We start from the raw sequence: 129,320 nt of genomic DNA on the forward strand, positions 1-129,320 counted from the left end.
AGAAAGCAAGGGAGGCCAAGCAGACATGGATGGATAAAGTAAAAGAAGTTCTGAAGGTAAAGGGTTTGACTGAGGTGGTACAGGACTGAGGTGACTGAAGAAGGTTGATCAAGCATATTGACCCTACATTTTAGTGGGAAAAGATGAAGAGGAAGAAGGAAAAGAAGAAAAGATCAATTATCCTCTTTCGCTTATCTCCACAGTCTGTAATCAGGTTTCAGGTATTCATGAAATTGTATCTCAGGGGTGCTTGCAATCTCATTTATTTCAACAGTTGAGTGGAAGACTGCATTTAATAATTCAAATAGACATTATGAATATAGAGTCATGCTCAACAGATTATCCAATGCTCAATCGCAGTACTTCAGTCATCTGTGAATAACATTTTCAAAATATTTTAGGTATATGTGTGCTAATTTATACAGACAACATGTTCATCTTCCGAAGCACCTGAGGGTGATGTTTGCTATAGAAGGACAATATAAAAAAATAAATATTGTAAATAATTCCTAAAAATACAATATAGGAAATCACTTTTTCTTTTTATCTATTTGTTATTGAATTCTTTATCCCAGTACAGGTTGTGGTAAGCTGTAGCCTAATCTAGTGACATTCCTTTGATAATGAAAGTCCAAGGATAGTTTCTACACAAATTAAAATAATAATAGTTGTAGTAGTAATAATAATAATAATAATGATAATAGTAATGATAATGCAGCATTCTTAAACCTGTTTAATCAAATTCAGGGTCATGTAACATAGCAGTATTGGCATAATGTAGGAGCCAATGTCAGAAGGGTGCCAGTCCATTGAAGATTATAATAATAATAATAGTTTCTTGAAAAAGCATTTTACAGGGAGTCCACATTGTCCATTTTCAGGAGTTACTGAAAATTTGTTCCCACTTTAAAAGTGGGAAAGTGCAGATGATGGATACTTAGAAAAATCTTTATACGAGTTTTATACTGATGTGTTAGTAAAATAAAATTCTATAAAAACCATTTAGTAAAGTATTACTTTAAAAAAATGAAATGCTTTAATCTTTTGGGGAAGAATGTTACTATTGTTGAGCCATTCTTGCTGATCTTTTATTTAATGCTTGGTGTCCTTCCTTTAGTGACAAACAGTTGTAGCAAAAGTGTGATGACTCAATGGCTACAGTTGGTGTCTGGAAGGATTTGACATTGTTAGAATCGATGATGGGATGGAATACTAGCATAGAGATTAGTGCTACTCTTTCATGTTTTAAGTACCCTGGATTCAAATCTTCTTCTAGGTCATTTTCCTGGTGGACTATGCAGGTTCCCCTCTATACTCTGGTTTCTCATTCCCAAGGATGCTCAGGTTAGATTTAATGGTAACTCTAAACTGAGTACTGTGTGTGAATGAACCTTACAATGGACTGGCGCCCCATCCAGGGCTCTTGCCTACCTTGATGTCTATGCTCCCGGGATAGGCCATGCACTACCCTGAACTCCTGACCTAGATTATTAAAACCCCTTAACATGCACACGTACCGGTCCCGGTACATAACGATGATTGGACGACGTCACAATCATGTCACAGCCATGTGTGCATGCCCCTCTGTCACGCACCTCGACATACTACACATCAAATGATCGTCTTTCCGATGATATAAACCATTTTGACACACAACAACCACAGCACTGACACTAAATCCTTTTTTACAGAGAAGTAAATACTTTTAAGAGCTGACTTTTCCTACCTTTGACTACCTTTGAAGGTTTGCAAGTCAAACATCAATATTTCCGAGCAATATTGATCTCATTCTGTCCGTAAGGCTCCAGGGAATATAATCCAGTAAAACGATTAGGTCCAAAACACACGATAGATCCTCAAAGGGACAAAAACTCCAGAAAACGTTTTTTAACTCGAGACTAGCTCCGACATTTTTTTTCATTTCTATTGGTCATATCAGACTTAATTTGTTTCTGTCGGCAATAAACATGCTAAAGCATGTTACACGGAAGTGTTAGCTTCTGATTGACACCTAAGTTGGCCAATTACGACGGGTCTGGGGTTGACTGGCACCTCGTATAGCCAACGAGTGTCACAGACAGCTGAACGATGACGCACAACTCCAAACCCTGGTAGAATCTACCAGTTTGATTGGACGCTGTGAGTGACACTCCAAACTTACAGCCAATGAGCAGCTGAGCACGCCGATATGTAACTTGCCATACCAACTTGTAAACAAAACCGATCGGAGCTGCGCGACTTGGTGCGTGGTTGTTTATTGTGATTTCACCTCGTTTTTTCGCATTTTAAATATAAATAAACGTACAGATAAACGTAAATACAGTCTCGATTAAGTCGTAGACGAATGTACGCGGCATCACAGTTTTCAATCGGACAATGGATATGTCTGAGGCAGAGAGCGACATGTGACACACCCTTGTGCTTTCTGCCAGCTAGGGATTGCTACAATCAGTGGCACATGGAAAAACGCTGAGCTGTGTTGTAACAGTTTGTAAAAAATGTATATAGTTTGTGTGCATTTTATTAAAAAAAAAGTAAAAATAAAATATATATATTTTTTGGCCCATAAGACTTGTTTTGACTATTTTTATATTGAAATGTGTATTTTTTATTGTTTTTAGTATGGAATATGAATTTCCATAACTAATAGAGTGACACTGTGTGTAGATATAGATTCCTTTAGGTGTAAGCTTTTAGTAGAGCCCTCATTGATATCTGTGGGTTGAAGCATTCAAAAGTTATTACACTTTTTCCATATGTTCCAAAATGTGGATAATGGTCCCTCTAAAAAGCACCTGGGCATGCCCACATAAAAACTGGTGTAAAAATGTCATTTTTACAGGTATTCTTTTCAAATTTGAAATGTGAGTAGTCAACAAGTTATTCTGTTGGTACATAGTGTGTTTCTGTCCCCACCTACCTACTGCAGCTATAGAGGCCTTTATTATCACAAAGAAACTTAGGCGAGAACAAAATAATTCATTTTTTCTGTGTGTTCTAATGTGCATAACTTTTGATCAGTCACACCTACAGTGATTCTGACTACTAAGGGTGAAACTAGAGAATGTTACCTTTACAAAGAGACCAAACATGTGTTTATACTCCAGATAGTTCAATAACAGCAATGATTCTAATTTGGAGAGGTCAAATTACAAGCGATTTAGCAAAAATGACCCCGATTGATAAGGATGTTATATTATCTTACAACATCTGTCCTTGCTGAGATGCAAACAAAGCTCATCTATAGTTTGGGCAAAATCTCATAGAAAGGTCACCAAAGAGTACCTTGATTCATCACTGACAATGGAAACTTGAGGATATCAGAAGTAAAACAGGTAAGAGCTATGTATGAGTGACATGGCCTACATTATGTCTTGAGAGTGACAAGATCCTTGCACTAGATTGTGCCTTGTAGACAAGAAAATGTTATGTAGTGCAAGGCCTTCAGTGAAGAGCTGATTGTAACTAGCTAGTAACTAGTCCTGGTTATGAAACTCTGAAAGCTTCCCTACAGCCAGATGACTGAAATATTGTATTAGGTTAAAAGGTTTTATGGCTGTAGATCTTAACTAAATTATTCTGCCCTTTTTCCACAAGTTCTTTTCCCTGATCCCATGAACAAGACATTGTCTCTATTGAGATATCTTTAAATATATATATATATATATATATATATATATATAATATGCTACCATGGCTGTTTGTTTGTCTGTCCAGGATTTTAAATCGCCTGTAGCTTGCAAACCGTTTAACCTATTGACCTGAAATTTGGTACACATATACTACGTGATGTCTACTATCCGCTTTCAGGGTGATGATTGCCCTCCAAGGTTATTCCTCTTTTTATTTTTATTTTATTTTATTGTAGAATCAACTTTCGGGAGTGGCCAGCAGGGAGGCTGTGCAGCACATGTGTACAGATGCCATTCTCATCCCTGCCACCTTCGCCATCACTTCCTCTACCTCTTCCTATTTTAAATCATTCTTGTGGCAGATTGAAGATTTAAGTGCCAGCTTAAGTGAAAAATTAAAGAAAACATACTAAGTAATTGCAACACAAATGCTGAGAAGAAGCGGGCCGCTAGGGTGGAGAAAAGAGGAGCTGCTCAGGAAGCAGCAAGCGCATCAACCTCTGAGCAAACAAATGCTAAACGTACAGAGAAAGAGTAGGAAAACTAGGAATGCTCAAGTCAAGTGTATTCACTGCACGTAATCATGCAGTGTGCCGTTAATGGTATAATATGCTAGCTGTGTAAGCCCATGTTGTAAAAAGCCCAGGCTCCTAGAAACCATGGATTCTGGATCTTCAATCAATCAATCACTCGGTTGTTTATTAGCGGCTCCTTGTTTACTTCATTTCGCCGACGTGCTCGCCTCCTTTGTCTATCAGCGGCTAAGCGAGTTTTTCTCTCCTCAGAGGTTTTGTTTTGCCAATGTGCTTGCCTCACTAATGGTTTCACTTTGGTGACCGAGTCACTTTCTTTGAACTTCATGATGTATAGCCTCTTACTTCCGGGCCAGTCAGAGAGACACTTCCACGCATAGACATTTATATATAAGAGGTTCTTATTTTGTATGGCAGCCATGAGGTGCATGGATAATTTCACTCAAAAATGTAAAATGTCTATATAGCTTTTTGTTGCCATGGTAAAAGGCCCTTTAGAAAGCTTTATCCGTTTTACAATTTTGTTTGCTATTTTCAGTCATTTAATTTGATCATGCCTGCAAATGAACTGACATAGATAATCCTCATATCGTCCAGTAAAATACTTCACACCATACAGGTAGCTGTCTGGTGTAATCATATAAATGATTAGTTGTGAGCGAAACAGACAGATTTTGAAATGCACAGAGTTTATCAAAACTAAAAATATAATTCAATATGTAAACAACATCAAACATTTTTGGGGGATTTTGAAGCAATATTACTTCCAAAACCCCCAATCACACGTTCATTTTTAACTTTATTTCTTTCAACTATATGTGACCAGTAGTGCACGTGTCTTATCAATTCTATTTAGGCCCCTCATTCACATCACATGTGACATGCTGCATGTTTTCCACACGAAGTCACACTAAAGCACACCACAATGCACATTACTGTTTTCTCCACAGGAAAAATATTACTACATAGAAAGCCATTAGCCATTAGCCCCACCCCTCCACCATTACCTAGCAACTGTCCTTTCTGATTTCTTGATTGCTGCAGAAGAGGGTGAGGCTGTGTATGCCCCACGCAATGTGGAACTTCAAGTTTCTCCTCTGTCTTTTATGCGTCTTTAGAACTGCGATTGTCATCACAATTGGCAAAATGTCGCTTGTACTACAAGGATGAGCCTAGTGGCTGAACAAAATGTCTACATGTGAAGTGACTCTGTTAATTTTTTTTTTACAAGAGATCTGAATATAAACACTAAATAACATTACAGTTGTTTTGTGAAATTTATGCATTCAAATACCTCTAGAAAGGAACTGAATGACTTTTATAGTCAATTACATGAATTTCCCTGGGGGTGAAACACCATTTGTTTCATGATTCATTGAAGCACTAAGCTTCCTGCAGATTCAGTTTTGCTTGAACTGTTTCACTGATCACTTCAGCATCAACAAAAAAGCTACAGTACAGGCCAAAAGTTTGTACCCACCTCCTCATTCAATGTGTTTTCTTTATTTTCATGACCATTTACATTGGTAGATTCTCACTGAAGGCATCAAAACTATGAATGAACACATGTGGAGTTATGTACTTAACAAAAAAAGGTGAAATAACTGAAAACATGTTTTATATTCTAGTTTCTTCAAAATAGCCACCCTTTGCTCTGATTACTGCTTTGCACACTCTTGGCATTCTCTCGATGCACTTCACAGGTGTGCCTTATCAGGGTTATTTAGTGGAATTTCTTGCTTTATCAGTGGGGTTGGGACCAGCAGTTGTGTTGTGCAGAAGTCAGGTTAGTTGGACGATCATTTATTTTTCAACAGGACAATGAACCCAAACCAGTCTGTGTAAGGGCTATTTGACCAAGAAGGAGAGTAATGGAGTGCTGTAAATGGTCATGAAAAGAAAGAAAACACTTTGAATGAGGAGGTGTGTCCAAACATTTGGCCTGTACTGTATATCCACCCTTCTATTATCTAAATTGCTTATCCAGCTTAGGGTTGAAACAAACTGGTGCCAATTCTGCCAATATTAGGCCCTGTCCACATAAGCGTTCAAATCTTTGTTAAATGAATGACCTAGGCATTTAAATTGTGTTTTGTAGTGGCGCTTAACTGACTTCAATATGACATTGCAGTCGTGGTCATTTGCCTCTGGTAAACACCAACCTGCAGCCCAGACTGTAGTGTTGCATGTTTACCTGTGGGAGGCAGTTATCAGGCAGTCCAAAAACGTGTGGGGTTTGTGGTTCCTCCTTCATTAGATTCACGTAATATGAATCAGTTGCTTTATTAGACATGAACATTGGCCATCTTGTGTTAAAATCCTCTTGAAATGGTGAATCTATGAAGAAACATGAAAACGAAAAGATGGTACAACACCATATTACATGCCAGTCAACTGATATGTGAGTCAGTGTTATCCATGAAATGCAGGTACTTGTCACCTTGAAGTAAGCAAATATACAAACAGTACTCGTGTCTGCACCCACCCACCAGCATTAACTACCCATAATAGCTAAACTTACGTCATTAACACAAACCTACAAACTGTTTCAAATTATCCATTATCATCATTATTATTTTGATGATAATGTGTGTAAAAGTGTGTGTGCACGTGTGTATATATATATGCTGTATGTATATATATATACTGTATATATATAAATCCATCCATCCATCTGCTAACCCGCTAAAACCGAATACAGTGTCACGGGGGTCTGCTGGAGCCAATCCCAGCCAACACAGGGCACAAGGCAGGAACCAATCCTGGGCAGGGTGCCAACCCACCGCAGGACACACACAAACACCAAGCACAAACTAGGGCCAATTTAGAATCGCCAATCCACCTAACCTGCATGTCTTTGGATAGGAAACCGGAGCGCCCGGAGAAAACCCATGCAGACATGGGGAGAACATTCAAACTCCACGCAGGGAGGATCTGGGAAGCGAACCCAGGTCTCCTAACAGCGAGGCAGCAGCGCTACCACTGTGCCACCGTGCCACCCATATATATATATATATATATATATATATATATATATATATATATATATATATATATATATATATATATATATATATATATATATATATATATATATATATATATATATATATATATATATATATATATACATATATACTGTATATATACAGTATATATATATTGTAACAACCCGCAGCAAGCTGCTGGAGTGACGCTCATGGGTAATTTTGTAAATAGTTTGTGGGGAATTTATGGGTAATTTATAAAAAGCTTATTGTATGTCGAAATTTACGTATTGTCATTTGTGTTGTAAATAATGGTGTGTTTGTATTTAATTGGTTGGGTGGGTTTGGGTCATCGCCGTCCGGGGGTTATTTATTTTGCAAAAAGTACCAATTTATTGAAATGTGTCTTCGTGCGTGACCTTGGCAATGGCCGTGCAATAATGTTGAGCTTTTGTTTCTGACTATCTTCTGTAATAAAAAGATACAACAGGACAGAGCTGTTTTATTGCTAAGATTTAATCTAAGCAAACTACCGAGACACTCGGAGTCGTGCGGTGTATGGGGCACGAGTGTTCTCTTTCTTAAAGAGCTGGGTGCAGTTGCGTGCATAACGCTGGCAATCCGCTAGCCGACAGCTTCGGAGAGGTGCACGGCAGAGTTCGGCTCGAAATCTTTAAAGACTCCTCCACGGGTCGCTACATTGGTGTCAGAAGTGGGAGACCAGGCTGTTTAGAAGACGCCGTCATGGAACAGAGTCTTGAAGAAATAGAGCGTGCCATCTCGGAGCACGGAGAAAAAGGACAAACTGGCCTGAGGGTGCCAGTATTCCCCGGACAGTGTTGCGATCTTCTAGGCACGGCAGAATGAACCTGTAGCTGCCGCAACGACACCCCAAATCACCAGTCGGCCGGTCCTCCCCACACGGTCACCCGCTAAGCTGCCACGATACAGCGGGTTGACGCCCCTGGAGCCATACCTTGCACAAGTGGATCTGGCTGCTCTTCACAATGGTTGGAGCTGCGAGGAAGCTGCAACACACTTGGCCCTTGCCTTGGAGGGTCCCACACTTCAGGTACTCATCGACCTGCCGCCTGAGGAGTGTGTGATCTTCAGGCCCTCACCGATGCTCTCACCCGTCGCTTTGGACAGAGAACCTCAGCGGAACACAGCAGGGAGGAGCTGACTAACCGACGTCGGCGTGAAGGTGAGAGTGTGGGAGCATTTGCAGCTGACATCAGGGTCTATGCACGGAAAGGTTACCCTACTTTCTCGACAGCAGCAAGGGAAGAACTCAGTCTTCATGCTTTCCTGCGGGGCCTTACACCAGAGCGTCTCTGTCAGCATGTCTGTCTGTTGTCGCCCAGACATTTGAGTGAGGCACTACGGGAGGCTGAACGGGCTGAAGAGGTACTACAGTTTGGGTCTCCGCACGTCAATCATCACGCCCAAGCCGCTAACGAGCAGTTGAGCGAGTGGTAGAAAGGGACCAGCCTGAGGGTGTGGAGGTCAGTCGCGCCCAGCCATCATCAATCCCCCGACAGAGACAAAGATCGGACCGCTGTTTCCGATGCGGAGAACCAGGGCATTTTGCCAGGGACTGCCCTGCTCCAAGTCCCCTGCCTCGTACAACATCACCTTCGGGAAACGACCTCGGAGTGAGGCCGTGAGGGGACCCTCGCTCCATTTTTCAGCATCCCTCCGCAATGACTGCCCTAAAGTGGGGCGCTGTGGGTTTTCAGGTGGACTGTACCTAGACTGCATTATAGACGGACGGCCATGTAGTGCCTTAGTGGACACGGGGTCCACTATTTGTCTATTACAGAGAGGAGTGTTGCCGAAACAGCTGGTCCTCTTCCAAAAGACTGGACTCCTTCTAACATCGAACTGCGCGACGTTACGGGTGAACGGACAAAAATGCCCGGAAAGAAACTATTGACTGTAGTAGTAGGGACGAGCCAGACCAGCCACGAATTCTGGCTCACGGACATTAAAGACAAATGCATAATTGGGTTAGACTTGTTGGCCCACTGGGGAGCATGTGTTGATGTGTCCAGGGCCATCCTCTGCGTAGGTAATGAGACTGTGTCGCCCAATCGGGCTGGAATCATCCTGGAAGGGCTGTTAGCTTGGATTTGCCTGGACACCACGGCTCACCGGCTCCCGACCGTTGTTCGGAAGATGCAGGGACTGAAGAGGACCCCAAGGAGAGGATTGCAGCTCAGCACCAGTGCTCCCCAACGGTTTTCCTCACACGACCACCCATCCACTGAGACGGTTGCTGCTGTGGAGGAATTGGGCCATCGAAGTGGTGAACATCTGAGCACGCCACAGCAGGAGCAACTCCAGAAAGTACTGAACGACTTTGTGGACATTTTTGCGGCTCGAGAAGAGGACTGCACCAGAACCTCGTTAGTCAAACACCACATTGACACTGGCCACGCCGCCCCCATTCGGTTGCGCCCCCACCGATTGCCTCTTGCAAAACGCCAAGCTGCCGAAGAATTGATTCGCGAGATGGTAACCAACGACATCATTGAGCCTTCGGACAGTCCTGGGCCGCACCCATGGTCATGGTGCGGAAGAAAACGGGGTTGGCGCCTTGTGTGGACTTTCGTAAATTAAATGCAGTCACTCGAAAAGACTCTTACCCATTGCCTCGCATCGATGATGCATTGGACTATGTGGCTGGATCCCGTTGGTTCAGCACTTTGGACTTGCGCAGTGGATATTGGCAGGTAGAACTGGCAGCAGAGGACCGACCCAAAACTGCATTCACCATCGGACAAGGGCTGTGGCAGTTTAAGGTAATGCCGTTTGGACTTTGTAATGCGCCGGCCACTTTTGAAAGACTAATGGAGCGGGTCCTAAAAGACATTCCCCGAACCCGCTGTGTGGTCTATTTAGATGATCTGCTGATTCATGCCAGAGACTTTGACCAGGCGGTGCACAATTTAAGGGAGGTCCTGACCGCCATTAGTAGGCCGGGTTGCGGTTGAACCCTGAGAAATGCAATCTTCTCGCCCGACAGACCAGTTTCTAGGGCACGTAATCAGCGAGAGTGGGGTGGCTACAGACCCAGCGAAGGTGACTGCCGTGAGCAACTGGCCCCACCAGCCAATATCACTGAACTGCGAGCTTTTGGGTTTAGCCTCCTACTACCGAAGGTTCGAAAAAACCTTTGCACCCATTGCCAGCCCTTTGCACCGACTAACGAGTAAGGGCCAACAGTTTGGGTGGACGGAGGACTGCACAGCCGCCTTCCAACAGTTAAAGGCTGCCCTCAGCAGCGCCTGTCCTGGCGCACCCTGACCCCAACCAACCTTTTGTGGTGGACACTGACGCTAGCAATGTGGGGATTGGGGCCGTGCTCTCACAGAAGGGGGAGGCTGGAGAAAGAGTGATAGCTTATTACAGCTGCAGCCTCAGTCGACCGGAGAGGAATTACTGTGTCACTCGGCGGGAACTGTTGGCAGTGATCCTAGCGCGGCACTTTCGGCCCTACCTATTGGGCACTAGGTTCACACTGCGGACTGACCATGCTAGCCTCACCTGGATGTTGAATTTCCGGCAACCAGAGGGCCAGGTGGCAAGGTGGATGGAGATTCTACAGAATATGACTTTGAGATACAGCACCGACCGGACGGCAGCATGCCAACGCTGATGCCCTCTCCAGGCGTCCATGCCTCAGCAATGAATGTCGATATTGCCGCCGACAGGAAGAAAGGGGCTGGGGCCATCGTCAGCATCCGCAAGGATAGATGACACTGTTGGAGTAGGGGAGCCGTCACTATTGACCAATTGAGGCAGTTACAGGCGAACGATCAAGCACTAGAAAAGGTAAAGGGCTGGTTGGAGACACAAGAACGTCCCGACTGGCAAACCGTGTCGCCACAGGGGCCTGAACTCAAAATACTCCACTCTCAGTGGGCAACTTGGAGTTGCACGATGGCGTAATCTACAGGCGGTGGCAGCACCGGGAGGAATTGACCGACTACAACTACTGGTTCCCCAGGCTTTGCGGCGAGGTCCTCCGATGGGTCCACGGAGCGGCTGGATCCGGACACTACGGAACGCTAAGACAGTGCGTCGACTACGGCAGCGGTTTTATTGGCCCGGTGTCGGCAAGACGCAGAGCTACACGCCCACTGCTGTGACGTCTGCACTGCACAAAAGGACCTGGTCAACGTTCTCACGCCATTGCAACAATACCTGGTCGGGCACCCATGGAGAGAATTGGAGTGGACATACTGGGTCCTTTTCCTGTAACGGAAGCCGGAAATCGCTACGCTTTGGTAGCAATGGACTACTTTACCAAATGGCCAGAGGCGTATGCAGTTCGGATCAGAGTGCCTCCACAGCTGCTCAAAACTCGTGGATGAAATGTTCACTCGATTTGGAGTTCGGACGAGCTCCACAGCGATCAGGGCGGAACTTTGAGAGCCGCTTGTTCAGGAGGTGTGTCAGCGACTGGGGTGAAAAAGACCCGGACCACCCCCCTTCACCCACAAAGTGATGGATTGGTCGAGCGATTCAATCGCACCCTGGCCACTCAACTGGCAATCCTGACCAGTCAACACCAGCGGGACTGGGACCAACATTTGCCTTTGGTCCTATGGGCATATCGGACAGCAGTGCAGGAGTCGAGCCAATGCACGCCAGCGGGGCTGATGTTTGGAAGGGAACTTGCACGCCGGTGGAATTAGTGTTTGGCTCACCCCTGAGCCTGAGATTATTGGTGGGCCCGAAATGGATTATTTTAGACGGCTAAAAGAGCGGCTGGACACCGCTCATCGACTGGCCAGGGAGGCCCGGGAGGGAGCTGGAGCGCCAAAACGGGCTTACGACTCACGGGCTCATGGCCCGACGCTGAAGCCAGGGGACAAAGTGTGGGTATTTTGCCCAACGGAAACGGGATTGTCCCCAAAACTAGCCCACCATTGGCAAGGACCGGGAGAAATATTGGACAAAATATCGGAGGTAGTTTTCCGAGTCGAATGCCTGGACAGGCAGACGGGTGGTGCTGCACAAGGACCGTTTAGCACCATACCACCCACTGGCCCCAGAACAACAACAACTCGAAAATACAAGCGGTTCTCCAACCTCCACCCCCGGCACCGAGTCAGACATTGACAGGACTGAGCCCGACACAAGTGATGGCACATCCGGCAGGACAAAGCGTATCCGTCGATGGCCAGGACATTTACGTGATTTTATCTGTGATGAGTAGGGTTGTGGGGACACTAACCCTCTTAGGAGGGGGCTGTGTAACAACCCGGCAGCAAGCGCTGGAGTGACGCCATGGGTAATTTATGTAAATAGTTTGTGGGGAATTTATGGGTAATTTATAAAAAGCTTTATGTCGAAATTTACGTATTGTCATTTGTGTTGTAAATAATGGTGTGTTTGTATTTAATTGGTTGGGTGGGTTTGGGTCATCGCCGTCCGGGGGTTATTTATTTTGCAAAAAGTACCAATTTATTGAAATGTGTCTTCGTGCGTGACCTTGGCAATGGCCATGCAATAATGTTGAGCTTTTGTTTCTGACTATCTTCTGTAATAAAAAGATACAACAGGACAGAGCTGTTTCATTGCGAAGATTTAATCTAAGCAAACTACCGAGACACTCGGAGTCGTGCGGTGTATGGGGCACGAGTGTTCTCTTTCTTAAAGAGCTGGGTGCAGTTGCGTGCATAACGCTGGCAATCCGCTAGCCGACAGCTTCGGAGAGGTGCACGGCAGAGTTCGGCTCGAAATCTTTAAAGACTCCTCCACGGGTCGCTACAATATATATATTTATATGTATATAGTGGTAGATCAGCCTTGACACAGACAGACGGTGGCACAATGTTCCAAAAAACACGCTCTTAACTTTATAAAGTCCAGCACACAACACAGTGCCCCTGCACCAAACACCTTTGGCAGTCCCTTTCTCTCCTCTCCGGACTTCTCCTTCCACCTTTCCACCTCTCCTCCAAAGCATTTCCTTCTTCCTCCCGACTCAGCTCTCTCACTCGAGGGAGGCGGTCTCTTTTATAATCACCCGGATGTGCTCCAGGTGCTTACTGATGAGTGTCGCGGAAGTGCCGCATGAGCACATGGAAGCACTCCAGGTGTCCCTGGAATTTCTTCCCCCCAGCACTTCCGGGTGTGGCGAAAGTGCTGGCCTTCTGTAGTCCAGGGGCGGTATTGTCCCTCCCTCTCCTGGTCCTTCCAGGGGTCCCGGCCGGGCATGCGTCCTGGCCATCCACCACAAAATATATATATATATATACCTGTATATATATATATATATATATATATATATATATATATATATATAGTGATATAAACACAGACCTGACATCGTAAAAAGGTTTGGAGCAGCCATCTGTATAATATCCCTGACCAAAAGGCTTTTAAAAATAATAGAGTTGTTCACAAGACTGAGTCCAAAACACAACTGATTCCTTGGTGGTAAAATGACGGCTTTTAAGGCCCATATAGGAAGTGACATCATAAAAGGGGCTGGGACCCAAACTGACATCATCAAAGGCCCCGAAACCGGAAGTGACCTCGTTCGGGACGGAAGAGACATCATCAGAGTGCACGGAAGTGAGATCTTTGGAGGTGCCAGAACCTGGCAGGATTTCTCGGGAAAAGTCTGCGGGGAACTGAGAAAGACAGTCAGTGCACCCCGCCGCCCCCTGGTCGGATGTGGTATTACCATTACTTAAGTCCTTTACCTGCCTCGTTTTCTCACGTGTATGACAATATATCTATATACACACACATAATCATGGGACATATCCGATCCTCCAGAACATTAAATGAATGACGTGTAAACGCAATTCAGATATTTTCTTCCTGCTCATCAGGATTTTGGCAGAAATTCACACCAAGAAAAACCTGCATGTGACATTTTTTTGATGCAATCCGAAAATGAATCCGATCAAATACAAGGGGAGAAAGCCTGTGTGGATGCTCTGATTGGCTGCAATGATCAGAAAAACACTTGCCGTTCAATCCACACTGACTACAGCCATAGGAGAAAGGCAGAAATCGATCGAATATGTCGGACATTTTTCCAATATCTTGGTGTTATGAATCAGTATAGAAATTTGGATCACAAAAATGAGTGATTCTGTGACATGTGCATTAGGCAAGGAGAAATAAAGAAGCTGAAGCTTCAACAGGTATGTAGGAGCTGTTAACACTGTTGGTGAGAAGCTTGATTCTGCTTCTCGCCAACATCCAGTAGCCATTATAGACATCCCACCATCTCTTACCCCACTTGGATATGCAAGGAATCCGAATGGATGTAGAGGATTCCTCACTCAATGCCATTTGCTATTTGAGACCCAACCAGCCACATATTGTATGCATTGTATTCAAATTGTATTTATTATGTTGCTGTTAGATTAAAAAAGCCTTTACAATGGACATCAAACATGTATGATATATATCTTATGTGTTGTTTTTCTTCAAATTAATTTTTTCAGGAATTTAGACAAGCATTTCATGTGCCAGTTTACTCTGAAGTAGCAGCTAATTGGCTATTGGGGCATCATCAGGACACTATTAAGGAAATTATTGTCAAAATATTGTTAGCAGTTTAGACTGGTTGGGATGACAAAGTGCTTTTTTAACAGAATGCTTGTCAATGGAAATTGAGGATGAGCTGTCAAGACGTGATATTTGAGGGAGATTAGAAAACCTGATTAAACTGTCTCAGAAGGTGATGAGTTTCAATAAAAGAAGAGTGGCATACATGTGGGAAAGAGGCACAAGCAGCCTTCCAGCTAAAACAAAACTTAATCCCAAGCCAAGGCAATTAAGCAAGATATTTGTAGGATTAACAGAACATCAGTACATGGTAAAGCAGTGTCTGTGCTTTTATTGTGCTGAATCAGGGCACATGGTTTGTTTATTGGTGTGAAGAATATTGTCTCCATTTTAACATCAGTAAAACTAAGAAATTGGGTATTGCTGCAACAAAGAGCGTCTATGTCCAGTCACTATTCAGGGAGTGGATGAAGAAGTGGTCCACTCCTAAAAGTACTTGGGGGTCCGCATCAGTGACAGGTTGGACTGGTCTCAGAACACAGAGGAACTATAAGTTAGGGCAGAGAAGGCTCCTTTTCCTTAGGAGGCTGTGTTCTTTTAATGTGGGAAGTGACATCCTTCAAATCTTCTATAACTCTGTGATGGCCACTGTGGTGTGCTGAGCTGATTAGATCAATTCAACAGAGGCCCGTTGAATGATCAAAGTTATTAAAAGTACAGGCCCAGTTATGGGATATGGAGGAATATTTCGGACAAAATGAAATAAATAAATAAATGCGTAAATAAATAAAAGTACTGTGAAATGTGAGCATAAATAAATAAATGTGTCATGAAATGAGAGCCTTAATAAATAAATATGTCATGAAATGAGAGCATAAATAAATAAATGTGTCACAAAATAGGTTTTTCGTTGCTTATTTATTTATTTCATTTTGTCCGTAACATTCCTGCAAACCGTCATGAAATACGGCTTGAAATAAAACTGTCACTTTCACTCGTCAAAGTTGAGAGGGTGGGCTCTAACACGCCCTCTAATTACTGATTGGTGAATCGATAGCACAAGAATTCATTAGAAAAATGCTTACTACTGCCGATGAAATGGATTCTGGCGAAGATATTACGTATTTCAGAGAGAGAATTGAAGATTTATCGGAAGAAATTACAATGTTGGCGGCCCTTTTAGAACTGAGTATTTGACCCTTGTTTTACGAGTATAAAGTCAGTTGCATATTCGCAGCTACTTTTTCAAACAACTGTACAGCTCTGATCAGTGGCAAAGTTGTTCATCCATCCATCCATCCATTTTCTAACCCGCTTGTTCAGTTCAAAATATTAGTTGGAGCTGCTTTGGGCATTCCATGTCAAAGTACCTAAACTAATACAGCCGTTGCAGCTTACCGTATATCAAACTGGCTCATTCGCCTTGTGATCGTTTTCTCCGATACACCATATAGATCTGCAATCTGTTGTACTTTTAAACCGCATAACAGAAGGTGTTCTACTGACTCAGCTGGAATGTCAAAGGTTGGACGTCCAGAGCAGGGAACTGGACTGGAGTGTAGTAGAGTCCGTTCCACCTGTTCTTCGATAATTTCAAAAACAGTTTCATCTATATTGGAGTCTAAAAGGGCCGCCAACATTGTAATTTCTTCCGATAAATCTTCAATTCTCTCTCTAAAATACGTAATATCTTCGGCAGAATCCATTTCATCGGCAGTAGTAAGCATTTTTCTAATTAATCCGTGTGCTGTCGATTCACCAATCAGTAACTAGAGGGCGTGTTAGAGCCCACCCTCTCAACTTTGACGAGTGAAAGTGACAGTTTTATTTCAAGCCGTATTTCATGACGGTTTGCAGGAATGTTACGGACAAAATGAAATAAATAAATAAGCAACGAAAAACCTATTTCGTGACACATTTATTTATTTATGCTCTCATTTCATGACATATTTATTTATTAAGGCTTTCATTTCATGACACATTTATTTATTTATGCTCACATTTCACAGTACTTTTATTTATTTATTTATTTCATTTTGTCCGAAATATTCCTCCATAATGGGACACACTCTGGACCCCTGCAGATCATAGCAAAAGAGAAAATAAAAAACAAAACTGAGTGCCATTATGAACAGTTCTGCACATCCTCTCTGTGACACACTAACACTGAGGACTTTCAGCAAACAAATCATTAAGCAGAAGTGTGTCAAGAAAAGCTACTGGGGCTTTTTTATACCAACAGCAATACATTTGCATAATGCATCAGTGGGACTGTGACAGCCCTGTTACTATTTAATTTAATTCCTTTTTAGTCAATCTAGGATATGTTCAGACCGTAGTGGATATATACACATGGGAGAAGCTAGAACACCCAGTATACAACAGGGTTAGTAGGGTGGGATTTTTTTGTCAAAAAATCTAAAAATCTATTTTTCGTTCTTTGTGAACTTAATAAAACCACTATCTTGGCATTAATTGATTCTAGTGCAGCTGAAAATTTTATAAGCTTTTCTTTGATTAAGGACAAATTAAATGAGATAGAATTAAAAATTATTCCGTTACCACTGAGGTTTAAATCCAGAATTTGTTAATTGGATAAGAAGCCTTTTGTTCTGACCAATTCAATTCTACCTCATCTTCCCTGCATTGATATGGCACATGAAGTAATTTTTTTTTTACCATGGAATCCCCAGATTTGCAGAAGCAAAATAATTGTGTGAAGAAAGAAATCACGTAGTGGAGTCATTTTTGATTTCAGAACTGTATGAAAACTCTCCCGCACCATATATTGTGTAACACCAGTTTTGTACTGTTTTCTGACTGTTTTCTGATGTGTTCAATAAACAGAAAGCATTAGTATTGCCTCCACACCACAATTATGACTGTGCTGTTGAATTATTGTCAGGAGCACCATTGCCAAAAGGGAAAATTCATACACTTTTGAGACCAGAGCTTGAGGCTATGGAGGCCACAATAATCAACAGAATGGATTTATTGTGCCTTCTAATAGTAATATAGACTCTGATTTTTTCTTTGTAGAGAAAAAAAGATGGTGGGTTGTGCACATGCACTGAATACTTGGAGCTTAATAACATAATAGTAAAGATCAATTATCCTCTTCCTCTTATCTCCTCCATAATGAATCAGGTTACTGAGTCTTCTGTATTAAGAAAATTGGACCTCATGATTGTTTATAACCTCATTTGTATCTCCTCACACTTACTCACCACAACAAAAAAGTTTGAAACAGATTTTGACAAAACAGCCTTTAAGTAAAACTTGTAAAATTTGAATTCCAAAAGGAAAAGATCACGTTCTCGAGTTATGAAATGTCCAGAATAGGCTTATGCATGGATGATTAAAAAATATCAGACATCCTTAGTTCAGCCAGACCAGAAGGATAGAAGAGGTGCACAGATAAGAGGGTTCCACCAATAAGAGATTTATAAAGAATTTTAACATTTTAATATCACCAGTCTCTTCGTTGACCCAGAAAACAAGCTTTTTTGAAGTGATGAAGTTAATATGGCTTTGAATATCAGCGTTCTATCAGCCTGATCCAAAGTTGCCTTTCACTCTGATGACTGGTGCGTCAACTGTTGGAATGGGCATAGTTTTTTTCTAAAGCATTCAGATATGTCATTACTGTTCTCTTGTGTGTATTTTTTGAAGAAACTAATAATACCCAAAAAAAATTATGATGTAGGTAGCTGAGATTTGCAAGCAGTTAAAACAACATTAGAAGAACAGCGTCATTACATTACAGAGGGTACGTAAGTATGCTTTTATGATCTATACTGATTACAAAAACTTAATGTTCCTTACATATACATTTATTTGTTTAACATTTACTTTTCTCCAAAGTGACTTAAGAAAGATGTCCGCATAATTGAGTAAATATCAGTCTGGGGGAGTGTTTGAGAACTACTGTTATAGATCAAGGTAAATTAATAGATCACAACAAATGAAAAACTTAATACAGACTACAAGCTAGTTAGGATTCTTAGATTACAAAAACCTAATATCATCAAACTCTAGAGTTTTCAAACCACTAACCAGATGAAGTGCTATTCTTTAATCATTTTAACTTTTCAATTTCATATAGACCTGGAAATGAGAATAGCAAAGCAGATGCTTTGTCTTGTGTTTTCAGATCCGATGAATGGTCCTGAAGCAATTCTTCCTAATAAGGAATTCTTAGAAATGTTGATCTTGCCTTCAGTAGAGGACTTAATGAATAAAATTAAAGTGGCCCACACCTACTACACCTGTCATGAAAAAGCACCTGCAGGTAGATATTATGTACCTCAGATCCTAAATTATGAAATTATGTCCATTTCTGGACATCTGCGAACAACTCAGACATTGAACATTCTCATTTTTTGGAGGGAACATATGGGAACTGGGGTTAGAGGTTACATTGCTGCATGTGAGGGTTTGTTGCCTAAACTATGACTTTTGCCTATAGGATTATTACAACCTCTCCCTGTACCACTTTGACCTTGGGAACATGTTTTGAGGGACTTCATCACTGACTTACCATTATCTAAAGGAGTCATTTGTATCTTAGTAGTTGTTGACAGATTTTCAAAGTAGGCTCATTCTGTCCGCTAAGATATTGGCTGATATTTGTCTTCACAGGATACTTGGTACATGGTTTCTCTTCATCTATTGTACTGGACTGCAGTCCTCCATTCATATCTCATTTTGGAAATTGTGTTAGTGAGGTGTTTCATTCTTCACCTAATTTAACTTTAGGATATCATCCTGAACCCAATAAACAAACGAAGACTGTCAACTGATTTAGAAAAGTACCTGAGGTGTAATTGTTAATATAAATCAGGACAACTAGGTGACATTTTTTGCCATTGGCCGAATTCTCAAGGAATGTTCTTGTTCACTCAGCATCAAAAATGTCCCCTTTTAAATGTATTTATGGCTTTTGTTCTTGGCCTTTTGAACCTCCTTTCATCTCCCAATGTTGTCAGTAATTTAAGTCAAGTTTGACTGGAATTGGAATTATGGGAGGTGGGTGTCTTGGCACAATGATATAAGGAGATGCTTCAATTCTGAGGGTGGGACGAAAGGTATGGCTGGATACTAAAAAGTTTAAATTGTAGATTCTTTCTCGTAAGTTGGGACCTCGGTATATAGGCCCTTACATTATCAGAACACAAGTTGGGGGTGTGTGTCATGTAGTCTTTCTCTGCTGGCTCACTTGAAAATCTTGTCTACTTTTAATGCATTCTGCTTGCATCTGGTTTGCTGAAGCCCTTATTACATCTCATTCATTTCCCCGCTGTTATATGGGTAGATGGATTTGAGTAATCATGAAAGGGTTAAAAGCCTCAAGGACTGCTCATTGGTCAAATTTAATGCTTTTCATACACTGCACCTATTGTCTTGATTTTACTTGAAATTTCCCATGAAACTGTGCCTTTGATGGTGGTTATGTAGTGAATGGGTTCATTATTAATTTTTTATTGAATTTTCTTGCATCAATTTGCAAGGATGAACACTAATTTTGAGCCCTATATTTTGAATTTTAGTTTTTTTTTCATTTAAAATTACTTTTGTTGTTATGAGTTATTTTGTACCATGTTCCCCACCATCTTGATTATTAGCGATCTTCTCTGTTTTGTATTCTCATTATTAGGACAGTACCCATGTTGCTAGGAACACACAATCAGAGGTCATGGCCCAAATTATAGATGCAATGAGTTTAAAGGGTTACCCATGAGATTATTTCCCTATTAGAGATTATTGATTTCAAAGACCCTTTTGTCTCTCCATTTTGTGGTTAGTTACACTGTCTTCTTAGCTTCATTTCGGTTTCGACTCTTGCCTGTAATTTTTTTGACTTCAAGTTTGCTATTCTTTGTGGCTTTGATGCAGTGTGGTAGATTTTACAGTTTTCACCCATTTCTGACACCGACAATGCCTCTCCTCCATGTATTTTCCTAAATAAAACCCTTTACTGCGGACTTGCTTTCAGTAAAACTGGTAAACTCAGAAACACGCTCTCACTCCCTTATACTGCTCCAGTTTCAGTTTGACAATTAACCCAATGCACTTGGTTTCATAATATAGGGGGAAAACCACAGAATTCAGGAAAAGTTTCATCAAGCAGCCAGTGCCTGGGCTAGGAATCACATTCAGAGCACAGGAATTGTATCAATGCCGAACAAAGTCTGGCCACAACAAACTGCTAAAATAGTTTCCATTGTAAAAATATTGTAATGAAATGCCAAAAAAAGTTAAAAAGTCAGACTAAAATTTGCCTAAAATGCTAAATGAAATTGCATGAACTTGAGTAAAACTTGCATGAACTTGTTCTTGTGGTCCAGCGTCAGAGTGTCTTATTCACAACATCAGAGGCCAGGGTTCAAATCCAAGACCTCTGCTCCCTTTCCCTCCATATTGGTGTACAGGTACTTTGGTTTTTCTCACTTGCCTCTCAAAGACGAGTAAATTTTTGGCTGGTGACCACTAACTGGTCCTGTGCATATATGCTTCTGACCAGGGCTTGCTCCTGCTTTGAACTTCGTGCTACCAGTACAACATTGACATCACTAGAGGGATGTGGGGACTGGGGCAACTCATCCAGTGCATTCAAAACGTATTCAGACTGCTTTACTACCATTTTTCTCTGTAGGTCCTCGCACATTCTGTGCAGCCATTTTCAAGTCACTCCAGAGATGTTCAGTTGGGTTCACGCCCAGTCTCCTGCTGGACCATTTAAAGACATTATATAGTTCTTCTTAAGCCACTCCTGCATTGTCATTGTTTTGCACTTAGGGTCATTTTCCTGTTTGAAGGAAAACCTTTGGCCTGGTCAGAGGTCCGGAGCATTCTGGATTAAGTTTTCATTAAAGATAAGTACTTTGCTCTGTTTAGCTTCCCCCTGACCCTGACTAGTCTCCCAGATTGGTGCCATGTTGCAGTGATGGCTGTCCTTCTGGAAGTTTCTTACATTTCCACGCAGGTCCTCAGGAACTTATTTATAAGAGCTGTGGTTGTTCCTGATTTTTTCCTTTTAAGAATTTTGGAGGCAGCTGTGCTCTATGGAACCTTCAAAGCTGCAGAGCATTTTTGTAGACTTCCACACAAATGTGCCTCAACAGAATCTTGCTTCTAAGCTCTGCAGATAATTTCTTCAACTTGAGTCCTTCCACTTTCTTTAACGTGGGTGGAGTTTTGCTATGATACACATCGTCATCTGTGGGACTTTACACAGACAGGTGTGTGCCTTTCCTAATCACGTGAAATCAATTGAACTGACTACAGGTGGAACCCAAACACAATGAAGAAACATCTCAGTGATGATCAATACAATGAGATGCGTCTGAGCCAGATTTCAAGTGTCATGGTAAAAGGTTCTAAATAATTGGGGGGTATTTCTTTTTTTTAATGAATTAGCAAGTATTGCTAAAATCCAGCTTTCCCTATATCTGTTGTACTCAGTGTTGCTTCATGAGGAAAAAATTAATTCAAATGAATTTAGCATAAGGATGCAATATAACAAAATGTGAAAAAAAGCAAAATGAAAGTCATAAAAATAAACACTTTAAGACATCATTTTTAATTTAATACAGACTTTCTTGCAGTAGCAGTAATGGGAAACTGCCACTTTTAATATTATTATTTATCGAGAGAAGCAATTTTTGCTCTTAAAACACATTTGATGATAAAATGCTTTCAACACAATAGGAGTCATTAAGATATCAATATCAGTTATGCAAAATGTAAGACTTATTTGCAAGAATCACAGCTGATAATTTAGAAAATTTTCTGCTAATTTCTCATTATCCGGATTTTCTGCTAGTTCCTTTTTAATGGAGTCCATAACCTATTCAGCCAATCTCTCCAGAGACAGTGTAATTGTTCTAAAAAAGTGGCTGTTAAATATTAAAGTTCATTCTGTCCAGCATGACAAATGTGGGTGTTGAATTATACATTATTTTCATTCATAATTGATTATGGAATTTGTGTTGTATTGCCTTTCTATTTCTTCACTCCTATTATGGTTCTAAATGGTGGGGGATTCATTTATATCATTGGTTGGTTATACCAGTGGTTCTCAACCTGTGGGGCAGGCACCTCTAGGGGGGCACGAAGTAACAAAAAGGGGGGAGCGAAGATGTGAAAAAAAAAAAACAAGAATCAAAAATGTGAAAAAAAATCTGTTGAAACTAAAACAAATTAACTTAAACTACATTCTGATATTAGAACAATAAATATAGAGTTAGATAAATGTCGATAAAAGTTAAGTAGGTATAATAAAATATGCATCTACATTTAAAAAAAATGTTAGGGGGGGCGCGATTAAAACTGTTATGAAAACTCGGGTCGCAAATACTTAAAGGTTAAGAAACGCTGGTGTATACCGACCTGTCACTATCTGAGATCACTGATTTTCTAATAATCTTTGCTCATGTTTATTTTCTTATCCGCTTTCTGCTCAAAGAGCTTCTTGGCAATGTTATTTTCGACTTTGATTCCTGGTTTACGTATTGGAATTAGATAACAGTTCTTTGATATTTCCCTGTTACAGTCTTGCTTTGATTATAGGCTATGCCTTCTCTAATGGTCCTTTATTCTCTTCTCCTGTATTGATTCTTTATTTGGCTCAACAGTGTCAGTGTGTCAGGTTTGACTTGTGTGCCAGAATTGGGTCAGGCAAAAGTCAAATTAAATTAAAATATGGAATTTCATCTTTCACGTTTGGGATTATGGATTAATATCAACTTTAACTAACTGGTCATCTTTTGGCCATTTGCATCTTATTATTGTCTGACTGTTGGATAAGGAAAACCCTAACAATTATTGGTTCTGATTCTTGAAAAGGAAGTCACTTATTAACCCACTGCATCTGGTGCTCTAGTACAAAGCTTAAAAAATAATAAATACTACTTTAGCATACTTATACTAGATAGCATGCCCAGTGGAAGCTTGGAACCCCTAAAGACCTAAAAACATTTTTTGTCCTCCATGGCCATCTGACAATATAGTACTGAACTTATCATGAGAGATGTTTAAACAAATCTATAATTAAGAACTCTGCCTTATCAATTGCCCATGTACTATATCTATATTATTTAAATATGTATATATTTATACATATTTATTATTTTTGATATTTCATTTATACATGCATATACTCATTTATGACTCATTTATTGGTTTATCCTTCTTTTTTATTTGTTTCTTTAGCATCTTATAAAGCACTTTAACCTACATGCCTTGTATGAAAATGCGCTCTAGAAATAAACTTTGTTGCTGTTGTTACAAGTTAGACAGAAGATGTTTGCTCCATTAGCAACAGTGATTTGTAAGAGTGAATGAAGGGCAATCCTGCAACCATTGCATCCCCCCACGATCTGAGAAATAACAGAAATGATTAATCTAATGTTATTTTATTTTGTGAGACGGGTGAAGATTCAAAACTATTTTATTTTTATTTTTAAAGAATTGCTCAAGAGACTATCTTTCTCTTGATAGAAAACCTTCCCTTTATTTGTAAAGAAAGTTCAGCTGATTTCCACAAAGACTGTACTTTCACTGTTTATTTTAAATTAGCTGACACTCCTTAGTGGTCTATTACTCTTTGTTCTGGGTGTAGCCGCACGCGAGGATCCCAATCAGACCTCCAAATTCTTTCAGATCAACTTCTCCATCTTTGTTTGTATCTAGTATCTTCATCAGTTCAGCCACAAAAGATGAATCCATGTTTTTCTGGATAAAAAGAAAATAATAATAGCAAACATTATTCCTACTATTGAGCAATACAGCTTTAAAAACAGAAGACTTTCCTGAGGCTTGGCTAAGAGCATGAACAGGGGACAAAATGAAGTAGGAGACTGAACTTATAAATCACGTGCCCCTTTAGCATTGTCCTCCAAAGATAACAGTTTCATTTTACACTGTGATGCACAACACTGATCTGGTTGCACTCGCATTATTTAAAATAAAGATCACAGTCCACATTACCTTTGGATAATTCCAATTTTCAATACATTTTCTAACCTGCTTATTCAATTCAGAGTCTGACTCAGGAGTGCTGGGTGCAACCTGGAAACACACCTTGGCTGAAAACCATTTCTTTGCAGGGCACAGCCAAGCACACCTACCAATGCATTGATATGGGATGAGTATAGCATCACCAATCCTGCCTTGGAGATGTGGGGGAATTGGAATATACAGAGAAAAATTCCAAACAGACAGAGGAAGAACAAGCAGACATCATCTGAGGTAAGCAATACCACCCCAGGACATGAGGGGACGAGATCACTAACAGTATCATCTCTTTCTGCCCACAGCTCGGAGAAGACACAACTGACTCCACCCTTTTCTGTCAGAGGACTACATATCTGAGGTGCTGCTGGAGGGGGTTGTCTCATTTGGTTGTTGATCCACCACAGGATGGAGCTCGACCCCAGACTGACCTCTCAGATGAGCATTGATTGTGCTAGAAGACGCACTGCAGCCTTAACTTGTGTTTTGTTCAAACAAGTGTTATTTCTTTTGCTCCAAAACCATTGTTAAAAGGGTGACCTAGTTGGCACCACAACATGTATTCTTTGTGCTTGCACCATACCTGCTTTCCCCATTTGCTCCTCATTACATGGACACTAATGGACGTCATTTTCACTTCTTTGCTGGAGAGTAATTTCCTACTTCTAAAACTGAATTTTTTTTTCATCATGGCAGCAAAATTGATCCCTCACTAGAGTCACTCTTAAGGCCAGTGTGCTGGATGAGACTCAAAACTAACCTGGGCAAGTGGGCCATCTGAAAGTGCGCAAGGAGCCTTTAGTACATGTCAGCAATGAACCTCCACATGAAGCAGTATCCAGAAGTTACACACTGGAGCCTCCTTTTTACTAAATTTCACTACTCCTTATTCTTACTTTCTTGGAATTTTATGGTCCCATGAAAATGTTTTCTGGAGATCACACAACAATGGGACCTGCCTTGTCTAGTCATCTAAAATAAGAGCCATCCTTCTACTGGAAATTAGTGTTATTTAGATAGTTAGTTTCTTGTAAAATTAAAATAATATTGGATATAACTAAAACCTATAGAGCTGCTTGTAGGGAATATTCATTAAAAAACCAACCACCACTTAGAAACTGAGCATGTATTAGAAGGTGCAGGTTAGGTTGACTGACAACTCAAAGCTGGCCCGCTGTGACTGAGTGTAAATTAGGATGTGTGAGTGTATAGTGCCATGTTAAGGACTGGCACCCTCTCCTAGGATGATTGCTACTTTGTACACGATGCTGTGAGGTTAGGCTCAAGTGGGTGTTGCAACGAGTGAATGAATGAGTGAATGAATTATTCCCACAAAATAGAGAGTTATGTATAATAGAATCTGCATGTATTGTATTGTATTCAGAGTTTTTTCCAGCACCCATGCAATTTTACAAAGTAGGAGTTTTAAAAAAAATTATTTTCACTCTTTTCCTTTGATTCTTTACTATTGGGATTTTCTAAACTCTTCTCAGGTCTCTCAGACAAAATCATCATCTACGCAGGAGGCCAAATTTGTCTACTCCATAATTTGGAGCCTACCATTTTACTTTAAATTGTAGGCTGTCATTTCATTACTACACATGAAAGACTCTACAATAACAGGTTTGACAAGAACTAGCAAACAGCCACTCTGTTATATGATCCTCCGGGACTCGCCTCCTGCAGGGTGAGGCAACTCGGGACAAAGTTTGAGTGTGTTTCTTTGGCAGGTTGTCACTTTTTTTCTTTTCATTGGACCTGTGGGTGTTGAATAGCAGGTGAGTCACTGTGTGGACTGATAGCGTTGTACCTGCCTGGCATATTTAGATGGTAAATTACTCAGCAAAAATGATTTCAGACTGCACATATAGGTGTGAGGTCTCTCCCCGTTAAGGTTATGAAAGTGCAGGTGAAAGCAGTTCCTTGATCACAGAAATCTCTCTTATTTTCCTTTAAATAAATATGTACACGATGTGTAATTTCCACCATACAGCACAAAGCTTAAAACATTTAGGCTGCATCACTGTGGTCATTGAGAACATTGGAAGGTTCCTCCTAAAGTGTGTTTTTGAAACTGAAAATGATCTGTTTTTTTACAATATCTACTAAATTGTTCTCACCTACATTGACATATCATAATTTAGAGCATTACCATGTGAAATCCCAATGAATAAAATTCATTTTGTCATTCAGCTCAAAAAAAAAATTCTGTAAAGTCAATGTGGGAATAAAAGTGACTCTTTCCTCATGCTTCAACTGCATCATACACCAACCCTAATAATAATCTTTCTTTACATTTATATACTGCTTTTCTCACTACTCAAAGCGCTTCAGTAAGTGGGGAGCCACTTCAGCTATCACTAATGTGCAGTAACCATTGGGATGATGCAACAGAAGCCATTTTATGCCAGCACCCTCACCACATATTAGCTGTTAGGTGGTACAGTGGTAAGAGAGATAGCCAGTTAGAGACATGGGATGATTATGGAGCTTGAATGACCAGGCTGTGGTGGGAAATTTAGTCAGGACATTGAGATAGACCCAACTTTTTACAAAGGATGCCCAGGAATCTTATATATCCACAGTCAAGTCAAGATCTCAGTTTTACCAAAGGATGGCGCCATTTTTACAGCACGGTGTCCCCATCACTGCGCTGGGTCATTGGGATTCACATTCAGACCACAGGGTAAGCACCTCCTGCTGGCACCATCAACACCTCCTCCAGCAGCAACCTAAGCTTTTCCTAGAAGGTCTCCTATCCAAGTACTGGCTGGGTCTGAACATGTTTAGCTTCAGATGGATGACCTGTTCTGAACTTCATGTCATATTTACCCTATGAAGTACTGCTGGGGTTCAACATCAGAATAATGGACTGGTCAGTGAGTTTGTATTAAGTTTGTGTTAATGGGGGAGCTAAAAGTAGTCTACATCACTTAGGTAACCTTTGCACTTTATATCTCCAAGTTTAAGGGAATTGTGCTTATTCTAGCATGATTTGCTGAGTCAGATTACTACCTATTTGGAACAACTGCTTTTCTTCCCTTATTATGGTGTTTATGTATCAAGAGTAATGGCTGGTGTAGATTACTACCTCTTTGATAAGAACTACTCTGTAATACCAGCAAGGCTTGACCTGCTGTTTCTCCCATTCTTATATTTCTATGTGCAGAACTACAGGCTGGAGTGTACTGCTACCTGTTTCAAAAAGTTTCTAACTAGTTCCAATGGGACTTGGATTCTGGTCTTCCTCTATCTATAAAAGTAGACTACTACTTATTTAACAAGAATTACTTTGTGGTACAAAAAGAGTGAACAGCATTGTCATCTATTATAATACAGTAGTATCACTATGTTTATGACTAATACTGGCTGTGTGTGGAATTCAGGACAAAAAACTCCCTAGTTTTACTATATTGGTGAACTTGCAGAAGCGTCAACTAAGTGGGTCAGGACAGGTGGTGTCTTGTCCAAGATGGATATGTAGTAGAGAGTAGCTGTGGCACAAATTGAGTGGGACGGGCTGAAACCAGTCACAGGCAAACATATCGTATCTCGTTTTGTGAACGTACATCGTGCATGCACCACAAAGCTAAGTTTGTCTGCTTGGGTTGAATGAGAAGTGAGGTGCATGCATGAGCCATCTTACCAAGTGCAAGTCACACTTGTATAAGCGTCTACATGTTCAGTAGAATTCACAGTTGAACTCCTATGGCTGTGGCTGAGACATGAGCAGAGAAGACTGTTCTATACACACACACTCACAAGTCTTTTGTTTATATTGATTGATATACTTGTGTAGATTTGTCCAAATTTGACATAAAGTGCTGTCTTGTACCAGTGTGGCTTTGACTATTTTCTTCCCTTATTCTGGTGTTTTTGTATCTAGAGTTATGGATTGGTATAGATGACTACTCAATACCAATAGAACTCGTGCTACTGTCCTTTCTTATTGTATTTCTGTCCCTAGAGCAATATGCTGGGGTAGATTGTTACACATCTGATGAAAAATTTAAGCCAGTATCATTAGGACCGGAATCATTAGTTTCCTTTATCCTAATGTTTCTTTACAATTTCAGAACAATTGCTTTGGGCATCAATGTGATGTTGAATATTGTCTTTCTTTTTTCTTATATTTCTGTTTCTACAGAGATGTAATGGAATAATTTGCTAACCATTTCTCCAGATAGAATGCCCACTAGCAATGAAATTCAAACTGCTCTGTTTCCTTTGGCCAGTATTTCAATTACCTGATGTAGATCACTACCTATTTGACAATTACTACTTAGTTCCAACAGGACTCAGATTATTCCAGCTTTATGAATAGACGAGTAACATTTCAGGGTCTACTTCCCAACTACTGTAGTTTTGTCCATGAACATTGCCAATGATCAGCCTCCATAATAGGGCAAAAGAATCATTGTATGGTTCAAACATTACTGTACTTCTGCACTAGGCATATCTCCTGTCCTGGGTTTGACGAAGATTCTTCTAGAGGAGATAAAGTATCTTGGGTTTTGCATAAGCAAGATTTCTGTTTTAAACTGATGTCAGAATGAGAGAATTTGCATGATATAATAACAGATCATTATAATGTATGCTAACTGATATGGTCTAACACTCAGTGGGCACGGTGGCTCTACTGAATCTCGATTATTGTCTGAGTATCTCACATCAATGAACCTGACCATTCAGGAGAGACTTAGTATGAAGTTTTTAAAAATATGAAGAGACACATACTGTACTACACAGGTTGGCCACATAAAGCTACAAGTACAAAAATCTGCCTATGCAGTCCAAAGCCACTCTGAAAACTCTTGGTCACTATATGTTAAGAGATATAAATCCATATAAATTGTTAAAGACACATTTTGGAAGAGAGAGACGCTGCACCCCTGAAGGATATAAAGATAGACTAAAAGACTTAAAGCTTTGTGGGGTTCTCATTCTCCCTTCAGTCCTTTCCTTACTCTTACATTGCACCTTACATGATTTTTACTTATCATCATGCACACAGTTAGACACATGACTTCCATCTCAGGTTCATTTGTGAGCTCTGTTACTTTTTTATTTAACATAACTTTTTACACTGCCAAACACTCCATCCCTTAGTCACTCTTAAATTGTCTTTAGAGCTTTGGCACATTTTATCTTATTGAGCTTATGACATGTGATTTCAAGCTGATGAATTTCTTGAGTGTATGTATGAACCTTTAGCACATGTAGTGCCCTCCATAATGTTTGGGACAAAGTCATGTTTTTCCTTGATTGACCCCTTTGCTCCACAGTTTAAAATTACAAATCAAACAATTCAAATGTCAGGAAAGTTCACATTGCAGACCTTCATTTAAGGGTATTAGCATACATTTCAGTCACACCATAAAGAAATAATGACAAATCTATTCTGCAAGGGCCCCCCATTTCAGTGTTCATATTTGGGGCATAGCAATGCCAGTATTTTAAAGCAGTCATATTTAATACTTCTTCGCGTAGCCCTTGCATGTAATGACTGCTTGAATTGAAGTCTGTGATTCATAGACATCACCAGCTGCCAAGTATCTTCTCTGGAGATGCTCTGCCATACCTCTAATACAGCCATCTTCAGCTTCTGCTTGTTTCGGGGGCTTGTCCCCTTAAGTTTTCTCTTCAGCATATGGAAGGCATGCTCAATTGATTTTAAACCGGGTGACTGACTTGACCATTCAAGATTTTTCTATTTTTTAGCTTTAAAAAACTCCAGTGTTGACTTAGCAGTATGTTTGGGTATTTTGTTGTAGGATGAAGTGCTGCCCAGTGAGTTTGGAGAAATATACTGGAGCTTGAGGAAATAAGATGATTCTGTACACCTCAGAATTCATTGTGCCACTGCCGCCAGCAGTTCCATCATCAATGTAGATAAGTGTGTCAGTACCTGTGGCCCCCATACATACCCAAGCCATAAAACCTACACCATCATGTTTAAAGGGTGAGGTGTTATACTTTGGATCTTGTGCAGTTCCTTGTCATCTCCAGACTTTGCTTGTGTGACACTCTGGTACAGGCGCATTTGTATTGTTTGTCCACAAGACCTTTTACTAGAATTCTGCAGACCCTTTTAAGTACTTTTTTGCAAACTGTAAGCTGGCCGTCCTTTTTTTGTGGCTAACTAGTAATTTGCATCTTGCATTGTGGCTTCTGTATTTCTGTTCGTGAAGTCTTTTGTAGATATTAGTCTCTGACACCTCCACACCTGCCTGCTGAAGACTGTTTCTGATCTGCCTGACAGACTTTTGGGGTTTTTTTCAGAGGATTTTTTGACATGAGCAGTGGAGGTCTTCCTTGGCATATCAGTCCCTTTGTGATTACTAAACTCACTGGTGTGTTCTTTCTTCTTAATGATATTCCAAACAGTTGATTTAGGTGGTCCTGGGGTTTTACTAGATAGATAGGTAGATAGATAGATAGATAGATAGATAGATAGATAGATAGATAGATAGATAGATAGATAGATAGATAGATAGATACTTTATTAATCTCAAGGGGAAATTCACATAATCCAGCAGCAGTATACTGATACAAAGAAACAATATTAAATTAAATAGTAATAGTAATAAAAATGAAAAATGAAAAAAATAAAAATAAAAAAGCAGACAATAACTTTGAGTAATGTTAGCATTTACTCCCCCGGGTGGAACTGAAAAGTCGCATAGTGTGAGGGAGGAACGATCTCCTCAGTCTGTCACTGAAGCTACTCCTCTGCCTGGAGATGACACTGTTCAGTGGATGCAGTGGATTATTCATGATTAACAGTAATTTTCTTAGTGCCCGTTGCTCTGCTACAGATGTTAAACTGTCCAACTTTACTCCTACAATAGAGCCTGTCTTCTTAACAAGTTTGTCCAGGCGTGAGACATCCTTCTTTATGCTGCCTCCCCAGCACACCACCGCGTAGAAGAGGGCACTTGCCACAACCATCTGGTAGAACATCTGCAGCATCTTATTGCAGATGTTGAAGGATGCCAACCTTCTCAGAAAGTATAGTCTGCTCTGACCTTTCTTACATAGAGCATCAGTATTGGCAGTCCAGTCCAATTTGTCATCCAGCTGCACTCCCAGGTATTTATAGGTCTGCACCCTCTGCACACAGTCTCCTCTGATTATCACGGGGTCCATGAGGGGCCTGGGCCTCCTAATATCCACCACCAGCTCCTTGGTCTTGCTGGTGTTAAGGTGTAAGTGGTTTGAGTCACACCATTTAACAAAGTCTTTGATTAGTTTCCTGTACTCCTTCTGCCCACTCCTAATGCAGCCCACAATAGCAGTGTCATCAACGAACTTTTGCACGTGACAGGACTCCGAGTCGTATTGAAAGTCTGATGTATATAGATTGAACAGGACCGGAGAAAGTACAGTCCCCTGCGGCGCCCCTGTATTGATGAACACAATGTCAGACCTGCAGTTCCCTGTAAGATAGTCCACGATCCATGCCACCAGGTGAGATGATATCACTGATATCTCTAATGATTTTATTCTTGATTTTCAGCCACATAATGGCTTCTTTGACTTTCATTGGCACAGCTCTTGTCCTCATATTGAACAATGGTAACTACAGACCCCAAAGGGTGGAACAAGCCTATGTACCTTATGCCTGCACTAATGAAGCAATGAAACACACCTGAGGAATCACAAACACCTGTGATGCCACCACAGTGTTGCGGCGTGACCAAAATATATGCAAATAACCTTCAATGAATGTCTGCAATGTGCACTTCAATCATATCTGAATGGTGTGATTTGTCATTTTAAACTGTTGAGCAGAGGGGTAAATCAAGGAAAAATGTGTCTTTGTCCCAAACATTATGGAGGTCACCTTATTTAAACAGGATTTTACCCATTATGTGATTCTTGTTTTTTATCATTTGGCTTACCAATATTTGTTTATGCTTTGGCCTTCTGACACAGTTTCTTCTCATCCACCTTAATAAAAGGATAAGTATCTGTGTGACTGTTTGTTTGTCCATCCAGTTAGTTTGTCTCTGTCATTCCAACAGATGGCACATCAAAAACATTAACACTGCTTTTACAAGTACCTTACCAAATGACCTACAGCAGAGACATTTGCTTTGCATGGTGCACTGCAAATGTTAACGCATAACTAGTTTCACCATAATTTACTGAATGAATCAAGGGATTATTTTATCTTACATTCCTTTTTTGTGTATATTTATGGTTGTTTGATAGCCAAAGTATATTTGCTCATTTCCTTTCCTTAGCCGAATAACTCTGCACAACTCTCATTCTCTCTGCATGAGTACTTTTCATTATACTAGTTCTTATAATAAATTGCTTTTTATTCCTGCTTGATCAATTTATGTTAAGAATTGTCACGCTTCAGATTACGCGTAGATTTTTTTTGTCGTTTTTATTGTGAATATTATTAAAGCTTTATTTTAAAGGAACATGTATATTTTGGATTAACTCTTTAGTTTGAGAAAGACAGTAATATTTCTGTTATTTAAATTTAAGTTTATGGAGTTGGTGAGAGAGGGCATGCAGGTGATGGGTGTAACAGAACAACATGCAGAGGACACAAAGATAATCTATCAATTAACGCAACCGCCTCTGGCATGATGGAGAAAAGTAGATTGTGAGAACATGTTGTTATAATATGAAGTTTAATGTCACTGTCTCTATGCACATTTTAGTGGATTTATTCATACAGGCAGACCAAGTATGGTACACAGGGACTAGGCTGCGTTTAGAAACCATTAGCTTAGCAGTTTGGAGAATGGGAATACTTTCTGCAGTGTGAGCATTATGCTGTTTTTGTTAGAGGTGGGGTTTAAGTTTACTGTCCTTGTTTGGAGACCAGAAAGGGCCCTGCACGTGAAGAAGACAGTATATAAGGATGGCCCTAATGACAATACATTTTGAAGCTGTCGGGCGGAAGATTATGTCATCCGTCCGCAAAATCCTCACAGCGTGGTTACGAAAAATGTCAGACTGCCTAGATCAAGACTCCCACCTTGATAAAAGTCTGTCATAAGCTTCCCGTCTGTAACCACGTTAAACCGTCAGTAAAAGTAAGCTAAAGTATATTTTTCACAAGTGATTCTTATACTGCTGTAATCACGATGGGAGGGATATGGCCTTTTCTGTCATATTTCTATCTTTTTCGGTTACTTAACATGCCGCAATTTCAAAAGAACACATTTCCGGAGAGCTAATGCCTCCTAAGGAAACACATGTAGGTATTTTGCAATGGTTAAAGCACTGAACTCAAAACCCCAAGGCTGCCAGCTGAGGTCCCACCTTTGACTCACTGTGTGACCCTGCCTTGGATAAAGCTGTTAGCTACGCAGAGAGCATCTGAATGGGGATTTGAATATAGAATTATAGGAGCTGTGGTGTCGTAGTGTAAATTGTTGAGCTACCAGTGGTACATTTTTAATAAGAGAATACATAGTCTGACATGTTTGAACACATGTGTACAGATCTTGCTTGGATTAAAAAGAGCGATGGAAGGAGAAGTGAAAGGAAAAACCCAGGATAGTGTGCTAACTGAATGCTGTAAGTGGCTGGATACGGTGGCTGAACTATAGGCAGAGCAGATGGGGCTGTGGTGACTCCATTGTTGTTGTTCTGCCACAAATATCTATGAATAATAGACTTGCCTACTTGAAATTAGAAAGAAAAGGCTAATGCTGTTATCATTCCCACAACTACAGAAAATTTAATTATGACTATTATCTTTACGTAGCTTATCTGCCTGATGCAGGTCAGCGTTGGTGGTCATTTTTTTAATTGGATTTAAATTAATTTTGCAATTTCTTGTTACGCGATTGGGTTGATATGTTCCATTCTTAATATGATAGGAAAATTATTATGATTTCTGCATATATTATTATCAGAGTGGACATGCTGGAGTCCCCATGAACACACTACGACCCCTTTTTCTACTTAAACGAATCACAATGGATTTTGAAATTACTTTAAACTAATAAAAAGAAGAATTGAAAATATAGGACATTTTATACAAAGGGATTCTGCAATATGTCAATTTAATCTTGTGATTTCTAAATATTCATTTAGTTTTAAATGTTTGCAACTTCTGCGTCCTCACAAATTTTAAGATACATGCTCTTTGTTTATATAGCAATACCAAATCTCAAAATTTGTATGTTATAAGAATTAGAACATTAGAACAATTTAGACGAGAACAGGCCATTCAGCCCAGCAAAGCTCACCAGTACTCATTAAGTCTCATTAAGAAGGCCTGTTAAGTCCTACTGTATACCACACTACCTGGTAGCTTATTGCAAGTGTCTGTGGTTCTCTGTTAAAGAAAACATCCGAATGTTTATGCAATATGTATCTTTAATAAGTTTTCAACAGAGTCCCTGTGTTCTTGTTGAACTCATTTTAAAATAATAGCCCTGATCCACTGTACTAATTCCTTTCAAATTTTTAAACACTTCAATCATGTTTCCTCTTAATCTTCTTTTGCATAAACTGAAAAGGCTAAATAATTCATCCCCTGTAGTCCTGGATCAGCCTAGTCGCTCTTCTCCGGACCTTTTCTAGTGCTGCTATGTCCTTTTTGTAGCATGGAGACCAAAACTGCACACAGTACTCAAGATGAGGCCTCACCAGTGCATTATAAAGGTTGAGCATAACCTCCTTGGACTTGTACTCCACAGATCGTGCTATATAACCTAACATTCTGTTAGCCTTCTTAATGGTTTCTGAACACTGTCTGGAAGTTAATAATGACTCCTAAGTCCTTCTCATAAGGTGTACTTTCAATTTTGAGGCCTCCCATTGTATATTCAAATATAACATTTTTACTTCCTACTTGTAAAACTTTACATTAATTTACATTAAATTTAATCTGCCACAAATCTGCCCCAGCCTGTATGCTGTCCAAGTCCCTCTGTAATGATTCAATGGAGTCAAATTTTTTTCAAATTCACCTATCTTGGTATCATCTGCAAATTTAAACAGCTTGTTATTTATATTCCTATCTATATCATTTATTTACATATATTAAAAATAGCAGCGGCCCTAGCACTGACCCCTGTGGAGCACCACTCTTAACATCGGCCAGTTCTGATGAGGTTCCTCGCACCATCACCCTCTGCTTCCTGTGTCTGAGCCAATTCTGCACCCATCTAAAAACATCACCCTGAACTCCCACTTCTTTTAATTTGATGTCACAACCTCTCATGTGGCACCTTATCAAATGCTTTCTGAAACTCCACAAAAATAATATCATAAGCTCTACTTTGATCGTATCCTTTTGTTGCTTCTTCATCGAATTCTAGAATGTTAGTAAAACACGACCTCCCTCTTCTGAACCCATGCTGACTATTCAGTAAAACTCCTGTTCTTGCCATGTGCTGCTCAATCTAATAATTTCCATCCTAATCCTTAATAATTCCTTCCATTAATTCGCCTGTGATGCACATTCAGCTTACTGGCCCATATTTGCTTGGATTTGCCCAATCAGCCTTTTTATATAAGAGGATAATATTTGCCATTTATTAACCAATTGCAGTGTTCTTATTTTAATTACCTGGACTTCACACTTAGCTCTTTCTTTTGCTTCCAGTTTGCCCCTGTCCTTGCAATATATGTCTGTTGGTTCAAAATGTTCATTACATGGCAGTTGCATGTTGTGTTATAAGGGAAATAAAAATGGAAAGCATGTGTGGTGGCCCATCACTAGCAGTGCATATTTGCTGCCTTTGCAAAGAGTGCTTCTTAAGCTTTTTGCACTTTTAATACTTCCACTGTTTACTTTGTGTGCTTTTTAGATATTCATTTTTTTTTATCTAGTGCTATTGTACTTGTTTTTGATATTCATTGTATATCTTGGTCTGTTTTTGTATTACATTTTTGTCTTGAGCTATTGGATATTTTCACTTTGGTATTTTGCCCAGTTTTCTCTGCCTTTTTATTGGATTACTCTTTCAGATTATGGTTTTTATTAACAATTACATTGTTTTATTACTTCAATGTGTCTGTTTCAAAATTAGCTTGTTCTAATCTGTACAACAACTGAAGTTGACACTGCCAGCCCCTCTTTGCAGAGCAGAACACCACAAATGCCTGAAAATGAAATCACGGCAGTGCACACCAAGAGAAGTATGGATGGAAGACTTCATCTTGAAGGGAATATTCCACAAATAGTGGACTAGGATATTGCTTCTGATATCTTTGTGCTACATATTAAGTGAGGCCGTGAAAAGAGTTTCACAAGGATACTTGAAAACTCACTTACCTTACACAGGGTTGTGGCAAAGTGTGGCTGAATCAGAGATTTGTATTCATAAGGAAGTCAGCAAACAACAAAAAAGGTGCCTCTCAAAGTGGAAGTCGCCACAATGACAGATTTTCACAAAGTACTAAAAGTACACAGACAGAAACTGGCTGAAGCCTGCCCCTTGTTATTATTGTTAATTTTATTATTCATATTATCTTCCCTTTTGCCTGCCATCTGCCTTGACCCTTCGTACCTGAGTTTCTACACCAAACTAGCTTTGTGCCAATCACATGATGGAGGCAGAGGAAATAAAAAAGGGAAGCCTAGATGATGGTGCTTTGCCAGCTTTGCGTCCGGTGCGCACTGACTCAGAAGAACAGGACAGAGGCCAGAGCCTACTGTTCTCACACCGAGTGGCCAAAGGCAGAACCAAACCTTGAGAAGGTGAAGAGCAAAACAGGAGGAAAAACAATTTCACAGAAAAAAATAATGTTGCCAACTTATAGAATGGCAGGTTTTGTCATAAACTATAGCTAATTAATGAATTTGAATTTTAAAAACTAACAATTTACTTAGCTGCTCCATTTTAGGTACATAAAACATGCCCCATCTGAAACTTTTAACCATTTTAGCCACGGTTTAAAAGCTTGGCTTTCTTTCTGGCACATCCTGCAGCAATGACCAAGCAGGCTATTGCTGATCCTTCATTAATATGAAGGTCTGGCTTGTTGACTTTGTGAAATTTGTAACCAAACCCAAATTTTCATGCACTGCTGAAGAAGCTAGAAAGTCAAAAAATAAAAAGAGTGATGAAATGAGGCATTCTTACTCCCAAAGGTCCACTCAGCTCATCTTGCAGTAGCGTATGGAGCTCACTTCTGTTAAGCTTTGTCGCATCACCTTCCATCTTGGCATACCTCCGGAAGAGAGAAATAAACTCTTTGAGCACCGTCTCCAGTTGAGTCATGATAAATGGTCTAATTCTGCAGGAAAATATATTAAAAAAAGGCATTTAAGAGAAAAGCACAAAAAACAAACATGTTTCTGCTTACTGGACAATCAGGAGAAGCAGCATCCTGTTATGTGGGTTGCCCATTAAATCATTCTTCTGACCGAGGCAGTGTTTCAGTTTTACTCCAATGATGTCTCTGTAACATGAAAGCTTGAGGAGCAGGGTGAATATTCACATGAATGGCTCCATGGTTTGACCATTTGGTGGGGTATCAATACTGCTTTTCACATTGCATTTATAATCAGTCCCACAATTCTAGGTCCCTACACTTTTCAAGCCCTCCTTTTTTTTTTTTTTTTTTTTTTGTTAAATTCCTGTAATAAAATAAGAAAAATACTATCCCAAATCAGGAAAATTTGAGACGGTATGGAAAATGCAAATAAAAAAAACAGTGATTCTCAAATTTACTTTGACTTTTATTTCATTGCAGAGAGTATGACCCCAAGATATTTCGTTTTTTGTTTGGTCAACTTCACTTCATTTGTTAATATACATCAATCCCTTCATTTCAGGCCAGCAACGCATTCCAAAAAAGTTGGGATGGGGGCAAATTAGGGCCGGTAATGAGGTAAAATAATTAAATAATGTTGTAATTTCAAACAGGTGATGTCAACAGGTAATTGAAATCATGATTTGGTACAAAAGCAGTTTCCACGAAAGGCTTTGAGGAGCAAAGATGGGCAGAGGATCTCCAGTGTCTCAACCAATGTGTGAGAAAATGAATGAGCTGTTTAAAAACAATGTTTCTCAAAGAAAGATTGAAAGGGATTTGCACATTTCCCCCTCTTCAGTGCACAATATCTTTAAACAATTCAAGGAATCTGGATGAATTTTAGAGCAAGGGTGCAAGTCTAAGCTGAACACACATGATCTCCAATCCCTCAGACGGCACTGAATCAAGAACTGTCACTCATCAATAGCTGATATAATGACACGGGCAAGGGATTACTTTGGCAAACCTTTGTCAAGCACTGCAATGTGGAGGTACGTTCACAAATGCCACTTTAAACTTTACTTTAAGCCTTACAGTATGTCCAGAAGTGGTGTTGATTTCTCTGGGCTCCGAGGCAACTGGAATGGACCATCACACAGTTGCAATGTGTATTGTGGCTAGATGAATCAGTATTCTAGATCTTTTTTTGAAAGAAATGAGCCAAAGATGAAAAGGACCGTCCAGACCGTTACAAGCAACAAGTCCAAAATCCAGGGCCTGCATTGATATGTAGTTGTGTCAGTGTCCTCGGCAAAAGTAACATACACTTCTGTGATGGCAACATTAACATAGAAAAGTACATTGAGATTTTAGAGCAACACATCCTGCCTTCAAGACGACATCTTTTCCAGTGATCTCCATGCATTTTTCAACAAGATAATACAAAACCACATTCTGTACACATTACAAAGGCATGGCTGAGAAAGATGGGGCCACAGGTACTGGACTAGCCTGCCTGCAGTCCTGGACCTTCTCCCGTAGTGCATTTGTGGTGAATTTTGAAAAGAAAAATTTGACAACAACAAGCCTGTACTGTTGCACACCTTAAGATATGCTTGAAGGTAGAATGGGACAAAATAACACCTGAAATGTTTTGTCACTTGGTATTATCAATGCCAACATGTCTATCAAGTGTTGTGAGAAGGAATGGTGACATTATAAAGTGGTAAATGCTTTACCGTATCCACTTTTTTGGAATGTGTTGCAGGCCTGAAATGCAGGAAAGCATGTATATTAACAAATGAAATGTTGACCAGACAAAACATGAAATATCTTGGGTTAGTACGGTCTGCCATGAAATAAAAATTCAAAGTAAATTTAAGAATCACTGTCTGTGTCTTTTCCTGTGGTGGGCTGGCCCCCTGCCCGGGGTTTGTTTCCTGCCTTGTGCCCTGTGTTGGCTGGGATTGGCTTCAGCAGACTCCCGTAACCCTGTAGTTAGGATATAGCGGGTTGGATAATGGATGGATGGATGGATGCTGTGTGTCTTTTATTTGCATTTTCCATATCATCCCATCTTTTTCTGATTTGGGGTTGTAGACGTAGAGGTTCCATTAAAGAAGCTGGGTGTTTCACATCTAACACTTTCAGGAAGCCTAGGAGGAAACTCCAGGGGTCCCATTTACTGTATGAAACTTTGTGTAAACTCAAATGTGAAACTGAGCATATATGCCAAAAGCAGGAAAATGAACACACTAAAAAATAATCTGATTTATAAAACCAGGTCTATGCAAATTTGAGTGCAATTTGCCCTTCATAAATCACAAGCATCTTGTTAATGTGCATATGTGAATGCTCCTCAAACCCTACATGGGTACCACGCTGAAACAACTATATATGAACCATGCTAATATATAATGAACAGAGTTACCTGTAAGGTGAAACAATGGTGATAAAAGAAGACAGGTAAAAAGCAAAAATGCTGAGGACCGTAAGACAGAAGTTCTTGTCGCAGAAGTAGAGGTACACAAAGAACATTTATTTGGTGGCCTAAGGACGGGTGTCACCAGCAAGCATAAATATGTTGAATGGAAGCATGTTACTGTTACTGTGATAACGGTGAGCTCTACTGGCCATGCCATGCCTGAAATCGGAGATACCTTATTATGCAGCATTATGTTAGAGCAGTCGGAAGATAAAGATGTGGAAGATGAGAAGTGAGCTGGGCATTCAGGGAAATCAGGGGGGCACTAATATAAATATCTGAAACATTAAAAGATCTGGGTATCCCAGTGACGCTGTGGTAGTGCTGCTTCCTCCCACTAAGAGTGCCACGTTTTACTTCCCGGGTCTTCCTTGTGTGAAGTTTGGATGTTCTCTCCATGTCTGTGTGGTTTTACTCTGTGTGCTCCAGTTTTTTCCCACTGTCCAAAGACATACAGGTTAGGTGGATTGGTGATCCTAAGTTGGCCGTAGTTTGTGGTTGGGAGATGTGCATGTGTGTTCACCTTGCTATGGACTGGTACTGTTCAGGACTAAGTGGGTTACAGAAAATATACCTGTAGCCCTGTCTGTTTTTTTCACAAATGATGCATCACATTATTATACTGCCTCACAGCAAAAAGGTGGGTAGTGAAGGGTCATCCGATGCCATATCAACAAGGCAGGGGTGGAAGATTATTATGCTGTGCCATGTTATGTAGCACAGTGTCTACAATCATAGTGCTGCAGACCTTCATTAGCTGGTAGAGCAGCCTCTTACATAATGCATCAAGACATCTTCACTTGCATTTGAGGGGTCCTATAATGTGCTCCTAAACTGAGCATGCAAGAGCATGCAGAGCATTGTAGTGCCACTCTTCTGCACTCAGGAAAGGTTGTAAGGTCCAACATTTGAGTGGGAAGTCACTATTGTCTTACACATGATTGCTCTTACAGTGAATAGTACAGACCCTGTGAAATACTGAGGAGTCAGTCAGTTACCTTACCAGCAAGCCAGACTTCAAATACAGTACATCACCATCTACAAGTCATCTTCCAACACTACTTGGCCTTAAAATAAATGAATTATGGGTTGTCCCAGGCCACCAATCCATGACATTAGTCAGTCTCAACTTGACATCACATATATCTTGTAAAGTCTTATGAAGTAATGGAATGAAACTACTTATGGTTGACAAAAGCAGCTTTATTCTTACTAGGTGGCCGCATTGCAATAGGAGTGCAGTCAATTGCCCTGGTTATGTTAGGAAAACCAGACACTTCTTTGTTTTGGCCTGCACACCCACACCATATAGAATCTGAATGTAGCCCCTTGTTAGTCGGTCAATGGCTTGTGGCACAGTAGAGATGATGAAGCTGAAGCTTAGCTGAAATACTCCTGACCTGTCAACCAGTTCCTTCTGGTAAGTGCCTGTCACCAGGAGGCCAGCTGTTGTTTACACCTAGATATGAACAGGTAGAGCCTGATTTAGAGTCGTCTTTCTGACACGGGTCTCTTAGTTCCAAGGGAATGTCTATGGAAAACCAAATCGGCCAGTCAACACCATGGATAAAAAATATCCTTTCAGTCCTTAAATGCTCATTCCCTTTGTATGTGAGTATTTTTTTTGTCTTTAAGTAGCACCAAAAGAGCCATGCTGTGTCAAATCATTTAGGCTATGAATAGGCTGTAGAGCAAGGGAATTAAAGATCCTTTACACAAGGAGTGAATCACACCTTTGTCTTTACTTAATTCAATTATTGACAATATGGGATTGTACTGGCTTCTAATTCTGAGAAGTGACAACAGGTAGCCAAGTAAGTTCTTCAGTGCAAATACGCAGCATTGGCCCTCTTAAACGGCAACTGAAATAGAGTCTATGCACCATATTCATCACTTTTGAGATTTAAAAATGTTTTTCATGTCAATGCATATTATAGTAACAGCTCAGTGATAGGCATTATTATATACTGTATGTGTGTTGTCACTTGGCTGGTTGGACTGCATTTCCCTACTCGATCAAAGGGGTCATCAATTCCCAGTTTCTCCAAAATGTTGTGTCCGAGTCAGAGTTGCCATTTGCATATATTTATTCTCCCTTCACATTTTCTTTTAGAAATCCCAGTTTTCATGTGGAAAATTGCATATACCCATTTTAGGCCTCTTTATAAATCTGACCCTCCTGGCCACTGGAAGGCACACAGTCACTCAAACACACATATGAAATACTGGTGTCCTTCAGGTAATGCAGGCAGTTGGGGTACTGAATTAGAGATTGTATTCTGCCAAGATGGAAACTGACAGGCCAGACTGAAAATTCAAGTCAAGACCACCCACCCGGCTACAGTGTCCAGTCTTTCACACGTGACTGATTTAACAATTAACCTAACCTTCATGTACCTGGAGAAGAACCTACACAGACACAGTGAGAAAGTGCAACGTCTACACAGAAAACATGGAATTTCAGTCCTCAGATGCTGGAACCGCAGGTCACCTGTGCTCACTGCTTTTCATTGGTGTTGCCCTTATTGTGTTCGTAAGAATTACTTCTGAATTCTTTGAAATCACTTCCATTTATTTGTTGTTCAGTGCCTCTTGACTCACCTGTACGAGAAAACAATCACATAGGATACACCATGTAATGCATAAGACATCAACCCCATTTTCTGGCCCTCTAGACCCCAAAAAACCAGGCCATTCTTTTGTGTAGGAAATTACACCCTTATGATAAAGAGTACACCAAAAGATGTCTTTAACAGAAATGACCAGAAGGACTTGAAGTTGTGGGTGCCACATCAACTGAACACAAAGTTTCACCCCCTAATGGGATAAGAAGGGTCAAAGTTTCTCCTTATTGTAAAACTTCAAAAAACGGGGATCAGCAATACAAACGTGTGGAGTGTCATTTTATGCTATTTTAAGGTTGTTGATCACAAATATAACATTTTTCATATTTGCTTCTTTACTGTTAGTCCTGGATAACTAATAGCCAATCTCAGATGGTTAAAAAGCATGTGGGGTATCATTTTAGACTATTTCAAGGTCAGCAGTTACAAATATGTTATTTTTGATTTTTCACTTTTCACTCAGCCCTCTGTGGACCACTATTAGAGGGTGACAAATGACAAATTTCTATTACAACTAAGAATGTTTAGACTGTAAACATTTAAATCAAAGCACAATTTGTAATATTACAAATATCTGACACAACTATTCATGTTTATTATGTACTTCTTCCTCATGAAGTAAATGAACAACCACAATTAAGGTGGCTTCTGCTAATTCATATTTTTTTATAATGTATGTTACTGTAAATTATACAGTTCTTGTTTTAGTATGTGTATCATTGCAGCCGTTTAGATAAGAACAGGCCATTCAGGCCAACAAGCTTGTCAATTTGATTCACCTAATTACTCCAAAATAATATATATAAACTTGATTTTTAATGGAGCCAATAGACAGCAAGGAAATTAGTGCAATTGTCATAATATTCTTTGTTTAACCAGGGAATGAGATTATTATCTTATATCACTCCAGCTTATTCCCCTGTTGCCATTTAAAATGCAAAATTTAAATTATTTGACTTTGCATAGCCTGTTCCTACATGAGCAGGTCTTTATTTTTTATTTCTTTATTCAAATATCCATCCTTAGGGTGTATGGTAGCACGGAGGTTAGCACTGATGCCACACAGCTCCAAGGTCCCTTGGTTTGTACATGACCTGTTTCTGATGGTATTGTGGTTTCATCCCACATCTCAAACACATGAAAATTCAGTTAATGTAATGGAAATATTAGGAATTGATCACTTGAATAGGAATACCCACCAAGATCAAGAGACCTTTAAATACTATAATAAAATTACATTTTATCCATTTGTTTTTACAATGAACTGGCACCTTGTCTTGAGATGGTCACATTCTTGCTGCAGGGGTATGCTTTGGACCCCTATGAGCCTGAATAGGATTGAACTTGGAGCCGAAACATCACTGTGGGGTTCAAAGCAGAAATCCTTCCCTGACTGGACCCCATACTCTCGTACACACAAGCACACTGAGAGTCATTTTAACCCTTGCCTACTTTACTTCAGACTTACTAGTTCACAGGAATGCCAGTTGGAGGTAACAGATCTGGAAAATACTTACCATAGACATTAGATGTTCTATTACTTCTAGAAAAGCCAACTCTGTTCTTCTTTACCACATCTCCATCAAACTAACTTGTTTCTCACCTCCTAGAAAATGCCTCCACTAATACACCCACCCTGAAATACACTCACTGAAGCTATAATGAAGTACCTACTCATTCTGAATGGATGCCCAGACAGGGCATTTTACTATCACATCTGGTGTAGTTGGCAGGATAACCTACACCCCTTCGTATGCCTATCTTCATTTGTATCATCATTTATGCCTTTTTTCCTTTTCTTTGTTAAAATGGGAAACAAGACAATTGTATGGGAGTCGTCCAATCAAAATGTTGAAATTGTTAGTGGGGCTGCCCTCACAAAATGTTCAAATATATCCTCTAGTAACAAGCAAGTGTGTGGAAACATGGAGAGTAAAAGCAGTTGATACGTTCAGAGGACAGGAGCTGTTTCCATTATTGCCATTCTCTCCATTACTCTTTTTATATCTCTCTCTCTACAGGAACAGAGACAGGCATCCTTGTCAGTAGCTTTGCCTGTCTGCCCTGGCATTGTCAGTGACCATTATATTCGTACCTCCAGGCTGCTCTCTCACATGCTGGTGCCCCTGCCTACTGCCCTTGGGGCATGCAGCCCCTAGAGGCCATGTGGTTCTATACTTGTGCGTGCCAGACTTCTTCTGCTGCCACTGTGGCCTTCTTGCCCTGAGACTGACAATGGAATACATCTTTACTCTGTGTCATCCCAGTGGTTCCCTTGCAGATTCATACCATTAATTAGTTTGAAGCTGCTTTATGTTGCAGCAACAAAATGAAAACTGGCACAAGGCAGGAATCAGTCCATTGCTTGGCTAAGTCTTGCAGACAGTAATATTCACTCATGAGAGACCAAGTTAGAGTCAACAACTAACCTACCAGACGTGTTTGTAAGGGTAACTATAGAAGAACCTACACCAATATAAGAAGAACAAGAACTTTACACAGACAAGGAACCGGCACTGAAAAGACCGCCGATTCCAGAGGCAGTAAGACAACAGAAGTATCTGCTGTGCTGCCTAGGCTTCTTTTACTTACTTTAAGATAACAACTACAGCAATCACTTTGCTAGCCTTTAGGGAAAATTCATCTTGGTCAAAGCTGCATAATTTCTTAACTATGCACTAATCAAGAGTTAGTTTTGGGCCTATTCTTACATTTCTATGTTAAAAATCCTTTCTTTTCATTATAGCATTTACTAACAGGTGACATGGTGGTGCAGTTTGTGTCCTTGCATGGAACGGTTCACGCCAACTACATTTCTTCAGGTTTCACTGACAGATGTTAATTAGTTTCCTATTCAGAGAGTCCAGAAGAGTTACATTTTTTCTTCTCTACCTGCCAAATTTCACAGAAACATTTAAAAATGTATTCATCTCTGGAGGGGCTTATGTGGATACACTTGTGTGATCTAAGATGTACTTGTATGTACTCCAGCTGAGAGGTTTTGGTAAACATAAAATGAAAACTGTTAGCAAATCAGTCTGATTTGTGTTACTTGAGTTTAAAAAGCAGAAATTGGGATATTCCTGGGGTGGACGTGTTGTTGTGTTTCTCTTGGTAAAAGATGTCAATTGGCAATGCTAGTATGTGTGTGTGTGTGTGAGTGTGTGTGTGTGTGTGTGTGTGTTCACACTATGATGTACTGGCACCCTGTCCTCATGTTGCTTCACCTTTAATAATAATAATAATTCTTTACATTTATATACACTCTACTCACTACACAAAGCACTTTACACAGTGAGTATGGAGCCACTTCAACTACCACTAATGTGCAGCAACCACCTAAGTTGTTCTGTGACAAAATCTTTGTTGACCAGTGTGTTTGGTCTGGGAGCAACAGAAACTCACTGATATCAGATCCTAAAGGAAAAAGGTGACTGCAGAGGTTTGTTTCAGCCACTTTCTTGACTACTACTGCTAATGGAACACTACCAAGCCGTTGCGACCACAAATGGACACCAAGGAGCCAACAAAACCTAGGGTTGGGTTCAAATAAATGCTTTATTATACCAGATACCTTTGCAAAGACGTCTTTCAAGGTGCAACAAGTACAAGCATTTTCTCTTCTCTCTCTTTCTTCCTCTACTCTTCCCAGGTGAGTTTTGCCCTCTTCCACCCAACTCCAGGTCTCCTGGGTGAGGCAAAAGGACTCCTTTTATTTAAGACCCAAGTGCTTCAGTTGCAAGGACATGTTATAAAGAAAGCACTTCTGGGTCATGTGAAAGTCTACATGCAACACCTCCTGGTGGCGCCTCTGGATCCCAACAGGGCAACACCATGAGAGTGCAGTTCCTAGCATGCTATGTGGGCAACCATTAGGGTACAAAGGACCATGGATGCTGCCATCTAGCATCTTTGGATAGTATGAAGTTCAGATATTTTGTCTCCCTATTTCTCTATTATAATGGACTCCTGGCTGGGTAAGGTTCTTTGTTCTATCCCCGCCACCAGCATAATAATAATAACAATTCTTTACATTTATAGAGTGCTTTGCACACTACTCAAAGCACTTTACATAGGGAGTGAGGAGCCACTTCAAGCACCGCTTATTTGCAGTATCCACCTGCAAGATGCGACGGCAGCCATTTTTGCACCAGTACACTCACCACACATTAGTTGTTAGGTGGTGAAGTGGTGAGAGATAGTTAACCAATTAGAGAAAGGGGATGATTAGTGGTGCAGAATGACTAGGCCATGGTGGGCAATTTAGGTTGGACATCAGGATGCACCCTACTTTTTATAAAGGGTGCCCAGGGATCTTTTTTGACCAGAGAGAGTCAGAACAGTGCCATTTTTACCGCACAGTGTCCCCATAACAGCACTGGGGCATTGGGATCCACATTCAAACCACAGGGTAAGCACCCCCTGCTGACTTCACTAACACCTCTTCCAGCAGCACCCCAAGCTTTTCCTGGTTGGTCTATTCTATCCAAGTACTGGCCAGGCCTGAACATGCTTAGCTTCTGATAGAAGTGCATGTGCCTGATGCTTGCTGGGATGGACTCCAGCTTGCCCACGACCCTACTGCAGAAGATGGATGGATGGATATAGAAATATGTTTAGTTTAAAATGTACAGACTCACAACCCATGTGGGTGTTTTCCAGGTAGTTGGATTGCCCTTCACATTAGCAGATCAGATTGACTGTCAGTTCTTGAATGGCCCTCTATAAGCCGAGGTTGGTGTGTGTGTGAGTGTTCCCTACAACAGACTGGTATTTTGTATTGGCTCAGCACATACAGCTGTTTAGATAGGATTCAGAACTCAGTGGCCTTGTATTGCAGTAAATAGAGTTGGAAAAATTAACAAATTAATGAAAATTATACCTTGCATTGATATGAACAGATATTCTTCAAAACTGATTTTAGATGGAAATGTTTCTCCTTCAACAACTCAAACATAAGCCTAAATAAATGCATTCAATCTAAAAGAAGTTTCCTGTTGTTTGCACACATTATTATTTCACAGAATGACTTTGTGGCATAAATGGGATGTGAGTCCTCATCACCAGGATTTAGTCAGCTGATTACACCACTGACAAACAAAGACGGGTGCTGCACGGCAACTGTAATATACATGAGGAATAAGAGTCCCATCTGCTTAGGAAATGGCAACACTACACTTTACACAGAAACCGACTGATTCTTAAAATATCATAAAAAGAGAACTGGTTGGCACACCAAAGAAATGTTGCAAAAGCCCAACGGTAGCTGTCTGCTTCCTCTGTGGCTTTTAAGATGACTCACCTAGCCAGCTTGGTAATAATATTTAGCCTTGCCTTGGCAACTAAAAAGAAAAAGAATAGACCAAACATGCCTTAAATGCAATGAACAAAAAAGAAGGCATGCTGGTGGGAAGTGCCTTTGCATTACATGTGCTTAGCAGAGCAACTGACAATGGCTCTAGTAACTTAAACCCAGGTGTTATAAGTTTATCCATTATAGAACTGCTTTGATATGAAGGTAACATTTGCCTTTACAATACCATGTCTGTCAGTAATTTAGTGTAACTATGGAGGCCATGCTGCTAAAGTTGACTTACCCACTCAAAGCTTCTTGCTAGTTGTGAGTCAAATTGCGCAGCTCCTTCTCTGTTCAGAATTTAGAGAGAGACACAACGTCTCACTCTGCTGTTAACGTGTCTGCTGAGGTTGTAGCCTGTTGATAGAATCTTTGCTTTCCATCAATGTTTTGTTTGCTCAGTGGTGAGTTTTTCCTTAGCCAGCTATACTCGTGCTTGCCAGTAGCTATAAATCTTTTTGCTAAGCATTATAGCCCTCCTCCATCTGATACCACACATTTCTATATAATTTTGAATGAAGTATGGGTGTTTGTGATGACCTTGTGCTCAGTTCAGGTTTCTTTCCTGTGTTCTGCCCCAATAAACCATTTTGACAGTAGATGAATGGATGGATTATTTTTGTCATGCCCTGAATAACCACTGATAATTTTACACATAGAGGTTAGGAGCATTTTGCTGCACCCACCACATGACAAATCACCTCTGGATCCCAAATCAGGACCTGAGTGCAGCCGTGTCACGGGTGAAACCTCAGCACTACACTAATTTGAGAGGAACAGCATGAGGTTTTTTACGGTGGCTGGAGTGCCAATCCTGTCAATCCTGAGTTTTCCCTGCAAGTTGGAGGACCTGCTTGCAGGGCTGGATGCAGGTTAACGTCATACCGAGGATGGAGCAATTGCAGGTTAAGCAACAGAGTGGAATCACTTCTGCAATTTATGGTATTTGAACCAGTGCAGATCCCTAGCCCCAGAGCCACCACTCCGCTCAAATGAACTATAGTTTCATTATACTGTTCACTAAACTCAAAAACAACAATCTCAGTACTGCTTAATACAATTCACGGTAAATATACAAACTTTAAAAACCTGGACATTGACACAAATAGAAGAACTCGCACTGGCTTGTTCTGCAATGGAAATTAAATCCTGCAGTACTTCTTTATATTCTTTGCTTTGTACCCCAGTAAATACAAGTTATCATGAATATACTAATAACCCAATTGTGCATCACTCACTTAGAATATGGAACCAATGTATGAAGTACTTAAAGATAGAGAAGCTTTTATCTGTGGCATCTCTGCACGATAACCACATTTTTCCACCATCTCAAACATATACAGTTTTTAATGTTTAGAAAACATACAGGATTAAATCATTCAGAGATTTGTACATAGATTATGTCTTTGCATCATACGAACAACTGCACTCCAAATTTAACTTTCCATTAACAAAGTTCTTCCACTACCTCCAAATTAGAAAATTTGCTAAACAAAATCTGCCCATTTTTCTCACCTCCCATCTACTTCTATTCTGGAAGAAATATTGATCAGTTTTGAGGACCCAGACAGCATTTCTCTAACATATAAAAACATTTTAAAGTCCCTTCCTTTCAAAGATCCCAGAGCACAATGGGAAAAGGATCTCTTACTCAACATTTCAGAAAAGGAATGGAAGGCAGCCATGCACAAAATTAACTCGAGCTCCATATGTGCAAAGCATTTAATTATTCAACTTAAAATCTTTTATTGAGCACATTTAAAATGTCCAAAATGTTTCCAGGGCAAGATCCAGCCTGCGAAAATTGCAATCGAGCTCTAGCCTCACTGGGTCACATGTTTTAGGACTGCACCATATTTATATCATTTTGGACCAAAATCTTTAAATGCCTTTCAGATAGCCTTGGTGTCATAATCTCTCCTAATCCACTAACAGCAGTGTTTGGTGTACCTCCAGATGGGCTTAAAGTGGAGAAGGACAAACAAACTGTAATTGTCTTTACTGCACTCTTGGCATGCAGACTTATTTTGCTCAACTGGAAGAATCCTAACTCTCCTCTTTTAAGTCAGTGGGTAACTGATGTATATTATTTGAAATTTTAATTTGAAAATCTAATTCTCGCTTAGAGGATCTTTTTCTTCTAAGCAAACTTATTCAAAAACTGGCAGGATCTAATCAATAACATTTCAGAGTAAGCACTTAAACTGGGGAAAATGATTTTCTCCCACTTTCATTTCTATTCTTTTACTTGTTTAAGTTGTTAATGTTGATTTATTTTTTATAATTATGTCTTTCATTTTTCTACTCTTTAATATGTAAAGCACTTTGAGCTACTGTTTGTATGAAAATGTGCTATATAAATAAATGTTGTTGTTGTTGTTGTTGTTTATTCTGGCTGTTGGCCTTGCTCTCTATCTCATGGTTGGGGGTTGATTTTAACTTAATTTTGTCAAGTTTGACTGGCTTGTATGGACTGTTGCTTGTTTTTAATAAATTCAATAAAATTTATAAAACAAGAGAGGTTATTTAATTCATGCCAACTCAATTTGTTCTCATTAAGCACACCTTTACTTTTTAGCTATGTAAACTACACAGAAATTACAAATATGATATAAAAAAAATTCAATAATAACACAAAACAAAATGTTGAAACATGAACAGAGAACATATGCTATAAAGAAATAGCGTATTTACGCATGTACCACGTGCACATTTTTTCCCGAAAATTAGCATTAGAAAATCAGGTGCGCGTCATACACAAGGAAATGTAATTCTGTAATGTTTACTTCTTCTGCTTGGGCTCGCTCAATCTCTCTCTCTCTCGCTCGCTTGCTCGCCCACTTGCTCTCTCTCTCTCGCTCACTTGCTCGCGCACTCGCGCTCTCTCTCACTCGCTTGCTCGTGCTCTTGCTCGACAATGCTCTCTCTCTAAACGTTTCCTATACAATCGCAACGCGCGTTGTACACGGGCCGATTTTCTTTGTAAAAATTAGGGTGCGTGTCTTACACGAGGGCACATGATACACGAGTAAATATACGGTATATTCGGGGTAAATTATTAGGAACGATACGCTAATATTGCGTAAGGCCTCCTTTTCAATTGTCAGTTCTCCCACAAGATGTTGAAGACATTGCTTTGAGATTGTCTTCCATCTTGACATGATTATATAAAGCAGTTTTTTTTAGATTTGTCAGCTGTACTTTCATGATGCAAATCTTCTGTTCTTGTGCACCCTAAAAGTTTTCTGTTGGATTCAGATCTGGGATGGCTCACTGAAGATCACTGAACATGAACTCAATCCATTTTGAAACAACATTTTCTTAGTGACTTGGTGCATTATCATGGTGGAATTAGACATTAGAAGACATTGCCATGAAGGGATATACGCTGTCAGCAGCAATACTCAATTAGACGGTGCCATTTAAGTGATCATTGATTGTTATTAACAGACCCAAAGTGTGCCAAGAAAACACTTCCCACACCATCACACATCCATCACTAACCTATACTGTTGACACAAGTCAGGCTGAGTGTATGAATTCATGCTGTTGGCGTTACATTCTGAGCCTACCATCTGTGTGCCTTAGCAAAACCTGAGATCCATCAGACCAGGCTATGTTTTTCTAGCTTTCAACTGTCCAGTTCTGATGTCTGTGTTCCAACTACAGCCTCAGCTTTCTGTCCTTGGCTGACAAAAGTGGAATCCAACATTGTCTTCTGTTGTTGTAGCCCATCTGCCACAAAGAGTTCTACAGTGGTTATCAGAGTTACTGTGGCCTTTCAGTCAGCTTAAACCAGTCTGGCAGTTCCCCTCTGACCTCTCTCATCAATAAAGCATTTCCATCCACAGAACTGCCGTCACTTGTTATTTTTATTAATTTTTGCACCATTTTGAGTAAACTCTAGAGAATACTGCGTGTGAAAATCCCAGAAGATCAACAGTTGCAAAAATAATCAAACCAGCACATCAACAGCAACAATCATGCCATGGTGTTTGATGTGAACATAAATTGAAGCTCTTGACCTGCATCTGAATGATTACATGCATTATGCTGTTGCCACATGATCGGCGGAGTAGATAATTGCAGGGATAAACAAGGTTGTCAGGCATGTGCACCTGGGGACCACCTATCTGGCTTTGATGAGGTAAGCAAACCACTCCTGGACAAGAGGGGGCGCTGGATCTAACTGTTTCTTCTCTTTCCACTGCAGAGAAGACATTAAGGGAGGATGCATATCCCTGGCTGCAGCACACAGAGATGGCTCCACTCCTTCTGCCATAAATACGGGGAGACCCCAGGAGATAGTGTGTTTTTGGACCTGATCATCATCAACCACCAACGAGGACAGAGCTCCATCTGAAGGAACCTGTATTTGAAGTAGATCAGCTGCTATGAGCTGCTGATATTTATGTGCCAAAAGCACCAGTTTTGTTTTGTTGTTTGTTAAGATTAAGATTGGGTTTGCTTGTCTGGTGCCCCAGCATTCTTTCTGGCATCCTCTGGTCTGTTCACAAGGTATAGAGGTGTTCCTAATAATATGATCAGTGAGAGTATATTGATGTCTACCAGTAAGGGTGCCAGGATTTCATAAAAGCCTAACATTATTTATATTACTGTTAAATATACATTAATTTTAAAACATTTTAAAAGTTCAGTCATACCAGCATGTTACATGTCCAATTTGAATTATTTTTCCATCCATCCATCCATCAAAACAATATAATAACAAAATCAAGAGGAAAGCAACCACTGTGTATATAAGCAGTAGTCGTCATCCTATAATAACTTGTGGGACCTCTTCTTGGAGCCAATACCACTTGACTCCACTTCCACAAGGAGCACATGAGCCCCTGTATCAGCAGTTCTTCAATCCTACCCCATTCTTGTAGAAGTTGCTGGCCATTGATAAGGGGCACATCTCTGAATGTTATGATGAACCTCAACCAAAAAGTGCACTATGGAACCAAGGTCAGGAGAGAATGTTCACCAAGACAGCAGACACAAATCAGTTTTGTCATGTTGTCTGTGTGGCCTGGCATTGTTCTGCCATAACATCATATCGTGTAGTAACCTATAACTGATCACCTTCCACTGAGACCAGCTGCACTGAACTTGGGCCTGCAGCAGTATGGGTGGCAGATTTGAAACAAGCTTAGATGGACCAATCTCACGTGCCAGTCCTGCTCTAGACTGGTTACTTGAGGGCATCCAGGTCATGAACAGTCATCTGCACTGCAGATCTCCTGAAGCCTTGGCTGCAGTCACACAGTGCAGTGGCTTATTGCATAGTATCTGACACCAGACGTGTCTGCCTGCAGCAAGCTTATGGTCCTCTGCCCCTTGTTTCAGGTGACATTCAAGGTATAATGCAACCTAGAGATAATTAACTGACTGTGACCTTTGTCTTGATGTGACCTGAGCTGTGAATTAAGGCATTTTAAATGTGATCTGACCGGTTGAGTTTCTATTTTCCATCATTACACACATATAGAGGAAAGTTTAAAGTCCAAATTCCATGTGTTTATGAAAGATATTGCTAAATCTTAATTTCGCTTTGTACTGTTAATTGTTGTTCTGCAACTTTTTAACCTCATCGTATTATTAGTTCCCTCGATATTTTGTTTATCCCTTAGAAACCTATGATACTTGCTGAGAGTGAACCCATTGTCTTGTTTTGTCTTTGCATACCTTCCAGATGTGTAGTGAGTATTAATTCATCACAATGTGACACCTAAAACGTAAAGTAATCTCTGAGACATATTTTTATAGGCAGACACGCACATCAGGGGTCACTGTGCTTGATCACACATTTTGTCAGGTCTCTCAGGGCTGACTTTGATTGTTTTTGCCAAGAAAAATCAATAATGCAGCAATAACATGAGGCCGTCTCTAAGAATAAAAAGAGCACATCAGTGCTTTCCAAAATTCTAGATTTTAGAAGACGTGTACAGAAAAAATTCCACATTTACCTTTACAAATACGTTTTTTAAATTAAAGATTGTCTGCAATATTTGATTCACATGTAGTGGATGGGTTTTTAGAAATTTCTTGGATGTTAGGTGAAAAGTTTACTTGTATCTCTTCATCAAGCATTTGCAAATTGACTTCATTTTCATGCTTTTATACCATATTTCTAACTTTCCTTTTATTACAATGGTTTAAAAATTATAAGTTTAAAGAGCCTTTTAAATGTCAACAATGCTCATTTAGCAATCTCAGTCAACAAACAGTCTGTGCTTTATGTGTGAATTGGCCTAAAAAATAAATTTTAAGATCACCTTTATTACATATTCACTGTAACTGTAAAGGGGGGAGAAGAAGAGACTGAATTTAGTTTAGTCCCATATGCTATTCATTAATCTCGCTGAAGCCAGACGTATAACATATATATCTGGAGACACCATGAGTGAATTTTGCATAAAAGTGGGTGGGAACAATAAGTTGGCTCACTGAGTGTCACATTTCTAAACCAATCCAGCACCTTGTGAACCCGGTGCTCAAAGTAGGGGTGGTGACTTTAAACTGCAAAGAGAGGAGGAGTTCTCATTCATTACAAAGAGCAAAGATCTGCTTATGATGAACTGTCTACAGTCAAAACGTCTTATAAGGAACCCTATTAGACATAAAAATTCATGTTGTGTGTACAGAAATCCCATTGCATGTTTTAAAAATATACATAACCTAATGGAAGCTCAAAACCCTTCTGCAGCATCAGATTAAACAAATGCCATCAATGGACAAATAGCAAATGTCACCGATATGTTGTCGCAGGTGCTGTGGGTGTTCTCTGTTGTTCAGTTACGGCAAAAGCGTGCAAGTCAATGTAATTTTGAATGTATCGGCAACTATATTTGTGAAAATATGAACTTCAAAATATGCATTTGAGGAAATGGTTACCTTGTGCTTCTATACACCTGAATGGATGATAGCATTTTTGGCTTTTTGTTCTCTCTCAGCATCAATTTTATGTTCAGTATTTTTTGCTCTCTCCCTAAGATCCCCGTGGCAGTTTAAAATGCACGGACTGGTAAATTTGGTATTCTTTTAGGAAGAAGCCCTGTGAGTTTAGCCTTGGCGGCGCAGGATTTTGCCGCTAATCACTACACACTTCTTAACGGGTTGCCCCTAGATGTGTATTCTTGTTTGAGAATCACGTCTGGTCCTTGTGAGAAAAGCTATTCATTGACCCCAAGCTACTGTCCACAGCATTTAATAGGATGTGAAGTATCAAGTCAGGTTGGGACCCACACATTTAACATGTTGTTCACTGGCTGTGTGGGTATTTCTTTTTCTTTTTTGTTTTGTGTTTAATATATTGGAGTAATCACAGGTGATTTTATTTCTGCTTTCCCTTTGATTTTGTCAGTTTATATGTACAGAGACTGATGTTATTCTGAGTTGCTGTGGTTTCTTACTCTGAAGGATGCAGTTTTCACCTGCTTATTTTACACAAACACGCACAAATTATACATTCTTTGCAGATGAACCATGAGCAACAAAGTATAAATATTAATAATACAAAGCACACACAATATGATCATTTATGCAGTACTGTACTCACCATATTTAAACTTTTTTTAAGTTTCAATATGTTTGAGTATACACTGTCACTCACATTTACTTAGGAGACAATCTCATCTAAAGGTAACTGCACTCCAAACCAGGGGTTAGTGCTATTACCTGATGCCTTGTCTCTTCCTCCCTCAGTAGAAGCAGAGAATGACAGTTGTGTCTTGAAAAAATTCACTTCCATTTCCCAACCTCCTGAACCCACCTCTTCCTGTCCTCTACACTGAAAAATGGCTTCACACCATGTTGGAGCAGTCAGCTCTAGACTCACGTCTGAAAAGATACCACACTTTACTTTTGTGCTGATTTTGTACTGCAAATGATATGGGGATCACCATGGTGCCCCAACCTTTAATATGGTCTTCCTTGTCTTTTCTACAACATTTATTTTGAACTAGGCTGACCCGCCTTTTAAGGCGATCGATTTTTAAGTTGACCACTTCTTAAGGCAATTCAATATGTAGATCAATTTGATATTTTATACAAACTCATTAATTTGGTTATATTGCATTTGAGCGGTATTACTTTAATACTCGTAGTTTCTGTTATTTTTGTGATGAAATTTAAACTTTTTTCTATTTTGAGGTCGCCCTTTTGAACCCCCCTGATATTTACTATGCGGTGAGGCATTTGTACTCCATCAACATTAATTATTTCCAGAGACATAATTTTGTCTATTTTTCCAGCGCATCGTGTACAAAAGCAAGGGAACGATGGGAGCACCAGAACTCTGCTCACATCATGTCACTTTGTACTGCAAGCTGCAAGTACAAAGTAGTAAGTCTGTGATAAGCGGAATACCACTACGCTTTCCACTCACAGGACGGAAGGACAATCCCGACCGCTTTTATATAGCAAGAAAGAAGAAGAAGATATCGTACAGTCTGGAGTAGAAAATCATCTTTTACCTGTAAAAACGAAACTACAAATCCCATCGTGCATAATGGACAGGGCGTGTGTGAAACTCCGGGCCTGCGTAGCACTCACGGGACGGAAGGACAATCCCAACCGCTTTTATATAGAAGGATATGAGGATTTCAATCTTAATGTTTGGCTAATTTGACAGCCTTACTTTTGCTTTTTTCTGAAAGGTTAAACTGAAAATTAGAAACAAATTAGAGAGTAAACTTCCAAGGTATAGCAACACCCATTTTGGAGTGCTGGTGTATAAAATATTGAAATCTATACTAATAAAAGGCAAAGCCCTCACTGATTCACTCACTCACTCACTGACTCACTGACTGACTCACTCATCACTAATTCTCCAACTTCCCGTGTAGGTAAAAGGCTGAAATTTGGCAGGCTCATTCCTTACAGCTTACTTACAAAAGCTGGGCAGGTTTCATTTCGAAATTCTATGCATAATGGTCATAACTGGAACCTATTTTTCTCCATATACTGTAATGGACTTTAGTTCGATGGCCGTGGGGGGGTGGAGCTGCGTGTGACATCATCACGCCTCCCACGTAATCACGTGAACTGACTGTGACCGCAGTACATAGAAAAGAAGGAAGAGCTCCCAAAGAGCGCTGAAGAAAAACGCTGAATACTTTATTTGCGAGATACAAGTTTAATGAGAAGACACAAGGTATAAACGAGACTTTGGATCACTTTGTAACGGAGTTAAAATTGCTGTACCGAGAAACTTTTAAGTGCCGGGTCTTAGCTAACATTAAATAAAGCCGTGGACATCGCAACATCACACAAGAGAGCAGCTCACGTAAACTGACTGAACGCAGTACGAGTGATCACTTCCATGTATCAAACCTGTTCAAAAAACGCATTACACAATTGACAAGGTGATGTCTTTATATGTTGTTCGTTTATAAAACAGCGGAGAAGCTGTCTAAAGGCTGCTTCACAAAAAACCAGCGGAGCATCTTATATGAGCAGGCAGTCAGATAAAGAAGGGAATCAATAAATATCCATAATCGTAATAAATGAACAAAAAATAACGTACAAGCCACGGATTAAATAAAGGAAATGGGTACCTGAACAGTAAAGTAAGTCTCGAATAGCTACACAATAACTATAGCAATCATAATAAACGAACAATAAAACAGTACAGAACCGCGTAGCAAGGAGAAACCATGGCCTTATATGGCGTTCGTTTATAAAGCAGCGGAGAAGCTGTGTGAAGGCAGCTACACAAAAAAACAGCAGAGTGCCACACTCTGAATGTATTCCTCGCATCACCGTTATACCCTCTGATCTCCCATTTCAATTGAAATGCCTCAAATTTCCAGTAATGCTCTGCTTCGCGATGACAATTAATAAGTCTCAGGGACACACCCTACAAAAGGTTGCCATTGATTTGAGGCAACATTGCTTTCCTCCTGGACAAAACTATACGTTGCATTTTCAAAAGTAATCTCAGTGCACAGCTTGGTCATATTACAATCGGACTGCTGAACTGACAACGTGGTATACAAAGAGATCCTTAACAGATAGTTATTGGTATATTTTCCCTCAGTTTAAAAAGGTTTTCTTTTCTTCTTAATAAAAATTTAAAAGCAGTTCTTCGTCGCTGCGAAGCGCAAGGATTTTGCTATATACAGTATATATATATGTAGATATATGTATGTATGTATGTGTATATATGTAGATCTGTATATATATATATGTATATATGTGTCTGTGTATATGTATATATATATGTGTGTGTCCAACAATGATGGATGGATTTAAAGGCAGAAGTCTACGTGACCATCATCATCATCAAGCCCTTCCGTGAGAACCCTAAATCCAAAGAGGACTGTTTCATTTATGTTAGGTAGAATGCCCAGAGGGGACTGGGCGGTCTCATGGTCTGGAATCCCTACAGATTTTATTTTTTCTCCAGCCGTCTGGAGTTTTTTTGTTTTTTCTGTCCCCCCAGGCCATTGAACCTTACTCTTATTCGATGTTAATTAATGTTGATTTATTTTGTTTTATAATTGTCTCTTTCATTTTTCTATTCTTTAATATGTAAAGCACTTTGAGCTACTGTTTGTATGAAAATGTGCTATATAAATAAATGTTGCTGTTGTTGTTGTTGTATACATATTTATATTAATATTTTTCTGTATGTATGTATTTATGTATGTATGTATGTATGTATATATGTATATGTGTGTGTATGTATGTATGTATGACTAGGCCACTCCATGACCTTAATGTGCTTCTTCTTGAGCCACTCCTTTGTTGCCTTTGCTGTATGTTTTGGGTCATTGTCGTGCTGGAACACCCATCCACGACCCATTTTCAGTTTCCTGGCAGAGGGAAGGAGATTGTCGCTCAGGATTTCACGATACATGGCTCCGTCCATTTTCCGTTAATGCGATTAAGTTGTCCTGTGCCCTTAGCAGAAAAACACCCCCAAAGCAAAATGTTTCCACCCCCATGCTTGACGGTGGGGACGGTGTTTTGGGGGTCATAGGCAGCATTTTTCTTCCTCCAAACACAGCGAGTTGAGTTAATGCCAAAGAGCTCTATTTTGGTCTCATCAGACCACAGCACCTTCTCCCAGTCACTCTCTGAATCATTCAGGTGTTCATTGGCAAACTTCAGACGGCCTGCACATGTGCCTTCTTGAGCAGGGGACCTTGCGAGCCCTGCAGGATTTTAATCCATTGCGGTGTAATGTGTTTCCAATGGTTTTCTTGGTGACTGTGGTCCCTGCTAATTTGAGGTCATTAACTAACTCCTCCCGTGTAGTTCTAGGATTCTTTTTCACCTTTCTCAGAACCATTGACACCCCACGAGGTGAGATCTTGCGTGGATCCCCAGAGCGAGGTCGATTGATGGTCATTTTGTGCTCCTTCCATTTTCGAACAATCGCACCAACAGTTGTCACCTTCTCTCCCAGCTTCTTGCTAATGGTTTTGTAGCCCATTCCAGCCTTGTGCAGGTCTACAATTTTGTCTCTGACATCCTTGGACAGCTCTTTGGTCTTTCCCATGTTGTAGAGTGTGGAGTCTGCTTGATTGATTGATTCTGTGGACAGGTGTCTTTTATACAGGTGACTAGTTAAGACAGGTGTCCTTAATGAGGGTGACTAATTGAGTAGAAGTGTCTAACCACTCTGTGGGAGCCAGAACTCTTAATGGTTGGTAGGGGTTCAAAACTTATTTCCCTCAATGAAATGCAAATCAATTTCTATCTATATGTATGTGTGTATATATGTTGATCTATACTAATAAAAGGCAAAGCCCTCACTCACTCACTCACTGACTCATCACTAATTCTCCAACTTCCCGTGTAGGTAGAAGGCTGAAATTTGGCAGGCTTATTTCCTTACAGCTTACTTACAAAAGTTGGGCAGGTTTCATTTCGAAATTCTACGCCTAATGGTCATAACTAGAAGGTATTTGTCTCCATTAACTGTAATGGAGTTGAGCTGGAATGACGTGGGGGGGGCGGAGTTTCGTGTGACATCATCACGCCTCCCACGTAATCACGTGAACTGATTGTCAACGCAGTGCGTAGAAAACCAGGAAGACCTCCAAAAAGCGCTTAAGAAAACATGCATTATATAATTGAGAAGGCAGCGAAAAACAATAAGAAGCGAGCGAGTGACATATACTACCATATTCATGAGTGCTGCTACCTCGGAAAGAAAGCAAGGTGCAAACCTAAACTTTAAATTAAGTTCATAGACAGGCTACCGCTGGCGTTTCACATGCCCACAGGTAATGCGGGATACAAGTTTAATGAGAGGACGCAGGATATAAACGAGAGTTTTGATCACTTTGTAACTAAGTTAAAATTGTAGGTGAAGGGTGTGCTTATGCAAATTCCGAGACTGTGTTTGTGGGGATTGACAGTTAAAGGGGTGGGAGAGTCACGTCATCATCTCCCTCCCATTCATCTAATTTCGGTCTGAGCTGAGCTCATGGCTAATGCCGTCTTTGAAGCAACCGTCAGACTGCCACCAAATACTCACAGAAAAATCCACAAGTTAATACACACGCTGTCTCTAGAGTTTCTCCACACTGAATCCTCCAGGCACTACTTACAAAAGGTCACATTGACAATCGTGTTACGTTATTTTTAACGTATTTGTCAATGCATGATTTCCTGGTACACGGATTACATTGATCAGCGCATCCCGATTCATTTTACCCTCGCACCACCTTAGTTTGAGAAGAAGTCTGAAAAAATATGAGGTTAACACAGAAAAACAGATCACCAATTCAAGCTTTATGAATAATCGATTCGCCATCAATAAAGCCATCCTCCTTCCATTTTATAATTTTTCCGCCAATAGCCATGATTAAATGAACGGTAAATAAAGTAAGAGCAAAGCGAGGGTGACTTATTTAGGCAGGCATATATATGACAGCAACACTCATGACAATGTCAATCATGTTACGTTATTATTAAAATGTTTCCTTTTCTTTTTCATTACTTCTTTAACACACTACTTCTCCGCTAGGTAGCGTAGGGATTTTGCTATATATATAATATATGAATGACCTCCAAAGAGCTGAGACTTTTGATATCATGAAGCGTGTCTGCAAAACTGTGGTCTCCTGCCCAGCAAAAGTCGAGCAGCCAGCGCTGCACATAGCTGTGCCGGCCTTTGAGACGCTGACTGCGCTTCTGCCTTAAGTCAAAGTGAGCACTTTTAATTTTTTTCATCCTCCCCCTGCGCTATAGCCCAGACAAGTGCAAACACGGGACCCCTTTTCTACACCACGTGACAGTGCCATCACAGCTGATTAATGGTGAGGACGTCTCACAAGTCTAAACAAGACCCACCGCGACTGTCCCCAAAAGGCGATCATAACGGCAGCGAACACATCTCTCTATACTATATAAAAGAAAAAAGCAACTTTCCTTTCTTTACACCTTTTATCCCAAACCAAAGCCTTTCTCTCTTAACACTGCAGAGGACACAAAACTAATTTTCTTTAAATGCCAGTAAGGCACATTACCAGAGGCACAAATTTGAACGTTCACATAGAAAATGTAATTTCTATACCACAGCCGTCGTGTAGCGCCTTTCAAAAGGGATCAACTACCAAGAGATGATCCATATATATTTTAGCTGCTGTTAGTTACTTACCTGTTGTGTTACACAGTTTTTAAAATGTAGTTTACCCGCAACCACTCCAGTAGGGCTCAATGTACCTGTACTTCTTAAAACGTTAATGTTTTACTGTTTAATAACTTATAGACTATATTTTATTATTTTTCCCTTGCACTCAGTGACCAAAGCTATACACACACATATAGACACATACAAACATACACACAAGTATATATATGTGTATATATGTATGTATGTGTATATATATATATATACACACACACACCCCTATCTACATTATATATATATATATATATACACACACATACATACATACATACATACATACATACATACATACATACATACATACATACACACATATATATAATTTGTGTGTGTGTATGTATGTATGTGTGTGTATATATGATGTAGATAGGTATGTATATACATATATATATGTGTATATGTAGATATGTATATATAGATATGTAGATATGAAGATATGTATGTGTATATATATGTGTATATATATATATATGTATGTATGTATGTATGTATGTATGTGTGTGTGTGTGTGTGTGTGTGTGTGTATATATATATGACAGCAGCAATCCAAGCTTTGAGAAAACAGTAAAAAGGAGGCGTGTCAGACGTCGTGGTACATTTTCTGATGCAGCTGCCGAAAACAACTTCGTGACGCTGCCGCCAAATACACAAAACAATTACTTTGACAATCATGTTACATTATTTTTAAAATGTTTCCTTTTCTTTTCATAACTTCTTAAACACATGACATCGCTGCGAAGCGCGGGTATTTTGCTATATATATATATATATAGTGGAGGAAATAATTATTTGACCCCTCACTGATTTTGTAAGTTTGTCCAATGACAAAGAAATGAAAAGTCTCAGAACAGTATCATTTCAATGGTAGGTTTATTTCAACAGTGGCAGATTGCACATCAAAAGGAAAATCGAAAAAATAACTTTAAATAAAAGATAGAAATTGATTTGCATTTCATTGAGGGAAATAAGTTTTGAACCCTCTAACAAAAAAAGACTTAATACTTAGTGGAAAAACCCTTGTTTGCAAGCACAGAGGTCAAACGTTTCTTGTAATTGATGACCAAGTTTGCACATTTTAGGAGGAATGTTGGTCCACTCCTCTTTGCAGATCATCTCTAAATCCCTAAGGTTTCGAGGCTGTCTCTGTGCTACTCTGAGCTTGAGCTCCCTCCATAGGTTTTCTATTGGATTAAGGTCCGAGACTGACTAGGCCACTCCATGACCTTAATGTGCTTCTTCTTGAGCCACTCCTTTGTTGCCTTTGCTGTATGTTTTGGGTCATTGTCGCTGGAACACCCATCCACGACCCATTTTCAGTTTCCTGGCAGAGGGAAGGAGATTGTCGCTCAGGATTTCACGATACATGGCTCCGTCCATTTTCCGTTAATGCGATTAAGTTGTCCTGTGCCCTTAGCAGAAAAACACCCCAAAGCAAAATGTTTCCACCCCATGCTTGACGGTGGGGACGGTGTTTTGGGGTCATAGGCAGCATTTTTCTTCCTCCAAACACAGCGAGTTGAGTTAATGCCAAAGAGCTCTATTTTGGTCTCATCAGACCACAGCACCTTCTCCCAGTCACTCTCTGAATCATTCAGGTGTTCATTGGCAAACTTCAGACGGGCCTGCACATGTGCCTTCTTGAGCAGGGGACCTTGCAGCCCTGCAGGATTTTAATCCATTGCGGTGTAATGTGTTTCCAATGGTTTTCTTGGTGACTGTGGTCCCTGCTAATTTGAGGTCATTAACTAACTCCTCCCGTGTAGTTCTAGGATTCTTTTTCACCTTTCTCAGAACCATTGACACCCCACGAGGTGAGATCTTGCGTGGAGCCCCAGAGCGAGGTCGATTGATGGTCATTTTGTGCTCCTTCCATTTTCGAACAATCGAACCAACAGTTGTCACCTTCTCTCCCAGCTTCTTGCTAATGGTTTTGTAGCCCATTCCAGCCTTGTGCAGGTCTACAATTTTGTCTCTGACATCCTTGGACAGCTCTTTGGTCTTTCCCATGTTGTAGAGTGTGGAGTCTGCTTGATTGATTGATTCTGTGGACAGGTGTCTTTTATACAGGTGACTAGTTAAGACAGGTGTCCTTAATGAGGGTGACTAATTGAGTAGAAGTGTCTAACCACTCTGTGGGAGCCAGAACTCTTAATGGTTGGTAGGGGTTCAAAAACTTATTTCCCTCAATGAAATGCAAATCAATTTCTATCTTTTATTTAAAGTTATTTTTTCGATTTTCCTTTTGATGTGCAATCTGCCACTGTTGAAATAAACCTCCCATTGAAATGATACTGTTCTGAGACTTTTCATTTCTTTGTCATTGGACAAACTTACAAAATCAGTGAGGGGTCAAATAATTATTTCCTCCACTTGTATATCACAGCAACACTCATAACAGTGACAAAACAATTACATTGACAATCATGTTCATTATTTTCAAAATGTTTCCTTTTCTTTCTCTTTCCTTCTTTAACACACTACTTCTCCGCTGCCAAGCGCGAGTATATATATATATATATAGATAGATAGAGATATATATATATAGATAGATATGAGAACAACACTCATATCAATGACAAAACAATTACATTAACAATCATGTTACGTTATTTTTAAAATTTTTCCTTTTCTTTTTCGTACCTTCTTTAACACACTACTTCTCCTGGCGGGTATTCTACTATATATATATATATATGTGTGTGTATATGTAGATATGTATATAGATATGTAGATATGAAGATATGTATGTGTGTGTATATATATATGACAGCAGCAATCCAAGCTGTGAGAAAACAGTAAAAAGGAGGCGTGTCAGACGTCGTGGTACATTTTCTGATGCAGCTACCGAAAACAACTTTGTGACGCTGCCACCAAATACACAAAACAATTACTTTGACAATCATGTTACATTATTTTTAAAATGTTTCCTTTTCTTTTTCATAACTTCTTTAACACATGACATTGCTGCGAAGCGCGGGTATATATATATATATATATATATATAGATAGATAGAGATATATATATATATAGATAGATATGAGAACAACACTCATATCAATGACAAAACAATTACATTAACAACCATGCTACGTTATTTTTAAAATTTTTCCTTTTCTTTTTCGTACCTTCTTTAACACACTACTTCTCCGCTGCGAAGCGCGGGTATTCTGCTAGTATATGTATATATATGTATATATATGTAGATGTGTATATGTATATATACATAGATATGTGTATGTGTAGATATGTATATATGTAGATATGTTTATATGTATATATGTATATGTATATATGTTTGTGTGTGTGTGTGTGTGCATGTGTGCGTGTGCGTGCGTGTGTGTGTGTGTGTGTGTATATATATATATATATATGACAGCAACACTCATAACAGTGACAAAACAATTACATTGACAATCATGTTACATTATTTTTAAAATGTTTCCTTTTCTTTTTCATAACTTCTTTAACACACTACTTCTCTGCTGCGAAGCGCGGGTATTTTGCTAGTAATATATATATCTTAGTAATTTGTATCATATTAATAGCCTCTTACACATCCTGAGTTTACTTTGTCTTTAAAGTTTTTAGGCTTGGATTCATAACCTTAATTTATTCCTTATACCCTTACAGAGGAGACTGCATAGGAACCTAATCCAGGTATTTAAAATCCTCAAAAGCATTGAAACAGTACATTCAGCAACATTCCTTCAGATTAAGGGTGAGTCACGTACTCTAGGACATCAGTGGAAAATAAGGGGAAATGCATTTAAAACTGAAGCCAGGTAGCACTTCTTTATACAAATAGTTGTGGGACTCTGGATCAAACTATCAAGACATGTAGATGAAGCAGAAACCTTGACAACCTATAAGAAGAATCTGGATGAGATATTGGGACACTTCAGCTCTTAGCAAAAGAAAGTGGCTTCATGGACTGAATGGTCTCTTTTCATTTCTCAAATTTCTTTTAACTAAAAAATAATACTGTTGAACCAACTGCTGAGGTAGGAGAGATTTTTTTTTTCTAATAATCAGAAATTGGACTACTGCAGGACTGAAACTTTTAAAAATATTTACAATTGTTTGTTTTTTACTTTGTCTCATCCTCCTTTTGAGGTTTGGTTGGAAGCCAGCGAGACGTTTTTATCATTCCTACAAGCAAATGATCCTAAATTTTATATGATCTTACTATTCAATCTTCTTTCTTCCGGCATTATAGTTCTTTAAAGTAATTCATTATCAGAGAATTCAAATTTTGTGCCTTTACACCAATCTCGTATAGCTAGTGTGTTTTTTTGCAAATATTTTGAGTGTACCTTGGTTTCTTAGCAAAATAATAACAGCTCTGGGTCATATTTTAGTTTCTGGAGGATTTTTCTCTTGTAAAACAAGGTTTTCCATTATTTGTTTGACTTCATCCTGAGGGTAAAAACCCATACAGAACATGTAATCAAAGAGTTAGAAGGCCACTTTCATTGTCATATATCATCCTTTCAAAGCAAGCTGTCTTCTCGGATTGAATATTCCAGAACAGCCATCAAATGGACAGAGGCAGTGGTGCTGCAAGAATTATGTTTCTGGACCTCTCTAGCGCCTTCAACACCATCCAACCTCTGCTCCTTAGGGACAAGCTGACAGAGATGGGAGTAGATTCATATCTGGTAGCATGGATCATGGACTATCTTAAAGACAGACCTCAGTATGTGCATCTCGGGAACTGCAGGTCTGACATTGCGGTCAGCAACACAGGAGCGTTGCCGGGGATTGTACTTTCTCCGATCCTGTTCAGCCTATATACATCAGACTTCCAATACAACTCGGAGTCTTGCCACGTGCAAAAGTTTGCAGACTACACTGCTATCGTGGGCTGCATCGGGAGTGGGCAAGAGGAGTATAGGAAACTAATCAAAGATTTTATTAAATGGTGCAACTCAAACCACCTACAACTGAACACCAGCAAAACCAAGGAGCTGGTGATGGATTTTAGGAGGCCCAGGCCCCTCACGGACCCCGTGATCATCAGAGGTGACTGTGTGCAGAGGGTGCAGACCTATAAATACCTGGGAGTGCAGCTGGATGATAAATTGGACAGGACTGCCAATACTGATACTCTGTGTAAGAAAGGGCAGAGCCAACTATACTTCCTTAGAAAGCTGGCGTCCTTCAACATCTGCAATAGGATGCTGAAGATGTTCTGCCAGACGGTTTTGGCTAGTGCCCTCTTCTAAGCAGTGGTGTGCTGGGAAGACAGCACAAAGAAGAGGGACGCATCACACCTGGACAAACTGGTGAGGAAGGCAGGCTCTATTGTTGGCATGGACCTAGACAGTTTAACATCCGTGGCAGAGTGACGGGCACTGAGCAGGTTCCTGTTAATAATGGAAAATCCACTGCATCGACTAAACAGTGTCATCTCCAGACAGAGGAGTAGCTTCAGCAACAGACTGCTGTCACTGTCCTGCTCCACTGACAGACTGAGGAGATCGTTCCTCCCCCACACTATGCGACACTTCAATTCCACCCGGGGGGTTAAACGTTAATATTATACAAAATTATTGTCTGTCTGTTATACCTTCATTGTTATCACTCTATTATTTAATATTGTTCTTTATCAGTATGCTGCTGTTGGAGTATGTGAATTTCCCCTTGGGATTAATAAAGTATCTATCTATCTATCTATCTATCTATCTATCTATCTATCTATCTATCTATCTATCTATCTATCTATCTATCTATCTATCTAAGACTTCTTCCAAGGAATGTTCCCTCCTAGACTATGGTGAAACTAATGAATGTATTGGACTCTTAAACACATGTTTAAGGAGCTCGACTTCCCTGTATGTCTTCAAAAGCTGTACTTATCTGCTAGCTTATAAACTGTGTGTCTTGTTTCTATTAAGATTCTGTTTATTTGAGAGAAGTACTTTACTGCTACCTTCTAGCCAAACTCTGTGGGTAATTTTGAACTGAATGCACAAGTGAAGGCAGAAACACACACAGCTAGCAGTATTCAATCCAGCATTTTTCCTTGCCTAATGCAATGCCTTTGCAAGCTCTTTTCTATTTAGAATAATGGAGACTAGTGATGAGTGAACCCCACTAAATATGTTTGCCTCGAGATTTGCAAAATCTCAGAAATGTTGCAGAACTCAGAGAAATGTGTTGAAATCAATGGTACAGGAGAAACTGCACTACCTTTGAGCGAATTTAGTGAAGGTGCAGTGGTCTTTTAAGTCTCCCTGAGGGCTAAAGTGGCCAAATATGTGACCTGAGCTGTGAAGTAGCAGTGCTAACCTCTCTTCCACTGTGTCTCCCTGAAATCAACGTAATAGAATTAAACATCAGAACACTGAACAGTGTGGCAGATAGTGGCAGACAGGAAGCAGGATTTCACTAAAACCTGCTCCCTACAGATCTGATAGCAGGATTTCATCTTTCTTGAACCTTTTGATTTTTTTTTCGTCACTACCACTAAAATCAAATAAGTGCTGCACTAAAGTGGATTCTTCACTCTTTCCTGTTTGCATCAACTGCATAGCACTCTGGGTAATATTATTAAAGGGGAAGGCTCATGTATTACATATAGGCCATACACAAATCTAGACAAAAAGACATTACTGTTAGGACATACACACTCCGACACATTTCCATTTTATGTTTCAACTAGCAAAATAACCGTGCTTCGCAGCGGAGAAGTAGTGTGTTAAAGAAGTTATGTAAAAGAAAAGAAAACATTTTAAAAATAACAACCTGATTGTCAATGTAATTGTTTTGTCACTGTTATGACTGTTGCTGTCATCAAGGATTTGATTATCATTATTTCTTTCAATCAGGTTCGTATTTGGAGGACGTGTTGTTATGAAATTACATTCCGTGTTTGTCAACCGTTGTAAAGATAACAGGTTTCATTCATCAAACATGTAAGATATTTAACAGGCATTCCCGGTATTAACTTGTGCTAAACATACCATGGTGTGACGTAAGGGGAGCTGACTGTAAAAAGGCAAGGAGGCGCATATTTTGAACGAAAAGGGAGAAGACAGCGAAGAAACAGAAAAGTGAGAAGAAAAACTGTTTAAATAAAGAGCAAGGAAGGTTAATGGAAAGAAGCAGCCAGCGGTAAAGCAAGGAAAACTTCTTAATAAAGACGGTTCGGTGCATGTAGAAGGTGTAAAAATTAGATTGTTAAGCCTTAGATAATGTTCTCGCGCGGAGGATTTAGAGAGACGCACTGGGAGAAGTATAATCTGAACCTCTCTACTGTTTTGTTTATTTTCAGTTTGTAATGTTCATCAAATTTACGCATCATCTGGTCCAGTGGTGGACCGTGCATTTCACACCTAGGCCTTCAGTAGTGCTCCGTCTGAATCAACCCGCCCCTCAAAAACTAATTTATGGTTATAAAAACCATCTTAATATGCAGAAATACAGTATAAAGAGCCGTTGCATCGCAGATAGATAACTCCTGTAGCCACAATAAATGCCTTTATTGAATAGACAAACCAGGGGTGAACAAGTTCATTTCTACTGCAACCACAGCGGAGACATGCATAAAAAACATCAATAATAACTCATAAACTTGCAAAATTATTTAGGAAAATCACAATATTTTAATTGGATTATTTGTAAACAAAATCCATCCTCCTCTCTTTCCTCAAAAACAGTTTAATTACTCTGTCGTAGAGATTATCCGTGAGCTTCAGTTCCATCAAAAAGTCCCTTTCTATCGCCATCGAAGCTAATGCTGAAAGTTGAACCTGTACTGTCGTATTTCTGGCATAAGTTTTAATTCGCTTTAGGGCTGAAAATGTCTGCTCGACAGAAGCAGTGTACGTGGCAATGGTCACCACCAAATATACCAATGTGTACAGCTGCCCCATGCTCTCATTCAGATTTTTCTGATGATGGAAGTCAAGGAGATCAGTGGGAGATTTTCCTGCAAAATCATCCATGGCATACATTACAGTCAGTTCTGTTTTAAGCTGAGACAGATCAAAAAGTGCTCAGTGTCTCTTGTGTTAAACTGAAGAAGGCTGCATGCGGGAATTTTTTCGTGTATTCCCGAAACTTCTGGGGGTTGAGGAGCGTGACAAACATCAGTTTTTCGTGGTCTTGAAATCTGGTCTGTGTCTGGCAAATAATATTGTCCAGAATCCTGCTATGTAGTTAGCGGTAGTGTGCGTGAGGATCTTACACTTGGAGTGCCTGCAGTGCATTCAGTGGCCTTGTAGAGTTCCTCATAATGGCTTCTATGCAATCAATGGGTCTGAATACAGTGACGTTGCCATACGCCTGCTAGAGGGCCCTAATGACACCAACTCAAAATCTGATTGGTTGAAGCAACAGTTTAATCAACATTTATTCTGTGTTAGAGGGCCTGTAGAATGGATTGTGAAGGCCTCTCTGCCTGGCAACAAATAATGGCTGAAATGTGATTGGTTAAATGCTTTAATACGAAAATACATGTCTGGAAGCAGCACAACCATCGGATTAAACTTGTATCTTGCGAATATGTTGTGTGATCTTTCGATGTCCACGGATTTATTTCATTTTAGCTCAGACCTGGCACTTAAAAGTTTCTCTCGCACTTTCGCTGAGGGAGGGTTTCCGCAGTAGCTGCACTTATGAATATGCTAAGCACAGTCCTTAACCCGCAAATATTCACCTTATATGGGCAGGCACTCAATTACGTGGGAGGCGTGATGATGCGAGACACAACTCCGCCTCACACGGCGACCGAGCTGTAGGCTATGGCTGTATACAGTATATGGACGAAAGCACGTTCCAGTTATGACCGTTACGGGTCAAATTTAGAAACGAAACCTGCCTAACTTTTGTAAGTAAGCTGTAAGGAATGAGCCTGCCAAATTTCAGCCTTCCACCTACACGGGAAGTTGGAGAATTAGTGATGAGTGAGTCAGTGAGTGAGTGAGTAAGTGAGTCAGTCAGTCAGTGAGGGCTTTGCCTTTTATTAGTATAGATATATTTGCAAGTTTTCTATTATTTTTTTGGCCACCTACTAGGATCAGTGTTACATAATTGGGGTGCGGAGGCCATGAAATTAAAAGAGGCTGCATGCTTTTAACAGAACGTGCATGCTGTCAATGATGTGTGGACATGGGTGGGAGCAATTCAAAGGTGGGGGTGTGTCAAACAGAAGAGAAGTGAAGGGGTGTGTTTAAAATTCAAAAGGGGGTGTGAACATTTTATAAAGCAGCGGAGCATTTTTAATAATCATAGCTGAGCAGCATTTAGAAGAGAGTGCACATAGTGTGCTGGAAATAAAAAATGCATGCCTAAAATGACATCACTTATACAATATTAAACAGTGAACGGAGTGGTTGCATGTTCGATTTGACTTCCAGCTTCAAACAAGTTATTTTCAATGAAAATATATGCACTTTAAAGTGTAATTGAATTTAGTTTTGTCAAATTTGACTTGCTTGTATGGAATGTTACTTGCTTCTAATAAATTATTTACCAGGAGATGTTTTCTGAAAAATGTTGCTCTCTTCTAAATTCTGCTCAAAAATGCTAATTTTAAATACACTCTGTCCACTTTTTTAAAAGTTCTCATTCTTTTTGAATTTTAAACGCGCCCATAACCCTCCCACAATCCCAGTCTTAACCATAGGGTAACGGGGCATGACTGACATTGAGGGCATTGGGTGATGTTGGGATGTTACGTGACTGACCTCATTGATGTTACAGTCTGCAGTTACACTCTGCTGCTTCCACACACCGTAGACAGCATACATATTCCGCTAAAAGCGCAAGGCCACTTCTCAGCTCCCATATTGAGGTGCTTGCTGTACCACCCAACACTGGCTATTGTAGCTCTGTAATGTCATGCTGGTCTCGTTTAGTTTAAGCTGGCCAAACAGCGAATTTCCAGGAAAATATTCAGAGGACACAGTCTATTATTCATTGTGAGAAACAATGGTGAATGTCACTGATCAACACTAGTGGAGACAAAACAAGACAATTTGAAAAGGAATTAGGGGTTCCAATTAATCTTAGTTAACTGCAAGTAATCCATTATTTAAGTATTCATCCATTCATTTCCTGAAATCTGTCATAAAATAAGGATCAAACATCAATGGAAGAACAGTCTCGTGAAGGGCACTTTCACTCACATACCTGCACCACTGCTGATCAACTTAACATGCATGTCATGGGGAAGTAGGAAGAACAGCCAAAGAAAACCCGAACAGATTTACAAGAGTGTGTAAACTCCTCACCTTGCCAGCAGTCAAACCGGTCTACTGGAGCTGTATGGCATCTGGGTCAACCTAGGGATTGACTGAGTCATTTTCACATTTACTCAAAAATACATAAATACATTTGTTCAATAGCTTTGTGTGTCCAATTTCCAAGGCTTGTAAATAATATGTGTTCAGTTCAAGGGTTTAAAGTATAGTTCCAGGTAGGAACAATAGGGTTTTCTGTTTGATGAAAGTAATTAGAAAATATTTTTTGCAGTTACAATAGCATTTCTCTTTAAAAGTGATTCTTTGCCTCAGGTTTTTATCTGCAGTCTCAGAAATTACTAGTTGTACAGGTTTTACTTCTCTGAGAATTTCACAAAGGTTCTCATTATAGTCACATATTTTAGTTCACAGTGCATTTTTCAATCGACACACTTTTTCCTGATTTAATTGAAAAGAACAATTAGCCCATAAAGTGAAACATCTTTAGGTCAAATAGTAAGTGACAAAGAGTAAAGAATTAAACTTTACGTAAGCATATTTCTTAGAAAAATCAAGACAGGAATTCTCTAAAGTGGCAGACATCAAATTTAGTAGGCAAACCAGCAGTCACAGTCACGAAACAGTCAAACAATTCTTTTATTTTATTATAGGTGATATTCATCATTTTTTGACAATAAAGTTCATCCAACTATTAAATGTGAAGTTTTTGTTAATATTAATTGACTATTCTAGATTCTGAAGTCCACATAGTAGTCTGAATTTTTAGGAGTAAAGAAATGAAGAAATGGACTTTAGTTTCCAGATTGGCAATTAACATTGTTAAGAACCCAGCCACAGGGGATGCACAAACCAGTGTGTTTCTTTGTGCCTGTCCCAAGCCCGGATAAATGGGGAGGGATACATCAGGAAGGGCATCCAGTGTAAAATTTTGCCAAATCAATATGCAGAACAACAATATAAATTTCCATACCGGATCGGTCGAGCCCCGGGTTAACAATGACCGCCACCAGTAGTGTTAACCAACAGGGTGCTGCCGGAAATTGGGCTACTCTTGGCCAAAGAAGAAGAAGGCAGAAGAAGAGGGGGGAGACGTGTCTAGAGGCAGGAGGAGAGGAGGAAAGTAAAGAGAGTGGAACTGAGAATAGGAACTTTAAATGTTGGCAGTATGACTGGTAAGGGAGAGAGAGTTAGCCGAAATGATGGAGAGAAGGAAGGTTGAAATATTGTGCATGCAAGAGACTAAATGGAAGGGGAGTAAGGTCAGGTGGATTTGAAGTGGATTCAAATTGTTCTATCATAGTGTGGATGGGAGAAAAAAATGGGGTAGGAGTTATTCTGAAGGAACTGTATGCCAAGAGTGTTTTGGAGGTGAAAACAGTGTCAGGCAGAGTAATGATTATGAAGCTGGAAATTGGAGGTGTGATGATGAATGTTGTTAATGAATACGTATGCACCACAAATTGGGTGTGCAATGGGTGAGATAGAAGATTTTTGGAGTGAGTTGGATGAAGTAATGAACAGTGTACCCAAGGGACAGAAAGTGGTGATTGGAGCGGATTTCAATGGGAATGTTGGAGAAGGGAGCAGTGGAGACAAAGAGGTGATGGGTAGGTATGGTGTCAAGGATAGGAATGAAGAAGGTCAGACGATATTGGATTTTGCCAAAAGGATCGACATGACTGTGGTGACTACGTACTTTAAGAAGAGGGAGGAACATAGAGTTACGTACAAGAGTGGAGGAAGATGCACACAGGTAGATTATATCCTATTCAGAAGAGTTGATCTGAAAGAGATTGAAGACTGCAAAGTGGTGGCAGGAGAAAGTGTAGTTAAGCAGCATAGGATGGTGGTCTGTAGGATGACAAGGATCAAATGGTGGAAGTTGAAAGAGGAAGACTGCTAGGTTGAATTTAGGGAAGAGGTGAGATAGACACTGGGTGGTAGTGAAGAATTACCAGACAGCTGGAAAACCACAGCAGATGTAGTAAGGGTGACAGCAAGAAGGGTGCTTGGCATGACATCTGGAAAGAGGAAGGAGGAAAAGGAAACCTGGTGGTGGAATGGGGAAATAAGGATAGTATACAGAGGAAGAGAATGGCAAAGAAGAAGTGGGATAGTCAGAGAGTTGCACAAAGTGGACAAGAGTACAAGGAGATAAGGCGCAAGGTGAAGAGAGTGGTGGCGAAGGCTAAAGAAAAGGCATATAATGAGTTGTATGAGAGGTTGGACACTAAGGAGGAAGAAAAGGACCTTTACCGATTGGCTAGACAGAGGGACCGAGCTGGGAATTATGTGTAGCAGGTTAGGGTGATAAAGGATAAAGATGGAAACGTACTCACAAGCGAGGAGAGTGTGTTGAGCAGATCGAAAGAGTACTTTGAGAGGCTGATGAATGAAGAGAATAAGAGAGAGAAGAGGTTGGATGATTTGGAGATAGTGAATCAGGAAGGGCAATGGATTAGCAAGGAGGAAGTAAGGACAGCTATGAAGAGGATGAAAAATGGAAAGGCAGTTGGTCCAGATGAAAAACCTATGGAAGCATGGAGGTGTTTAGGAGAGATGGCAGTGGAGTTTTTAACCAGATTGTTTAATAGAATCTTGGAAAGTGACATGATGCCTGAAGAGTGGAGAAGAAGTGTACTGGTGTCGATATTTAAGAATAATGGGGATGTGCAGGACTGCAGTAACTACAAGGGAATAAAATTGATGAACCACAGCATGAAGTTTTGGGAAAGAGTAGTGGAAACTAGGTTAAGAAGTGAGGTGATGATTAGTGAGCAGCAGTATGGTTTCATGCCAAGAAAGAGCACCACCAATGCAATGTTTGCTCTGAGGATGTTGATGGAGAAGTTTAGAGAAGGCCAGAAGGAGTTGCATTGTGTCTTTGTGGACCTGGAGAAAGCACATGACAGGGTGCCTCGAGAGGAACTGTGGTATTTTATGAGGAAGTCGGGAGTGGCAGAGAAGTACGTAAGAGTTGTACAGGATATGTACGAGGGAAGTGTGACAGTGGTGAGGTCTGTGGTAGGAGTGACAGATGCAGAGGTGGGATTAAATCAGGGATCAGCTCTGAGCCCTTTCTTATTTGAAATGGTGATGGACAGATTGACAGACAAGATTAGACAGGATTACCCTGTGGACTATGATGTTTGCTGATGAAATTCTGTAGCGAGAGTAGGGAGCAGGTTGAGGAGACCCTGGAGAGGTGGAGACATGCTCTAGAGAGGAGAGGAATGAAGGTCAGTAGGAACAAGACAGAATACATGTGTGTAAATGAGAGGGAGGTCAGTGGAATGGTGAGGATGCAGGGAGTAGAGTTGGCGAAGGTGGATGACTTTAAATACTTGGGATCAACAGTACAGAGTAATGGGGATTGTGGAAGAGAGGTGCTGAAGAGAGTGCTGGCAGGGTGGAATAGGTGGAGAAGAGTGTCAGGAGTAATTTGTGACAAACGGGTATCAGCAAGAGTGAAAGGGAAGGTCTACAGGACGGTAGTGAGACCAGCTATGGTATATGGGTTGGAGACAGTGGCACTGACCAGAAAGCAGGAGACAGAGCTGGAGGTGGCAGAGTTAAAAATGCTAAGATTTGCATTGGGTGTGACAAGGATGGATACGTTAAGGAATGAGTACATTAGAGGGTCAGCTCAAGTTGGACGGTTGGGAGACAAAGTCAGAGAAGCGAGATTGTGTTAGTTTGGACATGTGCAGAGGAGAGATGCTGAGTATATTGCGAGAAGGATGCTAAGGATAGAGCTGCCAGGGAAGAGGAAAAGAGGAAGGCTTAAGAGGAGGTTTATAGATGTGGTGAGAGAGGACATGCAGGTGATGGGTGTAACAGAACAAGATGCAGAGGACAGATAGATATGGAAGAAGATGATCCTCTGTGGCAACCCCTAACGGGAGCTGCTGAAAGAAGAAGAGGAAGGAAGACAGGTGGGATCTCAAGCGGTAAGCAAAAGATGGTATAACTAAACCGTAAGGGGCTAAGAGAAGAGTAAATCAAAATTAACAAAACAAGTTGTAGCCAGATTTCCTTACATGATCTTTGTTTTAAGCAGAAGGCTTTTTGACATTTCTTCAATCTAATGATTAGAATGCTGAACTGTAAGTCATGGCAAACATCACATGATCTGGTAATGGGCTTAGCAAAGGATTACAATGTGACCGTGACCATGAAAAAAAAAAAAAACTTGTCTCAAAATCAATGAAACTGATTTTTAGACAATCTTTTCAGTAAATGGACCCTGTTCATAGATTGCTCCTGCCTTGTGCTGTAAGATGCTGGGAGAGGCTTCCTTGGGACCCTGCTCAGAAAAAAGTGTGTTTGAAAGTTAAAAGGATGGACTGATCTTCTTAGCAAATTGATTGAAGCAAAACATTATACAATTACAGTGACCGTAATATGGTATGGTGTAGGAGACCATCCCCTGACATAAAACATTATAATGTTTGCATTTTGCCCACTTTAGTGATTCAATGTAAAGTTCCAGTTCCACGTGATATTTGGTATAAACCAATCAACAAAGTAATAGATCTGTTGTAACTGAAATGTAAAATAAAAATTAAAAAATGCAGTCAACTATGACACTAAAAGTACCTGTTCACACTGTTTCCTGAAGTCAAAACCCATTGGCTGCAAACTCTTTCTTTCTCTTTCTCTCATTCATGATTGATGATCTAACTATTGATCACCCAAGAAAATGGTAACCTCAGATTGCCCAGACATCTTGAAATTTGGATAACAACATTTATGAAGACAAAAAAATACACTTCTAGCATGTGTGTTATTGATTAACTCTTACCTAGCCCTAAACTTGAATAGAAGTTAACTGGACTGTTTTGAAGATTGCGCACACTTTTACCATGAAAATTAATAATCAGACAAATGGAAGTTATTTCTAGTCATTTTCTAACCTGCTTAGTCCTGAACAAGGTCACAGTAGGTGGTATAGGGCGCAAGGCGGGAACAAACTCTGGTCAGGGTGCCTGTCCCTCACACGATAAACACACAACCACCCCAGCCCCTCACCAGGACCAGTTTACTACCTCACCTGCATGTCTTTGGACTGGGAGCACTCATGCAGACACAGAGAGAACATGCAAACTCCTCACCCAAGCCACAAACCCTGCGAGGCAGCAGCGCTACTACCGCTCCCAAATGGAAGTTATGAAAAACAAATTCAAGAGGATTTGCTTTGTCAAAAAAATAACATGGTAAGACTTTTAAATGTAAAGTATATTAATATTCACTTTAACAGCCTTAAGTTAGACAAACAAATGGAAGATCATTCCATTTCAGAGTTTTTATGGTAGATGGTAGACAGTATTTTTATTGCTGCCTGCGGTTGTTTAGATGATAAATGTGGGCAGCATTCTTGCTATCAATTAGATAAGCAGCCTACAGGTTGTAATTAAAGGTACCACACCCTGCATGAGAAAAAGGAATGATGATGTAAAAAATAAACAACTGGTAAACACCTGATGTGAGTGCCAGCAAGGATGAGGAGTCCTTAGTGTATGATTTGTAAATGGGTATAAAACTTGACTTGCTTGTATGGAATGTTATTTGATTTTAATCAATTCAATAAAATTAAAAAAAAATGTGTGTGGATGGTCCTCTAAATACAGTGTGTACAGTACATGTATACTTTGTCAAGTCTGCTCAATCCATTTTGGGATGGCCAGAAGCTTATCTCAGCAACACTCTACACCAGGCTGGAAGGAAACCTGGGTAAGTAGCTAGTCCTTTGCAGTACGGTGTACATAATGGAAAAAAGAAACAAAACACTTAGCGTTGGACTGAAATTTCAAACTTGCTGAAAGCACAATACCCCAATGAGATTAATAGGGCACCAAAACAAAAGAAAAAAAAAACAAATGTAAACATCATCAACTGTTGTGGTGTAGTCCTTCAGAATCGAGTGTTACCACCTCCTGCAGCCACCACTGCTTCACACTTCAGAGCCAATGACCCTTTGAGTCTGCAGTTGTTGGTGTTGCGTTTCAACCAGCGTTCCTCCCCTGGCCGAGGTTCAGATTCTTGTTTAATGCCCTTTTTGTTCATCGGTGAGTCTTTGATTTGTGTTAATATTACTTTAATTCATTATTTAATTTATTTCCTTATACTTGTGTTATGTGCCTTAGGTTTTGTGGTTACACAAGAGCTGGGGTCCCCTGCCCATCACATCAAGGGACTGCTCTGAGTCTTATAAAGAGGAGACAATCCACAGTCCCTGACAGTTCATTCAAATATGCTTTGGAGTGGTGAGTTTCTGGACCTATGATTATTTCTTGCGCTTTGTGAATTTGTGGATTTTTCTCCTCTATGCTTCGTATGTCGACTATATATTTTGGCCAGGGTTCCTCCCAGGCTGTGTTCTTTTTCTCATTGTTGTGCCGTTTATTTACATCAAAGTTACTTTTGTTAACTGTATGCCATATTTTCTTAGCCTTTGTTATTTTCCATGTGTTTTGTTTGTTGTCCCCTAAGAGACAGTACTATCATTGCCAGGAACTGCCCGCTGCTCTGTATAAGGGTTTCCCACAGTTCCTGGAGGTTCATTTCAGATGTGTGCTTGAGCTAAATGATTTACAGGATTTGTTGACCTATTGCTCTGCATTTTAACTATTTTTGGGATATCATACTGGAACTTCTGTTTGCTTTGGATCGCCTTATTTTCAACTCCTTTTTGTCTTTTTATGCTCTACAGAGTTTAATAGTTTTATAGAGTATGTTTCTTCATGAAGAATAAATACTTTTATATACAAAGAATCTGACAGCCTTACCTGCAACCCTGGACTGGATTAAGTGGGTTAGAAAATGAAATTACAAAGATTCTGTATTTGCCCTTGATACAAGCTGAGTTTGACAGTTTCCTCTCTAGTGGATATTTTTGGGAACTCTTTAGTGCTTGGGAAGAGTCATAACACAACTATTATTTGGATTTGTGATTTGAGCCTGTCTGCCTTAAATTGCCATTTCCCATTCAGGCGATTCCTTTTGTCTTTTGTGCTCCATGGAGCTTGCTTTTGTTTAGAACATAAAAATAAATCTTATATCTGTTTGCCCTTATAACTAGTGACAGAGGTCTGCGGTAGGAGTGATGGATGCATTCAATGTGGAGGTCGGATTACATCAGGGATCAGATCTAAGCCCTTTCTTATTTGAAATGGTGAAGGACAGGTTGACAGACGAGATTAGACAGGATTCCCCGTGGACTATGATGTTTGCTGATGACATTGTGATCTGTAGCGATAGTAGGAAGCAGGTTGAGGAGACCCTGGAGAGGTGGAGATATGCTCTAAAGAGGAGAGGAATGAAGGTCAGTAGGAACAAGACAGAATACGTTTGTGTAAATGAGAGGGAGGTCAGTGGAATGGTGAAGATGCAAGGAGTAGAGCTGGTGAAGGTGGATGAGTTTAAATACTTGGGATCAACAGTACAGAGTGATAGGGGTTGTGGAAGAGAGGTGAAAAAGAGAGGGCAGGCAGGGTGGAATGGGTGGAGAAAAGTGTCAGGAGTAATTTGTGATATACGAGTATCAGCAAGAGTGAAAGGGAAGGTCTACAGGACGATAGTGAGACCAGCTATGTTATATGGGTTGGAGACGGTGGCACTGACCAGAAAGCAGGAGACAGAGCTGGAGGTAGCAGAGATAAAAATGCTAAGATTTGCATTGGGTGTGACGAGGATGAACAGGATTAGAAATGAGTACATTAGAGGGTCAGCTCAAGTTGGACGGTTGGGAGACAAAGTCAGAGAGGCGAGTTTGCGTTGGTTTGGACATGTGCAGAGGAGAGATGCTGAGTATATTGGGAGAAGGAGGCTAAGGATAGACCTTCTAGGGAAGAGGAAAAGAGGAAGACCTAAGCAAATGTTTATGGATGTGGTGAGAGAGGACATGCAGGTGATAGGTGTGACAGAACAAGATGCAGAGGACAGAAAGATATGGCAGAAGATGATTTGCTTTGGCAACCGCTAACGGGAGCAGCCGAAAGAAGAAGAAGCCCTTATAACTAGTGAGGTTTGATGGTAAATCTCCCCCTAGTGGGCAGTAATTTGGCAGTATTTGGGACTTACATGCTTAGCAACTCTTAAGCTCATTACAGTTAGATGTTATTACATTCTTACAGAATGGCTTGATGAAGCTGATGGGAACTGGTAGGCAGAGGGCTGTGTCTCTGGACACTATGATCTACGGCATCCCAAAAGTGCTCAATGGGGTTAGGGTCAGGAAAGACAGCAGGCCAAGGCAACAAAGCAGTATACCTCAGGACAGTTGTGGCCACAGCAGCTGTGTGTGTGGCCTGACATTGTCCTTCTGTAAGGTGTAAACATGTGAGTATTGTAAGTGCCTTACAAGGACTACTTTGATGGGACACAAGGGAAAAAGTCATGCAATTTGCTCTGTTTCTATGGTTTCTATCCTCAAGCAAATGGAAATCCCATCTATCTCTGACTGACAACACCTATGATCCGTTCAAGCTCAATATCGTCCGGTCCCTTCACTGACAACACCCTAGCCTGGAAGTCTTTGTCATTCGATTAACAGACTCCCTCAAGAGAACTTAGAAAAAGTTTATAGGCAATGGAAGAGGAATGACAAGTTGCCCTTCCTTTATTTTGTTGACATTTTTTCCCTTATTAAACTGGGATTGCTTAGAATGAGACTCAAGTCCTTCTTACAATTATTACCTGTTTTATAAAAGTCACATAGTATTCCCTCACCGGAAATGATGATTTGCAGCAAAATCTCATCTCTGTAACACCCCCTGTCTGGCCTGCTCTCAGTGGAGTGAAGTTGTGTCCAGTATGCTTTGTGCATACCACCCAACACCATCATAGAGGTTTCACCCCAGCAGTCAGGTTCCTGGACTCAAACATCTCCAAACTTTTCATGTTTCTCCTCCACCAGTCTGTTGAAAAGAGTGAAGCATGTTTCAGGGTTGAATAGGCCCTGATAATGCTGCTGATAAGTCCAGGTGACATCTAGGAAGTTTGATATTATGACTTTGAATGGAATTATAAGGTCAGTCCAAAATAATCTGAATGTTCAATCATTATGAAGAAATTTAATTAAAGACAAAATGATAATTGTTTGTGGGTGGGTCAAAAAATCAGGTTTTGAAACTGATAACCAAAAGTCAAAATGTGAGGCAAAAAAAGTACAATAAGTTCTGATCATATCAAAACATCCTATCCCCCATTTACACTTAACACAAGCTTCTTCATGAAGGATTTGTTTGTGAAAAACCTTGCTGTGAGACTGGGAGTGTACAGTACATATTGTTGATATAATGATGTCTCACATACAATGCACCACAAGCCAGACAGCCATGACTGTGTATCAAAACCTCTATATGGCATCCATTTTAGGGCCACAGACAGGTCAATTTGGTCTAAGGCCATCAGCATAGAGCCTGTCCCTCACGCTGCTGCCACTGATGCAGGTATTGTATGTGCCATTAAATTTGGCAGTTCTATTATGGAACAACAGTCCTGCTCTTGTACGGTCACCTACGAGTTATCAGATGGTCATCTGTTCTGCCAATCTACTGCCACTTTAGCTGCAGTCTGATCACAGCGGGGCAGCTCAGTCCATAGCATCTGGCAATGCTGCCAGCCAAAGTCTATCTCCTTCACTCCTGGTGAAAATCAAGGCATGATGGAATTAACATAAAACCGAGTAAGTGTGCCCTCTGCCTTGGTGTGCTGTAAGCTTTGAATTTGGCCTTTTAAAAAGTTACCTCAGTCATTATTCTACCCAGACCTGGTAAAAGTTCACCTAACAAGTTTTGGTGTGTTTGGCAAGTTGCAATGCCTCACTGAATAAGCTCTAGTGCAGGTCACCAGGTCTAAAACAAATTGAAAAAGTGCAAAAGGTATAACTAGAGTTTTCTCATTCCATTATGTTTCATTTTTTTAACCAGTACATTATATACTTATATACTGTAATTGTGTGTATAAGTAAGTACATACTCTACATGCTGATGTGTGTGCATAACCAAGAATGAAAGAGAGACAGAACTGAAATGTGTCCCGCTGTGCACTCCTGTAAATAAAAGCCACCATTGTCCTAAACCCTCACATTTCAGCCCAACATTTTAATTATGAAGGGCTACTCTGTGATGCTTTAATTTTATCCACACAAAGAGTCATTGTTTAGCTGTAGCAAGCTGTATTTATGATTTAAACAACCTCCAGCTGTGAAGGCAGAGTTGTGTGCCTAGGAAACTGGCATCAATCGATATTCCAGTAAATCCTGTTGGCTGCGCTCACTGAATTGTAAATACATGTGTGTGGGGAGACGTCTGCTAACAGCGTGACGATACATTTAAAGAGAATTGGTTATATGAAATGTGCACATGGAAACATAGAAAGTTGTATTTCCAAGTGTTTACCGTGCCATTTTTGTTTATTATATTTGCAATGGTTTGGCAACACATTGGCACAGTGATCCAGCCTCCAGGATTTGAGTCCTGCTCTTTATTGCCTGTGTGAAGTAAGCATGTTCATCCTGTGCCAACATCAGTATCCTGCTTTCCTCCCACACTCCATAGACGTGGCTGGTAGGTGGATTGCTAATGAGCCCTGCAATAGACTGGCAATAAGCTCGATTCCTGCCTTGTGCCTTTTGCTGCCAATATTAACGTGGCTCACAATGCACACATAGATGCACAGCTACAATTCATCAACCGAAAATTGACCAAGTATACAAGATTTAAATACATATGGTTTGAAAATTGTGTCAAACCTACCGTAAAACCATTTCAACTTGACATACATGAAAGTATGAAGTCCATTATAACTGAGATATGACCAGTTGACATTGAAAGAGAGAGAGAAACAAAAACTCCAGTCCATATCATTCCTGGAGAAGGTAAACTTTTGGGAGTTCCAAATTTGGTCACAACAGACAAGGATGACCTAGGCAATCTGCTTTTAGGCGCTGACAATAATGGCAGAATTTGTTAAAAAGAGGAATGAGAAGTCAAGCAAAATGACACCTTTTATTGGCTAACTAAAAAGATTACGAGGCAACTCAGGCCCCTTCTTCAGGCAATCGAAAGCTTGCATATTGTAATCTTTTTAGTCAGCCAATCAAATCAGTCATTTTGCTCGACTTCTCATTACATCCATAATGGCTGACATAGTACAACAACCTAGTATTAAAAAAAGGAAGAAATACTTTTGCCCTTTTTTGTTGAATCCATTCATCCATCCATGTATTTGCTTAACCTGCATTTTCCCTTTCATGGTTTTTGGAGGACGCATTTAATGCAAAGCAGGATCCAGACTTGAATGCAATGACACCCACCTGCATGAGTAGATTTTTCCTTCATTTTTTTTAATGAGGTCACGTTAGATTAAACTGCACTCATTCATATTTTAAACAGCACAGACTTATTCTGCCTCCTAGCCCTGCTGTTTTTTATAACATCTGGTGATTCACACTCCAGGCATTAAGGCGGTAAGCACATAACCAGCTGTGTGCTGCGTTCTTCAAAAAAGACCAAAGAGTGGCTAAAGCACTTGTTATGACTAAAACCATCTTAATCAACATGGGTTGTTAACAAGCTGTTGCTGTAGCAACCACAACTTGTCATTTGCATTTTGCAAATTATACAATACATCGGGTCGAAGGATCACAGATTGTGTAGGTGCTTATAGATTGCTGTGTTTGTTGCTCCCTCTGCTTCTTCAGCACTGAACTGTGATTTATAAATCCACACTGTTGTCCACACTACATGAATCTGACCACAAAAGTTGGGTACTCAAGGTGACAGCTCATCTTGACCTTTGGTGACCATTCTGCTGACATAAATAGCAGCTCTAATACTAAGGAACACAGCTAGAATAGTAGTCTCTCACATACCCATAATCCCCTGAAAACCACATTTAAGTAGTTTCATTTATTTTGTTGCTCATTTTATTTATATATTTTTTTTCTTAGATTAAACCACCGATTTTGTCATCTGTATAATACAACTGGATGTTGTGAGGCCTGGAACATCAGGGACAATATAAAATCCTAAACCCCCCTTACATCACAGTCCTTAGAACCAGTGTTGTATGAAGTACTCAATGGCCATACTTGAAAAGTGCTCAGGTAGTGAGTTATTGTGGTTAAGGCTTTGGAGATGTGCATTCAAATCCCACTATGGACAGAGTGTGACCACGAGCAAGTCACTTCATCTACCTGTGCTCCAACTGGAAAAATTAACTTAACCAATTGTATCTCAAATATTTTAAGTCACCTAGGATAAACGCATTCGCCAAATAATAATAAAAGTACATGGAAACATTTGTCAAGCTAAACATGTGGAGGATCAAACTATACAGGTACGCTGTCATGGGAGCCAGCAAAGATTTGACTGCTTATTTCATTGGAACTTTGCAGAGGAGGAACTCCCAAATCCTACAGTGTACATGCATGTAATGTGTACATGTGTACATGCTGAATTTTTAGGGAAGTGAAAACTGAGGTAGTCTAGAATCTGCAGTGCTGTGGTGGATGTCAACAAGAGATAATGCACAACTTCAACAAATTAACGAACGCACACTGTCTTTGTGTTAAGTTTGTTTTCTTTTTGCTGTATTCTGTTTGCTATCCATGTTTTTATCAGATGTTTAACCAAGAAGAAAACTAAAATGACAAATGCAAGGCATTGGCAGGAGAGAATAATGGAAGGGGCAGGAAAGAGGAGGACAAGGAAGGAGTGGAATGGAAGGACATATTGGGAAAGGGTGAGCAGAAGAAAATAATTAAAATGGAAAGGATTGTACTGAAGGAGGAATGCAAGTGGAAGTAAAGTGTATACGAACAAGGCCAGCACGTTCTCAGCAAGGGGACCCCTAGATGATGCACATAATGCAGTGGTTCTTAACTTGTGGGGCAGGCCCCCCTAGGGGGGCGCGAAGTAACAAAAAGGGGGGGCATGAAGATGTGAAAAAAAGAAAACAAGAATCAAAAATATGAAAAAAACATCTGTTGAAACCAAAACAAATTAACTTAAACTACATTCTGATACTAGAACAATAAATATAGAGTTAGATAAATGTCGATAAAAGTTAAGTAGGTATAATAAAATATGCATCTACATTTCAAAAAATGTTAGCATTAAAACTGTTATGAAAACTCGGTCGCAAATACTTAAAGGTTGAGGAACGCTGACATAATGGAACTCTACTGCACACTTGAAACCATGATTTTCATTTTGTGGAAAGCAATCAAGTTCCCTTCATGCTTAGCACTCTCAATATAATCTAAAATATGACCATCCATCCACAGAAGATTAGTAAATGGTCACTTCTCTTCAGGCCACTTAGGACACATTCTTAATCATTGTAAGAATATCCTGTTTGGTCTTCACCTGAGGAACCTCTGAATGTGACAAACCCCAGACATCAGCCAAGTGGCACGTGTTTCACCTTCTGTGGATTTCAGATTCTCCGTGGTCATTAAGGGCTACTTCCCATGCCTGCGGGATGAACTGAACAACGTACCACATTGTAAATACCTACCTAACCCACGACTCACTGGAGACTTGCTTAATTCTTGACAAAACAGGCAGGGAATCATCCAATTTACTTTAGGGACCTTTTCGTTTGACATCTTTGCGTTTTTTGTTTACATGAAAAAGAATAAGCAGACGGAGGCACTGGGTCCTGCTACAGCCTCCCAACATTGGATCAATGATCGGTTTAGTCTGTTTGCATGTGAAGTTTGCGTGTTCTCCAGAGTCACCTGTCTGCATAACCTGTTTGTCTCTGACATTCTGTAGGACACCTTGGGCACTCAAGGAAACTCCATGCAGACAGGGACCAAGCCAGGACTTACTGCAGATGCAGGGCTCAGGATCTGTGAGGCCCCAAAGTAAATTTAAAATTAAACTTTTAAAGAAGTTAATTACATTTTATTTTTCATATGGGCAGTGCTTCAGTGAATTGCAATTAAATTATTTATGAGGTTTTTACAGTACATTATCATTGTAGAAGTGGAATTAAGTAATCAGGAATTTTGTAATGAGCAGGACAAAATAGAAAATTTAAACAAGTTTAGCTTCATTAGAGACTAATGGAGGACACTGTGGCACAACAGTATCTTGATCTCTGGCTTTTGAATGTTCAACAGTACAACAGAAAAAAAAGACTGGAAATCAGCAGATACCAAATGCTTCACCTCCGACACAATGTATGTGCTCTGTATAATATCCATCCATCCGTTATCCAACCTGCTATATCCTAACTACAGGGTCATGGGGGTCTGCTGGAGCCAATCCCAGGGTGCAAGGCAGGAAACAAACCCCAGGCAGGGTGCCTGCCCACCGCAGGGTGCACACACATACCAAGCACTCAGTAGGGACATTTTGGATCGCCAATGCACCTAACCTGCATGTCTTTGGACTGTGGGAGGAAACCCACGCAGACACGGGGAGAACATGCAAACTCCACGCAGGGAGGACCCGGGATGCAAACCGGGGTCTCCTAACTGCAAGGCAGCAGCGCTACCTACTATGCCACCATGCCGCCCCCTCTCTGTATAATAGCAGGTATAAAATCAAGTTGTGTATTTTAACACTTCCTGGTTTATCATGGAGCTGGAGAGTGGTGAGAAGTTAATGTTAATTGGATATGTAAGTTCACTGTGTGTTGTTCACATGCCAATACTATGACTACTACTTCATGTTCAGAGTAGAAAATGTATGTTATAGTTAACATGGCTTCATGGCTCTTGGCTGTGGAGGGAAAGTGTCACACAAAGCTTAAGAAGATAATGTGCAGACATTAGGCAGATAGATGGCCTCCCTGCCCCAATTCACATTCTGCTGTGCACTGCAGTGCTAAGTGGCACACAATTGTGGTGCTCCATTGCAAAAGGCCTTTCACTTGCATTGCGCACTGCCCCACGTTTATAACAGAACAGTACCTGAAGGTTTCAGGCCACAGTGAACAACGTCTCATGAAGTCTCTGGTGCCTCTCTAGAATTGAGTTCCTGTCTTGCAGCCAGTGTCAAAAGAAGAGGTTACTGTCCTGAATTGAATTAACTGGATTCAGTAACGCATGGCGTTCCTGTTTCTGACAAAGTCATACTAAAGAAAACAAACTCACAATTTGATGTCATCTTTTGTGTATCTGCTTGGCGTCGTACAAACCTGAAAACAAATTACCTGAGCTGTGAACAAACAGTCATTGTATCACCATGCAACCCAGGAGTTAGCCCATCCTACTAAAGTAAAAGCAGATTAACTTCATGGGGTGTCACAAGGTGCAGTTTTTATTACTACTGCCTCATGGGATCTGCATGTTCTCCCTGTGTTCAGATGGGTTTCACACACCTCAAAGACATGCTCATGAGTTGGATGGTGGACTCCAAATTGGCCAAAAAGAAGTGCGCGCAGGGGTATGAAAGTATGTGACCAACCAGGATTCCAGTTCTGCTAAGATAAGCAGCCGAATTTAGTGTGTTAAACTTCTCTTGTGTTGTCTTTCACCAGACTGATAGAAATAAATTCATATGTAATTGTCAGATATGCGAGCACTGGAAATTTCTACAGGCTCTGTTGAAGAGAATCATGGAGTGAGAATTAAGGGGGTAACACAGTCATTATTAAGTACATATCCATTGTCATCTGTAGGGAAGAGGAGAAAGCAGCAGAAGATATCTGACATCACTTTGGTTATAACAGCAGAAACCGCACCCCTTCTGGACTCAACGGTACTTAAACAAGTTGGTGTTCATTCATGGACCAACATCACAGGAGGACAAGGCTCCCCATAGAGGCACCAATTCCTTGTACTCTCAGACACCACATCAGACACCAGGTAAAAGTCCAATAATAGGATTTATTATAATAATAAAGTGCACAAAGCACGCTCCTCTCCACAATTCCCAATAAACAATTAAACAATACACAATCCTCATCCCCCAGATGCTTAGCCACCCTACCTCCCAACTCAGCTCAGTGTCTGGGCTTTCCCAGAGTCCTTTTATACCCCCTGACCCGGAGGTGTTCCTGCCCCACAGTCCACAAGTTCTTACCACTTCCGGGTCAGGGTAAAGTCTTTCTCTTCAACCTGGAAGTACGTCATTCCTCCCGTTCACATGACCAGGATGCACTTCCAGGTTATAGGACACATAAGAGTCTACGAGCCTCGCTACAGCGACTCCTTGTGGTCCCCAAAGTATCCAGCAGGGCTGTGCATAAAAACTACATAGTCCATGAGGCCCTGCTGGATCTCGGGGCACATCCATGCTGTCAGGATAGCTCCTCCTGGCGGCCTGGGGGTGAGGGTCGGCAACTCTTGCCGGACATCCATCACACCTGCAAAGTGTTATTGATGGTGTCTATCAAAATTTGTTATTGTTTGTTTCTTTTCTTTTGTCTTTCAGACGCCTGTAACATTAAACAGGAAATCCCTTGTGACCACAAGTCCTTGATTGACTTTTTTTATTCCAATTTGAAACAAATAACCTGGAGTTAAAGTCCGACTGGATATCCACGTCTGCAGTTCATCTATATATATATAAAAGTCAAAGAATGTGTGGATGTATGTATGTATGTTCCGGCATCACTTCTGAATGGCTGGAGCGATTTTCATAAAACTTGGTACACATGTTCCACATTGGTCAACTAAAAATACTGTTAGGTAAAATCAATCCTAACCCACCCCGTTCTGGGTAGGGTGGGGGATGATCTTGTGGTCTTGTATGTATGTTATCATCCAGTTGAAACTCAGAACGACCACCAGAGGGCGAACCGGAGGTGACTGCCAGCATTCTTTATGTTTGCGCACCTCCACTGTGCCCGTATTGCTTTTGACATTAAATAGAGTTGGCCGGTTCCGAGTGTCAACTGAATGATAACATACATATAAGACCGCAAGACAAGCACATTAGTGAGTCTTCATTCTTTGTTACTTTATTTTTATTTTTAAAGTTGTGTTTTATTTTTAAATAATATTTTTCTCAAAAAAAAAAAAAAAAACACTTTATTTTCCTCCTGGGCAACACTGGGTATTTCAGCTAGTACTCTGTACTGTCAAGCCTTTGGTTTCATTACCACAGATGAGGGTTATGGGTTCAATGACAAAACTGAATAAACACAGTGCTTACTTGAATTGCTGTGCATAATGGACAGGGCAAAATCCACCTGTTCAAGTGCGTGCTGGGAAGATCAGTTATAATGATAAATTGATTTGTTCATGCTAGTCAAACTGAAAGTCCTACAGTATGTATAACTGAGTTTAATGTCATTTGTGTGGTCACCTGTGAGATTGTTGTATGACTTCACAATCTGCTGTTAATGCAGTGTAATTACAGAGTTGTGGAAAGACCAACACCCAGGGAAGAGCACTATATAAAAGTAATAATAAGTAAAAGCTCAATTTTAAAATGGTGCACTTGATGTCAGTGTGTAAGGGGCTGGCACCATCTAGTGGCAAAAAGGTGAACAGCTCTAAATAGTCATTGCAAATTTTAGTGATAATAAATCATAGCCAGTATAGTCTTAAAGTAATATCAGTAGATATATATGTTGATTTAATGGAGGTATTCAAGTAATTTAAGGTTACTCCATGGGAAAAATAACATTGTCCATTAATAACTGTCAAAGGCATATGTTTGTGAGGTTTTGCAGTTTATGCAGTTTTTAATATCTGGAAAAAATTTGGAATTAACTTGCTTAGAGATCTTTATATAGACAACGTCTTTGCATCCTATGAACAATTACATTCCAAATTTAACATTCCAGCTACAAATTTCTTTCACTATCTTCAAATCAGGAACTTTGTTAAACAGAACCTTCCAGATTTTCCTCATCTTGCACCCTCATCCACGATGGAAAAATTATTGCTCAATTTCAAGGAGTTAGACTCCATCTCTACAATATATAAAATCCTTTTACAATCCCTTACTTTCAAAGATCCAAGAGGACACTGGGAAAATGACCTCTCAATTAATATATCAGAAAAGGAGTGGAAAGTAGCAATGCAGAGAATTCACTCAAGCTCCATATGCGCAAAGCATACAATTATACAACTCAAAATTATATATCGAGCACATCTGTCTCGACTAAAACTCTCCAAAATGTTTCCAGGGCATGATCCAACCTGCGAACGTTGCAACCAAGCCCCAGCCTCACTAGGCCACATGTTCTGGGCCTGCTCCAAATTAACATTATTCTGGACAAAAATTTTTAATTACCTCTCAGACAGTCTTGGACTCACAATCCCTCCTAACCCATTAACAGCTGTGTTTGGGGTTCTTCCAGAGGGTCTTAAAGTGGAGAAAGACAAACAAATTGTGATTGCATTCACTACACTGTTGGCACGCAGACTTATTCTGATAAACTGGAAGAACCCAAACTCTCCTCTATTAAGTCAGTGGGAAACTGATGTGTTATATTATTTAAAATTGGAAAAATCAAATACTCAGTTAGAGGATCTGTGCAGACTTTTTCAAAACATGGCAGGATCTAATCAGTAATATTTTGAAATGATTTTATAAAGCACAGAGAATTTGTTGATTTAGGTATTTTTAAAAGCCTTAAATTTTACACGCTTGGCTTGCTCTCTCTCTCAAGGGTGGGGATCGATCTGTTCTTAGCATAATTCTTTTTTTGTAAAAACTTGATTGCTATGTATTGATTGTAATAAAATTAATAAATAAATTAAAAAAAAATAAAAAAAAAAAATAACTGTCAAAGGCGTCAATCACATTTTAGGTGACTCCTTCATTCATAGGATGCATTAATAATGGAGATGAGTCAGAGTATAGGAAGGTTGTGGAGGACTCCCTCTTGTGGTGCAGGGACGACAACCTTTGACTTAACATCTGCAAGAAAAAGAGCTGGTGGTGGACTTGAAGCATAACAAAAGACCCTCTGAAACCACTCACCATTCAGGGAGAAGTGGTGCTGAGCTACAAGAAACCTGGGAGTTCATATGAACAACAACCTGGACTGGTCTGTCAACATAGTCACATTGTACAAGGAGAGTCAGAGCAGACTGGACTTGCTAAGAAGACTCCTGCCTTTTGATATATGCAGCAAGCTGCTGAAAATGTCCTACCAGTCAGTAGTAGCCAGTGTGGTGATTTACACTGCAGTCTCCTGAAGAAGCAACCTGAGCTCAAAAGAGGCTCAATCACTGAACAAACTTATCAGGAAAGCCTGGACACACTGGAACCTGTTGTAGAAAAGAACATGGTGGCAAAATACCCTCCGTCCTTTCCTTGCTCTCTTGAAGCACTTTTAGGGACAGGCTCATTCCGCTGCAGCTTGCCAAGTGGTCTTTCTGCCCGTTGCTATCAGACAACTCAATGCTTCCTAACAATGTGCTCTTTAAGTTCATTTTGAAATATCTGCACAATATACATTTATTTATTTATTTTTTAAATCATTGATTGATTAGTTGATTGATTCACTGGTCTGTTGTGAGTCTGTATCCTTGCTCTTTTATGTTTCTGCTGCTGGTATGCACCTTCTATTAATAAAGGTCTATCTAATCTAATCTAATAACACGCACAACCCCACGTCCAGTTGAGGGTAAGGAGGGGGTGGGCAGAATCTATTCACATAATGTTGAATACAAGAGAGAAACCATGTCTGGACAGGACATCACTAATGCCCACACACAAACACACACACACGCACACAGCCAATTTAGTCAGCAGTTCATGTGAGGATGTGGGAGAAATAACAGCACCCTCAGAGAAGACGCCAAACCGACATGGGGAGAACATGCAGACTCCACAGAGACATCGACCGGGCCACAGAGGGGACTCAAACCAAATATTTTGGGTTGGTGAGGTGGCAGTGCTAACCACAATGGCACTCATGTATCCCTGTCTACATTCTTCTATATGTCCCTGCCTTTGTTTAATACAAAGCAGCCAGCTGCCCCCAGAGTTTGTTTGTGTTTATCTAGAGTTTCTGTGTCTTAGAATAATTTGTTTCCTATTTTGGCACATCCATCCATCCATTTTCTAACCCGATGAATCCGAATACAGGGTCACGGGGGTCTGCTGGAGCCAATCCCAGCCAACACAGGGCACAAGGCAGGAACTAATCCTGGGCAGGGTGCCAACCCACTATATTTTGGCACATCTATTACTTATTTTTCTTTCAGTTATTTAACTTTATTTTATTTACTTTGTGGTTTCTTTTTTACATTCCTCTATTTTGTGACTTTGAATTTTTGGCCACAGACACATTGCCACTTATGTGGGCTTGAATAAGAGCAATTCCGAGTGAGACCGGGATGTGGCAGAGTGCACTGATTCTTTTTCTCCTTGGCCTGCAACCATCCATGGGAGATTTCACCTGGCCCTGTTGACGTCACTTCCGGGTCTGAGCTTATGGAGGAAGACCTTGTTGGCTCCTGGCCCTTTGATGTCATGTCCGGGTTCAAGCCTATGGCTGAAGATCCTTCTGACTTCACTTCCTATCTTCCCCTTTAAAAGCCTCCACCTTCTCTTTATTCCCTCATTTCTGATTTGGACTCTGTTTTATGCACATCAGTGCTCTATAAGGATACCAGGATACCAAATATATGGTTGGCTGCCCCAAACCTTGCTATGGCTCTGTGTGGAGTTTCTGACACAGGTCATGTCACTTGCAGATGATTCTGCACTTATGGGGTGAATTGATAAAGGGAGGAGACAGAGTATGGGAGTCAGGTGGAGAATGTTCTTGGTGCAAAGAGAATTGTCTGCAACTTAACATCAGCAAAACCAAAGAACTGCTTATTGATTTTCACTATACAAAAAGAGCCTCTAAACTATTCATGTAGTGGATGTAGAAGTGGTCCATTTCTAAGAGAACTTGGGTGTCCGTATTAATGACAAGTACACACAGAGCACACAGGAACTATGTAAGAAAGGGCAGATCAGGCTCTTTGTCCTTAGGTGACTGTGCTCCTTTAATGTGGGAAATGACATCCTTCACATCTTCAACAAATCTGTGATGGCCAGTGTGATTTTCTGTGATGTGCTGGGCTGGTAACATCACTTCAAAAGAGGCCCACCAAATCAACAGGCTAATTAAAAGGGCATGCTCAGTTACGGCCCCCCGGAGGTCGTAGTGAAGGAAAGAATTAAAACAAAACTGAGTACCATTATGAACAATGCGGCCCACCCTTTCTCTGACACAACAACACTGAGGACTTTCAGCCAAAAAGTATTCAGCAGAAGTGTGTCAAGAAACGCCACTGGAGCTCCTTCATACCAACATCAATACAGTATGCCCACATAATGCCTCACTGTGACTGTGACAGCTAAGTCATGAGTTTTCTTAATTTTTGCTTTGTTTCTTTGTTCACATTAAAGTGTGTGCGTATATTTATTTATTTATTTACCTACTTACTTATTTACTTATTTATGTATTTAAAGAGCTTCTGTGAAAAAGATAAATTTCCCCCTGGACAAATAAAATTCGATCTATCTATCTATCTATCTATCTATCTATCTATCTATCTATCTATCTATCTATCTATCTATCTATCTATCTATCTATCTATCTATCTGAATCTTTCCTCTTGGGGTATTTTGGAATTATAGGAATCAGCCAAGGCTTTTAAATTCATAGATGAGGCCAAAGATAAAGTCCTCGAGTAACTGTAGGACTAAATCACAACTGAATTCATAGCCATGTGTGTCTTTTAATTTGTTATCAAAACCAATACTGTGATTCATATTTGGTGATTGATTTTATTTTGGCAAGGCAAAGAACAATTTCAAAGAGAAGGACAAAAAGTGTGAATGTGGCCATATGCATTTGTTACCTTCCTAATAATTATTAAAGTACCACTTATGTATATTTTTATATTTATATTTTGTTAAGAAGGCAGGCTCTATTGTAGGATTAAAGTTGGACAGTTTAACATCTGTGGCAGAGCGACGGGCATTAAGCAAACTCCTGTCAATCATGAATAATCCACTGCATCCACTGAACAGTGTCATCTCCAGACAGAGGAGTAGCTTCAGTGACAGACTGAGGAGATCGTTCCTCCCCCACACTATGCGACTCTTCAATTCCACCCAGGGGAGTAAATGCTAACATTAATTTTATTTAAATTTTTTTCATTTTTATTACTATTTAATTTAATATTGTTTCTTTGTATCAGTATACAGCTGCTGGATTATGTGAATTTCCCCTTGGGATTAATAAAGTATCTATCTATCTATCTATCTATCTATCTATCTATCTATCTATCTATCTATCTATCTATCTATCTATCTATCTATCTATCTATCTGTCTATCTATCTATCTATCTATCTATCTATTTAGATGACATATTAAACCAAGGTGACTTGCGAGATCAGATGTTCACTTCCATCTTTACAACTGGAGCACAGGCAGGTTAACTGACTTGCTGCTCAGTGGTGGAGATTAAACTGGTAATCTTGTGGTTTAAACCCCAAATCCCTAACCGCTGCCTGCCAATCGTACCCTGTGATCAACTGACACCCCATCCAGGGTTGGCTCCAAATCTTGAACCAGATATTGGCAGGATACAGCCCTGAATTGGATTAAGAGGGCTTGGCAATGTAAGTCTGAATTTTTTGATTTGTAAATGGTAGGTCTGTTGTAAAAACTCAGCCTCTTCCAAGTCTTCAGCCTGGAGCCACATTCACTTGAAGTGTCTTTAACGGGAGTGGGAGTGGAGCAGCTTGGAATAGCAAGTGTTCTGTCATTTGAGGGAGCTTTCCGTCATTTAGACTCGGTGTGCGAAAAGACAGAGGTAGCATCAGAATGATAACCTGCTGAGTAGATTATAGCTGCAGCCGCATTCAGACAGATGAAACGACACAGCTAAAAATAGGACATTTGTTTCAAAAAATGTGCAATGTGCAGACTGATGTAAGGGAATCATCCATGAAAAAGGTTTCTACTTTTAATCTTCACTACATGTGGTAAGTAAATACCATCCCCCACTTTAATAATAATGAAAATAATACATGTATATTTTATATTTAAATATGTACATTTGTATCTATATATAAGCATATAACATTTTCTAGGCCCACTTAACCCTGAGCAGGGAGCCTATCTTGGCAAGCAGGGAGCACAAGGCAGGAACAATTCCTGAACAGAGCGCCAGTCCGTCACAGGGTGAACACAAACAGGTCACCAGGCCACCTAAGCTGCATGGATTTGGTATGTGGAAGGAAATCCACACAGGCATGGGGAGATTAGGGGAGTTGAACCCTGGTCTCCTTACTACAAGGTAGCAGCACTACCACTGCGTATTACCTTATATCATCTGTAATGGATGGCCAAGGCCCTTACCTGGCTGGGATGCCCTCTTAAAGGAAGGGCAGGAGAGCAGATATGCACAGGGCACTTCCTCCCCCGTAGTACCAGATGATAGTCCCCCTGGGTTGCAGTGGTTTCCCACAGGGCTCCATAATGGGAGAGTTGTGTTTGGCACAGTCCTGTTGGGTTACATGGGGGTCACTGGGGGAGCTGCAGAGCACTCCTTTGTTCGGCTTCCACCACACCTGGGAGTGCTTGTGGACCTCGCTAACAAGCCACCTGGAGCACACTTAGGTACAGCATAAAAGGAGCCGCCTGCATTCATTCAGAGAGCCAGAGTCGGGAGGGAGAGGACGATGCTTGCCAGAGGAGGAGTGGAGACAGAAAGACAAAGAGAAGTCACAGAAGACAAAGTGTTGTGTGTATTGCTGTGCCAGAGAGGTTCTTCAAAGGGATGCCACTGAGGAACCATTTTTGGTACCCAAAAGATGCAACCACGTGAAGGTTCAAATTTATTTGGATCCATAATAGGCTCCATGCAGTAGTTAACCATGAATTGATGGTAACAGATTTGTGAAATACCAGTAATTCATGATTTAATAAAGGACTTGCGATAACACTGGATAAGTCCAGATTTCCTTAAAGTATTAGTATCCTGCTAGGTAGCCTACAATATATTATAAATATTTCAGATCAGTTTTTCAAAGAATAAAGAACCAAGTTTATATGCAGAGAAGCCTTTCCATAATGAAATGGTGCATTGTGAAACAATGGCTCTATTCAGGAACCTCACAACTACATAATCCAGTAAAGAACCATAAAATGCCATTTAAGAACCATTATTTTTTAAGAGTGCAGTTTTTATCTCTAAATAAAATGGCTCTTATCACTTGTGAAAACTGAAAACAATCTGATCTGCCCTCACTATTAGCAGTGTAAATCCTTACAGCGGACATAAGTAATATGGAATTATTTTGAGAAGCCATATTTGTCTCACACGTCATTCTTTTCCACCCAGTTACATTCAAATGCCCTGCAGTCTCTGGCAGGATACCACCGATTGAAAATGTCTAAAGCTTGGCTTGTCCACCATATAGAAATGCATCAGTAAAATTGGAAAACCACAGTGGCAAGAACAAAGCAAAAAGTAAGAAAGAGAAAAACCACAACAACAGATCTGAAATCGGAGCAGTTTAAAAGAATATAAAAAGAATAACAAACCTGCTTTCTGCTTCACTTAGCCCTGCACTTGTTTTTGCAGTGCTCTGATAGCTGCAGCCTTTATATTATCAGTTATCTCACTTTAATTTCAGAATGTTTTGGTTAACTCCCTCTGAAAGGTTAGTGTGTCATAAAAATATTTTTGAACATACAGTAATAGCCAACTTTTTTTTTCCCTCCTAACAAATATTTCCTCTACATCATCAGTCATCAGCATATTAATTTCTGAGGAGCAAACTTGCATTGGAAATATGTGTCACACCTTCCATTCTCTACAGATGGAGGAAGTTGGGACTTCTATTTTATACAGTCACAAGTACAAAATAAGCTTAATATTCACAAAGCATCACCCGATTTGTCCATCTGAGATGGGTGATTGAAACCTTATGTCTGTCTTCTGCTCAGATGAAGGAAAAATGTCATTTTGAAGTAAGTGAGGCCAAAGAAAACTGAGCAGGCTTTCAAAAAATGTATCCTAGCAAAGTCCAACCTGTCCTTCATATGCTTGTGGTTTGCCAGTGTTTTGCACCTTGTGGTAAACCCTTTACTTTTCTGAAATCTTTTCTTGACTGTAGACTTTGGCAATGCAAGATCTACCTCCCGGAGAGTGTTCTTGGTTTGGCTAACTGTTGTGAAAGAGTTTGTCTACACAAAGGACAGAATTCTAAAATTGACCATCATAGGTGTCTTCTGTGGATTTCCAGACCTTCTGGTGTTGCTGAGTTCACCAGTGTGTTCCTTCTTTTTATGAATGTATCAGATGGTTGATTTGACCACTCCTGGTGTTTCTGCTGTCTCTCTGAAGGATCTGGTTTGTTTCCTCAGCCTAATGATGGCATGTTAATAATTGCATGAACAGCTCTTTAGACCTCATATCGAGAGTTCACAGCGACAGCTTTCAAATGCAAATTCCACACTTGGATTCAATTCCAGACCTTTTATCTGCTTAATAGTTAATGAAATAATGAGGGAACTGCTTCAACTTGGCTATGGAACAGCTTGTCAGTCAAACGTCCATGTACTTTTGAGCCCCTTGAAATTGGGGGGCTATGCAGAAAAATAGCTGTCATTCCTAAAAGCCTCATATGATATTTTTGGTAAACTTCTTAAATTAAAACTGAAAGTCTACGCTTCAGTCACATAATGATTGTTTTATTTCAAATTCATTGTGGTGGCAAACAGCCAAAATTATTAAAATTGTGTCACTGTCCAAATGCCTGCGGTGGGTTGGCACCCTGCCCAGGATCGGTTCCTGTCTTGTGCCCTGTGTTGGCTGGGATTGGCTCCAGCAGACCCCCGTGACCCTGTATTCGGATTCAGCGGGTTAGAAAATGGATGGATGGATGTCCAAATGCAAGGGGTGTTCAGTTATAAGCAGGAATTTTCATACTCTGTTCTTATAAAGAGTGCAAGGTAAACCTGACTCATTGGACAAACATACGCATATATGAACTTGTTGTTAGTAATGCTAGCTGCTCTTTCCCTTCTTCCTGTCAGTTATAATCAACATGTCGGAGCAGGAGGTACACAGTAATGTTGCGCAGCAAATTATTGTTACATTTTTGACAGATGAAGAAGTCATTCCATCTCAGATTTATTCTAGACTTAAAAAACAGTTTGGGGATGAGTGTCTTTCTCTCTCTCTCAGTCTAGAGTGTATGATCGGTGCAAGTCATTCAGAGGGTGACTATCATCTCTTCAGTCCACTTAAGGAATTTTTAAGAGGGAAGAAATTCAAGTCGAATGACGATGTTCTTGACACTGAAGAATGGGTCACCATGCAGTCAAAAGACTTCTTGTCTTGTTGGATTAAGAAGATTGCTGAGCACTGGAACAAGTGTATTGCACTGGCAGGAGACCACATTGAAAAACAGTGTACAAGTTGTTTGATTGTATTCAATAAATAAAATGTAACTCATAAATTCCTGTTTATATTTGAACGACCCTCGTACTTGTGGATCCGACCGTAAGTTTGGTATTTTTTGATCTTTTACTAGCCTGCTGGTTAGCCTACTATGAATTAATTTTGTTCACATATTAGGAACCTTTACAAAGCCTGAAGAACCAAGTTCTTATGCAAAGAACTCTTTCCAGAATGAAATAGTTCTTTGTCAAGCAATGGTTCTACGAGAAACCACACCACCCAGTAAAGAGTTATTTAAGAATTATTAATCTTTAGAATGTAACTGAATTGTACCACCTGTAGTATCAGCTAGGAGGCAATGTAGATTTGAAGAGTGTAATGAACACAATGTCACTCTACCTGCTCCTAGGAATGTGAAACTCTTGTAGTGCTAATGGAAATATTGAAGAAAAAGAAGATAAGAAAAGTAAAAAGTTATTAACAGTGGTAAAAGAAAAGGCAAAACACAAATGAAGAGTTGGGGCACTAGCTGGTGATCCCCATATATATAGTGGAATAAATGTGCACTGGAAAAATAATGCAAAACAGTAGAACATTTTTTTCAGATGTAAGTCCGTGAACAAGGTTGCCTTCTTCAGGCAGTGGCAGCCATTAATGTGTTCTACCCCAGAAAGGGAGGTGCTTGGTGCAGGCAGAAGAAGAAATGTCTTCATTTGTCCTCAATTTTTTGACCCTTCTCTTTGCAGATGAAAGAGGCGAATGTGTGAATGACAGTGCCCTCTCACATCCTGGGGTGGTATTACATTCAGTGCACAAGCCCTGAGAGTGACCCCCACTCTTGCAAGTGTGACCAAATCATGACTGAGCTGGACATAAATGGTTTCCTGATTCTAATCTAGAGTACCTGCATCCAAAGCAGTCTCCCATGACCATGACAGCTTAATCCAATGTGTGGCCATGGAAGACTGGAGTCTATCCTGGAAGCATTGAGTATAAGGCAGAAATCAACTTTGGACTGGATGCCAGTTCCATTTCAGTGTACACTCTGATAAACAAAGTCAATTTCCAGTGACCAATTAATCTAGCTTGTACATTTTTGGGAGTAGAAATTAAACCAGAATACTTCAAAATAAAGCCAAGCAGACCATATAGACAATGTGTAAAGTCCACTCTGACCATATCTGAGGCATGGAATTTAGTTGCATCCTGAGTAACCTCCAGAGGTGATGAAAACGTACACATCCAGAACAGTAAACAATAAACAGTAAGCAGTAAACAAACCCTGCAATAATCAATCAGTTCCGTTTGATGAGGATGGTGTGTCTTGGTTTCCCTCCTGTTCGTGACTGCCATACGCCTTGCATCAAGGCACTGCCAAGACTTAGAGGATACCCTTGTCCATTAGGGTTGCATCTCCCTTATGTGCCTTATGTGTGAATGATGTCCTGTTTGCTTCATAAGAATATAATCTTGTGCATCCCCTGAACTCATCTGCAGACACATGTGATATGGTCAGAAAGGGAATATAAATCTGAAGTTGCGCTCTAATCCTCTCTAATAAAAAGAGTGGTTGTATTCTTCAGGTGATAATGATGTGAGGACAGCAAATGTTTGGATTACTTGGGGTCTTAGTTATGAGTAATGGTAGTGGGAATCCTCAGAGTGTACATGGGATGTTGATGATGAAGCGAGAGCCAAGCCTTTGGGGGAAATTCCTAATATACTGTACACTTGTAACCAACGTTCATATGCTACTTTGGGTTCAAGAGACACAGCATTGAGAGTAATACCATTAACTAAATTATCCTAATTGGAAGATTTTGTTTTATGTAAAGTGTACCCACAAACTAAATCATGAGCAAAGAAAACTTCCATCCAACCCGCTATATCCTAACTACAGGGTCATGGGGGTCTGCTGGAGCCAATCCCAGCCAACACAGGGCGCAAGGCAGGAAACAAACCCCTGGCTGGGCACCAGCCCACAACAATTTAGGATCGCCAATGCACCTAAACTGCATGCCTTTGGCTCGGAGGAAACCCATGCAGACATGGGGAGAACATGCAAACTCCACAGAAGGAGGACCCAGGAAGTGAACCCAGGTCTCCTAACTGTGAGGCAGCAGCGCTACTCACTGTGCTACCATGCCGTCTGCAAAGAAAACTTCTAATCTTAAATTTCTTAGGCATTATCTCAGTTACTGCGTTTTAATAGTGCCCAGGTTTGAAATCAGAGACACTAGTGAATACTAAAGAGAAATATATTCAAAATGATAGCGCAGGAATCACTTCATCTTACAAAAGGTTGTATGAATTTGGAATAAACTTTTGGGGCAGGTTGTTTTTGAATGTCTGGTAGAAGATGACTTAACTATTGGCTAAACAATCAAACTTCTTAGACTAAATGGATCATTTCTGTCTGTTAAATTATAATTGTTAGTAAACTTGTACTAGCAAAAGCAGTTCAGGAACACATTTTGTAGAAATCGTGGTCTTATATATTTAGAGAACCCAAAATGGCCGCCTTGACTCAAATTCCTTGTCATGAACATGCATGTGCCTTTTCTCCTATTGTGTCAGAATCTCATTTATCATTTACACATACCATATATACTCAGTTTCTCCAACGCATCAAATTTTGTTGCACCTTTATGATAAAGGTGAATGAGAGTGTGAGACAAAAAACACAAAACAGTGCAGACGTTGCTTCAGAACAGTTTGGGTACTACTGTGTGGTCATGTAGATACAGAGCGAGAGAGAGATTAGGAGCATGTGCTGATACAGCGCATTGCCATACCCACATAAAAATAAAAGGCAGTGCGGTCCGTGGTTACTCTCTCAGGTGGGCGTTAGCATATACAATACAATACAATACAATGTATTTTTGTGTAGCCCAAAATCACACAAGAATGACCGCAATGGGCTTTAACAGGCCCTGCCTCTTGACAGCCCCCCCAGCCTTGACTCTCTAAGAAGACAAGTAAAAACTCCCAAAAAAACCCCAGTAGGGAAAAAATGGAAGAAACCTTGGGAAAGGCAGTTCAAAAAGAAACCCCTTTAAAGGTAGGTTGGGCATGCAAAAAGAAGGGGGTCAATACAATACAGTACAATACACAGAACAGAACAAATCCTCAATACAGTGTAAAAATAAAAATTTTACGGAGCAGAAGTTAACAGTAGAAGATATCACATAATAGGATTTGGATTTGTTTAGAGTCCTGGAGAACTCAGCCATCAAGCTGCCACCCCCATTTGGCCATTTCACAGCTGAAACAACGCAGGACCCCTCTACCCCACAATTCCTGCGATCCTCCATCAGGGATACCTTTACCATAGGCAGGCAAAACAACTTGGCAGGTGGCACCTATCATAATATCTTGGACCAATAACGTAAGTTTTCTGCATCCGACTTATATGACCAACATTATAAAATGCCAGAAATTATACAGTAAAATCAAGTTGCGACTTATCTGCGGGAGAACTTATCTGTGAGTATATACGGTAGTTGCACTTTTTTCCTTCTTTTGGTTTCCCATTTATATTTTAGTTCTGTGAAAGGAGAGGAGAAGAAAAACAAATTTTAAATGGCAGATAAAAGTAGTTTAGTTGAGTCACAACATAGACAAAACTCAAATTTCCCTGCTATTAGAACAGGTTAACAAAAAGAATCTGGAGATGAATTGTAACCATGATGAAGTTACAACCAGGAGGACCAAAAATCAACAAACTCAAAGCACTAAGCAAACTTATAGTTGTAAAGATTATTATTATATTTTTCTTTTATTGTTAATCAATCACCAATGCAGCTAAATTGACTTCAGATGCTAAAAGATCCGTCCTGCCGGTTTATAAATTGCCGCACTGATGATGTCACTTAACATGACTTCCTTGATCTACAACACGGATTGTGCCCTGACAGACCAATAATATGGTGGTACCCAAAAACAAACCAAAATGGTGTTGCACTAACACAGAATTATTCTAGTAACAAAATATACTCAATTCCATAGGCTCCAGAAGAATAATCCCTGATATTCAAAACACACAAAGTAACAAAGGAGAGACCCATGCAAATTAATAATTTTTTAAAATATTTTTAAAACATTAATGTAAAATCACATTTTTTAACATAAGTTTTAAAAATGTTAATAGTGTTGATTGGCAAAATTTGCCAAAGTGTTCTTCACTGCAAATATGCTGTATTCACCACTGACCTTGTTCATGGAATATATTTCTGGAAATCTGCCATTTGGCCTGCTTAGACAAACGTTTTTTTCACGGCACCCCATAATAGTTTGTGAGGCCATCAGAGAGTTGTAGGAACCAATGCTTGATACAGCATCCCCAAGAGTATATAATGCTGATACTAATAGTGGGCTAAAAATTAGCAGAAAACATTTAAACCGAAAACATGCAAGCAGAAGGAAACTGGGAATGCATCTGTGCCTGCATGTCTTAAAGGTTATTCTTTTTTTGTGGACCTGTGTGTAATACATAAGCTTCACCCTTCAATAATATCACCCAGAGTGCTGAGCAGTTGATGCAGATCAGAAGGAGTTGAAAATCCATGTGCTTTAGTGTTGTCCTATATGGTATCAGCAGCAGTGAATGAGCAAAAGTGTCAGGGAAAAAAAAAAACAAAGTGTACTTTTCTGCTATCAAATCTGTGGCTCAGTAAGCCTTAGTGAATTTATGCTTCCTGTCTACCATTATCTGCAACAAAATTTGCTGCTCTGATATTTAATTCTTCTAAGTTTATCTCAGGGGGATATGGTGGTGCAGGGGTTAGCCCTGTTGCCTCACAGCTCAAATCACACTTTTGGACACAGTAATTGGTCCAGCATATTTGGCAGATATTTCCCTAGCATCTCTGAGACACTTGAAATCTTATAATCCACTCAAATCTAGCTTGGTTCCTCCTTCCCCACTGAGTTCAATGTATTTTGCTGAGCCCCGCAAAATTCATGAACCTGAGGCAGAGCAAATTCAACTGAGTTTACTCATCACTTCTCACTCATATTAATTTTTCCTTTACTTGTGTTGCTGTGTCTTAGTTCAGGATCATTAATAGCTCCGCTTCTTATTTCAGGCAGTTACAACTGCAGTCGCCTGAGGGAGACAGAAGAGCTGACTTTTGTCACAGCCCCTCACAGTGACATTTCACCCAACATAGCCCCCAAGTCTTTTGAGCTGGTCTCATTGCTATTATTTCCTAGTCTTGTATTGTTAGCATTTCTGGGTTTCTGACTTCCTTAATGTCTCATGAGTTGGCAACACCTTGACTTTGTTTTTTCAAGGATCATCTAAAATTTAGGTAGGTATTTTGGGTTTGTAGGTGGCACAGTAGTAGTGCTGCTGCTTTACAATAAGGGGACCAGAGTTCATATCCTGGGTCGATCCTGTGTAGACTTTGCATATTCTCCCTGTGTCTGTGTGGGTTTCCTCTGTGTGCTCCAGTTTCCTCCTACTGTCCAAACACATGCAGGTTAGGTGAACTGGTGACACTAAATTGGCCTGTGTGCGTGTGTTTGGTTGCACAGCGAAGGACTGGTGTCCTGTCCAACAACAACATTTTTATTTATATAGCACATTTTCATACAAAAAGTAGCTCAAAGTGCTTTACATACTGAAGAAAAGAAAAAAATAAAAGACAAAATAAGAAATTAAAATAAGACAACATTAGTTAACAGGGATGTCCAGGATTTGTTCCTGCCTTGCCCCCTCTGCTAGCTGGGATTGGCTCCATTACCCTTCATAACCCTGATCTGGATTAAGTGGGTTAGAAAATGACATCACATTTCGGCTTTGATCCTTCTTTGTCTTTATAGATTTTCTTTGCCAGTTATTTTCTGTTTTGGATTTTCCTCCTTTTTCTATTTATTTTCTTTTTATTTTTTTGTTCACACTTTTTAGCTAAATCTTCTCTGTTTCTTTGCTCCAGCTCTTAGCCTTGTTAATTAATAGGTTTTTTTTTTTAATATTATTGGATTATTTCAGTTTTCTTGGCTAAGAGAACACAATTTGCTTTGTGCTCCTGAGGGTTTTATAAGGTTTTAGCCTTTGCGCACATTCATAGTATAATGCCACAGCGATGAAATTGTGAGGACAATGCCAAGCAAGAAAACAAAATTAATCTGTTTAAGTTGTAATATTATTTGTGCTATGTGGAGCTTTGTCATGTTCTATCAACAAAAGATTTAGCTGTGACCTAACGGCAGTGTGGTGTGGTGAGAAGGCTTTGGACTTCAAGCCCTGATGTTGTGGGTTCAAATCCTGCTGCTGTCACTGCGTGACCATGAGCAAGTCACTTCACCCACCTGTGCTCTAAATGGAAAAATCAAGGAATTGTATCTCAAATGTTGTCTGCCAAATAAGTCACATACTTTTCTATCCCACTTAATCCAGACCAGGGTCACGGGGGGTGCTGGAGCCTATTCCAGCTAACATAGGGCACAACGCAAGAACAAACCTTGGATAAGGTGCCAGTCAGTCACAGGGTGAACCCACACACTAAGGCCAATTTGGAGTTGCTAGTTCACCTATCCTGCATGCCTTTGGAGAGCTGCAGGAAACACCTGGAGGAGAACATGCAAACTCCATGCAGGTAGGACCTGAGACATTAGAACCCTGATCTCCTTACTGCGAGGCAGCAGTGCAACCACTGTGCCACCCAGCCAAATATGTAATAATAAATAATAATATATAATTGCAGGTACATAGCAGAACTGAGGATCCTTCACAGGGTTGCTGGTTTCTTAGTGACAAACTGAGAAGTTCAGCAATTTGGCAGAACCACTGAACAAAATTAGATCTCATAAGGAGCCAATTCATGCACGTTTGGTCATCAAGTAAGAATGCTCCCTGGGAGGAAATCCACAAGCTGACCCACAATATCCTGGAAGAATTATATCTGTCAGATGGCCAGGAAGCATCCTGGAACTCCCCAGAAGAAACTGGAAACTCTTGCTTGGGAATGGAAATTCTGATCTGACCTACTGAGTCTGCCACCACAGCAAGTCTCACAAGGAAAAGCACATGGAGAAAGATCCTCCTTTGCTTGTTGATGGGATGTTTCTCAGTTGGAGTTTGTTAAAAATGATGTTAATCCATGCTCCATGAGAATAGTTTTTGGTAGGCAGGAACTAACACAAAGCTTACAATTCTCTCTTGCCTAAATGATTATGGCTTACACAAGCTCTTTGACTACACACACAAGGATAAACATTAACACATAAGCTTCCCAGTAAGACTAACCATTGATTAATTTTCAGATTCATTTATCAGAAAGCCATGCTTATTCTGGCAGCAGAATGTGTTCGACAGGAACCAACCCTGGACGGGGCACTGGGCACACTTCATGGATCCATCATCTCTAAATGCTGCTGATTTAGAGTTGCCCTTTCACCAGACATGCATATATTTGGTGATGTCAGGAGAAATCTGCAAAGAAACTGCACTCAAACACAAGCTGCAGCTCTGTAGGACAAAGCATCATGGGTGTAATCAGATACATAATTATCTAATCTTATCTAGCTAATTAAGGCCACACCTTATAAATGGGCACAGGTGTGGATGACAGGATTAGGACAGAACAGCAGATTGAAAGAAGCCCCAAGGACATGGGAGTGAAATACACGGATGCCCTGCGTCTGTGTGGGGAATTAGCCAACATTTATTGTCACTTGATACCGGATTTTGTAAAAGGCTACCTTTAATTTGGAATAGGCGTGTTTTTGCAATTTCTGAATGAGCTGTAGTTAATAACAAATGAACTTATATGACTTAGTTTCCATCTAAAGTCAAACATCTTGGCTTCCACTCAATCATTGTGTCCTTTAGCAGGCTCAAATGTAGCTCAATTAAGCTGAAGCAACATTATGGAAGAGTGGTCAGAGCTGCGACCTCACGATTCCAGTGTGATTCTCATCTCTATTTGGATTTGTTTTCTCTCTGCATGCATATTTATTTACAGAGATTGCACCCACATCTCAAGCACATACTTCAGCTTAACCTGGGATCTTAACTTGGCCTGATGTGAATGAGCAAAGAAAAGGGTACACTCAGATGGGCATCCCATCCAGAATTTTGACTTTTCTTGTTTCTTGTTTTAAGGGCAGGCGGAGGCTACTGGTAACTATATTATTGAACAAGTGGGCACCTGAAGAGTTGCTTTACTTTTATAACAAAATCTTTGAATTTAAGAATTTTACTTAACGTCTTTAACTGATTCCTTGAAAAATGTGATAACACCTCACAGTACAGAAATTATTTGAGTACTATACTATGACATAGTTCTTTTTTATTTTGTAATATTAAATCATCAGACCAACACTATTATATTAGCTCACATGCCCTCTGTCTTGAAGATTTCTATGAGTGACATTTTAGCAGCTACTCATAATCAGATATGAACGAATTCCTGTCAGAAATGATAAAAGTCAGATGGTGGGGCTGAGTGAGAGTTCAGCTGACATCACCAGTAATTGTTTCTGTTTGCACTGCTTACAGGTGGTCCCTTTGTGCCTAAGAGTAAAATGCTCACTTATTGCTGTGACCATAGAAGAACTGCCTCAGAGATCTTTAGAAATCCAAAGATTGAAGGTTCACAGCTGACCACTTGCAGTTAGCACAGTGCAAAATCTGAAATCTGGAATGGATTGTGCTGTGATTCCACAACAAAACATTTAGCATAGTTGGTAGGATATACACTGTGGATGAGTGGAGTGTAGAAGGTGGGTGACTGAGAGGGAGAGAGAGCTCAGCTGACGTCGCCAGCAGTTATTTGCACATCCGTTATTGCTCATGGCATAGAAGGAGCTGCTTCTGAGGTCCTTTGCAATCCAGAAATTGTGGGTTTGTAGCTGGCCACTGGCAGTTATCACAGTGCAAAAAATGTGACCTGGGATGGATCGTGGTGTGATTCCAGAACTGATTATCGAGAGTGGTGGTAGGTTGATTAACATGCTTCTTTAGGATTCAATGGAGAGTGGGAACAGGGGTGTGCGTCTGGCTGACTGGGGTGGGGAGACAAGTGGGCATTGAATTATTAAAGAATTGTAGTCTTCAGCTTCCCTCAGAAAAACTATACTGGGATACTAGAAGGACCAAGAAACAGCAGGTAGCAGTTAATGTAGTTAGAGCAGACATGGATGTGGGACAAACAATATAGTACTTTTTAAATATGCATTATAGTCTATGACCTCTAGTATGACATTCTAAAATCCCTAAATCCAAAGAGGACTGTTTCATTTATGTTAGGTAGATTGCCCAGAGGGGACTGGGCGGTCTCATGGTCTGGAATCCCTGCAGATTTTATTTTTTTTGAAGTTTTTTTTTTGTTTTGTTTTTTCTGTCCACCCTGGCCATCGGACCTTACTCTTATTCTATGTTAATTAATGTTGACTTATTTTATTTTCTAACTGTGTCTTTTATTCTTCTATTCTTCATTATGTAAAGCACTTTTAGCTACATTTTTTTGTATGAAAATGTGCTATATAAATAAATGTTGTTGTTGTTGTATTCTACAGAATGTATAATCACATTTCTGTCTTACCTTTGATACTGGTCATATTTTTCAATTTCAATTTTTTATTGTCATGTGTACAAGTCTCCTCCTTGAACCATCACCTTATCGTGGTGGAGGGGTTTGCGTGTCCCAATGATCCTAGGAGCTATGTTGTCCGGGGCTTTATGCCCCTGGTAGGGCCACCCAAGGCAAACTGGTCCTAGGTGAGGGATGAGACAAAGAGCGGTTCAACAAACCTCCAATGAAGAAAAAAACTTTGGACAACGTTTTCCCTTGCCCGACGCTGGTCACCGGGCCCCTCTGGAGCCAGGCCTGGAGGTGGGGCTCGATGGCGGCGCCTGGTGGCCGGGCCTGCACCCATGGGGCGGCCGGGCACAGCCCGAAGAGGTAACGTGGGTCCTCCTCCCCATGGGCTCACCACCTATGGGAGGGGCCAAGGAGGTTGGGTGCAGTGTGAGTTGGGTGGTGGCCGAAGCGGGGACCTTGGCGGTCTGATCCTCGGCTACAGAAACTGGCTCTTGGGACGTGGAATGTCACCTCTCTGAAGAGGAAGGAGCCTGAGCTAGTGCGAGGTGAGAGGTTCCGCTAGATATAGTCGGACTCACCTCGACGCACAGCTTGGACTCTGGAACCAATCTCCTTGAGAGGGGCTGGACTCTCTACCACTCTGGAGTTGCCCCGTGAGAGGGCCGAGCAGGTGTGGGCATACTTATTGCCCCCCGACTTGGAGCCTGTGCATTGGGGTTTACCCCGGTGGACGAGAGGGTGGCCTCCCTCCGCCGGGTGGGGAAGGGTCCTGACTGTTGTTTGTGCGTATGCCAACAGCAGTTTGGAGTATCCACCCTTTTTGGAGTCTCTGGAGGGGTTGCTAGAGGGCATACCTTCTGGGGATTCCCTCGTTTTGCTGGGAGACTTCAATGCTCACGTGGGCAATGACAGTGAGACCTGGAAGGGCGTGATTGGGAGGAATGGCCCCGATCTGAACCCGAGCGGTGTTTTGTTATTGGACTTCTGTGCTCGTCATGGATTGTCCATAACGAACACCATGTTCAAGCATAAGGGTGTTCATATGTGCACTTGGCACCAGGACACCCTAGGCCTCAGGTCGATGATCGACTTTGTGGTCGGTCGCCGGACTTGCGCCATATGTCTTGGACACTCGGGTGAAGAGAGGGGCGGAGCTGTCAACTGATCACCACCTGGTGGTGAGTTGGCTTCGATGGTGGGGAAGATGCGGTCAGACCGGGTAGGCCCAAACGTGTTGTGAGGGTCTGCTGGGAACGGCTGGCAGAGTCCCCTGTCAGAAGTAGCTTCAACTCCCACCTCCGCAGAACTTCAACCACGCCCCGAGGGAGGTGGGGGACATTGAGTCCGAATGGGCCATGTTCCGTGCCTCTATTGTTGAGGCGGCTGACCGGAGCTGTGGCCGCAAGGTGGTCGGTGCCTGTCGTGGCGGCAATCCCCAACCCGCTGGTGGACACCGCGTGAGGGATGCCGTCAAGCTGAAGAAGGAGTCCTATAGGACTTTTTGTCCTGTGGGTCTCTGGAGGCAGCTGATAGGTACCGCAGGCCAAGCGAACGCTGCTTCGTTGTTGCTGAGGCAAAACTCGGGCATGGGAGGAGTTTGAGAGGCCATGGAGAACGACTTTGGACGGCTTCGAGGAGATTCTGGTCCACCGTCCGGCGCCTCAGAAGAGGGAAGCAGTGCAGTGTCAACACCGTATATGGTGGGGATGGTGCGCTGCTGACCTCACTCGGACGCTGGGTCGGTGGGAGGAGTACTTCAAGACCTCCTCAATCCCACTAACATGCCTTCCACGAGGAAGCAGAGCCTGGGGACTCTGAGGTGGGCTCTCCCATCTCTGGGACTGAAGTCACCGAGGTGGTCAAAAACTCCTTGGTGGCAGGGCCCGGGGTGGATGAGATACCGAGTTCCTTAAGGCTCTGGATGTTGTAGGACTGTCTTGGTTGACACGCCTCTGCAACATCGCATGGACATCGGGACAGTGCCTCTGGATTGGCAGACCGGGGTGGTGGTCCCCTCTTTAAAAGGGGACCGGAGGGTGTGTTCCAACTATAGAGGGATCACACTCCTCAGCCTCCCTGGAAAAGTCTATTCGGGGTTCTGGAGAGGAGGGTCCGCCGGATAGTGAACCTCGGATTCAGGAGGAACAGTGTGGTTTCGCCCTGGTCGCGGAACAGTGGACCAGCTCTTCACCCTTAGCAGAGTCCTGGAGGGTGCATGGGAGTTTGCCCGACCGGTCTACATGTGTTTTGTGGACTTGGAAAAGGCATTCGACCGTGTCCCTCGGGAATCCTGTGGGGTGCTCGGGAGTATGGGGTACCGGACCCCTGATAAGAGCTGTTCGGTCTCTGTACAACCGTGTCAGAGCTTGGTCCGCATTGCGGCAGTAAGTCGAGCCCGTTTCCAGTGAGAGTTGGACTCCGCCAGGGCTGCCCTTTGTCACCGATTCTGTTCATAACTTTTATGGACAGAATTTCTAGGCCAGCCAGGGTGTTGAAGGGGTCGGTTTGGTGGACTCAGGATTGGGTCACTGCTTTTGCAGATGATGTTGTCCTGTTTGCTTCATCAGGCCGTGATCTTCAGCTCTCTGGATCGGTTCGCAGCTGAGTGTGAAGCGGCTGGGATGAGAATCAGCACCTCCAAATCCGAGCATGGTCCTCAGCCGAAAAGGGTGGAGTGCCCTCTCAGGGTTGGGGAGAGATCCTGCCCCAAGTGGAGGAGTTCAAGTATCTCGGGGTCTTGTTCACGAGTGAGGGAAGAATGGAGCGTGAGATCGACAGGCGGATCGGTGCGGCATCCGCAGTGATGCGGCTCTGCATCGGTCTGTCGTGGTGAAAAGGAGCTGAGCCGTAAGGCAAAGCTCTCAATTTACCAGTCGATCTACGCTCCTACCCTCACCTATGGTCATGAGCTATGGGTAGTGACCGAAAGAACGAGATCGTGAATACAAGCGGCTGAAATGAGTTTCCTCCGCAGGGTGTCTGGGCTTTCCCTTAAAGATAGGGTGAGAAGCTCAGTCATCCGGGAGGGGCTCAGAGTAGAGCCGCTGCTCCTCCGCATCGAGAGGAGTCAGATGAGGTGGCTCGGCATCTGATCAGGATGCCTCCTGGACGCCTCCCTGGTGAGGTGTTCTGGGCACGCCAACCGGGAGGAGGCCCCGGGGAAGACCCAGGACACGCTGGAGGGACTATGTCTCCCGGCTGGCCTGGGAACGCCTTGGGATTCTCCCGGAAGAGCTGGAAGAAGTGGCCGGGGAGAGGGAAGTCTGGGCCTCTCTGCTTAAGCTGCTGCCCCCGCGACCCGACCTCGGATAAGAGAAAGAGGATGGATGGATGGATGGATGTACAAGTACAAGTACCATGTACAATGAAATGCTTGCTTGGATGTGCCCCTGCAGACAGTGAACATAGACAAAAAAAAATAAACACACACAACAAATTAATGAATATAAATAAGTAAATAAATAAAACCAGACTCCTAGGAGACAGTGGCAGAAGTATATATACAGGTAGCAGTGGAGGTGACACAAGGTTACTGATTGTTAATGAGTCTGATTGCAGTTGGGTAGAAACTGTTCCTGAACCTGGAGATGTGAGTCCAAATGGACATTAGTCACTTCCCAGATGGGAGGAGAGTAAAAAGTGACAGTGCAGGGTGGCTGGGGTCCCGCCTGATACAGTTCATTATCCTGAGACATCATGTACTGTACTGTGGATGTCATAGATCATAGGGAGCTGTGTGCCTGTGATCTGCTGTGCTGTGTTCACCACACGCTGCAGAGCTCTGCAGTCCTGAACTGAGCAGTTGCTGTACCAGGATGTGATGCATCCTGTCAAGATGGATTCCACAGTACACCTGTAGAATCTGCACAGGGTTGTGGGGGACATCCGGGCTTTACTTAGTCTCCTGAGGAAGTAGAGGCATTGTTGGGCTTTCTTGACTACTGCCGCAGCGTGACTTGACCACTTAAGGTTATCAGTGAGGGTGACTATGGGGAACCTAAAGCTGCTGTCCTGCTCCACGGCCTCACCTCCAGTGTAGATGGGACTGTGCTATGCTGCATGTTTGCGGAAATCCACAATCATCTTCTTAGTTTTGCTAATGTTGAGGGTGAGGTTGTTGTCCTGACACCATTCTGACAGGAGTCTGACCTCCTCCCTCTAGGCCATCTCATTGTCCTCATCAGACCTATTACGGTGGTATCGTCAGCAAACTTGAGGATGGTATTGGAGCTGTACTTAGCTATGCAGTCATGGGTGTAGAAAGAGTAAAGCAGGGGGCTCAGCACACTGCCCTGCAGGGTGCCATTGTTGATGGTGATGATGGAGGAGGTTTTTCCACCAATAAGCACTTGCTGAGATTCTGCCTGTGAGGAAGTCCAGTACCCATTTGCACAGTGAAGAGCAAACCCCAGATCCAGGATTTTAGTGATGAGCTGGGATGGAATGATGGTGTTAAATGTAGAGCTGTAGTCCATAAACAACAGCCTGGCATAACAGTTCTTGTTCTCCAGTTGAGACAGGGTGTTATGGAGATGGCATCCTCAGTGGACCTGTTGCAACGGTAGGCAAATTGGAGGAGGTCCCGACTGTCAGGGATGATGTCCTTGATGTGTTTTAGCACCAGCCTCTCAAAGCACTTAATGGCTATTGGGGTAAGTGCTACTAGGCGGTAACCATTAGAGCAGTCTACTTCATTTTTCTTTAGGACATGGCTGATGACTGTGTGCTTGAACAAGGTGAGGACAGATGAAACTCTCAGAGATGTGTTAAACATATCTGTAAAGACAGCAGCTAGCTGGTGGCAACATGTTTTTAAAAATCTATATCTCCTTCTATTCAACTTTCCACTGTTTCTGAACTTTCTAATTCAAGAGTTTAAGTTTGTTTATTTGATGAACAGCCTTTTCATCAATTACATCCCTTTCTTCTACTTTTTGTGTATGAAGTCAATACTATTGTTCACACACTTCCAAAGACAGACCAATAGACAGCTCTTTGTAATCTCAGCCAGCCATTAACAGAAAATACAGTAACAGGTTATTTAATATGTGACTATTTGAGCCTCTATTTTGTTGAACCAAGTAGGATAACAGTAAACCTCTAATGCCCCTTGTTGGAATGCCAGATGTGGTGTAGACACAAAGCATTAAAAGCCACAGACGTTTTGAATAAAATCACGCTCTTTTTTATTACTTTGTTTGAAGGTGAATGATTAGGCAACAACAATATTGTAACAAAATGGTTATTTATCACTGAATCTTTTATAGGCTACAGGACACTGAACACATAGTACCACAGTTTTATCAGAAGTAGAGCCTGACTGACAAACAGACAAAGATCCACTCATGATATATGAAGTAGAAATTTCATAAATAAGATCTAATTTAAGAAATATGTATGAAATTATATTATATTATGATATGATATGATATATGAGAGAGATTAGCTTATAATACACTACTGTGGCTGTCAGTTTGTCTGTCCAGGATTTTAAATCACATGTAGCTAACAAACTGTTTGAACTATTGACCTGAAATTTGGTACACATACACAACGTGACCTCTACTATCTGCTTTCAGGGTGATGATTGACCTCCAAGGTCAAAGGTCAACCCAGGAAGGTCAAGGTCAAAAATCAAATAACCTGTAGCCTGAAAGTTGGCACACATATACTACGCTGAAACTCTGCTCTACAGCTTTATATTAAAAACAAAGAGTTTTGGAATTATTACTTTTATTTTTTATTTTATTTTATTGTAGAATCAGGGGTGGCCCTGCAGTGCTGACATACAGGCGCTGTTCTCATCCCTATCGCCTTCGCCCCTACCACTACCTCTTCCTATCTTAAATCATTGTACACATATATGGTCAATGAAGGTCAAGAGTCAACAGAGTATGGGCAAGTCAAGCGTATTCAAGTGCATGTTATCGTGCAGTGCACTGTTACTGTCTTGTCCCCTTATAATGACAGTAATATGAGATATTATCACATGCAATAAACAGCAATATAAGACACGCGATTGCAGTTCCAACAATAAGTTCTTCACATACACCAGGGATCTGCAAAGTCAGTACTTCAGGGCTGCACTGGCTGCAAACTTTTGCTCCAACTCAGTTTCTCAATGAGAAGTCAGTTATTGCTGATGAAGCACTTATTGCTCAAGGAACATGTTGGTGCTTCATTTTAGTTATCTTGCTAGTTAATATTTCCTACCCATAATTGCTTATTTTAGTCTTAAACAGCCTCGTTCACTGTTTTTAATTGCTCAATTGCTTAATTGACAAAGGAACCAGCAGTTTTCCATCTAACTTGCTCCCATTTACACTTGTGTATGTTCATGGCAAACTATCTGGTTTAATAAAATATTTGGAAGGAAACTGAAGAAAAAAATAAGTGAACAGAGAATTACTGCATTATCTCAAACTCCAAATCATTGGAGTGATATCATTTGAAAGGAGAGAATCTACAATATAAGAATGGCCTGACATGGCAGAATGAAAACACTAACAAGTTATTAAATTAAATAAGATCTGTTAATGGCAAGGCTTGGCTTCTGATTAAGCAAACCTATACCACTACAGCCTACATCAGGGTCCTCAATCACCGTCCTGGAAGGATTGGCTCCAACCCAATTGCTTAATAAGAAGCACTTATTGCTCAAGTAACACCTCTGCTTCACTCCCAAAAAAACCCCAGTAGGGAAAAAATGGAAGAAATCTTGGGAAAGGCAGTTCAAAGATAAACCCCTTTTCAGGTAGGTTGGGCGTGCAGTGGGTGTCAAAAAGAAGGGGGTCAATACAATACAGTACAATACACAGAACAGAACAAATCCTCAATACAGTATCAAAAAAAATGTAGAAGTACATAGCAGAATTTAACAGTGGATGACATCACATAATATGATTTTGATTTGTTTAGAGTCCTGGAGACCTCATCCATTAAGCTGCCTCCCCCATTTGGCCACTCCATGGCTGAAACAGTGCTGTGCCAGCCAATCTTTCCCATGAATCCAACGATCCTCCATCAGGGATGACTTTACCATAAGCAGGCACAGCAACTTGGTAGGTGGGCCATGGCACCAAGTGCCACATTTGAGTACCGAGAAGAGAAACAGAATAGGTGAGGTTTAGTATCCAATTATAACAAGCCATGAAATTAAATTATTTGCAATAATTGCTTTCTAATTAAGCAACCAGTTAGAACAAAAACCTGCAGCCACTGCAGTCCTTTCAGAACTGTGATTGAGAACCCCTTCTTTCTTCATCTTGTAAAGGACTTTGAGCTACATAATTTGTATGAAAATGTGCTATATAAATAAATATTGTTGTTGGTGTTGTACAGGTCCGAACAGGTACAAACCCCTAACATACACCATTCAATTAGTTCATACTAACATTTGCTATGACATCAAAAGCAAAAAGAGATGATCATATCACCTTTAAATAAGTGTAAAGATATTGCATTCTTTGTTTTATTTTAAAAATGAATATTCTGACTAAAATAAAAGTGAGCTACCTTGAGACTAGAAGAGTTACAATATATATCTCAAAGGAGCTTGAAAACAGAACATCAACATATCTATACAACAGAAATTATAGAAACTAATGTAATTAATATTGATTAACAAACATCAATACAGTAACAGCCCACAGTGCTGTATGGTGAAGAAAAGTCCATCAAAAGGCAAACATGTTCATTTTTCTGAACCGTTTATGCATAGCTGATTATAAAAATATTTCTGTTTTGTGAACTGCTAAAAGCTGAAGATATTAAAACATGTTCAATGAGTGCTTGACGGAGAGAAGAGCAGTTCTCAGTACGTTTATTGACTTTCATTCCACACAGCTGTCATGAAATTAATGTTCTCCTTGGGTGTGTATTGTATTTCACATTAAGGTTTATTTTACATTATTATTCTTATAGTCCCCTGTGCACTTATTTCTTTTGGAAAACTGTTCATTATAGAGTGCCCTTTGAAGTTTACTTGTAGCCAGTTCAGTGAAATAAGTTGTACATACTATAAGGACTTCACACAGTAAAACATTACAATGTATTCTGCAAAGAACACAATAATACATTTCAAAGCATCAAACTGAACTTGGACATGAAAGTGAGCCAGTAGTACGCCCAAAGGGAGTAGACTGAAAACAAGCGAGGAGCAGGATGAGTGTACTTGTTTCCCTTTGCATGGCTTTTCCACTTGCGGTCAGATGATTCAATCTGATTTCATCTTCAGTTTTTCTCTTGATTTCTATTTACTTTTTATTGGTGGCAGTCTAAACAAAGATGTGTATCCTAGCACTAAACTCTCACTATAGAGAAGAGGAAGCTTCGAGCTTCATCACAAAGGGCAGAGTGTTCTGTTTGGGCACCTGCCCAACAAAACAATAAGTGAGGTCAGTGGAGTTAAATAGAAGCCGCAGGGCTTTGTAGCAGGAGATGCCTGACAGCTGAACCTGCAGGTACTCATTTACATGTGGTTTGGTACCCCATGAGCAAAGCAAAAGGATTCATTTTCCAATCAAACACAGAGTGAGTTTCTGCCTTGAGGACTGTACTGTAAAATACTTGATAAGCTATTTCTACAGGGTTGTTCAGAAGCTGGACATTTCATGTATTGGCCTGTAGATGCCATAATGGGTGGAGAGGCATCTCATCTGAGATTAGGCACAATCTCTTAGCCAGCCAGAAGACATTAATGGATGTACTGCATAAGTGGAGGTACAACCCGGCTGGGATACCACTAAGTTCGTAAAGCAGTTGGGGCGGTCATATAATGGATGGACTTGGGGAGACTGGTTCTTAGAGAAAGTTCATCCCCTAGGGCAAAAGGTGGCAGTACTACTCTGGTATGGCACCAGTTTGAACTCCCAAAAGATTCCTTGTCAAATATTCCGGAAGGGCAACTCTGTCGGGGTCCCTGGGTGCCACCAGAGGGCACTGCTGGGAAAAGGTCTCCCTTCTTTAGGGAGCTTCGGCATGACCTGGAGATTCTACCATCACACTATGTTATGACATCAGAAGTACTCCTGCTTTCAACATAAAAGGAGAAATCCTGCCTCACTTAGGTGAATCAGAGTTGGGAGGAAGAGAACAACACTCAGTGTGGAAGAAGAAGGAGACAGAAGATCGTTTGAATTACCGGTTTATACAGTGTGGACTGACCTAAAAGCCTGCCAAGGTGTTTTTACCCAATAAAATAACTTTGTTTTAACTTGAAACTGTGTTTGTGGTAGTTGTGCCTGGGGTTCTGGTGCCCCCTGGAATCCACATTCTGCAATACATATGTAGGAAAAGCAATGCATGCTAAGTCCAGTTGAATTCACACCCTCATTTTACCAAATTGACAGCAACGTTAGACAACACTGAAGCTTAATATGTTTGCTTTTAACAAATAAGCATGAAGAAGCCAAGAGAAGAGGGTGCTGGCTGTTACAGGGTGAACAACGCCCACAGGAGTTTGATCATTGGCTTGGGTTTTATAACACACCATGAATCAATGCAACAGATAGTAGACAGTAGGTTCAGCCTGGGATGTGCTTCAGATTTTTCAGCCAGCATAACAGTCCATTCTAGCCACAGAGGCCCACTCCATGAAAAATGTGATTTAAATTTAACTGTGTTAATTTGGCAACAGTACACCAATGGGCATCACATCCATGGGCAGGCCGATGGGACCTGACACAAAGCTCTGATGTGTGAAATGCAGATAACCACAAACACCAGAAGAGCATGTAGACTGAGGCAGTGACTATGCAGAAAAAATATGTAATTTTTTTTCAAAATTCTTAATAAATAGAGTTAGAAAAAAGAGTGGAAAATTTTTGAACATCCCTCATAAATGTAAATTTCTTAGGTAGAAAAAATTAGGTGTACCCCTCCATTTATTAGGTGCATCATGTCAGGTGTGAATGACCAGAGGTTCTCAGGAATTTAGTTTGGTGTACTCTTTGTTTTTGAAATGTATTTTATTACCCTATCTGGACTGAAATAACTCTCTAAAGCCTTCAGAAAGCAGGTCACAGAGGTACAGTTAGGTCCATAAATATTTGGACAGAGACAACTTTTTTCTCATTTTGGTTCTGTACATTACCACAATGAAGTTTAAATGAAACAACTCAGATGCAGTTGAAGTGCAGACTGTCAGCTTTAATTCTGTGGGTTGAACAAAACGATTGCATAAAAATGTGAGGGAACTAAAGCATTTTTTAAACACAATCCCTTCATTTCAGGGGCTCAAAAGTAATTGAACAATTGACTCAAAGGCTATTTCATGGGCAGGTGTGGGCAAGTCTGTCGTTATGTCATTATCAATTAAGCAGATAAAAGGCCTGTAGTTGATTTGAGGTGTGGTGCTTGCATGTGGAAGATTTTGCTGTGAACAGACAACATGAGGTCAAAGGAGCTCTCCATGCAGGTTAAAGAAGCCATCCTTAAGATGCGAAAACAGAAAAATCCCATCTGAGAAACTGCTACAATATTACGAGTGGCAAAATCTACAGTTTGGTACATCCTGAGAAAGAAAGAAAGCACTGGTGAACTCAGCAACGCAAAAAGACCTGGACGTCCATGGAAGACAATAGTGGTGGATGATCGCAGAATCATTTCCATGGTGAAGAGAAACCCCTTCACAATAGCCAACCAAGTGAACAACACTCTCCAGGGGTAGGCATATCGATATCCAAGTCTACCATAAAGACTGCATGAAAGTAAATACAGAGGGTGCACTGCAAGGTGCAAGCCACTCATAAGCCTCAAGAATAGAAAGGCTAGATTGAACTTTGCTAAAGAACATCTAAAAAAGCCAGCACAGTTCTGGAAAAACATTCTTTGGACAGATGAAACCAAGATCAGCCTTTACCAGAATGATGGCAAGAAAAAAGTATGGAGAAGGCGTGGAACAGCTCATTATCCAAAGCACACCACATCATCTGTAAAACACGGTGGAGGCAGTGTGATGGCTTGGGCGTGCATGGCTGCCAGTGGCACTGGGACACTAGTGTTTATTGATGATGTAACACAGGACAGAAGCAGCCGAATGAATTCTGAGGTGTTCAGAGACATACTGTCTGCTCAAATCCAGCTAAATGCAATCAAATTGATTGGGTGGCATTTCATGACACAGATGGACAATGACCCAAAATATACAGCCAAAGCAACCCAGGAGTTTATTAAAGCAAAGAAGTGGAATATTCTTGAATGGCCAAGTCAGTCAAGTCAGTGTTGAAGACTAAACTTCAGACAGAAAGGCCCACAAACAAACAGCAACTGAAAGCCGCTGCAGTAAAGGCCTGGCAGAGCATTAAAAAGGAGGAAACTCAGCATCTGGTCATGTCCATGAGTTCAACACTTCAGGCTGTCATTGCCAGCAAAGGGTTTTCAACCAAGTATTTATTTCCAGTTCTTTAATTTGTCCAATTACTTTTGAGCCCCTGAAATGAAGGGATTGTGTTAAAAAAATGCTTTAGTTGTTTCACATTTGTATGCAATCCTTTTGTTCAACCCACTGAATTAAAGCTGAAAGTCTGCACTTCAACTGCATCTGAGTTGTTTCATTTAAAATTCATTATGGTAATGTACAGAACCCAAATTAGAAAAAGTTGTATCTATCCAAATATTTATGGACCTAACTGTATATGAGTCTGGGAAGGGATACAGTATATAAAGATCAACCATTTAATCAACCATTCCACTGTCTGGAAGATCATACGTAAGAGGAGAAGATTTCACACAAATGCCAGTTCATCCAGGCTAGGCTGCCCAAGCAAGTTCTGCTCTGTCTTTGGATTTTTGCTAAAGAAATATATATTGGGACATGTTTGCTTCAAATTGCCTTTAGGTAAATCCTTTCTTCTTTTTGTTTATCAAGCTTTGTTTTTTTTTCTCCTTTTCTCCTTTGCAATGAATGTTTTCATTGTCTTTATAAGCCATTGTTTTCTATGATTTATTGTCTGAGAGATTTTTGTGGTATCTTGGCATTTTTGAACATTTAGATCCAGCTGCCCATTTACAGGCCTTTCTAGAGTGAAGCCTGCTGGTAGCGGTTGGGGGACTGGCTGGTTTAGGGTAAGGATATTCTGGGGAGATCAGTGAAGGTTCAAGCCTGCTTTGGAGTCTCACCCTTTTTGTCATGTTCATGACTATAAATCACGACACATTTTATGTTTTCTCACATTTTTTTGACAATGGCTCCCTACTACAAGACTGTCTGAAGTGTGACGTGTGACGTCATTGTGTCACCTTGTCAGGCATTACCACTTTAAAGAAAGAAAGGCTCTAAGAATAGTGTAAAGATGATTTATACATAGGGGAAAAAATGAAAGCACTTACCTATTTAATTTTTGAAGTGTGTGTGGGGGGTGCGTTTCCATGAGGATTTTTTATCTTTAGCTTCAGCAGGATCACACAGTTCTGGTGGGCACAATGTGTCTGCATCTCCAGAGCCACCAGCCATCATCAAAATAAGTTTTTCTGAGCATTTAGTTTTGTTTGGCATGCATGCAGAAAGGTATCCCAATAGAAAGTCCTGACATAAAAGTCATTTACTTTCCAGAGAGTGAGTTGGCCTGTCCGAGTTAAGCATAATTGTAGGTGCTCTCGTGCCCGTTCACACACATGCAAGACTGCCAATACAAAAAGGAAGAGGAAGCAGGCAGCTATGTGGAAAACCTTACAGGGAGTGAGTGGCCGATGCTCAGGGGCTGCTGATGCAAATCGGTCTGGCTGGATGGTGTGACTCACTGCATACAGTAAGTCTGGGAATGCAGCGGGAGATGGCGAGGCACAGATGGGGGGTCTTATTGAAACGCTGGACAATAGAGATCTGAGCTTGGGTTCGAATTGGAAGGCCTGCTGAGAGCCATGGGACAGCCGGGACCTAGGCTTAGTGGAAGAAGGTCAGCTGTGCCTGTTGGTTTGATGTCTCCTTGGGCTGCAGGACCCGAGCTGGTTAAGTAAAGTACTGGGGACTTGATTTTAAAGATTAGACTACTGGCTAGGATTTTAACCTCATTTTAGTCGATTATTTATTTGTTTTTAACCTCCACTTTTTTATGGATTATTTATTTATTGAATAGTTTTCATCACTGCACTTCTGAACCCTGTTTTTCTGGATTGTTTAAATTAAAGCACTGATACACTTATGCACCTACCCTTTACTTTATATGAGTGTCCTCCTTTGCCTGGCTCATACTTTGCCTATGTCATTGGCAGTACTGAGTTCAAGGGGATCCCAGAAGGACTGGTAGCATGGAGCTAACCCGCATTGGCACACACCTCTATTTAAGATGCTGGAGTGCAAATTTTAAGATTCTAAACCAAAATCTTCCTGCATTTTTACTCTGATTTTGGCTTATTTTGATCTTATGGTATTTGAACTTAGCCTGTTTCTGACACACTTTTCCCAATGCTATTTATTTTTGCCATTTTCCACCAAGGCATCACATTTATAAAGAGCAGCTTCCACTCTCTTAGAATGTTGCTAATGGAACAAGGATACATTTAAAAGAAGTGAGGAATACGTAAAGTTCCATGTCAAATGAGTAAAATATCAAGCTGCTGGCCTTTCTGTTTCTACCTACAAGAATGTCTACCTCTTGTCTACTTGGTAGGGTGGCTCGCCTACTTGTCTGTTACTGTCACAAAGGGCTTTGATCCATCTGGCCCTTAACATCTAAACTCAATTCTATCTCCAGTGACCCTTTGTCATACTCAGCTATTGACTGGTAAAAAGCAATTTTTAAAAGCCACTCCAAAGTTACTTCAGGGGAAATCAAGAATATCCTTCTTAAGCCCTGATTTCTCTTCTTCTTCCATGAATCCCAGTTCCTAGTTTCCCTGGTAAACAGTTTTATCTGCAACCTGACAGCTTCAGTTAGGGTTAGGGTCTGGCCTTCTGATAATCCCCTATGGCATTTCTCTTACTTTAGAGCCCATGGAGTGACTACTTTCTGTCACTATCTAAAAATGACATACTGCCCTGCTGACCAGGTTTTTTAATTTTGCAGTGGTGCAACTCTGTGCATGTTCCTTGAGACAGTGTGCTTGTCTCCACCTCCTAGGACTTTTCTGGTCCTTGCACTGTGAACTTATTCCAGTTTGTGAACCCCTTGTACCAGTATTTCCCAGTCTTATTTTCTGTAGTGGTACACTTTTTGAAACCAAAAACAACCCACCCAAAACAAGGCACACCACTGTTCTACTAACCACAAACTCATTCTTATCTCATACACTTGCTCAACTGTCCAAAGAGTTGGGACTACTGGAGAAGCAGGTAGAAAAGCAGCTCTGAGATCAGCATTTGCAAAAACAGCGTTACGTGAACTCTTTGGTGACATCTCCAAGCTGTTTCGCCCCTTTCCTCGCCCATCTCTGCCTCAGAGGTAACTCATATGCCCATTATCCAACGTCCCTGTGAGACTCACTGGTGAACACACACCCAGCCAGATGGACTCTAGAAGGCAGGAGACGTGTCTGAAGTGCTGTGTCTGCAACATACGGATCATGGATCTGCTTTTTTGCTAGCTTCTCCAGGTAGTACTGTTCTCCTCTGACAAGTCTTGACCTCCTGCAGAGATTGTCCTTCACAAGTTTAGATCCCTGTGTGCTATACTATTTTCCATAGCACACCCCATAGAAACTCTCATGGTGCACCTCTGTACCATAGCACACTGGTTGAAAAGCACTGCCCTAAATGCTGAATAACCCATCACACTGTATTGCTTTTAAATTGACTTGAGGTTCTTATTGACATTAATAGATAATTTAATAGGACATTGGTGCATAATGTATAACATAACATTGTATCTATCCCCAAACAATATGATTATAAATTAATAAATAAATTAATTAATTAAGAGAACAGGTAACCAACATTACCTCTTTACTGACTTTGTACAGTACCCACCATGCCACACACACCCTAAATATACAAAAATGTTAGATCTATATGTTGAAACTGAAAGAATGAAAATCTAATAACACGTAGTTTAATGAACACCCCTTGAGCAATGCCCTCTACAATATCTAACACATACCTAAAAGACCACAAAAGAACAATATACAATCAAAAAAACAAACAATAAATGGAAACTTATTATAAGTCCAATAAATCCACAGATATCCAAAATTGCTGAAAAGTTATAGTATGGAATAGCAGAAAAGTCTATGCAGATGGATGGTAATTGTCCAAATAATACAATATTGAAAATCACCCTACTGGTAGGCATAACTAAAACCTTAGAGTTTTCTTCCAAGAGATCAGAAATCCTGGAGGACTTGGCCATAACATTAAAAAATAGGCTGCATTTTCTCCTTCTATACCTGTTTACTTCTGTAACTCTTCTACAAATATCCTGTGTTTATTTCATACCACCACTCTATTTAACATGTTGATTCTTGCCTAGGCTCCTCCCCTTTCTGCTAATGAATGTTTCCTGTTGGTCCTTTCCCATTATTATTCCTGCTGTAGGTGTCCTGAGATTTACTCCTCTTGATTGAGATGCAATTAGACGATTAGACTCATGCATATTTAAACAAAAGAAACAACAGATGCAGACCATAACATAACATAATATAACATAACATAACAATGCCATATCCACTTAAAATAGTTCAGCACTGGAGGCAGCACTGGATATAAGAGTCCAACTTAAAATCAATCATTACTCTTATTGTTCAATTAATGCATTCAAAAACGTTACTGACAACACAATAGTTGTTTACTAGTAAGAAGAGACTGAGGATCTATAGTTAAAGAGTAGGATTTGTCACCAGAGACAGCATGGTGGCACAGGAGTTAATGCTGCTGCCTCACATTTTCAGTACATTGGGTTCAGATCCTTGTCTGGGTACTACTTACCGTACGTGGAGACTGCATGCTCTAGCCATGTTTGCATGTTAGCTTATTTGATGACTCTAAGGGTGTATTCACACTGGCAACACGTTCCGTGCCCAAGCACATTTATCTGTATGTAACCCCACAAAGTCTAGTTCATTTGACTAGTGTGATCACACTGTGCCAAACCAACCTTACCATGCCCTTGCCCACTTGGAAGAGGTGGGCCCGAACACAGTTAAGTAGCATCCGGGAACAATGTGATTGCTACTACAGATGACGTCAATGATGTGACGAGTCAGACTCTGCAATTCTAATTTCATTCAACACCAACTGAGTTAAAAACAGGTTTTTATTCTCATCTTACACATAAATGTGAATTCCTCCCATAATGTCAATTGTCTCCGTAAAAATCTTCTCATACATGTAGCACGATTAAAAGCAAAAACCCTGTGCTGCACACTCAATAAATCTGTAGTTGGGTAGAATATTATCTTTCCCTACACGACTCTAAAGCAGCCACAAAATAAATAAAATCATTTTGACATACATGCTGTCACTACATATTCAGATCTTGTTTTGGCATTACACAAAGTCGTGTGGACATGAGAAAAGCGTGCCCAGGTCCAGAACATTATGCAGTGTGAGTGCAGGCCAGCAGGGGAGTAGGGGAACAAACGTGCCTAGTGTGAGTACACAATGTAAGCAAATGGGCCCTGTGATGCACTGATGCACCCTCCAAGGTTGGTTCCTGCCTTATGCCCGGTGCTGCTAGGATGAGTATAGTCTTTCCAATTCTCTGTAAAAGGAAAAGTGAATAATAAAGTGAATACGGTATATGGCTTGAGGGACTTAAGATGACATAGACTGCAAAATGCATAGCTATGTGAGCCCTAGTATGCTTATGGAATACTCAGCAATGTATCAATTGTAAATTGCTATTTATTACTTTATACACAAAGAGCTTATGGTAAGTTCTGCTCATGAAAGGTGCTATAAAATATAAGTATTTAAGTACTGATTATTAAATATGTTCCTTTAGATCATTACATGTGAATTCAAAGGGAACAGTCTTCTGTTTGTGTATCTTCACTCCAGCAAAACAAATAATAGAAGAAGAAGTAAAGACACAAGGGAGGCACTCTCTGCTCTAAAGGCACAAGCCAGACGTTGACATTTCTGACTCACTGCTTTGCTGTAGTACAGTACTTGGAAACATTCCAGGCTCAGTAAATATTTAGTTTCTGCTTGGCAACTCAGAGTGAAAACAACGAAACAGAGCAACTGCAAAGGGGAGCTGTGGAGCAGGGTGGTGCTTCTCTATGCTGATGCTTCACAGAATGTTTATAGGAAAGAAACATTTCTATGGCATCAAAAAACATTTTAACCTCTTGTTAGAGGTTGTTCCAAGGGCCTGCTATGATAAAGTATTACCCTGCTTTTATTCTAGGTGAACAGAGTGACATAACGGTGAAGGTGGTGAGCTTAATATCCATTCATTCCAGTTTAGAGTAACAGGGGAATCAGCCTGAAATTGGACACCATCATATCCAGGACACACAAATATACACAGCCACACACTGAGACTGGGGCAAATGAAACACAGCATCCTGCTTACTCACCGTACTCTGTAACTGAACAACTCCCTTTACTTGTCTGTGCTCCATGTGTGCATTGCATTAGATCGTCTGGGGAAAATGTTCATTGAAAGAAATGAATCCATCCATTTCCCAAATCCATTTCTTCCTTTGTGATGTGGTGGGAACTACTAGATGCTAGCAGGAACAGCTCTTGAGCAGGGCATCAGTCAAACACAAATAATACATTCATGCTCAGTTCCACAAGGCCAATTGAGATGTTGGTTATATTAAAGGGCAGGAGAAAAAAGGTTTAGCAGTAAAAAGGACAGATGGAGAGATAATTGAAGTAGCCAAAGGCCATTAAACTTATTGTGCTTCACAAGAGAATATAGCACAATGTGTGGAGTACAAGTCCGAGGAGGTTATGCTTAAGCTTTATAATGCACTGATGAGGCTTAATCTGGAGTATTGTATGCAGTTTTGGCCTCCAGGCTACAAAAAGGACATAGCAGTGCTAGAAAAGGTCCAGAGAAGAGCAACTAGGCTGATTCCAGGGCTACAGGGGATGAATTATGAACTAAGATTAAAAGAGCTGGGCTTTTTCAGTTTAAGCAAAATTAGATTAAGAGTTGATATGACTGAAATGTTTAAAATTATTAAGGGAATCAGTACAGTGGACCAAGACTGTTTCTTTAAAAACACTGGGAGACAGCCTTAGGGGTACATGTCATGCAAACATTAGGAAATTTTTCATCACACAGGGAACACATGGAATAAGTTACCAAGTAGTGTGGTAGACAGTAGGACTTTAGGGACCTTCAAAGCTAGACTTGATGTTAACTTGTAGAAATTACGTAGCTAGGATTGGTGAGCTTTGTTGGCCTAAATGGCATGTTCTCCTCAAAAGTTCTTCTCTTCTAATGTTCTAAAGAAAATGGTCTCATCAAAATGGCATCAAGACCAATAAAACAAAACAAAACAAATGAATTCAAAGCCCAGATCATTCAGTTCAGCTCCCAGCCAGTTTGCTGTCTATTGCAACATCGAAGGCTGTAAGTGCTGCCTGTGTCTGATCTAATTTTCTTTCCAGAGACTCTGGTACTTTAATTGCCATTGCTAAATTGTCTCAGTGTTAAAGAGGCTAGTCATGAAATGGGATTCCACGCAGGGTTGATTTGTGCCGTATGCCCACCCCTCTAAAATAACTGGCTCCAATTCTCCATGGTCTTGAAGTGAAAAATGACACTTTATTAATATGTCTTTTTCATCCATCCATCCATTTTCAAACCCGCTGAATTTTTCATTTTATCTAATTTTATAATCAATTATTAATAATCAGTTGTTTAAAAGAAGCACAATAACAGGGCATAGTACAAGGCTAAATTCAGAAGTATTTCATTTTGATTGGGGATACTGTAATCTTGCCCTATTTGATCTTGTGCATGTACAATAATTCATTGACACCTCTGTTCCAGAACCTCTTAGCCAATACTTTATTGGACAAATCTTATTTTTATATGCATGTTTGCCAGGTGTTCACTTTAACATTTTGCAAATGTCCTAATTGGTTAGGAACCTGTTACATTTTGTGTTATTATGTTTATGTATTTTTAAGTACATTTGTTGTTGCTCCTGTTTTCAATATTATTTTATTATTTTTGTAATAACACCAACAACAACATTTATTTATATAGCATACAAATGATGTAGCCCAAAGTGCTTTACAAGATAAGGAAAGAAAAAAATATATATAAAAATGAGATTAGGCAAAGAATAAAGTAAGGGCCGATGGACAGGAGAAAAAGGAGAAAAAAACTCCAGGGGGCTGAAGAAAAAAAAAAAAACAAAATCTGCAGGGGTTCCAAGGCCATGACACCACCCAGCCCCCAGTAGGCATTCTACCTAACATAAATGATCTCAATCAGTCTTCATGGTTTTCAAGCTTCACGTGGAAGAATTAGACGATGATGGTCATGTGGACCTTCTAGGGACAGCATGGTGCCTTGATCAGATGATGCTGGCGCAAATCGTCACCACAGAAATCCGGAAAAGAAACAGCAGAGAAAGTAGGGGTTACGGATTGCAGAGCAATGATAAAAATTATAATTAAATGCACATACTGTATATAGTTTTTCAGGGTTACAGTAAAATGAAGCTATGAGAATGCCATTATAAAATAATGGGGTTTTAGCAGTTTTTTAAAGTGCTCCACTGTATTACCCTGGAGAATTTCTATCATTAAGCTATTCCAGATTTTAGGTAACAAGGCATTGTTTTTCACAGGCACCATCATATTGTTGACAACAACGCTTAATAGAGTAAAACATGGTGGAACACTAAGAAAAGCATCTGAACTTTGGTTCAAACAACAGAACTTGCTCCTTAAGTCAGACAGAAGTAAAGAAATATTACAGTTTAGCTTCATAACAGGTTGACATCTCGGCATTGGAGAAGTGACTTTGGATTCCCATGATTTGACCTAAACCTGCTCTCTGGCAATACTTTTGAATTTCCACTAAACACTAAACAATTCTCTGCCTCTGAATTCACATTCAGGCCTGTAAGCATAAGCCATACTCCAAAATATTCTGGACAGGTTTCTTGTATTCAGCATGTCTTTGAGAGTTTGGGGGTCTGCTGGAGCCAATCCCAGCCAACACAGGGCACAAGGAAACAAACCCCGGGCAGGATGCCAGCCCAGCTCAGGGCACACACACACACACACATACACACCAAGCACACACTAGGGACAATTTAGGATCGCCAATGCACCCAATTTGCATGTCTTTGGACTGTGGGAGGAAACCGAAGCACAAGGAGGCAAACCCATGCAGACACAGGGAGAGTATGCAAACTCCACGCACAAACCCGGGTCTCCTAACTGTGAGGCAGCAGCACTACCCACTGCGCCACTGTGCCGCCCGCTAGAATAACATTCAAGTAATATTCAATAAACTGAAATAAAACAGCAAAAATCAGATGAAAAGTGCTTCCTGAGTGACCAAGATTCATGATACCAGAGAGATCTAAACATATACTCTTTTTTCTGTCCTAACTGTGCTAATGCACACTGCTGAAGCCAGGAAGGATGTCCAGTTATCATTTTATTCCCCAGTTCAGTTCTGTCACATGACTGCAGCCCAATTACCAATATCAAGCAGCAAATGAGATGGGGTGGGCCATGGAAAACTGCAAAAGGCCAAAAGAAGGGGCTTAGGGCTAAAAACCAGCCTTATCCTGGCAATTTGAGACTCCAAAATGAACCTGTGTGCGTCTGTGTGTGTGTGTATGTGTGTATGTGTGTGTGTGTGTGTGTGTGTGTGTATGTGCCCAGTGATCCAGGGTCAGTTCACTCACCATACTTGGACAGAGAATAAAACTGGTTATACAATAATTATATTCTGGCACTCATGAGTTTAACCTCAAGCCGTTAAAGCAAAGCCTTTCAAATGCTAACCCATGCTATATACGGTCATCATATAATTGCTCTCACACTTTAAGGCTAAAATGTTGTTATTTGAGAATGACACTGGCTGCATGCATTGATTGTGCTTCCACACACTTTTTGATGGAAAAGTCAGCACAGGTTGAGCACATTTTGATTTCCAATTTAACCACTGACTGCAAGTAACTTCTGATTTGTTAAATAATGAGAAAGAAAATAGCACTAATGTGAGGTCAAAAATTAGAACTGTATAAGGACCAAGATCACGAACCCCTGAAGTAAGTGATGTTAATTATTGTGGCGGAAGACTGGGGGCTTATGCCCAGCCAGGACACCTGGA

General features: G+C 40.6%; 1 long non-coding RNA gene across 1 annotated transcript; it reads right to left on the reverse strand.

Moving 5' to 3' along the window:
• Window positions 1-24,127: 24,127 nt before the first annotated feature.
• Window positions 24,128-96,822, reverse strand: LOC120528182. Its single transcript, XR_005633469.1, has 3 exons — window positions 96,706-96,822; window positions 37,779-37,932; window positions 24,128-24,429 (listed from the first exon to the last, which is right to left on the reverse strand). It is a non-coding gene; the product is annotated as an uncharacterized LOC120528182 (long non-coding RNA).
• Window positions 96,823-129,320: the final 32,498 nt, after the last annotated feature.

Source organism: Polypterus senegalus, chromosome 1 (genome assembly GCF_016835505.1).
Source record: "Polypterus senegalus isolate Bchr_013 chromosome 1, ASM1683550v1, whole genome shotgun sequence".
Taxonomy (NCBI): Eukaryota; Metazoa; Chordata; class Cladistia; order Polypteriformes; family Polypteridae; genus Polypterus; species Polypterus senegalus.